At 41.6% G+C, this 144,179-nt stretch overlaps 1 protein-coding gene across 1 annotated transcript; it reads left to right on the plus strand.

Annotated features, from left to right (window-relative positions):
* Nucleotides 1–290: 290 nt before the first annotated feature.
* LOC124624984 (peripherin-2-like) lies at nucleotides 291–72,340 on the plus strand. The gene is made up of 4 exons (XM_047149146.1): nucleotides 291–436; nucleotides 34,046–34,204; nucleotides 62,123–62,267; nucleotides 72,128–72,340. The coding sequence occupies exons 1-4, from the start codon at nucleotides 291–293 to the stop codon at nucleotides 72,338–72,340; spliced, it is 663 nt and encodes a 220-aa protein (XP_047005102.1).
* Nucleotides 72,341–144,179: the final 71,839 nt, after the last annotated feature.

The following is a 144,179-nucleotide window of genomic DNA, read 5'->3' on the forward strand; positions in this document are numbered from 1 at the left end:
TCTGGGTGAAAGTTGGGTCGTATCTGAGCATGATATCTATCAGCGACGGGTACATGCTTCCCGTCCTACTATCGGGAATAGGGACGGTATGTTTGCCGCCGAGCTTCGCGGGATTAATAATGAGCCGCTGGGCGAGACCTAGGAAAGCAGACATGCGAATAAACAAGTGGCTGTTTTGGTATGCTGTCACGTCTGCAGTGATTTCTGTAGCGATACTGATTGTAACGCTTATATGCGTGTTTCATTCTATTTATGACAACAAAAGTGTTCATCACGCTCTTTTAAAGGCTATGAAAGAGTATGCTACAAATGCGCAGATGAAATCATCGATCGACATTCTCCAGATTACGTTCAAATGTTGTGGGAGTAAGTCGTACAAGGAATGGTTCTACGTTTCGTGGTTTGATCCTCAGCTGGGCGGCGTTGAACTAGAGAAGTAAGTCCAAAAGTATAATTTTAAATAACTAAATGTAGACTTGTTCAGTAGATATCATCATTGTTGGGATTTATCACTCACTAAACTAAGTCTCGGGCTACGCCACCGAAAAGTGTATGGATGTAATAAAAAGTTCTCAGTAAGCAACGGAAAGCTGGTGTAGACGATGTGTACCGTTAGTTTACATGGAAATCGTGGTGACTGCTACCAACATTTTGTTACACAACCTGCTGTTTACTTTATGGTGCCTAAATAATAATGCGAGCAGTAAATGGCCAGATGTTTTCAGTAAATAGACGATTTCCCATGTCGAGTACTGCACATATTCTAAACATGACTAATTTGAAGGTAATTAAAATTTTCTTTGTTCTTCTCCATAGATCTTCAGTTGCTTAATCTTGATAGGAGATGAGAAGGCATCTGTTTTGTCAACAAAGCTTTTGTTATTTAACTGTTGGTGCGAATTTTCTTAGAAAAAGTCTAGTGATTTTTGTAGTTGAACTACGAGACTTCATTTTCTGAGTTGCACCTCCCAACGGCAGGTTCTGAGAGTTTGTTGCTGACGTGCTGCGTTTTCATGAGACAACTTCCGGAATACGAAAACAATTTTTCGCTGTCGCTTTTCCTCATAAGCGAAAGTACCAGACATTGGTTTTCCGATCGTCAATTGTTTTATACGAATGGACTCTCGAAATCTGCTTTTCCGACTTATAGATGTAATAAAAAGTTCGAAGTAAGCAAGGGAAAGCTGGTATAGTGGATGTGTACCGTCAGTTCACATGTTTACAGGGAAATCGTGGCGATTGCTACCAACATTTTGTTACACAACCTGCTGTTGTACAGAAACCAGAAGGCAGTTATAGGAGTAGAGGGCCATGAAAGGGAAGCAGTGGTTGGGAAGGGAGTGAGACAGGGTTGTAGCAGCACCTCCTATAGAGGAAAGCCTGCGCGCCCGCTCAGTGACGTCACGCACGTAGTCTGGTGCCGGTGCTCGCAGTCCGTTTGGCCACAGCAATAGACTGTTACGGGAACCGTACGAGGAAAATTCGTAAAGAAATCTGACATACCTCTCTCATGAATTACAAGATTTCCTTTCTCAAATGACCCAGTTCTTTTGTCTGTAACTTATTTCTGCATACCTTTTAGCCCCGACGTAAAAAGTGGCTGTAATAACTTTCATTATCTGAGGCATCAAAACTCCCAAATGAATGGACCCATTTTATTGTAGTTTATTTTAAAGGTGCTTTAATGGGGATTGTCACGACTTGTTTGATGGCAGTCTGGTTAGCCGTTCAAAGATCGTCAGCTACACAAAGTGCAATTGTTTGCCACCAGTGTGCACTTTCCCAATACCATTCCTAAACTGTAAGTGCTGTAGTATAAATTGTAAATCTCGAAAAGGCCAATCTAAACGTCTGCAACGGTATACATTTATCTTTTATGGCTGACCACCATTCACCATTCTTCCGTTTTGCAGTTCCTGTGTAAGACGATTTTTAATGACAAAAATTTTGATTGAAAGCCAACCGCGAAAGATTCTCGTATGCTCTCGCGGACTTTCTTTTAGGGGTTTTGTTCTGTTTTTTGAGTTAAATATTGCATCACTTTGACGCAGGTCTAATAATGTGGACGGCACTTTGCAAAGTAGCACACTGGCAGCAAACATTTTACGGACACTGTTATTGCCGCTGTTTATTCCTTATGTAGCAAAATCCATTTTAAAACCTGATTGGATGATATACCTGTTAATTAAAAAAAGAAACACGAAAATTGGGCAAATAGTGTTCGAATTATAACACCCCCTATAGAGAGGCACTGGTAATAAGCAATAGTATGAGTCGTTTCAAAAACTAACACTGCCCTGAAAGACATGTTCTACATATGTTTTAGTCCATTTCAGCAACCTTGTATTCATGCTTTTTTTTTAAATTTAAAGAAATTTCTCCTGTTAATATTTTTTAAGTGAAATGCAGTTCTAATGAATGATATGATATCTCTTCTCAGTTTGTGCACCTTTCCCTAAGAAAGTTTCTTTCCATTAAGAAAATCTCACTGACCTGAGATGAGTATGTAATGGTATTGCCATAAAGTTTTGGTATGCCAATACAAATTTCAATGAATTCTCTTTTCCCAGTAAGTTAACTAAATTTCCATTATGTATTGAAATTACAAGAGGTCTCAAAATACAGATTACCAGGTTAGAATTTCGCTGCTCTAAACTGAATACCTTTGAAGAAAGAATGTTTCTGTACTAAGAAGTATATACTTTGAAACAAACTGTTTGCATGAATTGCACATAAATAAATTTCAACTACAAAGTAAACTTTCATTTCATCTGTTGAGAAGTTTTATGACGTGATGTGACCTGTGATGAAATAATTGTGAAAAATGAACACTTACCTTCATTTGGCATCACATTTGGGCTGCACTCACCAGTGGCTTAGATACTTCATCCTTCCGTAAGTTTGGGGAAAGGGGTGGGGGTGGTGGTTCAGCTCTATTTAGTTGCAATACTTTAACAGATCATCATTCCAAAATATATATACTGGTAATTGTTTAAAAGTGGAAAACAAGTTTCATCTACTGACCATGCTGATATGAATGAATGCAAATTAAGTAAAAAAATTCTGTGTATGAATGAATTTATTTATTTCTTTTGTTCATCTTCCATACACTCTTGTCAATAATCACTAACACATGGAATGAGAAAAATTTTAGATTATAGTGGTTCACAATAGAAAATGCTAGATGTACAGCATGAATACTATGTAGTGACAAAATAATTAAGACTTATGGACACCAAGGCCAAACATTAACAATAACCACATTCTTGAGACTTAAGTTTCATAATTTTAGGAATAATAATGATAAATTTTGAACAACATTAATGATTAAATTGCTATTTTATAATCTCCAGGGTAGTAATGGAAGGTCTTTAAGTGGGACACTAAAAGAATGCAAATAAAACACTGCACCATAAAGTTTTGTGTAGGAAGAATGCATATGAAAGCACTGTAGTAGAAAAATGGCGATGCATATACACATTATATTAGGTCACCCTGTAAATTGCAAGTAATTACCAACTGTAAGTGTATGTTATGTGGCAAAAATGTGTCAAGTGGTGTTGGAATATGATCTGGTTACATTAATTAGATTAGGTGAGTGAAAAGCAATTGTGACAGGCTTAAGCTTTTTTAATATTCTTTTATAAACAAATATATTCAAAAAGCCAACAGAAGGGCATACCTGAGAGTCCACCTCAGATATTTTTCTCCTCAGCAAAGATGAGCTAACAAGAAGGCACTTTATGGCACAGAGCAAGCATCTATTTAAAGAGCTCAGTAATTAGTCAACCTGAGAATTAGTGGCACTCAATAGTGCTTGTAACAGAAGTGAGAGCTGTTCCACAATTACATTACTATTAGATGAGGAGACCTGCCAATCATTATACATAAAGAAGGCCATGAAAGTACTGCAAAGCCCTCCCCTAACGGCTTCTCCATTTGTATTAGTAGTAAAATATATGCAAACATGATCTACATAAGAAAATGTTGAGAAAACAACAGTTATAACAGCTGCAGAGAAAGTAGTAAACTCAGAAAAAGAGAGGCAATTGTCACAGCATGCACATCTGCACTCATAACAGTGACAGTAGTAGAAGACAGAGGAACACCACAAACACTATGTGAAATCGAAATTTGTCTACCTAAAGAATCCATAAATACAATAGTAGCTTTTTCAACAATAACAATTAATGAATCATTACAAATTGGCAGATTTCTCACATGTATCACAAGCTAAAGTAATAACTTCAGTATACAAAGAAAAGTGTTGCAGAGAATGTAGAGAACTATAGAGCAATTTTGCTCTTGTCTCCCATTTATCACCAAAACAAAGTAACCTTGTTTGCAAAAAAAGTGGAGTCTGCTATAGCACAGTTTGTGTAAGTTTTTCTCAAAATAATAAAGGAAGGTGATCAAAATGGCATTGTCTTGTCATTGTCAAAGGCATGTGCCATGTTGGGCCACATAACTTTATTACACAAATTAGAAATACTATGAATAAGGCATGCAGCAAAGAAGTGGTTTAAGTCATACTCGGAAAAGCAAGCGAATTGATTTTTAGGTTTCACATACTATAAAAAGATTACTATTGGTCCTCTCTGCCTGCCACACCCCCTCCCCTCCCTCCTGTATGTAGCATTCACCACCCAACTTCAACTGAGAAAAAATTAGTGTAAGATTCTTTATATTAAAGATTAATTTCTTTGATAAAAATTTCACGTTAGGCTATTAGTGTTGATAGCTGTTAGCAGCTGTATATTAAAATATTTATACAAACTCTCAGCCATAAGTTACAATTTGGTAAGTTTGACTAGTTTCAGATTAACCTGACTAGTTCAGCTTAAGAGGCATTTGTTGATGTGGCAATATTACTGATGACAGGTTTTGTATTAATGATTTAAAAAGAATCTAAGATAAAGATTTCAAAGTTATGTTGTAAGAGTCTGCAGTTTTCGCTGAGTGTTTTTTGAAATTTTTTTTCCATTAACCTTTTTACAGTAGTTGTTTAAAAATATATTGACACCAACCCAAACAACACTTTTCATTATTGCCTGGGATGAATGTCCATTGCAGCATACCCCATCAAATAATAAAAAGTCATTTTCGTGAAGAGTAGCAAGTGCTACTGCACAGGCAATAGCACGTTGATTCGTACAGGCAAGAAAATCTCTTTCATGTTCTTTGAGAAGTTTGCTGATGACAATATAAGTGTAGACAATCATATTTAAAATAGTGTCTGATGGGTATTTTAGTCCTCCATGATCAAGTCTCTGTATCAAACTAAAATGTTCGTTTATTGGCAACTCCTTTTCAATCACAATTTCATTAAGGCAACTCTCACATTTCAGCTTCTTAATCACTGCATGAGCACAGTAGCCTGCAATGAAAGTTAAAGACGTTGCAATATCTTTCACTGAAAGAACATCGTCTTGAGTTACACTGACTTCTATGTCTAATGTGTCTGTTTCTTCAACTTCAGAAAACATAAAATTTTTTATGGCGCCTACTGTGATATTGCCATAGGAAGGAGAACATAAAACTAAAGGCATTACACTTTGAATTCGAAGCTTCTTTTCTGCTTCATAGACTTGTGTCACTGAAACATTGTATTGGGAACCTGCAAGCTGTCTATACTTTCCAAAACGCCGCTCAAGCACATCTGTTTGTAGCTTGGCTGTCAGTAAATAGCTCATACCTAGCTCTTCAGTACAGTATCGAGCAATCTCTACAACGGCATATGTTGTATGCTGAATAGCAAAAAATGTTTCTTTTGTGAGAAACCCACTTGACAAACCTTTTGCTTTCCACACATCAAGCCAGTCTAGAAAATCTAGCAAAAATTGCATAGAAACGCTATCAGTTGTCAACGGATCCATATAAGGATTCTGTTTGTGTTTCCCTTTAAACACTGATTTCACATTCATGACATCAAACCATTTTGTTATTATTCGAATGTATTCTGCTGTTGATGGTGCATGTCTCAAATCAAATTTATCACTAGCTACCTCAAGGCCCTCTGACACATGTCGATTGAATATCTGCAGCACTAATTTCATGCTCTGTTTTTCTAATGATGTAGGGCAAAGTGATTTGAGAGACAATGTGTGACAATATTTTACTAAAGAACTGGAATCTATGTCATAAATCTGTTTCAGTGTTTTAAAAGAAGCTACAGAAAACTTATTTTCTTCCACTTCTTTTCTAACTGGAAACTGAGGATAAAACATATCTTTACCATCATTTTTTTGGTTCAGCCACACATTTCTTATGCATTTAACAATGTGTATGGCATCAATTAAAAAGAAAAGTGGGCGATTAGGATCAGATGGATGTTTAAAAACTATATTAACAGCTTTATCCAGAGAAAACATTGACATGGTTTTGCTATTGATTTTGTTGTTGTCAGTTACCACACAAAAAACCCTATAGCCTATTAGTTCAAGGCCATTTATTATGGCCAGTAGCACATCGTATAATGCATTAGATGAAATGGTTTTCACCGGTAAAATGTGAACAACATCCCTGTACAAAGACTTGACACTCTGCAACATAAATACAAATGCTGAATTTGCAGCACATTCAGAGTTATATGACATGCCCAAAACACTACCTCCTTTATATTCCAAATAAGAATTTAGATGAATTTCATCTACACTCAAAACAACATTGACATCATCGCTGTTCAAGTATTGAAATTTCTGTCTTGCATAGGACAGGAAATTACTTCCCCCAAGCCTTTCGTGAGATGGATTCACATTAAATTTGCTGCAGATCCTACGCAGAGTGCTTGGATGTGGCATTTTCATTAATGAGCTGCTACGTAAAAAATTGTAAGCATGAGATGAAATTGAAAATAGCAAACAACACAGTATCATAAATGTAGAACTAAACCTATGATTAAATTTCTTTACATTTATGAGACTAACTTGTTCATATATAAAGTCTACCATCTCCTTTTCACTCTCCTGTAAACTGTCTTTCAGCACTCCTAGACTGTCTTTCACTATCTCTACAATACTATCTATAGAAGTTTCTGAGTGCCCACAATCTGTGTCTGAAAACTCCTGCAGTACACTGACAATTTCATGGATATTGGTTACAATTACAGGAAAAGATCTTTTTCCTAATGTCTTAATTTGTACATCTTTCTTAAACAATGAAACATTTAAATTACTATCTATAACGACAGAATGTGTGATTAATGGTGCTGGATTTCTTATTATCTTTAAAAAACAAACAAAATCACTGTGTTTTTCGATCACACTCCACTCGTTGGGCAAATCCACTTCCTTCGTACGCAACATCAACTCTTCTAAAGAACTGAAGCTGAAAGTGTTTTCATAGTCCTTCTGTGATGCTAAACTACACTCCTGGAAATGGAAAAAAGAACACATTGACACCGGTGTGTCAGACCCACCATACTTGCTCCGGACACTGCGAGAGGGCTGTACAAGCAATGATCACACGCACGGCACAGCGGACACACCAGGAACCGCGGTGTTGGCCGTCGAATGGCGCTAGCTGCGCAGCATTTGTGCACCGCCGCCGTCAGTGTCAGCCAGTTTGCCGTGGCATACGGAGCTCCATCGCAGTCTTTAACACTGGTAGCATGCCGCGACAGCGTGGACGTGAACCGTATGTGCAGTTGACGGACTTTGAGCGAGGGCGTATAGTGGGCATGCGGGAGGCCGGGTGGACGTACCGCCGAATTGCTCAACACGTGGGGCGTGAGGTCTCCACAGTACATCGATGTTGTCGCCAGTGGTCGGCGGAAGGTGCACGTGCCCGTCGACCTGGGACCGGACCGCAGCGACGCACGGATGCACGGCTAGACCGTAGGATCCTACGCAGTGCCGTAGGGGACCGCACCGCCACTTCCCAGCAAATTAGGGACACTGTTGCTCCTGGGGTATCGCCGTGGACCATTCGCAACCGTCTCCATGAAGCTGGGCTACGGTCCCGCACACCGTTAGGCCGTCTTCCGCTCACGCTCCAACATCGTGCAGCCCGCCTCCAGTGGTGTCGCGACAGGCGTGAATGGAGGGACGAATGGAGACGTGTCGTCTTCAGCGATGAGAGTCGCTTCTGCCTTGGTGCCAATGGTGGTCGTATGCGTGTTTGGCGCCGTGCAGGTGAGCGCCACAATCAGGACTGCATACGACCGAGGCACACAGGGCCAACACCCGGCATCATGGTGTGGGGAGCGATCTCCTACACTGGCCGTACACCACTGGTGATCGTCGAGGGGACACTGAATATTGCACGGTACATCCAAACCGTCATCGAACCCATCGTTCTACCATTCCTAGACCGGCAAGGGAACTTGTTGTTCCAACAGGACAATGCACGTCCGCATGTATCCCGTGCCACCCAACGTGCTCTAGAAGGTGTAAGTCAACTACCCTGGCCAGCAAGATCTCCGGATCTGTCCCCCATTGAGCATGTTTGGGACTGGATGAAGCGTCGTCTCACGCGGTCTGCACGTCCAGCACGAACGCTGGTCCAACTGAGGCGCCAGGTGGAAATGGCATGGCAAGCCGTTCCACAGGACTACATCCAGCATCTCTACGATCGTCTCCATGGGAGAATAGCAGCCTGCATTGCTGCGAAAGGTGGATATACACTGTACTAGTGCCGACATTGTGCATGCTCTGTTGCCTGTGTCTATGTGCCTGTTGTTCTGTCAGTGTGATCATGTGATGTATCTGACCCCAGGAATGTGTCAATAAAGTTTCCCCTTCCTGGGACAATGAATTCACGGTGTTCTTATTTCAATTTCCAGGAGTGTATATTGTAACGCTGCAGCTAACTGCTCATTTTCAAGCCTTTGCTTTTTCTCCTCTGGCCCTTCACGTCTACTTTCTTCCTTTGAAAGGTAGGAAGGACAGTTTGGGAGTAGTGATGGAACTGCATCTGGTCTCAAACGTGGTTTGAGAAGGGTGGCTCTTAATAACTGACCAGTCCTTTCATCCACAATTTGTGTTTCCCAAATAACATCATCCTTGTGGAAGTGAACATGACATACCTGTAATTAAAAATGAATAAACAATGAAAAAGGTGCTTACAACTGAATGTGATGACAATATTAATAGTGTGAAAACAATTTATGAATATAAAGTTAGTTTCTAGTTCTAAAATACAAATAGACTCCCAACTAAAATGCAGAAGAATGCTCAAGTGATAAATGTGGCCATGGAATAGTAACTCTATAAAACAATAACTGTAAAATATCAAAACACATGCAGTTACATGTCATGGCAACAAGCTCTTAAAGAGATGGTGAAATGAAGGAAGTACTTTCCCCATCAAAAATTACAAACATTGACTAATGTTTGTAGTATAATTCAATAACAGTGACAATTTTTTTTATAAGTTAGCCTTGAAGCTCATATTTACAAGAGGGGTGGGATTTTTGCTTAATGTCTTGCTCTATTCCCCCCCACCCCCACCCCACACACACACCTCGGACACAAGAAAGCATGATGACACCAAACTCACACAGGTGTAATCCAAGAAGCAACTGTGACACAGTAACAGAATAATACAAAGTAATTGTCAACACTGTGTAACCTTTAGAACTATGAAATACTTAAAGGTAGTGCTTTTTATCAGATAGACACTGTTTTGCTTTTGATATCAGTTCATAACTTACATGAAAACTGACAGTATGATGAACTAATACATTGCCACTTATGTGCTACCTATTAGGCTAAACATGAGCACACAATTGCTTTCAAGTACTTTAGCTGTGTATCTATAAGACAGCTGTGTAGGCCACTGGCATGTATCTGAAATTCCAGACCCAGAAAGTAAGAATTTGTAAAATCCACAAGTATTTTTTATATGTTTTCACAGTTTCTCCCTTTGCATTTTGTGATGGCCTGTTAATCCATTCATGTACTCATTCATTTTTCCTGTCTATGGTTCACTGTTAAGTCTAAAGCCTACTATATTCCCTAATAGTAACATTCCTTGCAATGACTTCAAATTCCCACCAATAATTTATTAAAAACAAGCGACTGAGACACTGTTTTTACTTCATTTTCAATTTCTGGGTACACCACATTACTTATTTTTGAACAGGCAACTTCCTAAAGACTTTTACAGCAAAAAGAAACACAAATACAGAAGCAGAATACATCGAAAATCGTCTGTATCTTAAGTGCACGTACTTAATTATAAACCGACTTTTATTCCTAACAACAGGCAGCATAAACAGTAAGTATAAAAGATATACTGAGATATTTAACTACGTAAGTATGACTGTGCTTAGGCTATACTGGTTGAACTTGCAGAATACAGAATTCATGTAACCTATACCAGCTAAACTGTAGAATTGCCAGGGCAAGAAAACGAAACGCTATTTTCTTCGGCACTTATTCAGTTAAGATCTGATATATTAGTCAAAATGTCGCTGACCTTCCTTACTGCATAAGTGCCTATTCTTTGTTAGCACACTTAACCTCTTTTAAGAAATAAACAAAACAAATACTTACTCTTGAACTTGAAGAAGGAGTGAAGTTATCTCTGCGAATACTTGACAACCATTTCTTTCTCATTGCTTCATCCTCCGGAAATTTAAACACGGTTACTTTTGGTCCACCGTCGTAATTTCCTCTACAATTCGGCACACAACAACGATACGGCATTTTGCAGGCAACGAAATTTTCACAGGCAAGAAAAACAGATCACCAGTTTAGTGCACAGAAACTAAACAACCAAATCACGTACACTAACGCAGGAACACCATTCACTATAATAGTAAACTGACGCGAAACTCGCCGAACGACTATTCACAAGCACTGTTCCGTGAAACTGTTGAAGAAAGGACTATCTGTGTAGCCATCTTGTGACGTCACGCACTACGTAGACAGGCTTTCTTTTACAGGGGGTGCTGGTTGTAGCCTATCCCCGACGTTATTCAATCTGTATATTGAGCAAGCAATAAAGGAAACAAAAGAAAAATTCGAAGTAGGTATTGAAATCCATGGAGAAGAAATAAAAACTTTGAGGTTCGCCGATGACATTGTAATTCTGTCAGAGACAGCAAAGGACCTGGAAGAGCAGTTGAATGGAATGGACAGTGTCTTGAAAGGAGGATATAAGATGAACATCAACAAAAGGAAAACGAGGATAACGGAATGTAGTCGCATTAAGTCGGGCGATGCTGAGGGAATTAGATTAGAAAATGATACACTTAAAGTAGTAAAGGAGTTTTGCTATTTGGGGAGCAAAATAGCTGATGACGGTCGAAGTAGAGAGGATATGAAATGTAGACTGCCAATGGCACGGAAAGCGTTTCTGAAGAAGAGAAATTTGTTAACATCGAGTATAAATTTAAGTGTTAGGAAGTCGTTTCTGAAAGTATTTGTATGGAGTGTAGCCATGTATGGAAGTGAAACATGGACGATAAATAGTTTGGACAAGAAGAGAATAGTAGCTTTCGAAATGTGGTGCTACAGAAGATTAGATGGGTAGATCACATAACTAATGAGGAGGTATTGACTAGAATTGGGGAGAAGAGAAATTTGTGGCACAATTTGACTAGAAGAAGGGATCCGTTGGTAGGGCATGTTTCGAGGCATCAAGGGGTCACCAATTTAGTATTGGAGGGCAGCGTGGAGGGCAAAAATAGTAGAGGAAGACCAAGAGATGAATACACTAAGCAGATTCAGAAGGATGTAGGTTGCAGTAGGTACTGGGAGATGAAGAAGCTTGCGCAGGATAGAGTAGCATGGAAAGCTGCATCAAACCAGTCTCTGGACTGAAGACCACAACAACAACAGGTAGGTTAAAATAACAAGATGGTTGACAGACACCGAATGGGGCGTTATTGTCGGTTCGCCGTTGCGCACGCCTAGAGCGGCCGTGGTGGAACACCGGCTTAAGTACTGAATTTCTTCGTTCGTTTCCCATTAACCTGCAGTACTGACTTCGCCTTGCAGAATCATAATAGACCTATCGCTTTTCAGCTCACTTTCTTTTTAGCTACAATAATTCTTTTGCATATTGTAAAAGAAACAGCACAAAGAAACAAAGCACGTGACGAAAACGATTCACAAATGTTACGTTATCGGCCATAGTTTATTACAGTCTGTAAAGTGATAGCATAACGGGGAAAAAAAAGAGAGGCAGCAACTAAGCTCGTTATCTAGTTGATTGTTGCTGTGGTAACTTTGTTGTTACGGTCGGGGTATAGTCAGCATGATTGCTGTCCAATTCAATGTCGGAGATAAATGACTTCTTCCTCAGTGTGGTATTTCTTCATCACCTTGGCTGGACAAACATCGTCAATCATCAAACATCACTGTCACAAAAACTGTGAAGTGTCTACACGGGTTCGAAAATCGATTGTAAAAAATGAAGTCCGACATCTGGAGTCACATTTCCAGCATCGACATTAAGAGTGTTTGTATGATCAGTATCAAGCGGTGTTAGCAAAATTGGTTAACGGAACCCTTTGTTGGGTGCATTTTTTGTAAATTAAAAACCACCTTCTCTTGCGGCACTGAATTTCAATTTCCTATCCACCTTTCACCCGTTCTACTTTAAAGCATCTTCAGTGGGATCTAAAATGATACAGTTTTTATTTTGATATATGTTCTTTCTAGATTATAAAATAGTTCAGATCTCGTTTCTTGTGTAAATAGGTGATTACTTAAAGTACTTCACGTTTTTTGTTGGCATCTACGTTTACTCTCATGTTAGAGCTCGCGCTGTACCATCTTTTTCGAAACAGAAGCACGTTTTCATGTTACGAAATTTTTTCTTTACAGTTTTCGTATTGTTTCCGCTTGTTGTTGTTGCACGTTAGTCTTCTGTCACTAGTTGTAGATATTTGATCGAAAACTGTTATTGAAAAATGTAACCACTTTGAATTCACGATATGTCTGATGCTGTTTGGTTTGTTTACGTAACATGTTGCCCACCTAACGATCCCTGTTATTTCATTTAGCGTATGTGTGTGTGTGTGTGTGTGTGTGTGTGTGTGTGTGTGTGTGGAGAGGGGGAGTGGTGGTGGGGTGGGTGTATTGGTGGTTATTCAGTGCGAGTTGTAGAATGTTTAATATGATTGCAATAGCTGACAGAGAGTGGTTGAAAGTTTTGATGTTGAACTGATTTGAGTGCTGGTGTAAACTATTTTGTGGAAGGGTTCATGGACAAGTGAGTGGGAAGACATTGGGTGGTCTTATTATTATTATTATGACAATAATCCTCTGTCGGAGTGCTACTCTGCTGTTATATGTGCTAGTGTGAACAATGAGTTGCTTGGCGTGTGCACGTGAGTATTCAACAGGGTTTTCTTTCCTACTTCGGTTTTCTGTATGTGGTAATTTTCTTGCAGGGCTAGGAGGCGTGTTTTATTGTTATTTTTTTTTATTTTCGTATTTTCTTCTCCAGAGTTGGTTTGTCATAGTGTTTTCTTAGGTGTTCAACGTGGAGTGGTTTGTCCCATACTTACTCTGTAATTGATATATACCTGCTTTTTGGTGTAGATTCTGTTTTGGGAGCCCTGTGTAAACGTAGTATTTCTTTGAATTAACGATCTCTCTACCACTTGGACTGAGAACTCGGGTCACAGAGCGAAATAATTTTTTTATTATAATATTTTGTACATTCTACATCACTTGACAGGAACACAATGTGACGAATAATATCTGAATAGTTTCATAGTTGTATAACGTTTAATAGCACAGTGCAGCGTGTTATGCAAAATAAGACAAATGATTTCTGATTCCACGTTGGTTAATGAGAATTATATAACTCACACTTAATTTCGCCTTTTATTATAAATTAATACAAAAGAAAATTCATTGAGAGGTCTTTTGTCTTCACTAAGATTTTCACTTTGGAGACGATGTAGGCGTGTACAGTCATTGTTTTAGCCAAGTTGCCTCGTGATATCTCCGTCAGCAACCAAGAAAAAGGCGGCCTTCAACGCAGTATTTACAGAGACCGAAGGCAACAACGCGGACTAGATAGGCGTGTTCATGGAACAGCTCATGATTAAATCTTAGGTGAGTAATGGCAGCCATAGAAAGTCTACATTATTTACATTTTTTACTGCATGGTTTTGCTGGAAGCGATGATACAATATTGGTATAGCTTTCCCATAAGAATTTTACATCTTTTGTTCATTTGCTTCCTTATTTTTATTTTGATGTTATTAAAAGGACATCAACAGTTGGTATTTTTTTGAACTCCTCTGTTCTGTACACAATGCTTTCTCTATTGCCCGATATAAAAACAGTGATTTTTTTTCTGTCGCGTAACTTTTGTATTACACAGAGGATGCCGTGCATGATATAATTATTTGTGGTGTCTATGTACTGATATTTTATCAGCTTCGAGGCCAATCGTGAAATCTGTGTTTTCCTCGGGCCTTTTTGATTAACTTAGGGCCTGCAAGATGGCATTGAGTACCACGGTAAGGGCTGTTGCTTCTGATGGCAATTTAAACACAACCCCTTACTTCTTAGTGTAGTCTAGAAAAGCGCTGCCTGTCTACCTTCTTCGTTGAAGTATTTTAGATGCATTGGTATAGATTACCTTTTCTGTCGTCCATGTGGGTATGGAATACGTTACGCCATTATTCATGCCGTGTTAGCAGACTGGCAGAGGGTTACGACGCTGGGACGACCATTGTGCTTAAGGACGGAAATTTGCTGTAATCTACAATGGGTGAGGAGTAAGTCGATGACGTAGAGGCAGAGTTGAGAATTAAAGACCTGCTAGAGGAGGAAAGTTCCCAAGCTGAGGCAGTGAACTGCGAGTTCATCTTGTAAGAACTGAAGCGTTACAGGAGGAATTTCACATTTCCTAATTGTGCGTGGCAGATGGGGTGATCAGGTCTGCCGCTAATCAATATAATTTTTTTACTATTGTTTTAATGCTGAACTTGTATGGATCAAGTCTGTTAGTACTCCGCACATTTTACCAACGTCGAGTGTATTCATGCAGGGATGATTTATTTGGTCGGCGATACCGCCGAACCGTTTGTATTTAGCCACTCCCAGATATTTCTCATAGCGTCACCCATTTTATGTTGGTACTCTTTCATATGTTTCACATTTAGTGTTGTAATACCTGAATCTCCCATTGGATGGCATTATGTAAAACCGCAGCGAATACATTAAATAGCAAAGGAGAGATAACTGAGACCTGCAGTAGTCCTACAGTTGTTTCTCTTGATCATATACATTTTCCCTTATCCGTGTTGATGAGTCTCCTGTTAGTAGCGGACAACGGTTGAAAAGAGTGTAGTCGGGATTCTAAGATTTAGAAGCTTCGTAGCTAATAGAGGAATCAACACATTTTCATAGGCACTGGAGATGCCTGCGTACTCCACCAGAATGCAATTATTGCCTGTTATCGATGACTACCTGCAAATAAACTAACTTTTGTGCTCTGTTCTTTCCTGAAAACTATTTGACCCTTAGGTAGGACGTTCTGGCTTTCCTTGTGCTTTTTCCATGTCCTATTGCCAAGGTGATTTCTGAAAGGCTGATATTTTGTCGCTGTTGACTTTGGTGATTATAAGCTCCACGATGTCAGGTGTGATGCTGTAAGCTATATTTTCTAGGAATTTCTACGATGAGACACAAGATTTGTTCTATGCATTATGATTTCTAGTTTTGACAGATAGGTTGCCATAGAAATCTCCTCTTCGTATCTTACTTGAGCGTTTGACAATGGCTCTTGACTTCAAGATGACAAGGTTACTTGTAGCTTGTATCTCCTAACGATTTTTTTTTCCTCGTTACTTACTTCCTCGTATTCTCTGTCCCACCAGAGTGATAATAACGTACTGAATGGTTGAAATGCACTGTTTTGTGGAATGTTACGTTTAAATGCTGTTGTGATGCACTTGATAAAGTTGGTATGATCTGTCTTCGTCTGCCAACTTTTCTTTATACATTCCGTTGTCTGTTCAGGGTACTCAGCCCAGCCAACTATTCAAATACTCCATTTACGACAAAGGCAGACTATATTGCTTACGACTGAAGTACTTAACATCTGATATAGGTAGGTGATTAGGTATCAGCGATCCTTGGAATACTTCTCAACTGAGGTAATGAGTGATATTGGCTGTGGAGAAGCCGACATTTACGGTGCTGTCACGTTTGTTATGTTTTGCTGCACTTTTTGAAGTCCTGTTGCTTAAGACAACCAAGCAGCCCCCTCATGTTAATAGGAGTAGGTCCCAGAACGAGTAATGGGCATTAACATTCCCAACGTTAACTGTTTGGTGTTTTGTTGAATTAAATCATTCTTTTTGGTTGATGAGTGGTGCTGTTTCAGTCTGGCACTCAACGGAGAGAAGATCCCACATCCTAAAGGACTCGCCAGTAACATCTGTGGTGTAAATGTACGAGGTGTGTTCAGAAAATAAAGAGAATATTTATATTTTGGAAATTATTTTATTTATTCCTCTACATAAGAGTTATCCCCTTCATAATGTTCCTCACTAGATGTTATACACTTATGCCAGCTTTTTCTCATTCCCGCAACACTTCTGGAAATCGATTTTGAGATAGCTCTTAGCTTTCTCTGCAAAGTGTTTTTAATCTCATCTATGCTTATGAAAAGGTTTTCTCTATTTCTGCTAACAGAAAAAAGTAAAATGCGTCCAAGCCTGGAAATGTTGATGTGAGCAGGTTCATTGTTGTGATTCAAAAGCCCTGGCTTCTTACGCCACGAATATGGGTGTTACAGCGCTTTGAACTTGTTAAGTAATACTCCTTATTGATCGTTCGACCTTGTGGCAAGCTCTCATGGTGCACTACGCTTTTAACACCGAAGAACACAGTATGCATAATCTTCGCTTTTGACTGTACTTACTAGCCGAGCTTTCATTGTTGATGATTCAGAATGCTTTTCCACTGGGACCATTGAGCCTTAATTTCATCACATCTGTACACCCATATTTATTATCTATTATGACACATAAGTTCTGCATCATTGTTGACAGCATCTAGCGACTCTTGAGCAAGTAGCATTCGCCCCCGTTCTGGTTCGTAATTCAACAATTTCGGAAAAGATTTTGCTGTCAGAAGTGTTGTAATCAAAACATTCAAAAACATTTCATCCCACGAGCCAGTTGATACAGCAGATTCTTCAGCGATTTTGCTGATTGTGTTTCGGCGATTGTTCCCAATCATTTTCCAGTTTCCACGATTTCATCGTTTAATGATGTGCTGGGCCGTCCAGGGCTGTTGCTTTTCTTCGTCGTCTTTATGACCCTCTTCGAAACCCTTATACTACTCGTAAACCCTTGTCTTACTCATAGCAGATCCGCTGGAAGCAATATATAACATTTCTAAAACTTTGCTGCACTACATTTCGTTGATCTAGTAAAATTTGATAAACGTTCCCTGATTCATTTTTATAAAAAATTAAATAATCACCGATACTACTAGGCCACATTTAACCTGACATCTCACACCCGAGTGAACATCCGATAAGACTAACTCTATTCAGATACTTTTCAAATATGTTTATCAACGCGACAAGTACAAAATCGCTCTAGTCAGATTAATACAACACTCCATATAGCAAAATTCTCGTTTTTTAACACGGCTTGTACATATTATTAGTACTATGTTTGTAGTCTGTAGACTTACTCATATAATTTAACAGGCAACGCATTAGCTTGCGGGCAGGTAAATTAACCAGACGCAGATCGAATTCACGATCCGAATAAGTGACCGTTGGTCTGGTACGCCGGGCAGTGTGGATTTTACGTGTATTTCCACGCTCCTTTAGGTAAATGCTTGGCTGGTTCCTATCTCCGCCTCAGAACGCACGATACGCAGACAGTTAAAATGAGTTAATACACAGAAAAGATTTTGCAGAACTCACAGAGAAATGGCGCACAACTTCCCCTCCTGTGATCAACTGACGATTGTGGCGACAGGAATGACACAGGAATCCAGTCACAAAAAAGTTATCTGTTAAAATAAACTGAAACTGAACGCTAGGAAAGAGAGAGAGGTTTGCATTTTATGCCACGTTTAATGAACTTGGTACTTCTTTTGCACCCATCTATTTGGTAGCTCTGAACGACGTCGTAGCCATAAAAAAGAAGCACTCTTCTGGTTTAAGCAATGCAGATATACTGATCGACTGTATCAGCATCAGGACACTGTTGTTATTTGCCATTATAGAGCACGGATTTCGCTGCATGATACCTTTGGTGTGGTTCTCCACTAAAGTTGTCAGATGCTACAAAGAGTCCTTGACGAAGCTGCACTGTGTCGATGATCCTAACTAGACATCAGGATTTACCTCTTCCAACACTGCTAATACTATATTACAAATATTGTTGATGAATTCTTCCGTACTTAGGGCATTGTTTCCTTGTCTATCGGACTGCGTGGATTGTAGCGGCCTGGGGTATAATATGTTTGATGAGAAGCCATAACTTCTGATGTGAACAATTAGTAGCAGGAGAAATGTACTCTGGTCGTAACTCTCCGAGTGGAGCAATAGATAATATTTTCTTCCTTTTTTGGTGCGTTTGTGGTGGCTGAAATGATGATAATGCTTCTACCCGAGACTTCAACTACGTGTATGTACATACTGTTGCTTACCTGATAGGAACATGGTCGCGTTTTGATGGATTTTAACACCGATTCCCAACGCCACAGTAACGTATGTCCATTTACCACATTTGTCAGCATCCTGCTTATATGAAACATCTTTGTACGCCATCTTTCTTTGAATTTCTGCCTGTCGAATGTGTTCAGTACATCAACGATTGTTTGATGTATGCTTACAGGGGTAGTGAGGGTGTGGTCCCGTTGCACTCCCTGATGTCATGCGGGCACACCTCTGTTGACTGCGGCACTACTTACTGTTTAACGTTGTGCCCAGAGCGTAAGCATCTGAAACACTGCAGGAATGCACTGTTACACGACTTTATAGGCCAGCGAACTCCGTGAATATAAAGATTATCCATTCTTCTCTGTGATTTGAAGGCATATGAACATATATAAGAAGGGGAGTACATCTTTCTAAAAAACATTTTGACTGAGGAGACTTTAACTTCACGTCTTATGGTTCTTAACTTTCCTTGTTATCATAGTTCAATTTGCACATTTCGAATACCTCGCTAAAGTGCCATATGTTTGGTTTATGTCTTTAGATGGTAATTTAAAATAAGTTGGTGGTCGACTAGGTAACTGACTGGCTTTCCGGAGTTTAGTACATTAGTACCTTATACGTCGATTGGGGAATATATTCGTAACATTTACGCTCATCCTGTCTGCTTCTTGTTAGTACAATAGTTATTCAGACGGTATCAGCTGTAGTCTGTATATATTTGTCTTCCCATTTAACAAACACAAAAGCGGGCCTCTGTCATTAAACCTCAAACAAGTTCACTATGTGTTCGTTTTGATGAAACATTGCACCAACAGGTATTCATGTTATCAACATGATGGCTTTATCAGCGACAGATGTGCAGGTTGCAGAAGTCGTACGCTGGTGGATATAGCTTCCTGCATTCTGCCTGATTCTGTCCCCCGTCCTCTGGATTTCCTCCTGTTGACATCTCCCATGGTCGTGCTGGATCTGCAGCGGTAATTCTTGTTCAAATATTATTGTGCATTGCAAGCTGTGTGGCTCCGACAGTTGCACACTTGCTATTTTTTATGCCTCATTGAAAAGGCCGACGGTGGATCATACAAAAGTTGGAATTCTAATATCTTTAAGTGAACTGCTAGCAGGTCATGGTGTTTGGGACACAGCAATATTCATCTGGTCTTCCCCATAACTGAAACTGTGCACCACGGAAGATGATCCGAGTGTTTGAGAAAAAAGTCATCCGTTTTCACGAGTCTATATCTTCTACACGAATGAAGACAGATACTCGGGGTAGTGTTTAACTTAGTCATTGAAATTAAAAGTTTGCCTTGGCAGCGGTTGTAAGCTGCCGTCTCGTGTGATTACCAGCATTGGTCCACCTTGTACAGCTCGTTCATTACCCAACGAGTATCGAGCTTAGATAGCGGTTAAATAGTGACAGAAGGCGTTTTGTATGTAATTCATTTAGAACTGTGCAGCGTGATTTTCGTCGAGAGTACATCACTGTAATTCCTACAGCTCAAAGCATTCGACGACGGCACAAGTAGTTCCAAGACGTTGGTGTTTAGATCTCCATGATGGTGATGAAGAACAACGCGTAGAGTTTAGTGAGCTCTTTCTAGGATTAGAAATGAAAGATAACACTTTACATTTACGTTTAATGTTCAGTGATGTAGGTAAAATCTATGTAAGAACATAGGGAACATAGCAGCCACAAACCACAGGCAAGCCTGACAGAGAGTCTCCAAGGCATCGCGTGTTTCGCGCTAATTTTTTCGTGAAAAGCTTTGTAATCCGGTCTTTTTTTTTTGCGGAAAAGATGCGCAACGGAGTATGTTGAAGATATGACGCTCTGCAATTGCAAGAACGCACTGAAAATTTCATTTATCAACAGAACGGAGCACAAAGCTTGCATGTAAAATCCTTTATCATCACCAGTAAGCCGCCTCGAACGATCAAATCGAATGGTTCAAATGACTTTGAGCACTATGCGACTTAACTTCTGAAGTCATCAGTCGCCTAGAACTTAGAACTAATTAAACCTAACTAATCTAAGGACATCACACACATCCATGCCCGAGGCAGGATTCGAACCTGCGAATGTAACGGTCGCTCGGCTCCAGACTGTAGCGCCTAGAACCGCACAGCCACTTCGGCAGGCCGCCTCGAACGATCGATCGACCGCAAGGAGCACACGAATCTCGCACAGTGCCATTTGCTCCCGAGGTTGATCAATCTCGCGGTTTGTGATCGGATGAATCTTTTTGAAGCACAAATAAAAAAGTTTCGTGCACATGTGATAATGTGATAGTGTGATAGTCATGCCAACAAATGCATACAGCGTGATTTGTGGTAAACATTATAAGGTATGAAACTTCCAGGCAGATTAAAACTGTGTGCCGGACCGAGACTCGAACTCCGGACCTTTGCCTTTCGCGGGCAAGCGCTCTACCGACTTTTTTCTTTTTTTTAAAAAAAAAATCTCATTTTGTTCGCTATTGTTCGTTGTATCTGCTCGGGCCGGACGTCGTAAGACATCCGTTTAAGTTCGTTGTTGATCGATTAGCTCAGTTTTTTTTTATTACAGAGGGCTGCTAACCCTCTGACCGAACACGCTGAGCTACCGTGCTGGCTAACTGACCTACCCAAGCACGACTCAGGCCCCGTCCTCACAGCTTTAATTCCGCCAGTTCCTCGTCTCCTACCAGGAGAGCTTCTGTGAAGTTTGAAAGATAGGAGACGAGGAACTGACGGAATTAAAGCTGTGAGGACGGGGCGTGAGTCGTGTCTGGGTAGCTCAGTCGGTAGAGCGCTTGTCCGCGGAAGGCAAAAGTCCCAAGTTCGAGTCTCGGTCCGGCACACAGTTTTAATCTGCCAGGAAGTTTCATACCAGCGTACACTCCGCTGTAGAGTGAAAATTTCGTTCTAGAAATATTGTAAGGTATGTTTCCCTGGTGCTACTCGCTGGTCATTTTAATAACGCAGTAATGTTATCGTTCTCGAAAGCACTTTGCATGTCATGCAACGTATATTGTAGAAGATGACCGTTAACGACCGTACTGTGCAGAAATATACATGGCACGCGACTTTTTTTTAACGAACTGACAAATTTGTGGTCACGTCTGTTACTATAGATGCACTTGAAAAAGAAAGTTCTGGAGAAAACAAAGTAATTTAAAACACAGCCTAGTGGAATCACGTTATTTCTCAAATTTGTTGAGGCTGTGGGGTCCACCCAGAAGAAAGTAACCCTGTTTTTTGATGGGCAAACATGCATTGTCACACTTCCTCGTTCCGTAATGAAAGCTCGAGGCAGACCGATATAGACTTGAAAAAGCCACAATTGCCTCGCAAAAGCCACAAATTGACAACATACTACTCCAGATAACCAGTATGTTAAAAATGTATTTCACTTTAAACTGAGAAGTAGACACGTTTGTACCTATTAATATCATTTTGTACTTAATCTTGCACAGTTCTGTCGCTTTTATTTACATTGGTAATGGAGTGTCTGTGCAAATGATGATTACTTTGTTGAGGAGGCGTTTGCATTGTTTGAGGTACTTGATTTTACGGAGCATACGTGTTTGAATGTTTGGTGAATAGAGTAGCTAATTTATTATTCTTTGCATTTCGCGTTGTTGTGTTGCAAGACTGTGGGATAATAAATAAAGTATAAGTGAATTTGATCAATGAGTCAAAGTCCAGTTGACTTTCCAGTTTTGAAGTGATATAGCGACACTGTTTTTTGCACTCGTCATGAAAAAAAGTCCATTTCGTTGTTCTCCGTAAACCTGGGACATCCCGTGTAGCAGATTCAATTAATGTAGCACAGAATTGGAAAGTATTTACATTGCATTTTAGTGCAACTACTTCTCTTGTCCAACTGTGACGTATCATATATGCTTGAAATTGTCAAGTTGGGGGTGATGTAGATTAATGTAGAAACAAAAATACAATTTGAAACCGCTAACACTGCTGTTGTACAGCATTTATTGAGATGACAGGATTCAGCAAACTAAGAATATCTGATGACGACAATGTAGTTTGCTGAAACCTGTCATCTCAATAAATACTGCACAATAGTGATCTTGGCTGTTTAATGCAGCACTTCTGTTTCTACTGTAACATAACATTATCAAAATAAGTGGAGCTTTGGGTAGCACGAGCAGGTAGCTGCAGTTTGACATCAAGTTTACTTTGTGTTAGATGTCAGTTAGTAGAATCAGAGCAACGGGTATCTGAAATTCATGCCGAATGTTAGACGAAGGGTCAAAAGCCCTTTAACAAGGAGTAAATCGCACAGTAATCTCGATTACCAATTAATATGAACGGAAAGCTCCCATTGTATTCCAGAATACTTTAGCTACATAATCTCATTTTGAAGAAAAGAAGATGTATTCGTAATTTACATACCTGTAGTACCTACAAGGCATGAGCTCTATACGAACTTAAGGACAAATCACATTAAACAGTACTTACATATTTTCACACACTTGCAGAAAACGAAACGTTGTCACAATTTAACAATTAATGATTATTTTAAACATGCGCTGAAGGGAAAACTAACGGTCGACAGCACCGCCCTAACAGCATTTTTGTTTAATACTCAGAAGCGCTACGTAAATTTTATCCTGATTTCTAAACAGCCTAAAAACAAAATTATATAATTTTCATAGTTATCCACATGTCAATCGTCTACTTAAGTCCTGTTTTATTTCGAAAGGATGATATTTAGGCAATGAAGGAAGGTTAGATTTATCGTCAAGTAGACACTGGAGCCATTAGAGACATCTGACTGAAACGTATCTGGCCGAGCGGTTCTAGGCGCTACAGTCTGGAACTGCGCGACCGCTACGGTCGCAGGTTCGAATCCTGCCTCAGGCATGGTTGTGTGTGATGTCCTTAGGTTAGTTAGGTTTAAGTAGTTCTAAGTTCTAGGGGACTGATGACCTCAGAAGTTAAGTCCCATAGTGCTCAGAGCCATTTTTTTGAAACGGATCATTATTACCTCTACCGCAAAGGAAATTGACTGCAGAGAATATATCACATGAAAAATATTCTTCTTCAGTTCTGTAGACTATAGACATACCTTTTGCATTTGCATTTTGAAATAAACTCTAACATTCTCTGTCAAACACATACACAATGTGGGGTGTAGATTGTGGTTGGAGCATGCCACTACCCCTAGGATGCACAGGACCAAACTCTCGTGACCAAAGGAGTGAGGAACCACCCAAAGTGATCATGCAAATTAATTTTAAGGAAATAATACTATCATGCAGAGGAAACCGTCTTATTTAAATGGATATTAGTAGGTGTGGCCCAATTAATCATGAAACAAATGGGTAGCACATCACTCAGACAAATATTTTAATGGGAGGAGCGAACATCTAACTATAAATGGAAACAAATGGTCACTGTAATAATTATATTTACTGTCTTAACATGAGAATTGCCGCTGACAAACGGTGAAGGGATTATAGCTCTAAAGTATAGCCTTGGCACACGAGTGTGAGGAGGATGAAAGAGAATTACGTTAATAATTTACGGCACAATCAGTGACTGCATAAGTTGTCAAGAGTGCGCGCAGTATTCCGTGGCTGGTAGATGTATGGTTGGCAGGGCACTCATGGGAAGAGCGTCAGGCGCTGTAGGGGAAATGCCATGAGCTGGAAGGGGAAGTGCCGTTCCGAACTGAAGCATACACTAAATTATTTTTTTTAAATATTGAGTGGGGCCCTCCAAGCCTACACTTGCATGGTGATCATTCAAGAAGATCTGTCACCTCTGCTTTGGTTGGCATCTGAAAAGAATTCCGCCGAAAATGCTACAATTTATTTTCGCATGGTTTATTAACAACTTATGACTTTCAGATAAGTGTCGCGAGTGGCGAATTTTGAGTAAAACATACACATTTCTCCTGTTGCCATGTTAAAATTTTGCTTCTTTTGCCAAAACACATCGAAGTTTACACAGTGTCACCACACTAACATCTTGTGCAGAGTCAACTGCAAGAGAATTCTGAAACAGTGGTTTATTAAATTTATTGCGTGAGGAACTCAGGAAAAGTAAGGTCAGCATTTTAAGAAAAAGCTCATCGTCAGTGCAAAATACGTGTAATATCTTATGTTGTTCCAAAACCTATAGCATTTCTCGTTTCACCAGCCATCGATGGCCCTTAAAAATTACACTCCTTCATTGAAAAAGTCTGTGGAATAACAAGGTAGATAATTAAGTTCTGCATAATAACCATACGGAAAAATAGTCCCCTCTTTGTATGCTATCATTTGCCAATATCTCAAACCGTTTATGAAACGTGAGGAATGTTGTGGACATTTCATTCTGGCTTGATCATTGGCGCGACGCGGTCGCATATGAGTGTGCTACGTCAAATCAATTTTCTCGAGACTGGTGACAGATAGAAGCCACCGCACAATTATAAAGAAAAATTCAGTATGTTAGCTAAATTCCATACGCAGCAAGGTATTATGTAATCTGTACCAAATGCAAAATCATAGCGATCCCTATTTTTTCATGACAAAGTTTTTCGAATTTCACGCAGTGTCTTACTTCCACATAAATACCACAATTACTACGACCATTAACGAAATGATGAGCACATCATCGTGAAGCTCGCATATAAAGCTACAAGTAAAGCTTAAATGAAGTTTTATTTTTACCGAACACTTTGTGTAAAATCGTTTGAGAGAGATGCAGGGCACGCGCCTTGATCGCTGAAAGGTAGCTGATGGTGTCGGCTTCCATTCCGAACAAAGGAATGAATTCCCCAAGCGTTTTGGACGAAAATTGGTCACTACACATCGCCCACCATATCCTGAGTGAACTCTAGTTAATAGTATTAAGTACACGGAAAGACAGGAGCGAACAAATTGCACAGTGCGAGTAACTAGCTGGATGCGTGACTTTTAAGGTCGCATATTTGGCTCATGAAGGGAGTGAATTTACTTCGTTTCTGAATGAAGGCTGCACGTGCAGTGATGGCGTATCTTACGAAACACATGGAGTGTGGTCAAGGAAGCCGGTAGCACAGTGGCAGGAGGATATGATTTCAGACCCCTCTTTGAACTTAGTGCTTCCATACAGACATCCATGAAGTCTCAGCAAGCTCGTCTCATTAGTCATTCTCCTGTCCTAAACATAAATCTTTACTCCACAAAAGCCTAATGAGATGTATTCTCTTTCTGGCTGCTCTGGAACTTAGCTGTTTCTCGTCAGAGCAGGAAATCACTGGCCAATGTTGGCAAAGGTTCCAAATGCGGACCAGTAAAGCTCAGACGAATATGTTAAACTCTCCCGCTCTCATATATTTTCTCTTTTTGAACGAATAGTTCTCTTGGGTGTGAAGGAAGGCAGAAAACAATCACCGGCCGGAGTGGCCGAGCGGTTCTAGGCGTTACAGTCTGCAACCGTGCGACCATTACGGTCGCAGGATCGAATCCTGCCTCGGGCATGGATGTGTGTGACGGCCTTAGGTTAGTTAGGTTTAAGTAGTTCTAAATGCTAGGGGACTGATGACCTCTGAAGTTAAGTCCCATAGTTCTTAGAGCCATTTGAACCATCAGAAAACAATCCAGAAAACTTCTCCCTCTGCACATTGCTGAAAAGGGCCTATCGGATGTTGTGCACATAGGCACAACGAAAATAGCGCGCTCTCCCAAAAATGACGGTCCGACCCTATGAGAAGGCTTATTCTAAGAGTTCAAAGCAAATTTTCTCCGAGGCATCGTAACAAGCATTCACATACCCTGAGGGAAACCACACCTGCTTAGAGATCTCCTATCTACACTACTGGCCATTAAAATTGCTACACCAAGAAGAAATGCAGATGATAAACGGGCATTCATTCGACAAATATATTATACTAGAACTGACATGTGATTACATTTTCACGCAATTTGGGTGCATAGATCCTGAGAAATCAGTACCCAGAACAACCACCTCTGGCCGTAATAAGGGCCATAATACGCCCGGGCATTGAGTCAAACAGAGCTTGGATAGCGTGCACAGGTACAGCTGCCCTTGCAGCTTCAACACGATACCACAGTTCATCAAGAGTAGTGACTTGTGTATTGTGACGATCCAGTTGCTTGGCCACCATTGACCAGACGTTTTCAATTGGTGAGAGATCTGGAGAATGTGCTGGCCAGGGCAGCAGTCGAACATTTTCTCTATCCAGAAAGGCCCGTACAGGACCTGCAACATGGGGTCGTGCATTATCCTCCTGAAATGTAGGGTTTCGCAGGGATCAAATGAAGGGTAGAGCCACGGGTCGTAACACATCTTAAATGTAACGTCCACTGTTCAAAGTGCAGTCAATGTGAACAAGAGGTGACTGAGACGTGTAGCCAATGGCACCCCATACCCTCACGCCGGGTGATACGCCAGTAAGGCGATGACGAATACACGCTTCCAACGTGCGTTCACAGCGGTATTGCCAAACACGGATGCGACCATCATGATTCGGTAAAGAGAACCTGGATTCATCCGAAAAACTGACGTGTTGCCATTCGTGCTCCCAGGTTCGTCGTTGAGTACACCATAGCAGGCGCTCCTGTCTGTGATGCAGCATCAAGGGTAACCGCAGCCGTGGTCTCCGAGGTGATACTCCATGCTTCTGCAAACGTCGTCGAACTGTTCGTGCAGATGGTTGTTGTCTTGCAAACGTCCCCATCTGTTGGCTCATGGATCGAGACGTGGCTGCACGATCCGTTACAGCCATGCAGATAAGATGCCTGTCATATCGACTGCTAGTGATACGAGGCCGCTGGAATCCAGCAAAGTGTTCCGTATTACCCTCCTGAACCCACCGATTCCATATTCTGCTTACAGTCATTGGATCTCGACCAACGCGAGCAACAATGTCGCGATACGATAAACCGCAATCGCGATAGGCTACAATCCGACCTTTATGAAAGTCGGAAACGTGATGGTACGCATTTCTCCTCCTTACACGAGGCATCACAAAAACGTTTCACCAGGCAACGCCGGTCAAGTGCTGTTTGTGTATGAGAAATCGGTTGGAAACTTCCCTCATGTCAGCACGTTGTAGGTGTCGCCATCAGCGCCAGCTTTGTGTGAATGCTCTGAAAAGCTAATCATATGCATCTCACAACATCTTCCTCCTGTCGGTTAAATTTCGCGTCTGTAGCACGTCATCTTCGTGGTGTAGCAATTTTAATGGCCAGTAGTGTAGCTAAATGGCTTCCGTGAAGTCTTCCGTGTTTCTTTCGACAGAAATAAGCGAGTAGCAATCCTCCTGGAAAGTGAATTAGAGGAACGAGAGTGGGCGAGAAAGCCAGTCTGGGTACCTGTGGCCGAGCCCCTGCTCAGAGCACAACAGTTTTACAGCGGCAAATTCCTCTTTAAAAGGACTCTTATCTCGTCGGTCCAACTTTAAGCTTTCAGGTCTTCGAATCATCCACCAAACATCCACCAGCTATATAGGAAAAGTAGAAAAACAAACAGCAAAACGAAAACAGCCACTGGTGAAGTTAACCCATATCTGCAATTACCAAACGACTACCTGACCAAGGAAAAGCGCATATCATCCTCTGAAATATGTTAGTGGACTGTATTAGAGAAGAACAGCCACATTACAATATACACACGCACACACACACACACACACACACACACACACACACACACACACACCTGCGCACGTGCATGTGCATATCAAACAGAATTATAAAAATTTAGAGATTCTGATCGAAACAAAAGTTTTTCTAAAAGGAAAATTGTTTCGAATAACTAGTGTGTTACCTACCAGGCTACATGGGGCAACGTCTGTCGTTATTCCTGATTACGTCATGGTGATAAACACTAAGGAGTGATTGCTGTATGTTGACAGTTACTGATGGCATCAAAATCAGCTGTCCTTTCATGTTATTTGAAACACGGAGGCTATCTGTGGGCACTGGATTTGGAAGTCTCCCATCTTGATCAACAACCCAGTCATAGCACTCAAATCTTCATACAATCGTCATAATCATCTACCTACATCAAACACATAGATTTCCTTCCTCCCTCCCTCCCCCCCAACACTTTGGTTATTTTTTTCCCAGATTTCTTTGATTTCAGTGGCTGTTATCTAATTAAAGACTGAGAGTGATAAAATAGCTACTACTACTTTGTAGAAGCTTTTATTGTCTCGAAGTAAATAAGTGAAGATGGCCGAAATAGAGAGGGTATAAAATGCAGGCTGGCTACAGGTGATAAGTATTTCTGAAGAATAGGAATTTTTTAATAATTAATGTGAATGTTTTAGGATGCCTGTTCTGAAAGTATTTTTCTGGAGTGTAGCCTTGTACATAAGTATAACATAGACATTAAACAGTTCAGACAAGAAGAGAACAGAAGTTTTTCCAATGTACTGCTACAGATGGATGCTAAAGATTAGACTAATGAGGAGGTACTGAAATACAGTGAGGACAAAAGAAATTTATGGCACAACTTGACTAAACAAAGGGACTGGTTAATGGGACATATTCTGAGGCATCAAGGAATAGCCAGTTAGCTCATAGACTTGTGTGGTGAGTGGGTGAGTGGGTCGGGGGGGGGGGGGGGAGAAATTGTAGAGGGAGATCACAGGATGAATACAATAAGCAGGTTCAAATGAATGTACGTTGCATTATTTGGAGATGAATAGGCCTCCATAGGATGAAGTATGTGAAAAGATGCATCAAATTAGTCTTCAGAGTGGAGACCATGACAATAACAATTAGTTTCAAGCGGAGATCTGTTATCTCTGTCCTGATTTAGCTACTGCACGGAAAACCGTACTACTCGTATGCAGGATGCAATTTGGAAATGCATTATATGTATCACAGAATTTATTCCGACCAAAGACAGTTTGCAGGTGCTTATGATGAAACTTTCTGACAGATACAAACAATGTGTGGAAATATGGTTCAGATACAGAGTCTTGCCTTCTTGGAGCAATGGTCATACAAGCTAATATACCCAGACAGATGTGTGAATCTCAATGTTTCAACATATTTCCTACTTTCTATGCTCAAAGATACTATTAGAATCTCTACCCTTAAGTTCAGGTGGGGCTCATTCCTTCTTCAGGGCGTGTTATACGTACTGTAAGTATGTAAGAACACGAGTACATCCATTCTTCTTCTCTTCACAATAATATCATGCACCTAAGATATTCAGGAGTAGAATGCGACTTTTCCCTGCAAATTAATTAATAGTGTATATCGAGATTCTCGTGTGATTTACTCCTTGTTAGAGGACTTTTGACTCTTGACCTAACACTCAGCAACCATTTCTTTTCTTCTCAATGAGATTATGCACCTAAGGTATTCAGGTATACAATGGGACCTTTCCCTTCAAATTAATTAATAATGTATATCGAGATTCTCGTGTGATTTACTCCTTATTAGAAGACTTTTGACCCTTGGCCTAACACTCAGCAACCATTTCAGATGCTGACATTGTACTGATCCTACTCGCTGACATGTAACACTAAATTTTGTACAAACATCATAGTTGTTGAGAATGTATACACTAAAAGCAAAACGTTTATTGTTATGTTTAGTGTTCAATGTTAACATTAATGTTTAACATTTACATTTAATGATGTTACACTTAATGATCTCAAATTTCTATATTCTTTGAATTCTACTGATTACTATAACATGGTCAGTTTTTATGTGAAGTTTAAAGTTTGTTTACAGGATTTAATACAATTTCCTCATTGTAACCAAATTTTTTAGGCCTCATTTTGGGTCCTAATAGAGTTTTCTTATATTTTTCTATAATGTGTGTTTCCTAGGCTTTCATTTAACAGGGTTACCTCTAATTTTTTTTGTATTGTGAAGACTGTTCTATTATATGTTCTATAACAAAGTCAATTTCCGTGTTTACAGTTGTGACATATAACACAACAATTTGTTAGCTTTATGTTGCCGCATTCTTGCAACTGTATTTTTTTGGTTAAGATTTTAGAAGAGTTTTAAAAAATACTGGTACTTCCATTTACATAAGAAAAGCCACTAATTTTGTAATCTTTAGAAATCAGTTTTAATCTGGAAACCTCTAATTTTTGCTGAATTACATGATAGCATTTCATCTGTATTTAATTCACAATCCTTAAATAATTTTACTAAGTATTTTTGCCTAAGGATGTAGTACATCTCTATGTCTATCACTGTTTTAATTTTTTTAAATGCTTCTGTATCGGATTTTTTGGGTAATTTTTTTATAATATGGTTATTTTGGATGTATTTCATCTATGCATTTCCTTCAATTAAATTTCCCTCAGTACACATACACAATGTGGTGTCACCGCCAGACACCACACTTGCTAGGTGGTAGCCTTAAATCGGCCGCGGTCCATTAGTATACGCCGGACCCGCGTGTCGCCACTGTCAGTTATTGCAGACCGAGCGCCACCACACGGCAGGTCTAGAGAGACGTCCTGGCACTCGCCCCAGTTGTACAGCCGACGTAGCTAGCTACAGTTCACTGACCAATATGCTCTCATTTGCCGAGACGATAGTTAGCATAGCCTTCAGCTAAGTCATTGCCTACGACCTAGCAAGGCGCCATAGTTTTGATAATTAATATTGTGAAGCATGTATCATCAAGAGCGAAGTTCTACAAAGGTGGATTAAAGTTAAGTATTACAAGATTTTCGTACTTTATTGCAATTCTCAAGACATTGTCCTGTTCCAGACCTCACGCCAATCTGCGTGAGCTTAACGCGTGCCTTTCGGCTACTTCCGAGTGGCGTGGCTGTCTTGCTACGCCACAACACACAATAATATTTATGTTTTATGCAATCCCCTGAATTCTACATATTCTTTGTTAGGAAGCTGTTTATTTTGGATTTCAAATCTATTTCTTTATATTTTTACTGTAGAAACTATTAGAACTCATTCATACAAAACTTCCAGTTCATGAAGTTTCACTGTTTTATAGAAAACCACTGTTCCAATATTAACTGAAGACTAGTAGACTGAAGATCGTTTACATCATGGACAATGAATTTCTCATTCAATAAAATTATGTTAAGCCATATTTCATTTCTTTATTTGTATCCTTTAGAGGAAGAGCCCTGTATTAAGCTGTCAGTGATCATTCAACTGGGACTAATTATGTGTGGTTCCTGAGAAGGTTACATTCGATGATCCTTACATTTCATTGGGTGTATTAATGATTTTTGATCAGTGACATTACCAAAGGCTAAGTTTACTTTGTATGCAGATGATACAAACATTGTGATAAATAAGAAAATAAGCAAAGTTGCAGTATGAGCTGCTAATGAAATTTTCATGGTCATTAATATATAGCTTCCAACCAATTATCTGTTAGTACACCTCACAAAGATACGTTATATAAAAAACAAACCTTTTGAGAGGCATCCAACGATCATAAGTATAAAATGTGATGGTCCACAAATAAAAGTTGGCAATGTTAAATTTGATAATAAATTCAGCTGGCAGAAGCATATGCCTATTATATTTTTGTTTGCGAGTGTCTTCAGAAGACGGTATTTAGAAATTAAAAAAAAGTGGCATACTGCGGTAACATTTATTCCATAATGTCATATGGGATCATACTTCAGTGTAACATATCAAGTCAAAATTTTGTGAGTCCAAAAGTGTGTAATACAAATAATTTGTTAAGAATATACTGCTGGTGCTAGTTTCAGGAACTGAAAACACTAACTACGGCTTCTCTGTATAACTTCTTTATGAAATTTATCAGAAATAAGATATACAGGGTGTTACAAAAAGGTACGGCCAAACTTAAAGGAAACATTCCTCACACACAAATAAAGAAAAGATGTTATGTGGACATATGTCCGGAAACGCTTAATTTCCATGTTAGAGCTCATTTTAGTTTCGTCAGTATGTATTGAACTTTCTCGATTCACCGCCAGTTGGCCCAATTGAAGGAAGGTAATGTTGACTTCGGTGCTTGTGTTGACATGCGACTCATTGCTCTACAATATTAGCATCAAGCACATCAGTACGTAGCATCAACAGGTTAGTGTTCATCACGAACGTGGTTTTGCAGTCAGTGCAATGTTTACAAATGCGGAGTTGGCAGATGACGATTCGATGTGTGGATTATCACGGGGCAATAGCCGTGGCGCGGTACGTTTGTATCGAGACAGATTTCCAGAACGAAGGTGTCCCGACAGGAAGACGTTCGAAGCAATTGATCGGCGACTTAGGGAGCACGGAACATTCCAGCCTATGACTCGCGACTGGGGAGGACCTAGAACGAAGAGGACACCTGCAATGGACGAGGCAATTCTTCGTGCAGTTGACGATAGCCCTAATGTCAGCGTCAGAGAAGTTGCTGCTGTACAAGGTAACGTTGACCACGTCACTGTATGGAGAGTGCTACGGGAGATCCAGTTGTTTCCGTACCACGTACAGAGTGTGCAGGCACTATCAGCAGCTGATTGGCCTCCACGGGTACACTTCTGCGAATGGTTCATCCAAAAATGTGTCAATCCTCATTTCAGTGCAAATGTTCTCTTTACGGATGAGGCTTCATTCCAACGTGATCAAATTGTAAATTTTCACAATCAACATGTGTGGGCCGACGAGAATGCGCATGCAATTGTGCAATCACGTCATCAACACAGATTTTCTGTGAACGTTTGGGCCGGCATTGTTGGTGATGTCTTGATTGGGTCCCATGTTCTTTCACCTACGCTCAATGGAGCACGTTATCATGATTTCATGCGGGATACTCTACCTGTGCTGCTTGAACATGTGCCTTTACAAGTACGGCACAACATGTGGTTCATGCACGATGGAGCTCCTGCGCATTTCAGTCGAAGTGTTCGTACGCTTCTCAACAACAGATTTGGTGACCGATGGATTGGTAGAGGCGGACCAATTCCATGGCCTCCACGCTCTCCTGACCTCCACTCTCTTGACTTTCATTTATGGGGGCATTTGAAAGCTCTTGTCGACGCAACCCCGGTACGTAATGTAGAGACTCTTCGTGCTCGTATTGTGGACGGCTGTGATACAATACGCCATTCTCCAGGGCTGCATCAGCGCATCAGGGATTCCATGCGACGGAGGGTGGATGATGCATGTATCCTCGCTAACGGAGGACATTTTGAAAGTGTTTGAAGTCACGCTGGTACGTTCTGTTGCTGTGTGTTTCCATTCCATGATTAATGTGACTTGAAAAGAAGTAATAAAATGAGCTCTAACATGGAAAGTCAGCGTTTCCGGACACATGTCCACATAACATATTTTCTTTCTTTGTGTGTGAGGAATGTTTCCTGAAAGTTTGGCCGTACCTTTTTGTAACACCCTGTATGTTCTTCGAATGAACTGTTCGATTCATGGAATCAGTACTTGAAATACGAATAATCTGCATAAAGGTTTAGAGTCAGCTACTTCGAGTGATTGTAGGTAGATGATAAGACTTCGCTGATGTGCTTCAGGTGGCCGACGTACGAGAGCGGCAACGAGTCCGAGGTGGCCGAGGTGGGCGAGGACATGCCGCAGTTCGTCAGCGACGACGCGCCCTTCAGCTGCTGCTCCAGCGAGCAGCTCCGGCCCTGCGTGCACCACGGCGTGCTCTCCCGCAGTCCCATCTACAGGTGAGCTGCTGATCATCTTCTTACGACACAACGATGTTCACCGTATACTCACGGTCAATGATTGGTCGTCGGCCGCTATGTACGAGGGTCACTCCAAAAGAAATACACACTATTTTTTTAAATCCGTCTTTTATTCTACATTTTTGAAAGTTTTACAGTGTGTAGATACATCCTTTAGGAACAATATTTTCATTTCTCCACATAATTTCCATCCCTTTTAACTGCCTTACGCCATCTTGGAACAGACGCCTGTATACCCGCACGGTAAAATTCTGGACCAACCTGTTGGAGCCACTGATTGGCAGCGTGCACTTTGTTCCACAAAGAGAGTCTTTCAGTTTCCCAAAGAGATGATAGTCACGTGGAGCCAGGTCAGGACTGTAAGGCGGGTGTTTCAGTGTTGTCCATCCGAGTTTTGTGATCGCCTCCATGGTTTTTTGACTGACATGTGGCCGTGCATTGTTGTGCAACAGCAAAACATCCTGCTTTTGCCGATGTGGTCGAACACTACTCAGTCGAGCTTGAAGTTTCTTCAGTGTCGTCACATTTGCATCAAAATTTATGGTGGTTCCACTTGGCATGATGTCCACAAGCAAGAGTCCTTCAGAATCGAAAAACACCGTAGCCATAACTTTTCCAGGAGAAGGTGAGGTTTTGAATTTTTTTTTCTTGCGTGAATTTGCATGATGCCACTCCATTGGTTGCCTCTTCGTCTCTGGTGAAAAATGATAGAGCCATGATCCATCACCTGTCACAATTCTTCCAAGAAATTCATCTCCGCCATTCTCATACTGTTCCAAAAGTGCGCTGCATACCGTTTTTCTTGTTTCTTTGTGAGCCACTGTCAACATCCTGGGAACCCACGTGGCGCAAACCTTTTTTAACGCCAACACTTTTAGTATTCTGGAAACATTTCCTTCCCCTATCCCAACGTAGCGTGACAATTCGTTCTCTGTGATGCGTCTGTCAGCAGCCACCAATTCGTTAACTCTCTGCACATTGTCTGGAGTGTGTGCAGTACGAGGCTGCACGTACAATCCTCAATATTGCCGTGCCCGCTTTCATCAGCCATCTTGAGGACATGCTGTGACGGCGCCATTCACGGGAACAGGTTGAACTAAGTTTGAAAACAAGCGGGAAGATGTATCTACACACTGTAAAACTTTCGTACATGCAGAATGAAAATTGTGTTTTTAAAAAAATAGTGTGCATTTCTTTTGGAGTGAACCTTGTACATCCAGTTGGCGTTGCAACGCCACTTAAAAAGGGCCCTACTTATTTGTTTAGGTATTTTTTTTATTATTATAGCGTAAATGATACTCTCAGGCACACCAAAACACTGTAAATCCTCAGATTTTTCCTGATCACCTTGCTAAGTGTTTGACTCATGTACTACTTGTTTCCAATTTCCCTGAACAGTCAGATTCTATATCTACATCTACGCCTATACTCCACAACGTATAGTGTACGACGCAGGGTCGTTTGAACACCACAGCCATTCCCGTCGTAATTTTCTGCAGCAGCGAATGGCGCGCGAGAGGAATGACTGTTGATAAACCTCTGTATGGGATCTAAACTCCGTAATTTTAAATTCGTGATCTTCTCACGAGATATATTTAGGAGTAAGCAATCGCCATCAGCTCTTTAATTTTAAATTCATGACCTTTTCACGAGATGTATTTAGGAGTAAGTAGTCATCATCGTCATCACTGTTGTCATCATCTACATTCATCGACTAGTTTCGAGGAACCTCTTCCGACTTCAGCTTCTTAGCTCCATCGTTCCCTCAGCCGACTTAGCCCCTTGCCTCTTTTTCGGGTAGATACTGCAAAATTTCATTAGCATACCTACCTTGTGTTATTCCGTTTATACGTCCTTTCCAGTTTTGCTTATACGTATCGATATTTTAGGCTCACTTTTAATATGTTGTTGTTGTTGTGGTCTTCAGTCCTGAGACTCGTTTGATGCAGCTCTCCATGCTATTCTATCCTGTGCAAGCTTTTTCATCTCCCAGTACCTACTCCAACCCACATCCTTCTGAATCTGCTTGGTGTATTCATCTCTTGGTCTTACCCTACGATTTTCACCCTCCACGCTGCCCTCCAATACTAAATTGGTGATCCCTTGATGCCTCAGAACATGTCCTACCATACGATCCCTTCTTCTAGTCAAGTTGTGCCACAAACTTCTCTTCTCCCCAATCCTATTCAATACCGCCTCATTAGTTATATGATCTACCCATCTAATCTTGAGCATTCTTCTATAGCACCACATTTCTAAATCTTCTATTTTCTTCTTGTCCAAACTAGCTATCGTCCAAGTTTCACTTCCATACGTGGCTACACTCCATACGAATACTTTCAGAAACGACTTCCTAACACTTAAATCTATACTCGATGTTAACAAATTTCTCTTCTTCAGAAACACTTTCCTTGCCATTGCCAGTCTACATGATATATCCTCTCTACTTCGACCATCATCAGTTATTTTGCTCCCCAAATAGCAAAACTCCTTTACTACTTTAAGTGTCTCAGTTCCTATCTAATTCCCTCAGCGTCACCCGACTTAATTCGAGTACATTCCATTATCCTCGTTTTGCTTTTGTTTATGTTCATCTTATATCCTCCTTTCAAGACACTGTCCATTCCGTTCAACTGCTCTTCCAAGTCCTTTGCTGTCTCTGACAGAATTACAATGTCATCGGCGAACCTCAAAGTTTTGATTTCTTCTCCATGGAATTTAATACCTACTCCGAATTTTTCTTTTGTTTCCTTTACTGCTTGCTCAATATGCAGATTGAATAACATTGGGGAGAGGCTACAACTCTATCTCACTCCCTTCCTAACCACTGCTTCCCTTTCATGCCCCTCGAGTCTTATAACTGCCATCTGGTTTCTGTGCAAATTGTAAATAGCCTTTCGCTCCCTGTATGTTACCCCTGCCACCTTTATAATTTGAAAGAGAGTATTCCAGTCAACATTGTCAAAAGCTTTCTCTAAGTCTACAAATGCTAGAAATGTAGGTTTGCCTTTCCTTAATCTAGCTTCTAAGATAAGTCGTAGGGTCAGTATTACCTCACGTGTTCCAATATTTCTACGGAATACAAACTGATCTTCCCCGAGGTCGGCTTCTACTAGTTTTTCCATTCGTCTGTAAAGAATTCGCGCTAGTATTTTGCATCCGTGATTTATTGAACTGATTGTTCTGTAATTTTCACATCTGTCAGCACCTGGTTTCTTAGGGATTGGAATTATTATATTCTTCTTGAAGTCTGAGGGCATTTCGCCTGTCTCATACATCTTGCTCACCTGATGGTAGAGTTTTGTCAGGCCTGGCTCTCCCAAGGCTGTGAGTAGTTGTAATGGAATGTTGTCTACTCCCGGGGCCTTGTTTCGACTCAGGTCTTTCAGTGCTCTAACAAACTCTTCACACAGTATCGTATCTCCCATTTCATCTTCATCTACATCCTCTTCCATTTCCATAATATTGTCCTCAAGTACATCGCCCGTGCATAGACCCTCTATATACTCCTTCCACCTTACTGCTTTCCCATCTTTGCTTAGAACTGGATTTCCATTTGAGCTCTTCATATTCATACAAGTGGTTCTCTTTTCTCCAAAGGTCTCTTTAATTTTCCTGTAGGCAGCATCTATATTGCCCCTAGTGAGATAAGTCTCTACATCCTTACATTTGTCCTCTAGCCATCCCTGCTTAGCCTATGTGTATATGACCCATAAAACACGTATGACACTAGAAAATTGTAGCGAAACTAAAGAAGATTGCAGAGGATGGACGCATGGTGCCTTGAAAGTCATCTGACCCAGGAAAAAAACTTACCACAGGAAGCAGCCACAACCATTAAATATCTGCAAGTATATGTATGGAACGATTTAAAATTGAACTACCACGTAAAATTATTTGCAGGAATGGCAAATGACTAAATGTCATGGAAGAACGGTCAGGGTCTGTAGTTCAACGAAGTAGTTTGCAAAAGCCTCGGCCGACCAATACAACCGATATGCTCATCCAACTCCACTTACAAGACAGGCAAAACACGCAAATATCTAAAAAAAAAAAAGGAGGTGAGAAAGCCCACGTCGGCAGCAGGGGCGCCTTCCAGCACGACACTGCCACATCCCGCACGGCCATCCGCTCCGCCGGACGGGAAGAACAAGATGCGTCATCAGTAAGTGTCGGCGGCCGCACTGCCCAAGCGAATGACAGGCGGTGTATCGAGCAGCTATGTCTCTCACGCAGTGGCGGCGCGCCCGCTTTCGGCAGTCGCTTGCGGGGCGCGCGTTCCGAGCCGCCCTCGAGGCACTCGATGTTTCGGAAGGACGTGCTGTGCGTCAAATGTGCACCGAAAACTGCGATTGTATGTGTTGGCGGAAGAAGCGCCGTCTGTCGGGCAGCTACAGTATAACGCTGCTAACGGCCATACAGCAGTATAAACATGTGGGTGCTCACTACAGCCCCCACGCAATGCCCGCTTAGGGATCGTAAGACTAAGATTAGAGTAGCGGCTACGAGTACATGCACAGAGGCATTGAGGCAATCCTTCTGAGTCAAGCTGTTAGGAATGGAATGTCATTTATCAGTATAAACGTGTGGGTGTACACCATAACCCCCACGCAACGCCCTCTTAGGAATCGTAAGGCTAAGATTAGAATAATTGCTACATGCACAGAGGCATTATGCATCACAGAATGATCTTCCAGAGTGGATTTGAAATTGGTTAATTTATTAAGAATATTAATTACGAATACAAACTGTTATAGTGCGCCGCAATGTTGAGCAGAGTGGAACACATACTGTTAAAATCGCTAGTACATGAGGTCCTAGAAGAGTCAAACCAACATATTGCTTCCTCCTACGTATATCTCACGAAAATACCAAGAATGTAATATTGGAGGGATTCGCGTTCAGAGGCAGGCTTGCCAACAGTAGTTCCCCCCACGCACAGTTTGTAACTGGAGGAGGAAAGGGGGGAAGCGACAATATCCTCTGCCTCGCACCGCTTGCCTGGCTTGCGGAATACAGATGTAGAAGTAGATAAATTGTCTTAGACAATAATTTCAACATCTTGCACAGCCTCCTAGCTGCAACACGATCCAGCAGTTGTGTATAGTGACGATCAGGGAGGCACCGGACACGTCTTGGGAGACAATATTCGATGCGACTGCCACCCCTCGTAACAACTAACCACAAGGTGTCGCTGATAATGGCGCCCGGGAAGGATGTCGCTCCATCATGTCCCATGCGTGTCTAGTGGGACTAATATATGGATACTGGGCAGGTCAGGGCAGCTGAACGTCCGTAAGAGCGCTCCAGAAGTCAATATCTCTCTGACGTTGTAATAGTGGCAACAAAATGGGATGGAATTCTGGATGAACACAACAGCGTTTCAAGTTCCCTTCTATTATAACTTTACGGTTATTGTAATCTATATTTCGCGACGTCGTGAAACCCTAGGTTGGTTCTGCACACAGTGCCTCATAGACTTCTATATTTCCCGATTTCCTGGTCGACACCCCAAGCGTATACGATCACCACAGGCAGATTTTACTACGTCACGAAACAAAAAAAAAAAAAAAAAAAAAAAAACACTCTTCCGCTACGCCACTACCAGAGTGGGGCTCTGGTGGTAAATTTTTGAGGAAACCGAGGGAGTTTCACTCTTGCTGGTAGCCCAGTTTTCTCAATCCTGATTTTCTGTTGTTACGAGTGCGTTAGACGATTACTGCATAACGCTTCGTTGGACAGAAACTGTTAAACTTTTTTGAGAAAATGACGAAAATCTACAGCATGGCGTTCTACTAAGACTTTTCATGAACGTGTGGCGGGAGGAGAAGGGTCGTGTTTCGGAGTATGGCGGTGGATTTAAATGGAAAAAGGAGACAGGCGAGGCAGAAATGCCACCGCTGCCCTGGAGCTCTTCTCTGCTTCGTAGCCAGAAACACAAAGAAAAGGATCTCCTTAGTAACGGAGTCCTCACGGTGATTCGTGAGACCGCTCGTGCCCTTAGGACACCCCACTTGCATGGAAACGACCTCGTATGACCTTAAGCGCTTGTAGAAATTTCGCTACACGTGCTGAAGGTTACCTTCAGCGAGGAAAAGAAGGGAATGCTGTCAACTTGCACCCTCTACAATGTGATCAGATTAAAAGTAAAATGCTTAAACCTTTCTACAGCTTGGGACATTATTTCATCATTTTTTAAAAAAATTAAAGGGAACAGAGAAAAAATAAGTGTGGAACTATTTAACGTGAAAACTAATCGTTGGATATTATAATATACTTATGACACCGTCAAACATTTGGTATTTGCAAATAAAACTGTTGACTGTCCGGAGCCTGAGATGCTTTTCTATGCCGGCACTGTCAGAACTATTTTTTTCTGGACCTTTTGAATCTGTCGAATGGTGACCAGTATTTGAGTCTAGCAACCAGTTTCGAATAGTATTTTATAGGATTCCTGATCTCTTTCTTTATATGCATTGTCCGAAGTATGCGACAGAAAAAGAACTATAAATATCGTCCAAGAATCACTGTTAAATTTAATCCAATAGTACAGTGTGCATAGTTTTCGTCTTCATAGATATATTGTAATTAGTTACGAACTTGAAACTTGCATCTGACAAATACTACAAATACTTGTGAAGCTGTTGTCCCGTTGACAGGTCAATTAATTCTTATCATTTAGATTTGTATCTACACAGTCCTGTGTATTGCAAGAGAAAATAAGTGCGATAACTATCGCACAGTCATCTTAGCGGCTCATGTATCCGACTTGCTAGCAAGAATAATAACAGAAAAATGGAAAAGACAATTGAGGAGCTGTTAGGTGACGATATGTTTGGCTTTCGGTAAAGGAGTTCCGATGTTGCGATTGGCAATCAAAGTAAGACTTAAGAAATATCAAGACACTTTCCTAGAACTTGTCGACTTAGAAAAGCCGTTCGACTTTGTAGAATTGTTCAAGATGTTTGAAATCCTGAGAAAATGGATTAAGGTATAGAGAAAAATGGATAACATACAATATATACAGAAACAAAGATGGTATAATAAGACTGGAAAACCGAGAAAGAAGTACTCGAATTTAAAAAGGATGTAAAAGAGGGCTGTAGCAACGAAGAAGCAATGACGGAATAAAGGAAAGTTTTAAGACTGGAATTAAAATACAGGGTGAAATGATATCAACGCTCAGACTCGCAATGACCTTGCTATCGTCAGTGAGATTCAGAATGGAATGGGCAGTCTAATGAGTACAGAATATTAATTGAAAGTAAACCGAAGAAAGACGAAAGCAATGAGGAGTAGCAGAAATGCGAGTAGTAATAAACTTTACATCGCAACTGGGGATCACAAAGTAGACGGAAGTTAAGGAATTCTGAAACTTTGGAAACAAAATTACGCATGACAGAGGAAGAAAAGAGGATGTAAAAAGCAGATTCGTACGGGCAGAATAGGCATTCTTGGCCAACAGATATCTGTTAGTATCAAACGTTGACCTTAATTTGAGGAAGAAATTTCAGAGAATTTACGTTTGGAGTATAGCAATTCTTGGCAGTGATTTACGACAGTCGGAAAATTCGAAAAGCTGGAAGAATTGGAGCGAGTAAAGGCTAGATACCTGAAGAGAATTTTAGGAGTCCCGCAGACAAGAGCGAGGCTAGTATACAAGCTTACTAGGGAGACCTTCCTGATAGAGGATCTAAGATGCGAGCTTATACTCCCAGCTAGTGCCGACTTCAAACAGCTTGTACAGGATCTGCATGAGAAGAAAAACAACATCCCAAAGGACTTTTATGCAACGTCTGCTATGCCAGAGAGGATCTGTATGGAAGCTAACCATGAAATGCGACACGTGACGACGAGATTGGCAGCCCATGGTTTTCACCACAAGGTGTGTTGCAACAAATTATTTCACGAACCAGATGACGAGTGTGTGTGAGAGTTGTGCTTGGAATTTTGTGACCAATACCATATTATCAAGTGCAGGAATAGACAGAAATCCATCGTAGCTTATAGCAAAGACAAGTTATGTGAATGTTATGTAATGTGAATGTAATCCTTTGCACTGCATGTGTGCGTTTCCAATAAATAAAAAAAATAGAAAAGAAGACAATCTAAGCGTTTGAAATGTGGTGCTATAGCAGGTTTTTGAAAATTAGGTGGTCTGGTAAGGAATGAGGAGGTACTCCGCAGAATCGGCGAAGAAAGGAACGTATGGATAACACTGAGAAGAAGAAAAGACAGGATGAGAGGACGTGTGATACGACATAAGGAACTAGCTGCCATGGTGCTAGAGGGAGCTTTAGAGGGTAAGAATTGAAGGGAAAGACTGGGATTGGAACATATCCAACAAATAAGTGAGGACGTACGGCGCAAGTGCTATTCTGAGATGAAGAGATTGGCGTTGGAGAAGAATTCGTGGCGGGCCATATCGAACCAGTCGGAAGTCTGATGATTCTCAAAAAGAAGTCACCTAATCAGTATTTCGAAGCTCCTTCGGGATTTTATAGAACATGAGTAATTCCTGCAAACCACTCAACGTGTGTTCTGGTGATGCTCATCATTTTTTGGATTTTCCATAGTTTTATGCACTGAAGAAGTGGAGACGTTTTGCAGCATCTATTGCCTCAGTATTTTAGCAGCCTGGATTTTTCATAATTCCGTTTTTACTATACCTCTCCCTGCACTCTATGTATGTATCTACACATGTACTCTACGAATCCCGCGCGACCGTTACGGTCGCTGGTTCGAATCCTGCCTCGGGCATGGATGTGTGTGATGTCCTTAGATTAGTTAGGTTTAAGTAGTTCTAAGTTCTAGGGGAGTGATGACCACAGCAGTTAAGCCCCATAGTGCTCAGAGCCATTTGAATCTACGAATCACTACAAGAGGATACCTTGCTTCCTACCGTAATAAACCGACAAAATGTTCTGAACTATCTCCATCACTAACACAGTTTGTTTTGTCGTAAGCTTCTTTCTTAACACTCTTTTGACCACAGAAAACCGCTCCTTACTGTCATATGTGTAATGGAAATCAAAGTAAACCTGCATTGTCAATGAATTTCTGTGGACCGGGCTGTGTCTCCGATCGTGTATGGGACACTGCGGCTCTTTCAATCTGTCAGATTGACCACAGTATCATTTCAGGCTTAGATCTTGAGCGCACTGTATTTTTGCTGGAAGATGGTTATTCAGAATAAGAAGGTTGCAGTCAGTGGCATGCACGACAAAGACGTCATTCGAGCATCACATGAGCGATTGATATTCCTTGTATTGATTGCCGGCCTTCATCAATATAACCTGATGGCCGCTAACTACAAATTATGGCTCGTAGGTATCCCAAGCTGAAGGCAACCGAATTGGGCACCGCTGTTTTCGAGGCAACTATAGGAGTGCTGCGTCGATGCAGAAAGTACACAACTGTCCCCATAGGAGTAATTTGATCCCTGGGAGTCCATTCCGAACAGTAGTAGTACAAGCCACTTCACCCTGCCGATGTCGGGTCCCTTCACCGACAAGTTCACTTTTTTTTTGTTGCTATGGTTTTAGGGTGCATAACTGCTACGGTCATTAGCGCCCGGTCTGTGACTTAGGAAAAGGTAAAAAAACGACACTGGAAACCAGCAGAAATGGGATCGAAACTAAAAAAATTGGAGAAACTAAAAATACAAGGAAAGCTTAAAAAACCACTATAGAAGGGGGTGGGTTGTCCCCAAAAAGAGCTTCAAATGACTGACGTCATCTCACTGGCACTAATAAACTCGAGAACGCGATCGGCTGAGCGCGTGTCATCTGCTAAAATGGAAGATATATCAGGCGACAGCTGTAGACGAGCGCGTAACGGAGTAAAATGGGGCACTCAAGTAAAAGATGTCTTACCATCCAAAGCTGAGAGCAGTGGCGACAGAGCGGGGGAGGATCACCACTTAAAAGATGTCGATGGCTAAAAAGACAGTGTCCTATCCGGAGTCTAATTAAAATTACCTCCTCCCGACGACGCGTTCGGGAGGAAGAGGTCCAAGCACAGGGAAGAGCTTTCACGTCCCGCAATTTATTATTGGGAAGTGTCGACCAATGTGCGTGCCATAAAAGAGTAACACGACGACATAAAACACTCCGTAGATCGACGAAGGGAATCATGCGAATAGCTGGCTGAAGAAGAGAGACTGCAGCCTTGGCCGCTATATCGGCCGCCTCATTTCCACAGATACCGACGTGTCCTGGGATCCAGAGGAAGGCCACAGAGACGCCCCCCAAGTGGAGCAAGTGGAGGCAGTCCTGAATCCGGTGGACCAGAGGGTGGACAGGGTACAGAGCTTGGAGACTGAGGAGAGAGCTGAGAGAATCTGAACAGATAACATACTGTATCCGCTGATGGCGACGGATGTATTGGACAGCCTGGAGAACAGCATAAAGCTCCGCAGTATAAACCGAACACTGGTCGGGAAGCCGAAATCGATTTGGGGTGTCGCCAACAATATAGGCACTCCCTACACCTAACGATGTATTTGAGCCATCGGTGTAAATAAATGTGGCTTCCTTCATTTGTGCACATAGAGCAGCAAATGCCTGACGATAAACAAGTGAAGGGGTACCATCCGTGGGAAATTGACAAAGGTCACGGAGCAGGCAGGTCCGGGGACGGAGCCAAGGCGGTGCTGTACCCCAAGTTGTCAAGAAGGTTTTAGGAAAGCGGAATGGAGCAGTTGACGGAAGCGGACTCCCGGTGGTAGTAGGGAGGAAGGGCGGCCTGCATACCCTACATCCAAGGAGGCGTCAAAAAAAATGTCATGGGCCGGATTAGCTGGCATGGAAGACAGATGGCTAGCATAACGACTCAGAAGGACAGCTCGCCGATTGGACAGCGGAGGTTCAGCAGTCTCAGCATAAAGGCTTTCCACAGGGCTGGTGTAAAAAGCTCCAGACACTAAACGTAATCCACGGTGGTGGATAGAGTCGAGACGCCGAAGAATAGACGGCCGAGCAGAGGAGTAAACTATGCTCCCATAGTCCAATTTCGAGCGCACTAAGGCGCGATAGAGGCGGAGGACCACTCGGTCCGCTCCCCAGGAGGTACCATTCAGGACACGGAGGATGTTGAGGGATCGCAGACAGCGAGCCGAAAGATAGGAAACGAGGGAGGACCAGCACAGTTTTCTGTCAAGCATAAGACCCAAGAGTTTAGCGACTCCCGAAAACGGAAGGTTGACAGGTCCTAGATGTAAGGAAGGTGGAAGAAACTCGGTACGACGCCAAAAATTAACACAAACGGTCTTACTGGGAGAAAAGCGGAAGCCTGTTTCGATGCTCCAAGAGTGGAGGCGATCGAGACAGCCTTGAAGACGTCGTTCAAGAAGGCTGGTCCGTTGAGAGCTGTAGTAGATCGCAAAATCGTCCAAAAAGAGGGAGCCCGAGACATCAGGAAAGAGACAGTCCATAATTCCGAGACATCAGGAAAGAGACAGTCCATAATTGGAATTATGGCAATGGCAAACAGTACAACACTTAGCACGGAGCCCTTGGGTACCCCGTTTTCTTGGGAGAAAGTACGGGAGAGAGTAGTGTTCACCCGCACTCTAAATGTGCGCTCTGCCATAAATTCGCGAAAAAAAAAGGAGCAGCCGACTTCGAAAGCCCCAAGAGAACAGTGTGCGTAGGATGCCTGTCCTCCAACAGGTATCGTATGCTCTCTCCAGATCAAAAATATTGCTACTGTTTGGCGTTTCGGGAGAAAATTTTTCATGATATAAGCGGAGAGAGCAACAAGATGGTCAACTGCAGAACGATGCTTTCGGAAACCGCATTGGGCAGGTGTTAAAAGACTGCGGGACTCCAGCCACCAAGCTAAACGGCAATTCACCATACGCTCCAAAACCTTACATACACTACTCGTGAGAGAAATGGGGCGATAGCTAGAGAGGAGATGTTTGTCCTTTCCAGGTTTCGGAACAGGAACGACGATAGCTTCCCGCCATCGTCCGGGAAAAGTACTGTCGGTCCAAATTCGATTATAAAGGCGAAGGAGGTAACGCAGACTATGGTTTGATAAATGCAGCAACATTTGGATGTGGATACCATCCGGTCCTGGGGCGGAGGAGCGAGAAGAAGTGCATGTTGGAGTTCCCACATGGAGAAAACAGTATTATAGCTTTCGCGATTTTGAGAGGAGAAAGCAAGAGGTTGCACTTCCGCTGCACGTTTCTTCGGGAGAAACGCTGGCGGGTAATTTGAAGAGCTCGAAATCTCAGCAAAGTGTTGACCCAATGAGTTAGAAAATGCGACAGGGTCCACTAATGTATCATGCGCGACAGTGAGCCCAGAGACCGGGGAGAAACTAGGCGCGCCAGATAACCGTCGAAACCGACTCCAAACTTCCGAGGAGGGAGTGAAGGTGTTAAATGAGCTAGTAAAGAAGTCCCAGCTTGCCTTCTTGCTATCGCGGATGACGCGACGGCATCGCGGACGGAACTGCTTATAGCGGATACAGTTGGCCAAAGTAGGATGCTGGCGGAAAACGCGAAGAGCACGTTGCCGCTCACGTATTGCGTCACGGCATGCCTCGTTCCACCAAGGAGCTGGAGGGCGCCGGGGCAATTCGGAGGTGCGTGGTATTGAACGTTCCGCAGCTGTAAGAATAACGTCTGTAATATGTGTGACCTCATCGTCGACGCTAAGAAAGTGACGGTCATCGAATGTCGCTAGAGACGAAAAAAGTGTCCAATCGGCTTGGTCAAACTTCCAGCGTCGCAGGCGCATATATGGCAGTCGTGGCTGCAATCTAAGGACACATGGAAAGTGGTCACTCGAGTGTGTATCAGCAAGGGCGAACTATTCGAAGCGCCGAGCTAGCGGAACAGTACCGACCGAAAGGTCCAAAAGAGAGAAATTTGTCGTGGAGGCAGACAAAAATGTAGGGTCCCCAGTGTTGAGGCAAACAAGATCCGCTTGGTGGAAGACGTCTATCAATAGTGAGCCACGCAGACAAGGATGTGGAGATCGCCAAAGCGGGTGGTGGGCATTGAAGTCCCCAGCCAGCAAATAGGGGGGTGGAAGCTGACGAAGAAGATGGAGGAGATCAGCTCGTGCCATTGGTGTGGACGATGGAATGTATACAGTACAAAGAGAGAAGGTGTATCCAGAAAGGGAAAGACGGACAGCGACAGCTTGGAAGGAAGTGTTTAAGGAGATTGGGTGATAATGGAGAGTATCATGGAGAAGAATCATGAGTCCTCCATGTGCTGGAGTGCCTTCAACAGAGGGGAGATCAAATCGGACTGACTGAAAATGGGGGAGAACAAAGCGGTCGTGGGGACGCAGCTTTGTTTGCTGAAGACAGAAGATGACCAGCGAGTAGGATCGTAAGAGGATCGACAATTCATCCCGATTGGCTCGAATGCCGTGGATATTCCAGTGGGTAATGGACATAGGGTGGACAGAAAATGGAAGAATGTGACCAAGGTTGCCGTCAACTCAACGACTGCTCAGAGCTTGCGACCGACAGCGTGGAACGGCATTCAGCTGAAGGCAGAAGATCCTGATCCATAGGTTGTTCAGGAGCAGCTCCTGCCATCAGCGATCGGCCGGTTGATTGGCCGCCAGCAGTGCGCCTCGGCGACACAGAAGACGGCCAAGGGCGGCTACCGCGAGGTGGTGCTGTAGACGAGACACGCCGTGGCGGAGAAGGAGAGGAACTGGGTTTCTTATTAGCCTTCTTGGCAACGGGATGTTTAGATGAAGGAGGAACCGATGGTTGTGAAGTTGGGGTACGTAAAAAATCTTCGCGAGTAGGCTCTTTTTTGGAAGTCTTAGTGGCTGACTTTTGGGCTCGAGATTTTGCAGAACCCGATGAAGGGTGAGCCATAGAGTGAGCAGGCGAAAGTGGGGAGGTTGAACAGGCGATCTTTGCACTGGCCGATCTGACGACCGTGGCACTAAAGGTGAGATCACAAGTCTGCATGGCCGCCTCCTTTGTTGGCTGAAGAGAGGCAAGGACAGTGCTGTATTTTCCTGTCTGAGGCACAGTGGGCTTTCGACTGGCGAATAATTTTCGAGCAGCAAAAGTCAACACCTTTTCCTTCACTCTGATTTCCTGATGAGCTTTTCGTCTTTAAAAATGGGGAAATCTCTAGAGGAAGCAGCGTGGTCACCCATACAGTTGATGCAACGAGGGGATGGAGGTGGACAAGCACCCTCATGGGCATCCTTGCCACACGTAACACATTTGGCCGGATTGGAACAGGACTGGCTGGTGTGATTGAACCGCTGACACCGATAGCAACGTGTAGGGTTTGGGATGTAAGGGTGAACGGAAATTATCTCAGAGCCCGCTTTTATGTTCGATGGGAGTTGAACTCTGTCAAATGTCAAGAAGACAGTACGGGTTGGAATGATGTTCGTGTCAACCCTTTTCATGACTCTATGAACAGCCTTTATGGCCTGGTCAGACAGGTAGTGTTGAATTTCCTCGTCGGACAATCCGTAGAGGGAGCATGTTTAAACGACCCCACGTGAGAAATTTAAAGTGCGGTGCACTTCCACCCTGACAGGGAAGGTGTGTAGCAGTGAAGTACGCAGCAATTTTTGTGCCTGGAGGGCACTGACTGTTTCTAACAACAAGGTGCCATTTCGTAATCTGGAACAAGACGTTACAGGACCTGCAATTGCGTTGACACCTTTCTGAATAATGAAATGGTTGACCGTAGAGAAGTCGTGACCTTCGTCAGACCGAGAAACAACAAGGAACTGTGGCAACGATGGAAGGACTGTCTGTGGCTGAGACTCATTGAACTTACGCTTGTGAGCAGACATAGTAGAAGATGAGGAAACCATTGCGAATGGATCCCCGATGATTACTGGCGTCTCCAATGGCGCGCTCCTTCCTTGTGAGGGCCCTCTCTGAGGGCACTCCTGCCTTAGGTGATTGTTCACACCTCAGGTCACACCTCCCGAGAAACGGCCGGAGGGACCAATCGGCACTTTCGGAAGGTATCAGCTCAGGTAATCACCCCTCCCTGGGCCTGGCCGTTACCAGGGGGTACGTACGTGTCCTACCTGTCTACCTGGGGTGGGGAATTATGCGTTACCCCGTCACCGGCTATGCATGGAAATGCGTGGGTCGGCCTTCAGACATGCACAGGGAGGAAAAAAGAGAAAGGGAAAAACAAAGGGAAAGGAAAGATGAGAGGTCTCAAACGCCGCAGCGGAGAAAAGGGGAAAGAGAAGAGGTAAGGAAAAGAGAAGGACAAAGGAAGGACGAAGACTTGCAAGCAGAGAAAGCGAAGAATGTGTTACATTTTGGAGCGTCTGTCTCCAGACGTAGGCACAAAACATACTCCCAGAGGGGGAGAAAGGGAAGGAAAGAGGTGGAGGTGAGGGGGGGGACGAAGATGGGGGATGAGGAAGGATGCGGAAAGGAAAGGTATGCAGCCCGGAAAGGAAGGAGGGCCACATTAGCTCGGGGTCCCGTGCTTGCTACGCATGTATCCACAAAAGAGTTGTGGACCCCCTGGGGGGGAAGTTCACATTTTATCTGATATGTGATGATTGCCATTGAAGAGTGTGGTTGAGGCAAGTTGGCAAGTATCAAGCCACGCCTGAGGCATGCAGTCCCATGGGTTCAGCAGGGCTATTGGTCTGTCATGTTTTGAACCAGTATCATATATGTAATGGAGCAAATGAAAACGTGACAGATGAAAAAAAGTATGTAAACTGTTCATAATTTCAAAAGTAAACGCAATAACTGTTAACACGTTTATTCAGCTGTGAGAAATTCTGTAGCCTTGTTTTAGTTGCGATATCGTCATCTTTGTATATATTTTTCCGTGTGGCAACAACTTTTTGGCGCGCGCATGTGTGTGTGTTTGTGTGCGCTTTACGCTGTCTAGGCTTCATGTAGCCTGAACTATTACGTGAAGACAAGCAAACAACATTACAACCAGACGACGAGGGATTCTCGACGTTAGTGAACTATAAATCAACTTTTAAGATTTGTTTACATTGTGCTTAATCGTCATTAGGGAGAGTTGCGTTGAATTACATCATTGGCTACAACATCACTTTTTAGTGCAGGGCGCAACTGTCCCACAGGTCTTACACCACAAGGGGAAATAAAAAGCCGAAAACCAATGTAAACATCAATAAATGTGCAGCTGGACGTGAACACCCGTGTAAAGATGAACCTGTCGGTTGTAAACCGGTAACGGCGCTATATGCGTAAATTAATAATATTGTGACTTGGCAAGACAGCCAAGCCACTAGGAGGAAGCCGAAAGGCACGCGTTTAAGCTCACGCAGGCTGGCGTGAGGTCTGGAACAGTTAAAGGAGTTATACTAGCAAGTAAGGTACGTAGCTGCTGGAATACTTAACTTTAATCCATAATTGGTGAACATCGGTCTGACGGTACATGCATCACAAGATAAATAGCAAATGATAATGGCGCCTTGCTAGGTCGTAGCAAATGACGTAGCTGAAGGCTATGCTAACTATCGTCTCGGCAAATGAGAGCGCAATTTGTCAGTGAACCATGGCTAGCAACGTCGGCTGTACAACTGGGGCGAGTGCTAGAAAGTCTCTCTAGACCTGCCGTGTGGCGGCGTTCGGTCTGCAATCACTGACAGTGGCGACACGCGGGTCCGACTTACACCAACGGACTGCGGCCGATTTAAAGGCTACCACCTAGCAAGTGTGGTGTCTGGCGGTGACACCATATTGCTCCCCCGCAAATCGGCGGACGGTTGTGGCATAAGGCCTCCGCCCGCCGTGGAGAGGACCCCATGTTGACATATGCGACGAGGTGGGGAGCCTAACAACAGGCGAGGCTGTGCCACCCGCACCCTGCCATTCGGTCCGAGGGGAGCTAGGAAACGCCTGAAAACCTAGTCCAGGGTGCACGCCAACATGCGGTGTATGCGCCCGTAAAGAGACAGGAGGGGCCGAAGGGTCGAACTCCATCGGGTCGGGGCACCCGACGGGCGAAGACGCCATGTGTTCCGGAGCGGGCAAGAGTTCCATGTCGGAGGACAGCTGGTCACGGGAAGCGATCGGCGGCGCGTGACCCAGGGAGGCGCCCGGCGGTTGCAGCGACACATCCACCGCGGGCGTCGCCGGCGGGAGAACAGGCGGCGGCGCGTCGCCATGGTGCAAAATGGAAGGCAGCATCGGTAACACCTGGGGATGAGGCGAGCCAGTAGATGGGTCCCCAGAGCGCTGACCGGACGGCACCGTCGCTGAAAGCAGACGGGGAGCGGCAGAACCCGTGCGACGACAGAGGCGCAGCTGATTGAGATGCCGACGCACCTCACCAGAGGCCCCCAAAACCAGATACATAGCGCGGCCGAGGCAGCGAAGAATGCGCCCTGCGAGCCAACGCCGTGAACCTCGATAGTTGCGATAGTATACAACGTCGCCTGGGGCAAAAGCAGGTGTCTGCCGCTGCACAGGAACCTGATGCGGCGGATGTAGCAAAGACATCAAGGTGCGATGAGGGCGACCGTGCAACAACTCAGCCGGCGAGCGACCATCTCGGGGCTGAGAGCGATACGAGGACAAAAAGAGCAATAACGCGTCCTCCCGAGAATGCGACTCTTTCAGCTTCAACATCTGTGACTTGAAAGTCCGGACCAATCGGTCAGCGGCACCGTTTGACTGAGGCGAAAACGGCGCGAATGTCAGATGTTGAATACCAGTGGCCTGGCAGAATGACTGAAATTCTGCGGACATGAATTGTGGGCCATTGTCGGAAACAATAGTCTGTGGAAGACCTTCAATGCAAAAGATAGCGGATAACGCTTGGATGGTGGCAGAAGACGTCGTGGAAGACATCCGGACAACAAAAGGAAAATTACTGAATGAATCGACCAGAACCAACCATCGAGCATTCCAGAATGGACCAGCAAAATCGATGTGTAAGCGTTGCCAAGGGGAAGTGGCTTGTGGCCATGCAAAGAATTTCCGCGGTGGTGCGGATTGTTGTTCGGCACACACCAGGCAAGAAGAACACATAGTCGTAATCGCGGCATCGATTCCGAACCAAGTACAATGCTGACGAGCAAGTTGTTTCGTTCGCACTATACCCCAATGTCCTTGGTGGAGAAGCCGTAAGACAGAGGGCAGTAACGAACGTGGGACCACGACCCTGGTCTGATCATTATCAGAACGCAACAGCAAAACAACACGTCGCACAAAAAGTCTCTCCTTGTGAGCAAAAAATCGGTGAACCAACGGATCCTCGATCCGTGATTTTGACAAGGGCCATTGCGTAGCAACAAAACGCAAAACGGTAGCAAGGACAGGGTCAGCAGCTGTGGCTGTAGCTACACGACGAAAATCAATCGGAAACTATTCGACCACGTCATCGGTTTCCGAATCAATGAACATGCAAGCAAGTTCGGAGGAATCGAATGCTCTATCCTCAGCAACAGGCAAACGGGACAAGGCATCGGCGTTTCCGTGCTTAGCAGTGGACCGATACAAGATATCGTAGCGGTACTGCGAGAGGAAAATAGACCAGCGAATGAATTTCTGCGCTGTACGTGGAGGTACAGGCTTGGTCGGATGAAAAAGCGATGTCAAAGGTTTGTGGTCTGTGATGATGGTAAAGTGACGACCATACAAGAAATCATGAAACTTAGTAACACCAAATACGAGAGCCAAAGCTTCTTTCTCTATCTGTGAATAATTTCTTTGCGCAGACGAGAGCCATTTGGACGCAAAGGCAATAGGGCGATCGTGCGATCCATCTTTGTGCGCAAGCACAGCACCGATCCCGAAATCCGATGCATCCACCATCAACAAAAGTGGTTTCTGGGGATCGAATGGCGTAAGGCAAGTATTTGAAAGCAACGCCGATTTCAACTGGCGAAAGGCGCGTTCGCATTCCGTCGTCCAGACGAACGGAACACCTTTACGGCGTAAGCGATGAAGCGGAGCTGAAATGGAAGAGGCGTGGCGCACATAGCGATGATAATAATTGATTTTTCCCAGCACACTCTGTAGCTGCTTCAAATTCTGCGGCGAAGGCAAGTCTTGTATAGCACGGAGGTGCTCTGGACTGGGGTGTATGCCTTGGGCATTGAGTACATGGCCCAGATAGGGTAAGTCACGAGCAAAAAACACACATTTGTCCTTTCGCAAGCGAAGACCATTTTGTCGCAAGACCTGAAATAATGTTCTGAGATTGGCTAAATGTTCTTCCGTCTTTCCGGAGATCACAATATCGTCCAGATAGTTTGCTGCAGTAGGGACCGACGCACAAACAGTTTGTAAATATTGCTGAAACAATGCAGGGGCGAATGCACACCAGAATGGCAGTCGTTTGAATCGATACAAACCAAGATGCGTGTTAACCACCCGGCGGGGTCAGGGATTTTCTCTGCCTCGTGATGGCTGGGTGTTGTGTGCTGTCCTTAGGTTAGTTAGGTTTAAGTAGTTCTAAGTTCTAGGGGACTGATGACCATAGATGTTAAGTCCCATAGTGCTCAGAGCCATTTGAACCATTTTGTTAACCACCAAAACGCGCTGGGATTCTTCGTCCACCGGTATTTGCAAGTACGCATCGGCGAGGTTCAACGTCGAAAAATATTTACCTGGGCACAGTTTGTCAAAAAGATCGTCCGGGCGGGGTAATGGAAAAGTTGCAGTCACTAGTTGTGGATTCACTGTTGCCTTGAAGTCCACACAAAGTCTCAATTTTCCGGAAGGTTTTTGCAAAATTACTAAGGGTGATGCCCAGAGAGAAGCCTGCACACGTTCAATTACACCTTGTGATTCCAAATCGTGTAATGTTCTTGCGACCTCATCACGCAATGCGTGGGGAACATTGTGCGCTCGGAAAAATTTCGATTGCGCGTTTACTTTCAGTTCCAAATGTGCTTTATAGTTCTTAGCGCAACCAAGGCCCGGTGCAAAAATGTCTGCAAACTCTTCACATAGACGAGATACACTGTCTGAAGGCACAGTCTGGTTCACTGATAGGACCTGATTGACTATAGACAAGTTAAACAACTGAAACAAATCGAAACCAAACAAGTTCACTGCAGAAGAAGAACGAAGGACATACAATGACACAAGTTTTGTTTGTCCCTTGTATGTTGCAAGAAGGCTGCAATGTCCTAACACAGGGAGCTCGTGACCGGAATATGTAGTTAGCTTAACATTTGCGGCACGCAACGGAGGTGTGCCCAGCTGTTTGTAAGTGTCTTGATTGATCAGTGAAACTGCAGCTCCGGTATCGAGCTGGAATGGTATCACGTTGCCGCGAATGTCCAAGTCTACAAAAAGTTTATTGTCCTGCTGACGACAAGAGCGACTGGCTCATGCAACGTGAACTGACACTGGTACAGAATCACTTGCGACGTGACGTGATTTCCGGCGACGCCGACGCACACTATTTGTGGGACAAACACAGGTACTGTTAGAGAGAGTGGCACTGGGCAGAGTGGAATGAACTACATGAATTTCCATGGGCGAAGGTTCACGAGCCTGAGTATTCTGGGTTCGAGTCCGATTCCAGCGCAAAGCAAAGGGCCTGGAATGGTTGTGAGTGACCGATCGGAGCTTTTTCTGGGAAACACTTTGAACATGTCCTATTTTATTACAGAAAAAGCAAATAGCGTGGCGTGACGGGCAATTCTCACGCGAATGTCTAGTAGCACACCGCGGGCATGATTTTAGCACTGCATTTGCTTGCTTGCGCGGCACACGTGGCGGAGAGCTTGGCGGCAGCTGTGCAGACGGGCGCGAGGGCTGTTTACTGTTCCGTGTAGCTCGCACGGCGGGCGGGTTAATGTGACACACGGCTGGTGAAGTTTCAAATGATTCCTGAGCAAAGTCAAATGTGTCCTGCCGATCCAATATGTCCATCATTTGTTGAAGGGAGGGATTGACTAGTTTCAAAATCTGTTCCCGTATACGAACATCAGAAACGTCCTGTGCAATAGCATCACGTACCATAGTATCTGAATAAGGGAGTCCACATTGACACTCAAAAGCACAATCCCTAGTAAGGCCTTGCAAAGTTGCAACCCACTCCCGATTAGTTTGAACGGCCGTACGTTTTGTATGAAAGAAGGTGTACCTATTTGCAACTACATTGACTGATTCTTTGAAATATGCGTCTAATGCAGACAAAATTTCTTCGTAGGACAGAGTTGCTATGTCGCGTCGGGGAAATAATTTCACTATCACACGGTAGGTGGACACTCCAACACAAGAAAGCAAAAAAGGCTGCCGCTCATTACCTTGAATTCTGTAGGCGGCGAGATGGAATCCAAATTGGCGTGACCACTCCATCCAGCTTTCCAGTGCCGCATCAAAAGGACGAAAAGGTGGTGCAACTGCGTGTTGTGGCTGCGGTAGCGGTGGAGCGGCGGCTGCCGCATCGTTTTGCATTGCACGTTGACCCTGGACGAGCTGTCCAAGGGCATCCAATAAGGCCTGTGTCTGCTGATTCTGCAAGCGATAAAATTCGGACAGTACATCTGGAGATTGTGGCGAAGCCATTACACGAGTATATCAGTCTGTATTGGTACAAACGCGAATTGGCTCGTCGCCAATCCTCGGCGCCAAACTGTTGTGACTTGGCAAGACAGCCAAGCCACTAGGAGGAAGCCGAAAGGCACGCGTTTAAGCTCACGCAGGCTGGCGTGAGGTCTGGAACAGTTAAAGGAGTTATACTAGCAAGAAAAGTACGTAGCTGCTGGAATACTTAACTTTAATCCATAATTGGTGAACATCGGTCTGACGGTACATGCATCACAAGATAAATAGCAAATGATAATGGCGCCTTGCTAGGTCGTAGCAAATGACGTAGCTGAAGGCTATGCTAACTATCGTCTCGGGAAATGAGGACGTAATTTGTCAGTGAACCATCGCTAGCAAAGTCGGCTGTACAACTGGGGCGAGTGCTAGGAAGTCTCTCTAGACCTGCCGTGTGGCGGCGCTCGGTCTGCAATCACTGACAGTGGCGACACGCGGGTCCGACTTATACCAACGGACCGCGGCCGATTTAAAGGCTACCACCTAGCAAGTGTGGTGTCTGGCGGTGACACCACAAATAACATCATTAACAAATGAAATGCTTATACAAATATATGTTTTACAGCGCGTAATGGGTGTAAGTGGAGACATTTTTGCTGGTGACACTGTACAGTGTACTGAACAACATCACATTAGTATTTATTCATTTGCAGACTAATAATTATAGCAATTAGGATTAGCATTTTTTTGGTTGGTTAGTACCTTCAAGTACATGCGGCAGGTGGTGGTGGTGGTAATTTCCTATGGGACCAAACTGCGGAGGCCATCGGTCCCTTGGTTTACAAATTACTTAATCTAACTTAAACTAACTTACGCTAAGGACAACACACACACCCATGCCCGAGGGAGGACTTGAACCTCCGACAGAGGGAGCCGCGCGAACCGTGGCAAGGCGCTTGAGACCGTGCAGCTACCTCACGCGGCTTGCGGCAGGAGGAAGTCATTTTTCCCCTGGGCAGTACGCCAAGTGTTGAAGTGTGAATGAGTGGTCGCAAAACGGTTAGTCTGTACTGCCGGCATAGTTCAGTGAGTGATGCAGTTACTACCGTCCATAAAACATCAGGTAATAAATTATTTGATGTGTTAGTGGGAAGTGTCAGGAAGTCGTTTCTGAAAGTATTTGTATGGAGTGTAGCCGTGTATGGAAGTGAAACAAGGACGATAAATAGTTTAAACAAGAAGAGAATGGAAGCTTTCGAAATGTGGTGCTACAGAAGAATGCTGAAGATTAGATGGGTAGATCACATAACTAATGAGGAGGTATTGAATAGGATTGGGGAGGAGAGAAATTTGTGGCACAACTTGACTAGAAGAAGGGATTGGTTGGTAGGACATGTTCTGAGGCATCAAGGGATCACCAATTTAGTATTGGAGGGCTGCGTGGAGGGTAAAAAAAATCGTAGAGGGAGACCAAGAGGTCAATACACCAAGCAGATTCAGAAGGATGTAGGTTGCAGTAGGTACTGGGAGATGAAGAAGCTTGCACAGGATAGAGTAGGATGGAGAGCTCCATCAAACCAGTCTCACGACTGAAGACCACAACAACAACAACAGTGGGAAGACTCTTTGATGGTCAGGAAAAACAAACAACACACTGATACGTGTAGATATGAAGGTACCACATATAAAAATATCTGCAGTTATACCCTTTACAAGCTGAATATTCAGCGTTATTCATAAGTGTTATAGGATTTCAGAAGATGATTGCGCAAAAACTATATTGAAAATGGACACGTATCAGCGCATAACCGATTTCTATATGTTTTAAACTTATAATGCAGGTGCTCAATATGAGCCTCGTGTGTGACGCGGTAACTGTCACTACGTGCTTGCAGTTCATTAATGATGCTGACGTGAACTGCTTGTGAAGGCGCCACGGCAGCCTGCTATGGAAATCTGTTCATTGAGATGCAAATCTGCAGGCGTGAACTAAATCGATGCGACATTACAGAGTCGATGATTTGTCTACATGTTCTGACATGCCTCTCTGATAATGCAAGAACGTCATAATGCACACCGCGAATCGAAACTTGCAGAAATACTTTATCGACTGACATGGATTATTCTTCCGTATGTCTTGTATTAGGCTGATGCATAAATTCGTAGGATTTTTCCCTAAGTTTAATAAACTCAACAGATACACATAACAGAGAATTCGGTCATCACTAACATATTCTCAATAGCAATTTACAACAGTCTGTCAGTGCTGGGTTAACTTTTCGATCACCCGACTATAGAAATCACGTGGTTATGACGCGAAGGGCTCGTCGAGACATGTTCGGAGCGCATTTTTATCCGGAAAGAAAGTATCTTGGAGGTAGTTCGTTAGAGAGCGAAAGAGTGAAAATCTGGGGGTGCAACATCAGTTGAATAAGCTGGGTGCGGAATGACTTCTCAATCCAACACCTGTGTAGTGTTATTTGTCAGTCTGGCATATGATAATAATAATAATATTATTTTAAAATTAAATTAACCCATGTTATATATGCGTAACATAGGGAATTTATGACATTATTTTAACAATAAATTAATATTTATGGCGAATTGCGATTTACAGTCATGTAACAACGTTAGGCATGCATTTGGATTCGCTACAATATTAATTTAGTCTGCCAGCTTCTCTGTTTTGTAACGATACGAACAACACTACCGCGACCCCACTGAGGAACCGTCACATGGCAGTCAGACCTTTTATTTTCAACGATAGCCTGCTTCTTCTTTGCTTGTGGCAAATGTAGTAAGTTGTCATTGTGTAACGGAAACATTACCGTTCACATTAAAATGGGTAATTGGTTGGGATGTGGAAGTTTGAAAGGGAGACAAGGTTTAACAAAATCGCAACTTAGTATTGTGTCAACAAGTCGTTCAGCCTCTAGTAATGTATGTCAGTCCGAGAAAAGTGAACCGTGTATAAAGCAAAGAAAGTACCGTGACAAGAACTGCCCAAGATCGCAGTGTGTTGTTTGTGGAGATGTTCTTGCTAACGGTAGACTGAAACCTTCTCAGCTGACTTTTTTATACGAATAGCTAACGAGTCAAAATATGATTTAACTAATTTTATATAGCTGCAAACACTGACAGTGAGAATGCTCTTGAAGCGTCTTATCACGTTAGTTACAAAACTGCAAAACCTTATTCAATAGCTGAAGCTTTAGTGCGACCATGTATCAATGATGTAGTACATTTCATGCTCGAAGAATCTTTCACAAAAAAAATAATATGGTACCATTGCCCGACAGTACGATCAGCCGCCGGATTAAAGATATGTCAAATGCGTAAAATGAAATTTTGGAAAGAGTTTGTGCCAGTCCTTCTTTTACGATTCAGCTTGACGGTACGACTGATGTTGCCAATTTAGCCGTTTTGCTACCTCTTTGTCCGTTATATTAACGGTGGGTCTGTAGAAGAGGTGCTGCTATTCTGCAAACCCATAAAAGACAGAACTACGGTAGGAGGTATTTTTAAGTTAACCGACGAATATTAACGCGAAAATTCGACAGACTGGAGTCGCTGTGTAGGCATTTGTTCAGATGGTGTGAAAGCTATAACAGAGTGCGATGCTAGGTTTGTTGACGAAGTGCAATCGGTAGCGCCTAACGATTCTTGGACACACTGTGAAATCTGATTTCAGACTTTAGCTGTTCTATCAGACATGTTCTCAAAAATTGACAGTTTAAACTTACTTCTACAGGATCAAATATAAACGTTTATGGCGTGCAAGATAGTATAGGAACATTCATTAAAACTTAATTTTTCGGAAACGTGTTTCAGTAGGAATCAAACCGAGTGCTTTGATACCCCTCACGACTTATTTGTGGATAATCATCTTTCTTTGGACGAAAATAGCAAGATCATGGTTAAAGAATATTTCAAGAGACTTGGAGAAGCTTGAGAGAATATTGCCGTAATATGTCCGATAATAACTACTGAAAAAGAGCTGCTAATAGAAATTTCCACTGATTTTCAGTTACAGAAACGTTATAAATATTTCTCATTAACTGGTTATTGGTTAAGTTTAAAGGAGTTCCCAGTGTTATCGAATAAAGAGATAAAAGCTTCATTACCCTTTTCATCCACATATTTGTGGAAAAGTAGCTTTCTTCATATGCCTATTCAAAAAATAAATACAGAAACAGACTTCGTGCTGTTAGTGATTTGAGACTTGTTTGCATGTATTTATGTATGTATGTATTGAACTGGGGATCTAGAAACGACGGTTAGGCTCCGTCCCTGCCGTAGCCCTCAGTGATACACAACCCCACAACAGGTTACAACAGTCCACTCACCCCACCTCCGTCCCACACCGAACCTAGGGTTATTGTGCGGTTCGGCCCACAATGGAGCCCCCGGCCCACAATGGAGCCCCCGGGAACGTCTCATTCCAGACGAGTGTAACCCCAAATGTTTGCGTGGTAGAGTCATGGTGGTGTACGCGTACGCGAAGACAGTGTTTGCGCAGCAATCGCCGACATAGTGTAACTGAGGCGGAATACGGGGAACCAGCTCGCATTCGCCGAGGCATTTGGAAAACCGCCTTAAAAACCGGCCACAGGCTGGGCGGCACACCGGACCTCGACAAAAATCCGCCGGGCGGATTCGTGTCGGGGACCGGCACGCCTTAGACTGCACAGCTAGTCAGGCGGGCTGATTTGACACTTTGTTTAACTTTTAGGGTTTCTGACTTCAAAGCCCTGTGGGATAGAAAGCAGGCGCAATCTTCTCACTGAATTCCAAGGAAGAGGTAAGTAATTACAATCAAAACTTTTATTTATTATTGCAACTAGGCCTAAGTGTTGTGTAGCTTTTAAGCTAGAACTGGAGTAATTTTAGGTTTTAACTGTTAATGGTTGAGTTAATTTAAGGTTATTAAACCTTTTGTGACTATGTAGACTTTCCCGGCCTAATAGCAGATCAAGTTCTTGTCGGGTCTTCAGCAGGATCAGTGCATCGCAGTGGACCGCGGTAATATTGTGGGTAGATGACAATTTGATCTGGCCTAAGACCCGACAAGAATTTGATCTATTAAGACCTTTTGCTTAGCATTAAAGTTTGTACACGTCTACTGTATGTATATTTAAAAGTCAGTAGTTCACCCAACTCAGGTCGTTGTAGAAGATGTTCCAGCTTGGAAAAAGATTGGGAACCGCTGATCGAGCAAAATGTGGGTAGGCGTTATCGTGGGGTAGGATCGCTTCACACGGTCTTCATGGTCGTTGTTTTCGGACTGCGCTGCAAGACGTCTCAGTTGGTGACAATAAATCTCAGCAGGGATGGTTACACCTCGGAGAAGCAGTTTATAGTACACCAGACAGTCACCGTTTCATCAGATGCATAGCATTATCTTTCATGGCTGCTAGCAGGTTCTTGTACAGCAAGTTGCTGCGTTGTCTGGGATCAACCGTTCCTTTCTTTTCCTTATATTAACATGAAGTGACCATTTATCGTCACCCATAATGAGACAGAAGAGGAATGGTTGATATTGTTCATGACCCATTTGATGACGAGTAATCAGACATGCAACCGCTGATTTTTGTAATTTTGACTTAGAGCATGCAGTACCCGAACACCTGTTTTTTGAACCTTCCCCATTGCACGCAAATGTTTTCACAATGGTGGAATGATTTCATTTCTCGAGTACACTAATGTGGATCATTGTGAATTAATATGTTTCTATGATCTTCATCAAAGCCCAAAGCTCTTCCTAAACTTGGAGAGTCACTAATGTCAAAACGATCCTCCTTAAAAGGAGAAAACAATTTGCTTGTCGTGGTTTGTCCATAGCATACCCGGCGTAAAAGTTTCTGGCTGCCTCTGCTGCTGTCACCTCTCTACTGAACTCAAACAGAACAATATGTCGGAAATGTCCCGATTTCTCCACCTGGCATTCCATCTTCTAGTGTCCATAACTCCACTCATCATCTCCAAATGACAAAATGAGAATACGTAAGCTCAAATAGCAACAGTGAACTTTAAATAAATAATGCCTGTTGATATATAAATCCATAGCATACGGAATACCAACATGCAAAACAAAAAGACTACGAACTTATACACCAACGTAATAGTCTTCGCACATTTGTCTTCTGAATAGCCCTGTTTACGCACGCGCGCTCGTGTGTGTGTGTGTGTGTGCGAGAGAGAGATAGTGAACGTGGACAAAGATGAAGAAAGCAGTACATCACCGTCATCTCGATGAATTAACAATTAAAACAAATATCGTTGACAGTACAGTTAGTTATGGTACTGTAGAAGGTTCATAAGCAGTGAGACCGAGTATCTTCCAGGGAAACTCATAATCGCTCTATGTATCGTGAGTGAGTGAAGTGAAGTGTGTGAGACTGCTGCGAAGTGCGTTGCTGATTGCAGGTACGACCCGCAGAGGCTGGGCATGTCGCTGTGGAAGTCTGGCTGCCGCAAGGCGATACAGCGTGCCGACCGTCACCTCATGCGAAGTGCCGCCGCCTTGCTGATTTGCTTCTTTATCCTACAGGTTATGCAGCCTCTAATAAGAGTAATCCGTGATCTTGTTTATCACTGAAATCATTTACGAGCATTCACAACTCTTGCATGTGCAGTCTTTGAGAAGGGAAAATGAAAACTGAACAGTGGAAAATGCACCATGTACTCGGTGCGAGGAAGTTCGCATTGCAATAACTGTACAGGGTGTTTGAAAAAGTACTCCCTAGTTGTAATGTGTACTAGATTCTGTACAAAGTGACATACACTATTCTGGTTTGTGGTGTTTGATTCATCAACCCGCCAAGTTTGATGCCCTGCAGTTGAGAGGTCTGCTTGACCTTGAGATGGCACCAGCGCTGTTTTTTTCCTCTGTTCCCTCAGTTCAGTCCAGGCGCGCGTGCAGTGCAGTGCAGAGCAGCTCAGTAACAGGAAGTGCAGTGTATTATTTGGCTTGTGAAAACAGTCATTATAACAGTGCAACGCAATTTTAGACGTCAGTATGATGGTGAACCACTTACAGCAAAAACTATCCGTCATTGGCTGAAGTCTTTCAAGGAAACCGTAAGTGTTTCAAAATCAAAATCACCAGGTAGACTGAGAACTTCTGAAGATGTTGTTGAACAGATTCTTTTTGGGCCACATAAAAAATATTGTGTACAGTGAAAAGATCAGAGGCATCAATCATGTACGGGATAGAATCGTTGCTACAAAAGGGACAGTTACACCTGAAATATTGGTGAAAGTATGGGGAGAAGTGGAGTATTGTCTCGACGTGTACAGGGCAACAAATGGATCCCATGTTGAAGTCTGTTAACATTAAACAAAACTTGAAGGAATTCTCTTTCATGATATGTACTCATTGATGTAATTTTTCATTAATTTTTACTTAAAACTAGGGAGTTCTTTTTCAAACATCCTGTATTTACGATATTGCAGTGCTTGTTATTTCGAATTGTGATGCAATGTTCCTTTGGACATGCATGTATGTCCAAAGGAACAGGCACTATGGGGTCTACAGCCATTATGAAATGCATGGGATGTATTTGCAGTTGCGATTATGGACAACCATCAGCTGTGTAATGGAATGACGTCAATGAAATTTTGTGCTGGACTGGGACTCGAACCCAGATTTCCCATTTATTGCAGGCAGTCGACTTACCATTAGGCTATCTGGGGACGACTCACCGTTAGACCCCAAACTTTCATATGTTGTCAACCATAGACCGCTAGCGATAAGCAGGAAATCCGGGTCGAGTTCCGGTCCGGCACAAATTTTCACTGTCGTCATTCCATTATACAGTTGATGCTTGTCCATTTTCGCAACTGCGAAAACATCTCATGTGTCACTGTATTTGGGTTATTGAAAGAATTTCTTCATCTCCTGTATATCGCACTGGATTATTCAGACACTTCAGGACAGCGTCGACAGGTACAGTTTCAGCAATATTGGATACTCGATAGTCCTTCCCTGGAGGTTTCTTACCATGTTGAACATGACGTAACATCTGGTATCACTGTTGTAGCCATTAGTGTAAGGAAGCGACACTTGTCATTCGTCCTAGGATTTCAGCGGCCTACAGATTCATGCGTAAACAGCCACATCAGATAGTCATTCCTTGCACAGAGTGAAGGCATTATGCATTATGACCACTAGTTTGTCTGGTAGGATCGCCACAAACTCTTTGCTGGAAGGGTGGCTACGATCAAGGGCGTCACTTGGACAGCTGCTTCTCACAACACATCATTTTGTATTGGGCTTGCATTGCGCAGCGAAAGATAGAACCGGAGAGATGAGTCACACGATCTTGTATAAATCCGAGTGGTGTTTGTAACATATGGCATAAGTATTTGCGGTAGCCTAATGTTGCTTTTGTGATGGTATTCTAATGCCTACAAATGATTAAAATGACCCTACGATTAGCAGCCTGCACCTAGGAATTTGCTTTACTCATGATTAGCAAATCAAACCAGTTATTCCTATGGATCCCACTAGAATGAAGCACAATATGGATACCGTAAATAATTCATTCTCAAAAAATACATAGAGTGCAAAAATTGTATAAATCTGATCTGCTCAATGTCAGATTCTATCCTAAATGTAATTTTGAGATTGGCAGAACATATGTTTGACTTTCTTTAGACTGCGCCCCCCTTTATTAGACAGGCTTCAATGAAGTAAGGGCCTATAATTCTGTCCTCCACAATCCCGCGCCATACAGTCACCGACCACAGTTGCCGCAGACAACATGGATTTTCAATTGCCAAATAAGGCATGTTATGCAAATTAACAGTTTCTCGGTTCGTGAATGTAGCCTCGTCAGTAAATAAAATCAAATTAATAAATGTGTCATCCCTCTGAATCTGGAGTTGAGTCCATCAGCAGAATTCAATACGATGCATACAATCTGTACCAGTTAATTCTTGGTGGAGACTGTTGTGGTAAGCATGATATTTATGGCGATGCAGAACACGAACTACACTACTCTGGCTCATGCCAGATTCCCTTGCTTTTTGACGCGAACTAACACAAGGATCTCGAACCACAGTGGCAGTACCAATTTCCGTTTTCTCGTTATTAACTTTCCTTTGCGGGATATGTTTCCAATGTGTTAAAGATCCAGTTATTCTCAATTTATCATACGTATTATGACGTATACTGTGAGTACGTTGAGGATATATTTCAGTGTATAAGTCTCTAGCGCTCACTGAATTTCGTTGGCATTCTCTTGTTCTTCGATGAAATATATCATTCACATTCGCTTGATTTCGACGATAGTGTTGTATTGCGAAACCACCGAATGGTGTTCACATGTCAATGGCACTTTAGATGGATACGCCGTATTCGGCGAATACTAAGTATTTGCACGATATACGAGAGACAATTGTCAGAGCATGTGCTTCGATAAGTGCCGATGTGATAAGGAATACCACTCAATCCATGATAACACGATTGCAGTACTGCATTGATACCAATGGTCATCACTTTGAACACCTTCTGTAAATGGACATTCATGCAACTTTTGTTACCTTTGTTGACCTTCAAAGACCTTACTGTTACACAGCATTAGATTCGACTCGATAACCGCTATCAGAAAATAAGCACCAAACTAATATCCCATTTTTAAAAATAAGTTGACGTTCATATCTCTGATGCGACCCCAATTAGCAACAAGAAACCAACGTCATATTATGGCCCCCATTGTCTCATTAAACATTTGCCCCACAAACGTTTCAGCTACCATCATACTTTCACAGTTATTCTAGGTGGCAATAGTTAGGTGACTCGCCCTGTATATAGATCACTCTGGCCTCCACCACTCAAAGATAACTTTGAGACAGATGCATATGTTTAGTGCTAGAACAGTTTCCAAACATTACACTTCTGACGTCTCTGACGCGAAGCGACTGTTCTTTGACTATGCTCTTTGGCATTACGCTTTGTCTTTGTGTCGACAGCCATCTTTCTGTATTTGCTCTATTAATTGACGAAATAAATGTCGTTTCGATCCTAAAAGTTTGTTATGTTTAAACGCCACGTAAAACCCACACACTTTAGTAATTAGTTCTGCAGTGACATATAAAGTTTAGTTCATTGCTTATACATATCTTAGTTTGGTGTAACACGGAGTAATTTGCTTCCTGATGCTGCTGCTGAAGTCGTCGTCCCGGTCCGTTTCATCTGTAAACTGGAGGATCTTGTTACGTGAATTCCATGAAATAATCCAGGTACCATCTTCTTGGTGGGAGCCCACTCCATATAACAGGCTACATAGTCACAATACAGTAGTACAATAATTACATTATTACATTGATGTGCGACACAGTGGTCGCGTCAGTGAAGCCTCCAACTGAGCTCTTTCTGAGCCTTCTGCTCCCCCTATTTATATGTTCTTAACAATGAAGTTAACAGAACTAGAGCGCAAATTTATAAAATTAACAATTAAAAGGTCAAAGTTATTATGAATAACTATACACATCTTTCGTATTTTATGCCAAAACCGGCATATACAATATAAAAGATTTTTGCATGAGATATACATTACATTACACAAAATAGTGGAAAACAAAAATGTCAACCTATTTTTTCTTAATTATGGCTGAATTAGTGAATGCAAAATAATGCTGGCATATATTGAACGAACATGACATAAAAGTAATAAATTTTATGAACTTTAATGTATTATACCAAATCACTTATTAGATACTACTGGAAGTACGAAACTTTCAATGAATTGCCTCCTTGGAGAGTATTTCGTTAGGGTATCAAAAAATGAATGTAAAACAAGGGGTTATTTTATTTCAGTACCTCCTGAAGAGGTTTGGGTATCTGCGAGAGCTAAAGCTATTCTTTAGAAATAAAAGGGTTTGCTTTCAAATGGAGAATAATCATAAATGCTACAAGAAGAATACACCTTACAACTAATATACATAACAATTTTTAAAGACAGAGTATAGTGACTGTTTTTAATTCTTGTGTCCAGTCTTCATAAAATTGGTTTCCATGTGTTCTTTCACATCACCTATTTTATGTTTCTTGCATTTCACTTTCCTTGTCTCTTTATTTCAAACAAGAGTCCTTCAATCACTTTTCAGGCATCGCTTTACAATTGACCTGAAAGTTCCAATCTGCATCTGCTCACAAAATATTGATATGTAAATACATATACATAAGAAAATACATGTACATAAGACAATATCAAATGTCATAAAAAATAAGAAATTACATAATTGGAGTAACATTTCAAGAAATTATTTTACAATATTCAGAAGAATAATTTCTTTGTCATGTATTGCTCATCTCCTGAGCCTCAGTCATATTCATTGGGCTATGGTGTAATATTTGTCTTGGTCAAAACGGTGACAAAATATTCATTTACAAGTTGAAGTAAGTTTCATTAGAATTTCAACTTATACTGTCTCAGTTAATTTTCAGTCCACATGTTGTCAATGCGACGACTTTCACTGTAAGTTGTGCACAGACCCTCTTTTTAGTCTAACACAGAATAATCAACACCCTTCCTCTTTGACAACAATCAGATAAAATCTGACAGCATCAGGACAACATCTGACAGCGTTAGGGCACATTTGGTAACCCAATGACAAACTGGACAGCTTTTGACAAAAACTGACACCACATAGGCAAATTAAGTCCAACTTTAGATAAATTTTTCATTATTATTCTCGTAGCAAAACCGTATTTGAGGTCCTACTCCATCTCACAAAAAACCTTTGAAGCAAATGCTTGTTAGTGAAACAAAATTATGTCAATATATTCAAATATTTCATAACTTATTTCCTTTCTCTTCCATACAGAATTCATTCTGAACTATTTATTGCTGTTTTCTCTTCCCTCGCATGTGGTTACATTTTAGCAACCTCTCATCATCAAGTGTCATAATCTTATGTATCTCATCTAAAATGTATGCAAAAGTCATATATGTGTAAACCAACAATATGAGCTATTTCTTTGCAATATTCCAATCGCTTGTTGCAGTTCTTGTAGTCAGTGTGCTTTGTATTATGAGAATTTCGTATTCTTGATGCTTTGCAATTGTCACTTTGGCAGTAGTCACGCATCAAATACATTTCGTCATTTTTTAGCTTAAATTAACCAAAGCAAACGAATGAACGTGTAAACAAGGGCCGTCCCTCTAGCTTTTATAACAGATCATTGATGAAGGGTTCCCTGCTACACTGTCAAAGATTTGACCAAAGGGCTTTGACCTCGGACACTACATTGCTGACGTCTCACGGACATGCACTCAGGCCTGTATTTATCGTTGGAGACGGTATGTCATCTATTGACGTCACATGTTCAACATATGTTATTCACTTTTGGGGTGTTTCCCAACATTTGCGGCTCCATGTGTCTTGTATTAAAGTACTTGCCTCAGCATCATCCAAGTCACTTAATGGTTTTGTAAACGGTAATAAGAATCAACCTGTAGAAGGAAACGCTGGGAGTTAAAATTGTAAAGATCAAGACTTAAAAACCGAAAGCAAGTTGAAGTTGGTGCTGGTTGCGGTAAGTATGCAGAGATGAGGAGACTCGCAGAGGACAAGACTAGCGTGGAGAGCAGCATCAAACCGGTTTTCGAACTGAAGGCCACAACAGCAACAAAACTGATTTGTTATTGTCGTATATTATTTTGAGGCATACTTAAATCTCGTCCCATTAAGTTCTTCCATGCGTTGTTGAAGTTTATTTGTACGAAAAACGTACAGTGCCATCAGCAAAACTAAGGTTTCAGATTCTATCCTTAGATTTCTCGCAGCTAAGAGATCTGAAAAATTACTCTAAAATTGATGAGAGTAGCTTTAGTAATATAGGGCCTCCTTCTCTGAGTAATCTTTCAATTCTGTATGTCTCACTGTCCTGGTCAAATGTGACGGACTCTTCAAAAATGCTTTTAGTGCAGTTCTTGTTGAAATTAAGTCAGATGCTTTCGGAATATCGATTGATACCAAAAGAAATAGTGAATTGCTCCAGTTTACAATTTTATTCACAACTTGCAAATGGCCCTTTGAGGTATATCCACTTCTAAAGATACCTGTTCACCTTTTGATTAAAGTTGAATGTATTTTCCTGTTGTAGTGCTCGCCACTCTAATCCGCCCTGTGCAATCTCTGCATAGCCTCTACTGCCTTTATCCACTTGAACGTGCGTACTGTAGGCAAGTCTAGGTTTCTCGCTATAATTTTCCCCAATACTTTCCTCCATTACTCAGCGAAAAATTCTTTGATGTCTCCCTGGGCATCAATTGACTTGTGCGATAAAGGTCGTTCCTTCTCGTTTCGGATCAGTACCTCTGATTTATCCACCAAATCTTCAGGATTCTTATCCAACACATGTCAGACGCATGTGTTCTCTTCTCTAAAGGTTATTGTCTACGTTTCGGTTCCACAGAAGGCTACAGTTCATAGAAGCATTTTCAGGAAAGTTTCGAAACTCTTACATTAAAAATTTTTAAATTTCGTTGTTAATATATTTCTCAACTTTAGAGAAGTTTTCTTACAAGTGTCAGTCTGTACTTTATATCCTCTTGGCCTCTGCTTTCGTCAGTTAATCTGGTGACCAAATGACAAAACATGTCTACTTTTATCAACATTTCATTCCCTACTCTAACTCTCTCACCACCACATGATTTTGTTTACTACTCTCCACTACCTTTCTTTTATTTTGATTTACGTTCATTCATTTCTCTGTGCGGTTGGTAATAACTTAAGTGAATGTGTAAAGGGGGGGGGGGGGGGAGGGAGAGGACTGGTAGTTCCATATGTATTGGCTGTACGCTTTCTTGTGAAGGACTACGGTTAGACCATATTTCCATTTTTGAGGAGTTCTCTTATTTCGCAGTCATAATATACACACAAGTTCAGAAAAAAACGCCTTGAATGGCTAGAGCCAGGACGATCATATTCGCAGGACATGTACATTAGCGTGTTCTGTATAAATGATTAGCATTTGAACTATGTCGGCCCATCGGCTAAAGGTCGACATCGATATCGTGGTGCAACACCACCTACCTGTTGTTGCTATAAATGGATCAATGTGATTTGAGCAGAAGTGCAAGGTGTCTTGCAGACGTATGAGCGAATCGCACCGTCTAATCAGTGATTCTGAAACAAGGGCATCACCGGCATGAGAGATTGTTACACATCCATCCGGGAAATTGCTGCTCGTATAGGATGAAGCGTTTCGGCACTGCAGCGGGTGTGTGCAGAGTGGTTCACGCAAGGCTGCAGAACATGACGAGATGGGTCAGGTCTTACCTCCCAGACCACCCTCCGAGAAGATCGACACCTCATCCGAATGCCATTACAGAATAGATCTGCGTCCTCCCTGGCTCTAGTGCAACAGTGTAACAGTGTAACACATTATACATTATCAGGGGTGAAAGTCTGTCACCGTTTACTATAGCATGGGTTACGTGCGCGCCGTCCACTTCTCCGCCTACCTTTGACGAATGTGCACAAACACGCCAGTTGGCAGTGGTATATGGAACGACGTCACGGGGGACAGGAATGGCATCAGATAGTGTTTTCCGACGAATCCAGGCTCCTATTCTTTGAAAATGATGGCTACATTTTGGTTCGTGGCAGACAGGGGCAGCATCATCACAGTGACTGAATTCGCACAAGATGTACAGCGCCAACTCAAGGCCTTATGGTTTGGGGTGCTATTGGGTACAACCACAAACCACAGTAGGTGCGTGTCCAGGCACAGTGACCAGTGCGACCTACGTGAATGACATCCTGCGACTCGTAGCCAGACGCGATTTTTCAGCAAGACAATGCACGACCACAAGTTTCTGCGCGAACACGTGCCTTCTTGCTGTCACAGGATGTCAGTCTTTTGCCCTAGCCCGCCGCATCACCAGACTCGTCGCCAATCGAAAATGTGTGGGATATGATGAAACGGCGGGTGCACCGGTGTGATCCAATGCCAGCCACCACAGATAATCTTTGGAACCAGGTGACCGCAGCATGGATGGCTGTACAACAGGACGCCATTCGCGCCTTATACACATCGATGCCATCACTTACGGAAAGAGTTATCAGGGTCTATGGCGGACCCTGTGCCTCCTAGGCAACGGGACACCTTCTGAACCGAGGTGACGGAAGTATTAATAATTTCTGCAGAACATACTAATGTAAATATCCTGTGAATATGAATGTCCTATCTCTAGTCGTTCAAGATGTTCTGTTTTTCTTCTGAAAATGAGGGTAGTAACTAATTTTTGCGTTACTTTCGTGCAGCTTTGACGACCTCCGTGAGGAAAGTCGTAGACATAGTCATTAATTAGAAAAAAGTAACACATCTATCCGAAAATATTTGTAAATGCATTTATGTGCCACTCAGTGGCATAACTAGGGTAACTGCCACGGAAAACTTCAACTATCCGACACCCCACGCCCCCTCTTGCTGGCCGGCGGTTCTAGGCGCTTCAGTCCGAAACCGCGCTGCTGCTACGGTCGCAGGTTCGAATCCTGCCTCGGGCGTGGATGTGTTTTTTGTCCTTAGGTTAGTTAGGTTTAAGTAGTTCTAAGTCTAGGGAACTATTGGCTGCCGATGTTAAGTCCCATAGCGCTTAGAGCCATTTGAACCAACCCTCTTGCTGACATCTCACAATTTTTCTTAAATTTCATCGCTACTTCATCTGTTTGTTTGTTAAAATCAACACATCTTTACAACGAAGTATAAGATACACGTACTAACAACTGTTTTTTTTGTGATACAATTCAAATAATGGAATAACACACAGTTCAGAGTCTTTTATTGATTCTTTCACGATCAATAAAAAGTAGTAGAAAAGAAACAACAAACCTAAAAACCACTCTTAATAATTTCATTGCATTGGCACACCTGATATAATAAGAGTGACTCCATTTATTATGTAAACCAGAGAAACAAGCCTCTCTGTACAAGGCAGAGATAGGTCCTATGGAACTATTACTCATCTTAGTCCAACCCGAATCTCCTAACGAGTTTCTTTCATACATCTCCTCTCCCCTCCCATTTTAGTGCTTTCTAATCCTTGAATCATTTCCATTTTTCTTCTTCTTCTTTTAGTATTTCGTATTTCGTCCACTCTCGTCCCTTTTTCTTTTGTCAATCCTAACTTTTTCTGCCTGTCACGAAACTTCGCCCCCACGGAAACGGCGCCAGGCACCGGCTGATATGGCTTGGTTACGCCACTGATTCCTTTGCAGGGTACTGGCTAGGTTAGTTCGTATGCTGTGAATATCTGATTTGCGACGGTTGGCCATGAGTGATACTTCCTACTAAGTGCGATACTGATGGAACGTGGCAATTAGCTATAGTGCTGTGCATCGTTTGTATAACTCGCTAAGCAAGAAAAATGCTAAAACCGCCATTCTCTTTGAAACAAGCGTTTTCCGTGTTTTCAGGCGTGTCTGAGCGCCGGGACGCGCCTTCTGCAGACGGGGCTGTTCTCTATGATGGTAGAGGAAGGCCCGTACTTCCGTGCCTGGCTGTTTGGTGCCGCTCCTGCGTACCAGCCGGTGGCCGGCCAGATGCAGCCTGAAGACTCTTCGGAAGAGGACAGCAACTACTGGGAAGGAGAGCGTCCCTGGGCATCATCACCAGTGCGCAACAAGTGATACTGTCGACTCGCACAGGTTCTCTAACTGTGGTACCATCGCCAAACACTGGACAGAGCTTTCAAAGTAAAGCGAGATTCTGCTTAAGTTTTGCTTGTGATTACTTATAAAATGTGTATTTTCAGTATATTTGTGATTACACAATTTTAGTAAAGGATTACACCCTTAATAAAATATATCTCACCAAAACCGACCAATACTATACTGTATGGTTCTATGTTTCAGTGTTTCACAGGAACTTCGAACTTCATGGACTGCGTGACCAAAAAGTGAAGTATCCAGCATGGGCCAACGAAAAGAAATGAACCTTCACGGGTTGGGAGGGAATGTTATGTTATTTCAGGGATCCTAAATTCGAGTCAAATTTACAAAGAACATGACAGTTCAAAAACGGCTCTGAGCACTATGGGACTTAACATCTGAGGTCATCAGTCCCCTAGAACTTAGAACTACTTAAACCTAACTAACCTAAGGACATCACACACATCCATGCCCGAGGCAGAATTCGAACCTGCGACCGTAGCGGTCAGGCGGTTCCAGACTGAAGCGCCTTGAACCGCTCGGCCACTCCGTCTGGTAACTTGACAGTATGAGCTCGCTTATCAGTATATCAGTATAATGTTGCACGCCCCCTGGACTGGATTGCATGTATTGACTCGGTTGAGAAAGTTGTCATAGAACCTCTCCTGAGGCAAATTGGTGCATAACTGTTGTAACTAATATAAAGTACACGTATTAACATCTCTTTTTTGTGTGATACAGTTAAAACAATGGAATAACACAGAGTTCAGAGTCGCATTGCTTGCAAGAGTAACGTGATATCTTTTGTTTCTTTCACGATCAATAAAAAGCAGTAGAAAAGAAAAACAAACCTAAAAAACACTCTTAATTTCGTTGCGTTGGCTCACTTGATATAATAAGAGTGACTCCATTTATTATGTAAACCAGAGGAACAAGTCTCTCTCTACAAGTCAGAGATAGGTCCTATGGAACTATTACTCATCTCAGTCCAACCCGAATCTCCTAACGAGTTCTTTTCATACATCTCCTCCCCCTTCCCATTTTAGTGCTTTCTAATCCTTGGATCATTTCCCTTTTTCTTCTTCTTCTTTTAGTATTTCGTCCTCTCTTGTCACCTTTTCTTTTGCTCTTCCTCACTTTTTCTGCCTGTCCTGAACGGAAGTGATGTCCAAGTTGGTCCTACCCATATTTTGTCGGTGACAAATCTGGGAATTTTGCCAGACACATGCGCAACTAAACATCATGCAGACAGTGCACAGAGACACGTGCCATGTGTGACGAGGTGTTTCATGTTGAAAAATGGCATCAAAGTACTGTCGCATGAGATATAACAAGGATGATGCAGGATGTCCTTGAACACCAATGTGCCGCCAGAGTTCCTTCAATTACAAGCCACGACCTGAAGTCACAGCCGGTGACTACCGACACCGCGACGCCAGGAGTATCACTGCTGTGCCTCTCCAAAATACTGGAAGAATTGGGCCTCTCCCCAGGTCGCCACCATAATCACCGACGCCGCGCGGGATAGCAGCGTGGTCCGAGGCGCCTTGCCACGATTCACGCGGATTTCCCCATCAGAGGTTGGGGGCCTCGGGCATGGATGTGTGTGTTGTCCTTAGCTTAAGTTAGTTTAATTTGGATTAAGTAGTGTGTAATCTTAGGTTACCACCACCTTAGTTGCCGACAATGGTCATCAGTGATAGTACGACAACGTCGTGTGACGAGAGCCTCTCGTCTAGTATACCGTTCGCCTGGTACAAGTCTTTCGATTTGACGCCACTTCGGCGACTTGCGCGTCGATGGGGATGAAATGATGATGATGAGGACAACACAACACCCAGTCCCTGAGCGGAGAAAATCTCCGAGCCAGCCGGGAATCGAACCCGGGCTCTCAGGCAGGGTTCGAGTGCACCAGACCGCACGAAGCCATGGACCCAAGTTGTGAACTAGTCACTGTGCAAGTTAGTTGTGGCTCCATAATGGTAAGGGCTATATTTTCATGGAATGGACTGGGTCCTCAGTCCCAGCTGAACCGATCACTGACTGGAAATGATTATGTTTAACTACTACGAAACCATTTGCAGCCATTCATGAACTTCATATTCCCAAACAACGATGGAATTTTTGTGGATGCGAATGCGCCATGTCACAGTCCCATAACTGTTCGCGACTGATTTGAAGAACATCCTGGACAGTTTAGGCGATTTATGTGACCACCCAGATGCCCAACATGAATCCCATCGAATATTTATGGGACAAAAAATCGAGAGGTAAGTTAGTGCACAAAATGTTGCCCCGGCAACACATTCGCACTTATGGACGGCTTATAGAGACAGTACAGTTCAATATTTCTGCAGGGGACTTTCAACGACTTTTTGAGTCCAGGCCATGTCGAACTGATGCACTACGCCGGGCTAAGAAGGCCAGATGCGGTATTAGGAGGTATCTCATTTTATTTGTCACCTCGCTGTATTATAGTTAATGCTGTCAAATGCTTTTCTTAAGTTTTAGAATATATCAAATAACCTCACATATTTTATGACTACCTCTTACTACTTGGATAATTAAGCAGCAACAAAGCTTCAATTCTGAACATGTACAGAATGTTAATTGAACAAATTCCTTGTCGACTGAAATAAAGTCACACGTATTAAGCGATAATAGATGCTACCATACATCTGACAACCTACTGGCGTCCGTGATATTACACCGACAGATGAAATTCAAATGTGCAGCAAGACAAATGGTAGTGGTAAGTTCCTATGGGACGAAACTGCTGAGGTCATCGGTCCCTACGCTTACACATTACTTAATCTAATGTAAACTAACTTACGCTAGGGACAACACACACACCCATGCCCGAGGGAGGACTCGAAACTCCGACGGGGAGAGCCGCGCGAACCGTGGCAAGGCGCATGAGACCGCGCAGCTGCAGCAAAATAAAGATCAACTTAGTCGTCATATAAGGGGTCAAACATTAACACGTCCTGATGAGCAGCAGCTCAGAATATTTGGACTTAACGTGCTGCGTGAAGTCTATGGGTTAGCACAGAATCATAATGGTAAGTGAGATGTAGAACGGGTGTAATGTATTGGACCGCCTTGACAATTACCTGAGACTGAATAATCAAAGTAGAACAGCGTAGCTTGGGAATGTTCTTGGCATGGATGCCGGAAGAAGGACAAAATTGGTTTATGAATGGAAGTCATCTGTAAGAAGACAGATAGGAAGACCGCAAAAGCAGAGATTAAGAAGACAGATAGGAAGACCACAAAAGCAGAGATGTGGAAAAAGATACAGAAGATCTTAAAGTTAGAGAATGACAAAGAACCGCGTTCCAGAGGTTTGAGTGGACTAAACTTGTTGAAGAGCTAAGACACGCAGGGAGTTGTAATATCAGGACAAGAGAAAAAGAAGAAAGAAGGGAACCTCTTTTTTCATGCAAGACAGAATATATTGCCAGTCCATCGGCTTCAGCGGCCCAAGTTAGTTAATACAAAATGTCCTGCGTACAAAGTCACTGTTGCAGTAGACTCTCCTGGGTCTACTAGTAGAGTTCTTGCAGTCTGTAGACTTTAATAACTGTTACTGTCTGACTGTGAGTTCAGCTACACAAATGTGAATAAAAATCCATTCACATCAGAGCTTTGCTTCACATTATTCATTCTTCTTTTACTCCTTGCGAATAGGAGCTTGGAGTGAGGTAGTGTCGTCATTTTAAATATTTCGAAATTTAGGCCTTTCCACCAATCCCGATGAAAGCAGTATTTTATCGGTGTCGTAACTCGAAATTCCCTTAAAGTTTCATACTACAGCGCTGGGAACGCACATGTGAAGGCTATCCTGGAAGGAAACCCTGTTACGCTATAAATGAAATATTGAAATAATTAAAGCAAATCTTGGTATTACAGACTTGTGTTACTTATTTACACTCAGATTTAAACATAAATCATGTCTGTCAGTGAGTTTCCAAGGTCTATCTCCTTAAAATTATGACTTCTGAGATTGCAGTCAGCCCTTGACATAATCTTGATATTCTTCGTCAAAGTATTGGAACTCGAACTAAGACAGGGCTGTAGTGTGACGGTTCAAAACTGCCTAATTTGAACTGATGCAGCTATAAAAGGTTGGTCACTACTAACGTCGTCATCACGAATGTTCATCCATATACTCTTAAATAAACAACACTGTTGACGCACGACACCTTAGTTAATTACAATCCGTCCATACGCTGTACAAATTTCACGGTGTATGATAAAAACTTTTTGATGTTTTTTCTGCTAGAAACTATATTACAGAACGGATTCCTGTGCAATCGAGATCACGTAAGTCAGAGAAATTCACTTCGAAAAATTAGATTCTATCAATTTACGTAGGATTCAAAAGTACTTCTCATGTTGTTTTCCCATAATTGTTCACTATTTGCTTAAAAGCTAATACGTGTGTCGTGATATATTGTGTACGTTTGTCGACTGAGTAATCGGCTTTATCATCCAATAGTGTATATTCTTGTTTTAAACAATTTTGGTAATAGTGGTATCCCTATTCAGACACTCATTCCCTGTAATTTCAGTGTAAATCTGCGTATCTAAGTGCATAGTTTTGAGAACATTCGTAAGTTTGGTAGTATCAAGCACAAAATATTTCGCAGTGATTGATTGTGATTTATTTTTGCGTATTCTAGAATTACAACAGCAGTACCTGGTTGGAAAATTGTTTTCCCTTAATCGCAGTGTTAGTATTCACACAGTTAGAGAAATATTGCCATCTTTTTTCTGGTCGTTCACTAGTTTGGCCTAAGCAAGCTTTTGAAAGTGTACAATTTCGACGTAAATATTGCTCTTATGAAACCGAATGCTTTGGCGTAATGACACGTTCTGCACGTATTAGAACTATCACATAGTGTTACATTTTGAGTGGCAGTGTATCGTACAGTGTTAGCGTGTATTGTAAATTTAAGCTAGTTTCGAGTTTGTTACTTCAGTTTATTACTGCGCATAAGCTCAGAAACAAGTTCGTGACGTGTTTGTTTGTTTTTGTTTTGTTTTTGTGAAGTTCCAAGTATCTACAAGGAAACAGCATATTTTAACCAAGGTTTTCCCAGTTATAAGAGAAATCACTATCTTAGATGTTAACCTCCTCTGCTCTTGAAGGGAAACTTGCAATCTCTGTACCATAACAAATTCAAAAATTAAAGGAAATCGCCACACTTATTTGAAAGATGTTTATTGTTGCATATTGCCTTACATCAGAAACAATGCAGCCCCACTGTGGATGCTGTGCTTAACCACGGAATGAGTTATTTGTTGTTCATAAGCAGCCTGTAAATCATTCTGACTACCGTCGTGTATTTGGAATGGGTGTCTTAGGAAGTCTGCTGAAAGATACATACCAAATTTACCGAAGGTACCTCCAGTAGCATGAAGCCTTCTTTATTAAAACGTCGTCAAAGTCATAAGCACTCTGAGTCAGTTGGTAAACGTATTTACTTTTGCCAAAGATATCCGTGTTTTGTAAAAAAGGAATCAAATTGCATGGCAAATTTTATTAACAGTGACACTAACTTGATAGAAGCCTCATACCTGGCTAATTTTTGAATTACAAAGGAAGGAAAACGTAACACTCCCATTTCTTGGATCGTTAAAGTGAACAAGCTATAGTGGTACGTCCAAATTTTTAATTATGTATAGTGGTACGCAGTCATGAAGTTGGGAGCTCCTCGTATAGGAAAATTACAGCAACGCATAAGATGGACCGCCTTGCGAATTCCTTGAGTGTGCCTGAAAGCTTCATTCAACTTGTTACAGAAGTTATTCCGTAAATCTTTAATTCAGCGGTCGTCAACTGGTGCGACGTCCACCAATAGGGGATGATGAGGTCCAGTGGGGACGATTTGGAGCCATTCATGTTCCCAAACGACGATTGACGTTTTATGGATGACAATAGGCGACGTCATTGGCTGCAGTAGTTTGCAACTGTTTTGAAGAGCGTTCTAGAGATTTCTAGCGAATGAGTTGGCCAAACAGATCGCCCGATACGATTCCCCTCGAACATTTATGGCACATAATCGAGATGTCAGTTCGTGCACAAAATCCTGCACTGGCAATACATCAGTAATTATGTAAGGGTACAGATTAAGCATGGCTCAGTATTTCTGCTGCGGACTTCCGACGACTTGTTGAGTCGATTCCACGTCGAGTTACTGCACTACGCTGGGCAAAAGGAGTTCAGACACGATGTTAGGAAGTATCCTATGACTTACGTCACCTCAGTGTACAAGCTACAGCTGGCGAGACTGCAAACCATAATATTAACAGGTTGTGCAAGAATGACTGACCAATAACTCTTCAAACCACTATTCTCTCGTTGGAGTACCGAATAAGATAATCAGTGCATAAACAACTGAGACTGCCCCTTGTAACAGCCCTGAAGGGGACAACAAACTGAAGTGGCCACCCCTTCGGAAAAAGGGGTGGACTCTTACAGCACTGGAAAAGAGAATGCATTTCTGTGCAGGGTCCAGTTTAATTTAAGTAAGCTCTACTTTCGATCTGATACCCATCACACCGGAATACCGTAGCGACTTTGGTGACAGTGGCAGGTTTTTCAAATGAGACACTGAAGAACTGTGATTATATTCTAGGTAGCCGAGAGTTGGAAATCGCAATGTATTTTAAGGGGGGTAGGACGTCAAACGGGCCGACTTGGAGCAGGAGAGGCATCACACGACATTTTAATTTCCAGTGTCTATACTTTTACAAATAAGTTCATAAAACTTTGTCAGCATCACCAGGAAGGATTCAGGATTCACACTCATTGCAGTGGAAGTTCGAAAACATAACAAAATAATTTTCTTTTTTTACGTGTGAAATTCATTATTTTTTCACTTACTAATGGCTGCATTTGTTGCTATAGGTACACTTTTCTTCATAAGTTAGAGAGATTCTTCGATGAATTTTGCACAGCATACATACCACAATTATAGGTGTTTGAAACTCAAGAATTTATTTAATTTATGAAAAAACGAACGAACTGTTATATTTTAAACTTCATGTTTAGGAAAAACACAAATTTTATAGTTAATTACCTCATTTTTTACCACAGTTTTTAATACATTTGGAAAATTCTTTAAGTATGGTTTGTATGCTGTGCAAAATTCATCGAAGAATCGCTATTACTGATGAGGAGAAATGTACCTATAGCAACAAATGCTGCCATTAGTAAGTGAAAAAAATGATGAAATTTCACATGTAAAAAAAATTACTTCGTTATGTTTTCGAACTTCCACTGCTATGAGTGTGAATTCTGAATCCTTCCTGGTCATGCTGACAAAGTTTTATGAATTTATTTGTAAAAGTATAGAAAGTGCAAATTAAAATGTCCTGTGGTGCCTCTGCTGATCCAAATCGGCCCGTTTGACGTACTACCCCCTCTAAGTGGATAAAATGAAAGAAGGTAGGCAATAACACTGAATCAAATTTAATGACAGACGTTAAGCACGTAGGTGGTGACTAGACGGTAGCGGCCGATCACTTGGGCCGGGTAATGCCGACGAAGGCGATGATCTCGACGGCGGGCCTCACCGGGCTGGCGGGCAGCCTCCCACGCACCTCCTCAAGCAGGCGAACGTCCACTGCGGACCCCTTCACCGACGGTGCCTTCACCGCTACCGGCTTCGCGGAACGCCGAGGCGGCGGCAGCCACTCCATGGCAGTGCGGTGGCTCCTGCGCATGCGTACGAAACAATCATTGCTTCACCAACTGAGATTCGCTATTTAGCGAGCGTTGGTTGGATTTGTCTTCTAACAGCGCTCCAGTACAACCGTGCACCCCTTGCTCCCAGCTTATGATACCTACAGACAATGCCACAAACCGAATCAAATGTAACAGTTCAGCATAAGACAGTAAAACAGTACACTGGGGGAAATACAGTACGGCGCCTGTTCATGAGTGCAAACTTTTCCGTTATCTAACATCACATTAAAGAATGCTCCTTTTCCCTCTTACAAATTCCAGCCACGCCATGCAATGGGACCCCCAATAAGTGAAATGCCCCTTTTCCTTATACGTAACAAACCTCCCCGTGAAACCTTATGCTACTAACTGAAAAGGCTTACTACCGACTTCAACAAATTACTTACATACATAATAAGCACTCGTATCCAGAAACATCTGGAATACCCCTACCATATCCTAACACTCTGTGTGGTTTTCGTTCTAAGCAATCCGTAGATGGTCAGCTCCTCAATTGCATTCAACTGCTTTTCCTTTCTTTCTGTCCTCAGACCTCGAAAAATCCTATGACTGAATATAAAACCTCATGCAATTTCCGTCAATTATGTCCACACTACAGCTTCTATTCCAACATGCCACCCATCTCAATCATATTCAAACGTATATCTGTTGTCCATCCATTCGAAGGAATGCTCCACAATTATCGGTCCTGCCTTCTCTCCTCCATTGCCTCTACACAGCTGGAAGATTCAGTCACCTGACCCATCCATCTGCTTCAGTATGGTGACAATATCACTTCCATGGTCTCTACTCAACTCATCAAATACTTGAATTGTCATTCTACACAAATCTCAATAGCTGCACCTCCTGGTGTCACCTCTGGTACATCAAAAGCAATATCGTCAAACTGCACGCAATAATAAATAAGACGTATGGCCTATTGTATCTATTTCCCTGCTTCCACCTCACTGTCTGCAAGCATCTCATCCATCTTATTAACTCTCTAAATACCTTGGATTAACCCTCAAACCACGAACAGACGTTCAGACCCATCTACCAACCATCCAACAAGAGGCTTACAACAGGTTAAATTACCGATACAGCTAATGAGCCATATGTAGGGATTTCATCCTCCAACCGTTCTCTACATCTACAAAAGCAGTCAGTAACCCATGCTCACCATCACTAACAACGTAGCTTGGCTCTTCACCCCCCATCCCCCACCTACAAATTTATTTCCCTATAAATCCTTGAACGCCATGCAGTCAGTTTGTCTCGCCTTCCACATCACTCTTCCCTCTTCTACACGACTTTTCTCTCAGCTACTGAAATTCTCCAGCCCCCCCCCCTCACCGCCTCTAACTTCCCCATTCTCAAATTCCTCTAACGTCTTTTCAAAGGTCTTGTTGACGTTTTTTCCGTGTTTGTAAATGAAACTTGAGTTTTGAATCTCCACTAGCTGCAAAACTCCATTTACTCAAACTTATGTTGACACCTATGTGTCATTTGCAATGGATCCCGAATTATTTATGTGAAAATGTTGTACAAAGTTGATGGTTGTTTTCCTACAAGTTTTTTAAGTATCGTTTTGAAATAAAAATAAAACAAGTACACTATTCTTAGCAATTTTATTTTTGCATGAAACCCTGTACTTTAATCTACTTTTCTACAGAATTCCCACCGATATTAAGGCATTTATCATATTGTACAAGGAGCTTTTGAATACCATCCTCACAGAAATCTGTCATCTGATTAGACAACCATTTCAACATGATCGTTCTGACTTCTTCCCTTGACATCTATGGATACTCATCACGCAACGTAGAAAGCCTAAAGTGTCTGTCCACTCTTAATTTTTCATCAATTTTGTGCACCAGCTCGTCGGTAATGACTGGAGGTCACCCATTTCGTTCCTCATCACGCACATTCGTATGACCATCTTTAAAAGCTTATACCCATTTCCATACCATCCCATCGCTCGTTTTCTCCAAACATTTCGGTAATCTGACGCTCAATTTCAGTCGCTTTCATGCCTTTAGCACCAAGAAAATGAATCACGGGCATATTTCTCAGTCATTGGAATTCTCAATCGGAGAAGCCATTTCAAATACATACAAACAAAAGTAATTACGCCGAATGACTACTTGCCAACTTACTTTAAAGACACGCCTCATATTTTAAGCCTGGAAACTATGACATGCACATTTTTTAATTTTGTTTCGATTCCTCACTCGAAACTACATTCATTGGGGAAGTAAATTTGTACAAGTCGGCTTCTTTTTATGGCTTTTTATCTTTTGACAGCATGTCATCTGCAAAGTAATCGGAAGAATTTGCTTAAAGAGTTACTAATTTTGAAATTACTTTCGGAAAGTAGTGTGCAGGAAGTCTAGGAATAAGACTGCTTCAAAACACTCTTGCGTCCCAGCCTAGAATATTGCTCAAGTATGTGGAAAAATTTGGAAATTTGTGGTAAGATCTTATGGGACCAAACTGAAGGGGGGGGGGGGGGGGGGGAGCTGCGTGAACCGTGACAGGACGCCCGAGACCTCGCGGCTACCCCGCGCGGCTTGAGTCTGTGGGATACACAACAATAGGACTATCAGGCGACACGACGGCACAAATTGTCATAGGTTTATTTGATTCACGGCTGAGAATAACGAAAATGTTGATAAACCAGAACTTCCAGACGCTTAGAGATAGACATCACCTGTGCCACGAAAGCCTACGCAAATGCTTCAGAAACGGTATAAATCAGGAATCTAGGAATACGCTGAAGTCCCCTGCGTGTCGCATCCACGGGAAGTGTGAAGACAGTATTTGAATACTGGAAATATATTCGCAGATATGAACATGAATCGCTTTCGGCTCTGAATTGGAATGAAGCCAATGGAAATTTGCACCAGACCGGGATTCGAACCCGGATTTACCACTTTACGCAGGCGGTTGCATTAACCTTTTCAGACATCCGTACATGAATCACGGCCACTCCAAAACTGTCATATGTCATCATCCATGTGTCACAACCTGCACTCGTACTTCACGTTTATTGAGAGTCGAGGGCCTTATGCTGCATAATAAATACGAAATACCAGAGCCTGTGTTATTAACAAGTACGGTGCAATATTCCTTCGGACATGCATTCATCCATGAATGTCCGAAGGTACACTGTTTCCCTCTTCTTCATAAGAAAGACACTGTTATTCCGTATTCGTAATATTAGAATAATTACAACGCCCAAAGATGCATTTAAACAGTCGTTCTTCTCCCTCTGCATAGGCAAACGGAATGAGAATACATCCTAACATGAGATACAAAGGGAAATACCGTCTGCCATACACTTCACAGTTGTTTGTAGCCTGTACATGCAGGTTTAGGTGTAATGACAGAATGATAGAAACGGCCAATTATTCCCGCCAAAGGTGATCGCCGCGAAAGTATTCAGTGAGAAGTAATTATTATGAAGCCTATGTGAGGTAATGTATGAAACAACACCTGACAACATAACAAAATAAAGGGTCGCGTTTGCCAGAATCTTACAAATACTCATGTTTTTTCAACATATCGAATGTCCTCTAAAGTTTTCATGGTGGATCAAGTTATTTAATGATCGCTGTATTCAGCGGTAATATGTATCATCGGGAACTAAGGAGATACTGCTACAATCTAAGCTCATACACATTCAAATTACTCGGCCGACAAAAGAATTCAGAGGAAGTTGAAATTAAGCTACTGTATGATGTAATTAGACCTTATAGCTTATTTCATTTAAATATGCGGTGGAAACAATTCTTCTCAATTCTACGAATATATCTCACATTAGTCACGACCGGATTCCCTAATGTACTAAGTTACTCATCGAGAGGCGTTTAATTTTATTTTAATTCCTATGTACTAGTGTTTCCACAGCAATTTAAGATACCAGGAAAACATCCTGCAGAATGCCGCACACATTCAGCAACTGAGCTAGCTGAATACCTGGGAAAATTGTAAACAATTTCGTGTGTCTGCTACAGTCCGAATCAGTTTTCAGCATAGCTTAAAAATTTCTGACTTACCAGTAGACTGTGTCGTGCATTACTGGTATTTGCTTAAGTCTTCAAAGTCTAACAGGCGATTAACTCCAAAAACTAAATAAACAGAGAAGACGTACATGTTTACAACTGATTCCTTCTTTTTATACCAGTTGATCAGACACGCCCTTGAATTGTAATATTCTATACCGAATTCTGATTATGCTCACTCTTTTAATCTCTCCTTGGATTTTACCCAATAAGTTGGCCCACTGGCAGTCCCCATTTGCACATATAATATTAGACTCACTATAAAATACATGTCAGAGCGCAATTTTTATTCCCACATACTTAGGTATCCTGTCAGACATTTGATAATTTATGATCCTACTGTTTTAGTTGCCATTATTCTGTTGTTTTCACAATATCCATGGGAGCGAATGTAAAGAGACTGAATAACATGCGTATATTCCACCATGAGAACCGGTTCCTGAATATCGACTGGTCATTAAACCCTAATTTTCCTTCATTTTTTGTTGTTTGAAATTTTCTAAATAAATGCTCTCGAGACATCAGAGACATTTCTTAGAGTATCTGCCCCTTGACTTTTATGTCCAGTTCCGTCAGATTCTCAAGCTATACAAGGAGATCTATTGCCATTTGGTCTGTCCTCCTTTCTATACCCTTTGCGACCCATGTTAGTTTGGCATTATATGGATCCCATAAACGCTAAATACCCTTGCGTGGATATCTGTGTGTGAATCCAATATACTGGGAAGTTCTAATTTTTGCGTACACATCAAATAATTCTAACGTGTATTGGATGAAAGGAATATGCACAGTCCACAAATACATATATAACACATAAACAATGTGTGTAGTACATTTTAAGACATAATTAAACTGTCGACAATAATGTCAAATTCTTGGGTATATTTTGAACTTTGATGTATCGAAACTGCTGCGGAAAGACGGAGTTTCACATGGAAACGTGCTTATAATAATGTGTAATAACATGTATGTAAATACCACGTCATTCACGGCGACAGAATAAAAGTTAATTGTTAGCAGAGTTGTGGGAATTTCGGAGTTTTGGGTGGAGGAATCCCTGCAGTAAATTAAAAATAGAAACAAATTACCGCAAATGAAACAGGACATTTTAATGACGATAATTAGTACGTCGTATTAAACCATTAACTGTAGAATGAGGACTACCTACAATAAACAGTCTAAGATTAAGAAATCCTCGCGAAACATATTCAGTATTAAGTAGTGGAAATATGCGCTGCAAAAAGCTGTTGGTTTGTACTACGAGTGAAGACTGCAGTATACAGGGCTTTTCAGTATCCTTGCAGCAAACGTCTAGTGGCAGATCACGTCATAGGAAACAAATTTCGTCTGAGACAAAATGTTTGGTAGTGCCTCCCAGCGATTGTAAGCGTCGTTTTGTATTGGTTATGCCCCTGAGTGGCGGCAGGGCATAGGCACTACGTGACATGTGTATGCCATGTTCGTTGCCTATAATGCAGATATCTGCTCCGTATGATTACAGCAAAATTAAAGTTCCTAATTCTCTTCTGAAATATTTTTCACCAGTTACTGACACTCATTCTTAACGTTTTCTTTTGAAAATCACTCTGAGAATGTACTGCAGTAGATAGCATTTAGCACAAACGCCATGTATATTTCAATCTAAGCCATATCTCTGCCGGTTACTGATGAAAGACGGCTGGTTCTCAAGAGGACTCTTCTTGACGCTACTAGTCGCGAGTAGGTTTTTGTGACTCTTTCAGCAACACCACACAGCACTCACAGAAAATGCAATTACAACTATTTGCAATAACATTCATCTTTGTCATAAGAGTAATGATCCTCATCGGATGTCTAATCTTCTCAAACAGTTTCAGAGTTGCTCCTTACTTCTCAATGAGAAAGACAGATAACACGACGAAATACTGGAATTTCCACTGAAATACAGGGTGATTCAAAAAGAATACCACAACTTTAGGAATTTAAAACTCTGCAACGACAAAAGGCAGAGCTAAGCACTATCTGTCGGCGAATTAAGGGAGCTATAAAGTTTCATTTAGTTGTACATTTGTTCGCTTGAGGCGCTGTTGACTAGGCGTCAGCGTCAGTTGATGCTAAGATGGCGACCGCTCAACAGAAAGCTTTTTGTGTTATTGAGTACGGCAGAAGTGAATCGACGACAGTTGTTCAATGTGCATTTCGAACGAAGTATGGTGTTAAACCCCCAAATAGGTGGCGTATTAAACGTTGGTATAAACAGTTTACAGAGCATGGGTGTTTGTGCAAAGGGAAAAGTTCTGGACGGCCGAGAAGGAGTGATGACAATGTAGCACGCATCCAGCAAGCATTTGTTCGCAGCCCAGGAAAATCGACTCGGAGAGCTACCAGAGAGCTGCAAATTACACAATCAACTGTATGGAGAGTCCTCCGAAAAAGGTTAGTTATGAAACCTTATGTCTGAAATTGGTTCAAGCACTGTCTGCAGCTGATAAGATTAAAAGAATCGATTTCTGTGATTTTATCCTTGCTCAAATGGAAACAGATGGATCTTTCGTTTCAAAGGTTGTGTTTAGTGATGAAGCAACTTTCCACACTAACGGGAAAGTCAACCGTCACAACGTCTGTATATGGGGCACTGAGAATTCGCGGGAAACAACTCAGTATGAACGTGACTCGCCTAAGGTGAACGTTTTCTGTGCCATTTCAGCCAATAAAGTTTTTGGTCCCTTTTTCTTCGAAGGTGCTACTGTAACTGGACTACAGTATCTGGAGATGTTAGAGAATTGGCTGTTCCCTCAGCTCGAGCAAGAAGCACAACAATTCATATTTCAGCAGGATGGAGCGCCACCACATTGGCACTTATCTGTCCGTAATTACCTGAACGCCAACTACCCGAGGCGATGGATCGGCCGCCAGGCAGCCCGTGACAGAGCACTTCATCACTGGCCTCCAAGAAGCCCTGATCTTACCCCCTGCGATTTTTTCTTATGGGGGTATGTTAAGGATATGGTGTTTCGGCCACCTCTCCCAGCCACCATTGATGATTTGAAACGAGAAATAACAGCAGCTATCCAAACTGTTACGCCTGATATGCTACAGAGAGTGTGGAACGAGTTGGAGTATCGGGTTGATATTGCTCGAGTGTCTGGAGGGGGCCATATTAAACATCTCTGAACTTGTTTTTGAGTGAAAAAAAAAAAAACCTTTTTAAATACTCTTTGTAATGATGTACAACAGAAGGTTATATTATGTTTCTTTCATTAAATACACATTTTTAAAGTTGTGGTATTCTTTTTGAATCACCCTGTATAAAAGACAGTATTTTTCTTCTCACACACTTACTAACACCATAGATGACATATACACTAGATAGTTGTTAGTATATTAAAACTAACATCTCGATGAGCTGACGGGTGGACTCTGGCTGCAGACATATTATCGAATAAATATCAATTTTTCTTAATTCCAATATTTTCAGTACACAGATTTTTTGATTGTTAGATCTAGTTTTAGCACTCGGTTGCAGCGAAAATTGTGAAGAAGCAGTTAATATTTTGACACATGGCTAAGGTTGTTTCACATCACTTTCTTTTGTAAATGTTTTTTTAAATTAAAGATACAAAGATGTTAGTAATTCCTACCCATCGCCATTTACACCTTACAGTAATACATGACTTACTCTGGAATAAAAGAAGTTGTCAAAGAGAAAGATTTTCAGTTTAGTTTCAAATTTTACTTTTGTCTCTGTCACACATTTTATGTCAGTGGGTAAGTGTTCAAACTTTTGACTGCAGCGATGTGAACCTCTGTTTCTGCGACAGACAATCTTAAACTGGCGTAATGAATGTTTTATTCTCCTGGTACTGCCCATATCATTGTTCCTGTTGAAATATAAAATAAACTTCATGAGGGAATAACTGTACTGCGAAACGGATAGACTGGTACTTAAAGGCTGAGCGGCAGGCAGGCACAACGAAAGTTTTCAGCCAAAGCCTTCTTTAGAAACGAAGCAAAGCACACATACAGATTCACGCAATTATACACACAAAACTTGCACACACGTGAGCGCTATCACCAGTGTTCTAGCCAGAACCTTCTTTAAAGGATGAGGAAATGTGAACAGTGAATAACAGCTATCGGCGAGAGGAATTTAGGGCATCAGAATCTGCCCCAACAATCAGCGTGGTTACGTAGCCGCGTGTTGTGCGGGGACAAGACCACTGATACAGTGTGACGCGTATGTCGGAGCGTTTACGATTTGGAAGGCATTGAAAGATATGGGAAAGAAGAGAAGGAATGGACACTGAGTAAAGTAAGGCACATAACAGAAAAAAAACCATTATAGTAAAAGTAAAAAGTGCAGCCATAATGCATCTATAAGCACTCCGTCTTCAGGCCACGAGTGGCCTACCGGTACCATCCGACCGCCGTGTCATCCTCAGTGGAGGATGCGGATAGAAGGGGCGTGGGGTCAGCACACCGCTCTCCCGGTCGTTATGATGGTATTCTCGACCGAAGCCGCTACTATTCGGTCGAGTAGCTCCTCAATTGGCATCACGAGGCTGAGTGCACCCCGAAAAATGGCAACAGTGCATGGCGGCCCGGATGGTCCCCCATCCAAGAGCCGACCATGCCCGACAGCGCTTAACTCCGGACACTCACGGGAACCGGTGTATCCACTGCGGCAAGGCCGTTGCTCATAATGCATCTATACAAAACAAAGTGTAGCTTGAACGACTCTACTTACAACTGAAATGTGATCCCTTTACACTTTAGATTACGATCGGATCGATTAGTATACCGGTAAACAACGCAAGCTGGCATTTTTTGTGAAACAACAAAGTCTCCAGACATTCAAAGCACACAACACGGTCGAAACTGGACATGGGCAAGTCAGAATGGTGTCACGGGGAAGTACCACCGCGGTAAAACTAATGTTTTGGGCTACTTAGGATGGCGGACGTCGGCTTCAAGTTTTTGGCGTAATGAGAACTCCCTTTTTTTTTTTTTTTGTTTTTTTTTTTTTTTTTTTTTTTTTTTTTTGTTACTTACGTCTTTGAAAGCAATAGCAATGAATTATCCGTACTCGTAAACAAACGAATGTAGCATACAATAAAATTACAATCACACTTCATGTGGTTTTTACTTAGCCACAAACTATATCGAAAAGAATTGAAGGTTTAAAAAAAGTAAATAAGAACAAATATATATCTGAAATAAAGTATTATCGAAATTTATACACGTGTTAAAAACACAGAGAACCTTTAAATTCATTACAGAAAAGAGCATGGTGAAATCGTAATATTGCAAAATAGCATTAATTTTTAACAATAATTTTTGAATATAATGGGACTACCGCGGGAAAGTTCGAGTTTTGGAAGGAATAAACTAAAATGTAACACAATAACGGAAAAATGAAATTAATAATAACTTATATGAAACGTAACAAGAACGATAGCACAATATGTGGAGAAACCGACATAGTAATCCTGAGAAAATCCAGTACACAATTAACGAAAATTCACAAAAAGTAACACATATCGGAATCAGTAAGTAGAATTAAGCTATATAGGTCAGTTATAGTTACTGATTCTAGCCATTCCACGGTTCGTTATTTATACCATTTTTGCAACAGGTGTGAGCACTACAGTGTTATAGGATTTTTACATTTTGTTATTACTCTCTATACTACTATAAGAAAGAAAAAAAGGGAATCTATAGCTACAATATTCGCTTCTTTTTCGCACTAGTTCAGAGATTATCAAAACTCTAGAGATCCTACAAAAACCCTTACTGCAAACATTTCCAAACTTATGATTCAGAGAACAGTTGGAATCGGTAACTAGAAGTCATCTCTTATATAGTTCAATTATAGTTATCGATTCTATCAATTCCCTGGTTCATTATTTAGATAAATTTCCCTCACGTGCGTACACCGAAGTGTAATGGGATTCCTGCATTTGTAATTGCTCTCTAAACTACTGCTACAAAATAACAAAGATTAGAATAGGTACCTAGAATAGTAGGTCAGTTCTAGTTACCTCTACCAACCATTGCATTGTTCATTATTTAGATCAGTTTTGCAGCTGGTGTGTGCACTGAAATGTAATATGATTTCTGGTCTTGTAATTGCTCTTTGAATTGCTGCGAAAAAGTAACTAATGTTGGTATCCTTAACTAGAATTAACGTATAACTGTCTTTTCTAGTTATTGATTGTAATAGTTATTACTTTTTGACAGTTTTGGATATTTTTGTACTGGCTTTCTTTTTAAGGATTTCTGTGTCGGTTTTTCACACCATTTATGCTACTATTTCATAAACGTGATTATTTATTTCATTTTCCCGTTATGTTATATTTAGTTTCTCTCTGCCCAAAACCACCAATTTCCCGCGATAGTTCCTTAGGTTCAATAATTAATATTATAAACTAATGCTATTTTATAATATTACGACTTCACCAGGCGCTATATTGTAATGGAATTTAGAGGTGCTTTGTGGGCATAAATTACGACAATTTATTTCACACGTATATATTTCTCTTTTTTTGTTATTTATTCCTGTTATTTTCAATGCGTTTCAGTGGATAAGTAAATAAAACTGCGATAGTAATTTTATTGTATGCTACGTTCCTATGTTTATGAATATCATCCGTTGCTTTGAAAGACTGCCTAGACTACTGCGTTTACATATGACACATCTTCCAGAAGACGAAAACCGAATTTCGGAAACCGTTTTTCTCGAGGCACGCCCATGGAGGTAAGGGAGTTGTCATTGTGTCACTAACTTAAAGCCAACGTCTGCCATCTTACGCAGCCCAAAAACATTAGGATCACGGCATACCTCCATGGTTCACCGCGCTGATACTTCCCCGTGACGTTACTTTTGACGTGCCAATACACTGTTTCGACCGTTGGGAATAACTATCGACTTTCGTGGTCGTATCCCAAATAGCATCTGGCGCTTTGATAGTGTGGAGACACAATTGTTTCGTCAAAACTGCCATCTTGGGTCGTTTACGGGTGTGCTAATCGCACCGATAGTAGTCTAAAGTTTAAAGGAATCACATTTCGTTCGTAAGTGGAGTCGTTCAAGCAATATTTTCTTTTGTATACATGAATTATGCTTGTGCTGTTTACTTTTACTGTAGTGGTCTTTTTTCTGTCACTTGACGTTAGATTTCCTATCGATTCCTAAACAGTTCGGTTTCGTTGACATTTCAATAATCCTTCAAATTGTTGGCGGGATGCGATGGCATGCCTTGCTTCTTTCCTCGGTCCTTATGCTTATGCGCCAACACAGAAGGCGTAGAAAAGTTTTTTTTTTTTTTTTTTTTTTTTTTGCAAATATGAAGGGATATTCCATGTAAAGTAGGACATACTTACGATATTTAAAAGTTTAAATTTGGTACTTTTTATGGCTTTTTTTTAAAGGCTGGACTTTTTTCTGTATGGCAACAATGGTTTGTGGCGCATTATTACTTTCCCTCCATAATTTCTAGCTATTTTTATAACGCCATATGTTTTTCATGTGATGAGAGCGTGAATTATTGGAGATTTTAGACCTTCATTTCAACAAATTGGCAGATAAGAATCAGCATATCATTATTTATATTACTGTTACATACCATAAAGTGTTACAAAAGGAGTATAAAACTAAGTAGGTAAATTGTAGGTTGGGGTAAATAACATAATACAATAGCATGAAGTTTCATGTAACATGAGTCACTTTCATGTAATTAAGTTTTTATACCAAGAGAGATATTAGAGGTAACTTAATCTTGTTCAGTAATTTACTTCTTAGTGTGAATGTGTAACTAATATAACTACTCAAAATTTCCCAATTTCACCCAGTACTGTAAAAACAGAAAATTAAATGTGTAACGTGAGTCACGTAATCTGAGTCACAGTTGTATTATTTTAAGATTAGAGGAAGAGGATGCCCTTAGCAGCAGCAGAAAGACAGAGTGAGAAGGGAAAAGTTACAGAGTGAAGGAAAATATCTAGAATTTAAGAAGAAGCATCTGGAAGTAGCTCGTAAAAGCCAGCAGAAGCAGAAACAAAAGTTTTTGCAGTTGAGTCAACATAAGCAAGGACTGTTATTAGAAGAAAGAAGATCTAAAAATAGGGAGAGTTAGAAAATATAGGCAACATAAGATGCAAGATCAGCAACGTAGTAAAGCAATTTTGTGACTGTATACATCACATAGTCTCTGGATAAAGCCATGGCTCGAGTGTTGCAATTGCTTACATTAGCAACGTACTGTCAACTACACCTGAAAATGTGCAGGCAGTTTCAATCTGGTCAGGTGGACCTGCCTCACAATTTAAAAACAAATATATTACTGCTGCTGTACCTCAATTTCAATCATTTCATAATGTGAATATCTACTGGAACTCATGTGCTACATTCCATGGTAAAGGAGCCGTAGATGGAGTTGGTGCAGTTGCAGAACGGCTAGTGGAGAATGCAGTAAAAAAGCGAAAATTCGTAGTAGGTGATGTATCAATTTTCGCTCAGGTAGCTGCAAGTACCACAACTATGCAGGTTTTTCATGTGTCTATTGATTAAATTCAAGGAATCAATGTGAAACTTAATCTGGGTCAAATATTTTCTTTAGCACCATCAGCACCAAACATAAAATGCATTCACTGCTTTCACTACAAGAAAGGAGTACTACAGATATATCTGCTGTCTCCAAAGAATTTTGCTGCTGCAAATCATCGTACTGAAGAAACTATAGAAAGCGAGAAAATTGGAGACTGGTACAAAGAATATGACAGTAAATTCAATGCTGGAGAAGTAAGTGCAGTTTTTGCAAATTCTTACTTAACCAGTGCAATGGAGTGTGCTCGTCACTATTGGAAATGGACTGTTAAATGTGATGAAATTATAAAGAAAATTAATTCACATGATATTGTCAATGCAAGAGGATATTTTCATTTCTCTGACTTTTAACTGAATTTACAATTCATTTTCCCAGCTGCCATGCTCTTATAATTTTTAGTAGTGTTTGAAAAGTGAAATTTTAATGTTAAGTTTGTCTCATTTGGCAGATAATGTTATATTTTCATTTCTCTACTCGCAGGAGAAAAGTTTTTCCAACAAGAAGTAGCAAATTACATGAGTCACCTAACATTGAGTCACGCGCCTTTTTCAATATATTACAATATTTCACATGGTATAAATATTTTTAGAAATCTGTAACTCTGTCATTTGAATGCCAACCCAACATTCATTTTCTATGATAAAAACCAGATACATACTCCTAATAGTTATATTTTTGACATAAAACGCACACTAGGAATAGGATGTTCCATATTTGTAACATGAGTCACAACATAAATTCCATTCCTGTTCTTTAATTTTAATGCTCTTCCCTGCTTAAATAACATTTCAAGATCTTTGCCTGAATAACACAGTTTATAATGATGATTTACAAAAGAAAATCGGGGTTTATACAGATTGATAGCAAGTAAAAAAACACTGATTTCAAAGCGTGAGTCACCATGGAATCTCCCTGAACATTAAAAATGTTGTGCATACGAAAGCTGAAAGTGTAACGAACAAGAAGCAGTACCAGTAAGCAAACAAGCATTGGTTTCGGAGTTCAGCCTCTTTTCTATCGACAAAAATGCAGCAGAAATGGAATTATATGTATTACGAAAGCATGCTTTTCACATAACGTCCTTCTCTTCTTGATTATTCGAAATATATCAACGAAAAACACGCTACATTAACGAGGCCAAACGTGTCGTGTTACTAAAGCAAATGCACATTCAATAACAGGAAAACGTTCGTAATGACCTTCCTGACACTACGTCATTCACGTAAGAACTTTAATTATATGTGTTTATAACAGCTGTTACGTGCACACGACAGAAATGATGAACAAGAAATAATCGTAAACAGCAGTATGCTAATGTTTTGGGCTATTTAAAATGGCTGCAGGCCCCTCTCACCCTGGCTTCAAAACAACGTACAGTGTAAGTATGTAGCGCCAATTCTCTTCTTTTTTACCCCCATGGTAAGTCCATAGTCCCATCAGCCTTCGTTTCTTACCTTAATGAGCGTCCCTGCCTGGCATGACGTGACTGAGTCGACGAATCGGACACTTGAATGTATCTTACAAATCATGTGACAGTTTCGGTTTGATGCTGATGATATACGGCGTACGTTATGCTTACTACTTAGATATTGCTGTTCTGTGTTATAAACCAGCGAGAATTAGTAACGATCAACAATACAGAACAAAGCAATTCAAAGAGCTCCAAGAAGTGACGTTACAGCACCCATTACCATTACGTCACAGGTCAAAGCCAACCAGGATCGCAAAATGATCAAAATATCTTACAGTCCTAAAATACTACAAAACAGCAGCAGAGGCTTACAGCACATTATAGGAACGATTGTATACAGCCATTAGTATCGAAAACAGGCGAAAGACATAGGTTCGTGAGCTTTTGACATTTGTGAGGTTACGCAAATTTATTAACTTTGCTACAATTACTTTTATGAAACAGTTACAAGGATTATTTGTTATTTTCTTATACGATTGCAACATACACCAAACATAATGTAGGCCTAATGCAATCTTTCAGTTATATTGTCAAGAAATTCAGTAAGCGCTTTTGAATCATCATTTTTCGCGGTGATAAAGATATCTGTCAGAAGTATAAATATCATATGGACAGAAAATTAACTCGAACAGTAAAAAAAAAAGAAACTATCAAAATAAAAAATCGACTCATTACCTTCCGAAAGCATTGTATGCAAGACAATATGATAGAGTTTTCATATTCATACACTGATCGCTAAGCTATCGAATGCAGTTACAGAAGCGAAAGACAACATAGTAACGGGAAACAAAATATAGAAACAGTGCTATGTAGTAATGTAATATGGTTTAGTCATCACTCACTTGCTGAAGCGAGAGGAGTGCTTTTGTTGGAAGTCTGTCTTAACGAGATTACTATTCACTAACCGCCAAACAGCGTATCGGTAGTTAATAAACATTAGTTCCAAAGAATAAACAAAGAGTATACCAATGAGACTATGGCTAGGATCAAACATAACAGTAATAATATTTAAACACGTATAACCAAATTTGCTACCGTTTGATTGGTCTGGTGCCGATCACAGTGTTAGAAAATGAGAAAATCTATGATGACTTTAAACAAAGTGCAATGTTAACGCAGTTTTCTTAGTAGTTATTTGGTGCGGTTTGAACCGCCCTCCCCCCACCCCTCCCCCTCCCCTTCCTAAGTTATTCCAGAGAAGCAGAGGGATACACGAGGGACAACGGATCTCTGCGCAGTAGCTTAGGTAACAAAAACTTCATGTTCCATTGCTTATTGTGATGCGCTTGTTTGTTCGCTAGTAGCTTAACAACTTGTTTAAGCAGTTGTTGCAGAACGAGTTAACACGTTTCGTGGTACATTTTGTTGTTCAAAAATGAATTTTTGTTCGAGGCAAACACGTAGAAATCACTACCTTAGTGATAACAGGAACAGCGAACACATGTGTAGTCAAACATTCATTGTTGTTGCTGCTGTCACATATCAACTATCTGACGGTCCAGTAACATAAACATGCAGCACCTGGATTGGTGATTGTGGACTTGATGATCTAGCTAGAAGTTAAGGCTAGAAGCAACAAGTATTCACAGTTTTCGAGTGCAACTGTGTCACTAACGCAAGTTACGTTGGACAGTCTATTGCTTGACGTGTTGTGGCTACGCTAATGTAGCTGGCGCCACAGAGCCTGCGGACAGGCGGACGTCTGAGATATTAGCAGCAGCGAGTTTCGCTTGACATGTGTCGGCCCGGCGCAAACAGAAACTGTCAGCGTGCATAAGCGGGAAGGGATAGGAACTCTTTCGACGCAGCCGTGTGAATAAATTCTCCACCATAGCTATGAAAACTGAATGCGCTACAGGCAGGATATGACAACATCGCGATATTTACGTCAATGTTCCCAGCACATTAGGAAACAGAAGAACTAAAACCTCACTTATAATAAGAAAAATGGATAAACGTTTTGACGTTACCGAGATTCCCTTGTGAAGTTGAATGTTTCGCGTGGGATGCACTTCTGACTGCGGAGAAAAATCAACATGACGAAAGAAGTGCAACAGATTATCCCATAACTTTTCCAATTGCTTTGGTGATATAATTTGTAAGGCTTATACACCCGTTCTAGCCATAGATTTCTAACCACATTTTTCGATATGCGTCTGTTGTTGAAAAGGAGAGCAATCGGAAAAAGATCAAAGCAACAGATAATACAGTATCACATGGACTTTTACCCACATTCCACACCTGACTTATATGTCTCAGTATCTCAAGTATAAAATGACATATAATTCTTACCAGTTTAAACTGATCTGCCACATTCAAAGCTAACTACCTCTACCTTACTCTTCAGAACTTGCATTTTAATAAAACCGCTCATAGGTTTTTGACGTGTATTAAATATAAAAGTGGGTAGTTAGACGTGGCAACCACTCCTGCGATAAAATGAGTTTGGCAAGTGTTCTTTCATATTACACTGTTGTCTAGTCCAATATACGCTATACACAAAATTTATATTACATGAAACTCTGGACAATTTCGTATCTTTTTCGCGAGAAATGGTTCATATGGCTCTAAGCACTATGGGACTTAACATCTGAGGACATCAGTCCCCTAGACTTAGAACTACTTAAACCTAACTAACCTAAGGACATCACACACATCCATGCCCGAGGCAGGATTCGAACCTGCGACCGTAGCAGCCGCGTGGTTCCAGACTGAAGCGCGTAGAACCGCTCGACCACAGCGGCCGGCCTTTTTCGCTAGAAGCAATAGTAATGTAGCAAGAGAGTCCAATAAGTAATTCCACTCAAATGGTGCCACTAAAATAAAATCAAATCAAGTGTACACTACGGTATGCCATAGTATTTCCGGTAGAGTGCAATATGTTATTTGACAGAAACAGAATGTTGTTGGAAAAAAAAAAAATGAACAGAGAAAAGAGTGGTTTGACGCATTTCGCTTTCATAGCATGGAGATCAAAGTAATGTTTCCTACTTATTATTACAAAATGCAAACGAATTGAACAGTGCTGTTTTCTGAGCCTGTCAGCGAAGACCCTTGCAATCCTTTCTTGCCTGACGAAAACGGGCCGACCATGAAGTTTTACTAAAATTAAAAAGAAAATACTTTTCTATTCGCTCCCATATGAGCACACTACATCAGTTGTTCTAGATTTATAGAGAAGAATAAAATAAACCGATTCAGAAGCTGTGCAAAAAGACGGCGGCAATCCTGCACAATTTCAAAACTGTAGTGTGATTCCGACATTAACTGGTTGAACGGAATATTGATTCTGCTTTATTTCGCTTACGTATGCGTTACATTTCGTTGTCGTACAAAGCAACACCTTGAGAGGAGATGGAAATCAATAAATTATGTGCTATGTTATTCAAACCATTAAGAAAGCGTGACTACTAAAATCGAGAGTCGTAAACAATGTAGACGCCGCTTGAAAAACTTTGACACTGAATGCTCAGACTGATGAGGTAAATTAACAACGAAATACGTTATTAAAATGTGCAGGGGCTCTCACTCTCTCTCTCTCTCTCTCTCTCTCTCTCGCACACACACAGGGCAAATGCGACAGCGTATTTCTGTCAGAAATACATTAAATATCGGTTTTCAGGAAAATTATCTGCATATCTGAATACAGCATATGGTTTCTTATGACAAGGAGACGAAGCATTTTGGGAGTAATGCCGCAAATGCTTGCGAACAAGGTGCGTGACATACTCACTCACTAATAATACAAACCACACGCAATATTTATAGAGCTCTAAACTTCCTGTTAATATTTGCAGATATCACATAGTAGGGAAGATTGTAAAATTCGTAGCTTATGTGAAGTAAGATAACGGTTTAGGTGGGGATGTTCTAATCATTATCGAAATATCGTGCTGATCTGGTAGTTCCCTGCTTCAGACACAGCTATTGTGAATGTTCTAAGTTTCCTAGTTAAAAATAAGAAAATAATCCGTAGTCTCCTTCAAACCAATGAAAACTTTTTGCCTAACTACAAAATGTCGTACAAAGCAGACGACATGAATCCGTAATTGTACATCATGCTAGTAGGGAGTTCGCTGGTGGGTAGCCATCTTTCTAACTATGTGGGAAAATTTGAAACCATCATCGTAGTTGTATATTGCTGTATTGTATGCTAACGTGACACAAGCTGTCTCGTCTGACAACGCCCCCATGACCAGTTTTTTCGACAGAGATTTTTTGGTAGAACCGTAACCTTCCACTTTGGTTTCTCACGTGAGAATGATGAATTAAGGTACTACAACAACTGATTTTTAAATTTTGATGTCATTAACATAAGAAAATTTTTATTTAAAATTATTGAAAATCCTTTATATCTCTCGCCTTGACAATGTTTTTACGAATACCAGTCTCTCCATTGAGGATTAAGAGCTGAGCTGCTGTGTAGCCAGACTGCAAGTACAGAGGTTCTGGTTTTGATCCCCAGCTGGTTCTGGAGTTTACCTTTTATTGTCCCTAACACAACCATTACCTGGTGCAGTACTCTGAGTAGATGTGTGAGAAGACACCAGCTGAATGATGGGACTCTCGATGCAAACCCCAACCCCCCGCCCCCTTAATCATCTGTCCATACTTAATGTACCAGTTGAGTGAGGTGGTTGTCGGTGGGATATCCATGATTAGTTGCACTTGCCTTGCATTCGGGAGTACAACTGTTCAAACACGCATCCGACAATCCTGATTTGGTGTGGGTTCCTGTAGTCATGTCCTAGTTCATGAGCCACGGGCAACGTATGAGTGGCCAAGTAAGTGGTCCCGACAGTCGGGATACCAGTTACTTTGGAATAAGGCTGGGCATCTCGGACATATTCTGAGTCGTGGTCACCTTTGTGCTCATACGGCAAAGACTACCAAATCCACCGGTTAGTCCCTCAGCCGTTAGGGGTAAAACCCAATGGGACTCGGGGCAAGTAAGGCTAGCAACCTGCTTCCATGGTACTTTAAATATGATGCTGGCAACAATCAGAGCAAAATGCCTCGGACCTTTGGAGGTGACGGAGTCCCACCTCTAACTGACAAACCAGGGACTCCTAAGATACGACTTGGCAAACAAATGGTAATGAGATGGGGAGCTATTAATATCAATGGGGGCTACTCTTGGAAGAAGGTAGAGCTGGCAGAGGCTGCAAGTAAGATGGGGCTGGACGTTTTAGCTGTTAGTGACATTCGGGTAAGGGGTGAGAAAGAAGAAGAAGTGGGAGAATACAAGGTCTACTTGTCAGGAGTCAAAGCAGGAATAGCACAATGTGGCGTAGGGCTTTACATCAGGAAAGAAATGGAACCCAGCGTAGTTGCAATAAGGTATGTAAACGAACGACTGATGTGGATAGATTTGACAGTGTCTAGCAAGAAAATTAGGATTGTGTCAGTATATTCGCATTGTGAAGGGACTGATCAAGATAAGATGGATAGTTTTTATGAGGCACTCAGTGATGTAGTTGTTAGAGTAAAGGACAAGGACAGTGTTCTGCTCATGGGTGATTTTAACGCCAGGATTGGAAATCGAACAGAAGCGTATGAAACGGTTATGGGTAAATTTGGAGAGGATATGGAGGCCAACAGGAATGGGCAGCAACTCTTGGATTTCTGTGCCAGAATGGGCTTAGTAATCACAAACTCCTTTTTTAAACATAAGAACATTCACCGGTATACTTGGGAAAGCAGGGGAACCAGGTCTGTCATTGACTATATAATAACAGATCAGGAATTCAGGAAGGCTGTGAGGGACACACGTGTATTCAGGGGATTCTTTGATGACACTGATCATTATTTAATCTGCAGTGAAATTGGGATTGTGAGGCCGAAAGTGCAGGAGGTCAGGTCCATATGTAGGAGGATAAGAGTGGAGAAACTTCAGGATAAGGAAATCAGGCACAAGTGCATAACAGCGATCTCAGAAAGGTACCAGTTAGTTGAATGTAGTCAATTACAGTCATTGGAAAAGGAATGGACAAGGTACAGGGACACAGTACTAGAAGTGGCTAAAGAATGTCTTGGAACAGTAGTGTGTAAAAGTAGGAGGAAGCAAACAGCTTGGTGGAATGACACAGTCAAGGCAGCCTGTAAAAGGAAAAAGAAGGCGTATAAAAATGGCTACATACTAGAACTCAGGTAGACAGAGAAAGTTATGTTGAAGAAAGAAACAAAGCCAAACAGATAATTGCAGCATCCAAGAAGAAATCTTGGGAAGACTTTGGAAACAGGTTGGAGACATTGGGGCAAGCTGCTGGAAAACCATTCTGGAGTGTAATTAGCAGTCTTCGAAAGGGAGGTAAGAAGGAAATGACAAGTATTTTGGGCAGGTCAGGAAAACTGCTAGTGAATCCTGTGGATGCCTTGGGCAGATGGAGGGAATATTTTGAAGAGTTGCTCAATGTAGGTGAAAATACGATCAGTAATGTTTCAGATTTCGAGGTACAATGGGATAGGAATGATGATGGAAATAGGATCACGTTTGAGGAAGTGGAGAAAATGGTCAATAGATTGCAGTGCAATAAAGCAGCTGGGGTGGATGAAATTAAGTCGGAACTCATCAAGTACAGTGGAATGTCAGGTCTTAAATGGCTACACAGGATAATTGAAATGGCTTGGGAGTCGGGACAGGTTCCATCAGACTGGACAAAAGCAGTAATCACACCAATCTTTAAACATGGAAACAGAAAAGATTGTAACAACTACAGAGATATCTCTTTAATCAGCGTTGTGGGTAAAATCTTCTCAGGTATTGTTGAAAGGAAAGTGCGAGTATTAGTTGAGGAGCTATTGGATGAAAATCAGTGTGGGTTTAGGCTTCTTAGAGGTTGTCAGGACCAGATCTTTAGCTTACGACAGATAATGGAGAAGTGTTATGAGTGGAACAGGGAATTGTATCTATGCTTTATAGATCTAGAAAAGGCATATGACCGGGTTCCTAGGAGGAAGTTATTGTCTGTTCTACGAGATTATGGAATAGGAGGCAAACTTTTGCAAGCAATTAAAGGTCTTTACATGGATAGTCAGGCAGCAGTTAGAGTTGACGGTAAACTGAGTTCATGGTTCAGAGTAGTTTCAGGGGTAAGACAAGGCTGCAACCTGTCTCCTCTGTTGTTCATATTATTTATGGATCATATGTTGAAAACAATAGACTGACTGGGTGAGATTAAGATATGTGAACACAAAATAAGCAGTCTTGCATATGCGGATGACTTAGTTGTGATGGCAGATTCGATTGAAAGTTTGCGGAGTAATATTTCAGAGCTAGATCAGAAATGTAAGGACTATGGTATGAAGATTAGCATCTCCAAAACGAAAGTAATGTCAGTGGGAAAGAAATATAAACGGATTGAGTGCCAAATAGGAGGATCAAAGTTAGAACAGGTGGACGGTTTCAAGTACTTAGGATGCATATTCTCACAGGATGGCAACATAGTGAAAGAACTGGAAGCGAGGTGTAGCAAGGCTAATGCAGTGAGCGCTCAGCTACGATCTACTCTCTTCTGCAAGAAGGAAGTCAGTACCAAGACTAAGTTATCTGTGCACCGTTCAATCTTTCGACCAACTTTGTTGTATGGGAGCGAAAGCTGGGTGGATTCAGGTTACCTTATCAATAAGGTTGAGGTTACGGATATGAAAGTAGCTAGGATGATTGCAGGTACTAGTAGATGGGAACAATGGCAGGAGGGTGTCCACAATGAGGAAATCAAAGAAAAACTGGGAATGAACTCTATAGATGTAGCAGTCAGGGCCAACAGGCTTAGATGGTGGGGTCATGTTACACGCATGGGAGAAGCAAGGTTACCCAAGAGACTCATGGGTTCAGCAGTAGAGGGTAGGAGGAGTCGGGGCAGACCAAGGAGAAGGTACCTGGATTCGGTTAAGAATGATTTTGAAGTAATAGGTTTAACATCAGAAGAGGCACCAATGTTAGCACTGAATAGGGGATCATGGAGGAATTTTATAAGGGGGGCTATGCTCCATACTGAACGCTGAAAGGCATAATCAGTCTTAAATGATGATGATGATGATGATGATGATGATGATGTGATTTCCCTAAATCGCTCCAGGCAAATGCTGGGATAGTTCCTTTGAAAAGGCAAGGAGATTTCCTTCCCCATCATTGAATCAAACCGATTTGAGCTCCATGTCTAATGACCTTGATGTCGACAGGACATTAAACTCTAAGCTTTTTTCCTTCCATATTTAGTGTGGTGTCCAAACACACTATCGAGCTAACAGCTTCTTGAATTAATTTACTGTCAGGTCAAGACAAAGGTAATTCATTTCAGACGACATTTTTCAACACAAATGCAAATGATTCATTCTTACTGTAGGCATTAAATTAACAGTCTGCCGAGTTTGCACTTGCTATTGACAGAAGAAGTAACACCATTTACCGAACACTCGCTGTAATCCGATTAACAATACGAAGATCTTTTCATCTCAGAAACTGAGTATGATCTCTAACAAACCGCCTATATTTCACAAGAAACTGAAGAAAACTATAGTTTATACTGTATATCTTGGCGATTGAAAGCTATGGCTTTCAAAGGGAAATACCTACAACCCTCTAAGAGGATTAGCAATTTCGCACAATAAGTTATTGCTGTTGCAGGTTTCTGGTGATTTTAAGTTGCATTGCTCTAGAAGTTCATCTTATACGATAGTTTTGAGTGAAAGTATGAAAAATGTTGTAGCGCCAGCACCCACAGGTTAGTGATGTGAAAGAGATGTATTAGTGAGAAACAAGTAGTGCTAATAATATTTGTTAGTTTGTCCATGTGCTGAATCGACCCCAGTTTGTTATCCGTATGGATATCGAAGAACTACACGCAAGAAGTCTCTTTCAGTGTGTGTCCGTTGATCTCTATTTAATGTACCTGTAAGTTATTTAAGTTATTTTTATTTGCTTTGAATAGCATACTTTGAATATTTGTAAGACTGAGAGTTAGTAAGTTTCCCGTCACCTTCTTATTTAACCTTATGGGGCTTGTAAGCAGTGGCGCCCCTTTCAGACCACCATCTTTAAAAAATTTGATGTGATCACAGGGAAAAGATTCAGGACCTTCTGATAAGTTGTCAGCATACTGAACGCTACGTATGGCTGTGCTCACGTAATGTAATGAAGTCGTTGATGATGCAGTAGTCAAAGATTCTTACAGTGGAGAGGCTGCCGATGCAAGTGCCGGTGACTTCAGTCACTACAAAATTTGGAGCCCTGTTTGTTGACATATCCTGGCATATGGAAAAGGGCTTCGTTACCCATGCATAATTTCTTGCAATATCCTCGTCTTTATTTATTAAATGCGACTCCTAATCGGCTCACATAACCAATTTCCACGAGAGTATGAAATATTTAAGAGTTCTGAAGGATTACGATGTATATCGTTGAGTAAAAACCGTCTGCCCATGCTGTTTGGGAATGTCAGTTACAGTGCTACGCCTCCGATCTGAGGGTAACACACTTTTCCAATCATACTTGTTCCACTCTCGATATTTTTGGACTTATGCACTGCTTTTGGTCTCCTGGGTTTTTCCTCGTCGTTAAGAAAGTCTTTTCAAAGTTCAGAATCAAATTTTTAGTCTTATTGGTAGATGACATTGGTCGACTGCACAATTCGTCTATTCCTAAGAATTACAATTTTGATGAATAAGCAGTACCAGTGTTGGAAGATCCAAGGTCCCAGTACTGGTAAATGCTAATGATCGAGGAGCATGAGACAGCACTTCCATTTCCTCCCAACGACACGTTACGATTCTTCTCACGCTTGTCAAAAATCAGTCTTTCAAATGTCTCTCCCAGTAGCTACATCGCATATGCAGGCCTTTAAAAAAACTCACATATTCTTACAGAATATGGTATTGATCAAAACTAGAAAAAGTATGTATTTCCCCAGAAACAAATAGCTTTGGCATATGGACCATTCTGTCCTACATTAATTATCTATCAGTTGGCATTACAAGGGCTTTTTCAGTTTGCATGGTGTTTCTTCTCATTCTTACACAAACTTCAGTTCTTCATTTCACTGAATCATGAAATATTGTCAACATACCTTCTGCCCTAGCATTTAGTTAGTTCAATGGGACATATACTCCTATAAATTTTACACGTTGTTGACGGGTGTGTACTTTTAACTGCACCCATAACTAGAAACTATAAGGATTGAGGTCATGTGAACAGGTAAGGCATGTTACTAGATCTCTTCGACCAATCCATTCCTCGTTGAATATTTGAATTAGCTACGTATGATGGTGTTTCATCGTGCATAAGAAACATCCGCTGTTTTACTACACTTATAACTTTCTCCGGGAATGCGGATTCCTTTTCGCGCAGAGCTAACTGAAAAGCATTTCGTATTGGTTTGTCTCATGAAGTGCATTGGCCTGTGAGTCTTCCATTCACAGTTCCTGCCTGCACATTGAATTAAAGCTAATCTAATGCGTTGCTGTCGTTATAACTACAGGATTCGCATTCACTATTTTAGTCTGCATGAAAATAAATAAAATGCAAGCTGTTAAAAGCGATCCTCAGTCCTCTGTCTTAGAAGTCATTGTCAGAACAGTAATCCGGGGTTATGATGCTGTGATGCGAGAGCTTTCGCACTTTGTTAATTTATATGGATAGAATAACTGCTCATCAACAGAGTGAGTATGCAAGCTGTTGCTTGCTTTAATCATGAATATATGTCACAGTGATGCTAAAAATTATTATTTTTACATAAAGAAAAGTATTATCTTCTGAGTAACCTTCAAATCGTGAGCGACACCCTTAATTCTTATATATGAATCAGCGAATTTACTCATGGCACTTTTGTTGCCTATGCCTGTGGTCACTTTGGAATTAAATAATCAAATTAATTAATTTGATAAAACTGAACCTTAAATTGCTGGTGCCCTGTACCACCACAATCAAATTAAACAGTGAATAGTTGAGGAGTGTGAAAGAGAACAGTGGCGTATTTAAGTTTACAAAATAATGACAAGTTTTATTTATCCTTTTGTAACCACAACTAGTTGACAAATCTTACGCAAAAAGGACAAACGCAAATCAGAAAAGGAATGGTGTTTCATTGACAAAGCATACTTTCGGGTGGAAGCTATACAAATTCTCTCCTCGACTAATCCCTTTTACAAAGCAATCTGACTTTGTTTACTGGAATACATTGTGAGGCCCAAATCTATTCAAATGGAATCATTTATGACCAAGTACACCACAAACTATAATTCACTTGAGAAGAGGGTGTTGTGAATATCATTTAACAAACTTACTTTACCCTCTGACCTTCAGAAAACAGCTCCAAGTGGGCGAGGAGCGGCGCGCTGAAGGCAGCTGTAATGTTCTGACGCATCCACGAAAATTTGAAAACTGTGCAGCCTGGCGTTCTGATTATCAGAACGCGGGGAACTTCCCTATCAGAGCGCTGACATCCCGTCAGATTTCAGTGTCTGGTCTGGCCAAATCAATTGGACTCACAGACATGACGGTGTGTGCTGGAATTGTCAAAAGTCAGACGGCCGTCTCAGGACGAAGAAGTTCACCCTCGTGACACACGATATGTCCGAGATAACACGCAGTTCCACTGTTGGTACAGTTGGGAACTGCCATTGGCTCTTAGTCCACCACAATATACAGACCACAAGTCTCACCCACTAGGATAAGACCTTAATTTCTCCACTAGGGGAGGACGAGAAGACGATGAAGGCAAAGAATCACAACCACTTTGCACGTAACCTCGGCGCAGGAGCTGAATTAGCAAAAACGGAACCATCCCCACATCGCACAGACCAATCGAACTATCCTCTACTGATTGAATCTTCCCTCTGGACTGTTTTATTGGACTGGTGGCCAACCTAGACACTGCACCAGTGTTCACACGCTTGGGGAGCAAGCCTTTGCTTTGCATATCTTGAGGAGAGCCAATCAGTCCCTCCAAATCTCTCTTATCCGAAAAAAGAAAATTTTAGACTAGGGAGGCGTCGTTCTCACCGTAAGCATGGCCATGTTTTGCAATAAACATCTATCTACACGGAACCACCGGAGAGTTCAAATATTTCCAGGCTGACCTCTTCTCAGTTTCTGAAAGAACGCTGTTAGGCTGCCGAGACGGTCGTGGCCATGTCTTCGCCACTCGCTAGAAGAACCTGGCGACTTCCTTGGCACCAGAGGGGTGGGGGTTACAGTCTTGCCTCCAATAAAAAAGGACACCAGTCGCTCTGTCCATATCGTCCCAGCTTGTAAAATGAGAATGCAAGGAGTTTTATGATCTTTCCAGCGTTTGCACAAAGGCTCAGTTTATGGTAGTTTCTCTTAAATTGCTACCTCCACCCACTAAAATGTTTTGCGAACTGGTGCGCCTCTGTCCGACTCTAAACGGGAAGTAGGAGAGAGCTTCGGCCAGAACTCCCTCAGCAGGTATGATCGACTGTGCGCTGCGTCCCAGAATCACTCACACAGCCCAGTCACAACACTCAGCATTTGTGGCCCCCAACTCATCTCCCCCCCCTGTTCTTCGTTGCCTCCACGACGGCCACTCGGGTTAATCATGCAGTTAGAACCTTTTCCCCCAATTTCCCCATGTAAAATGAGGCCATGAACCACCCTTACCAAATGTTGCCCTGGTGAACACTGAGATCGTGGCCTAAAATGTGAACGTTAATTTGACTGACAATGTCGCTGAAGTGAGAGAGTGACGTTCCAGCTCCCAGGTGACACTTTCAATAGGTGAATCTCTCCACACAGACTACATTGTCTGTTCAAAAAATTCCGAGACTCACGTTATTCCTGGCCTACAAGCGACGTCAGCGCATTAAATATGGAGACAGCTTGAACGAATGTAAGCGTCGTAATGTGCCTTCGACCAGCTAGTTGTGAGCAGGCAGTGCTAAGTAGCAGACTGAGGCCGTAATGTGTTAACACTGTTGCAGCGTCACTAATCGCAATGGGGCAAACGAACTGAACATGTCTAAATCAAGCGTTCAAGACATTCTCCAGGATGTTTTGAAGAAAAGTGTGTCAACAGTTAGTCCCTCACACCCTGACTCCCAAAAAAAGCTACGGCGTTTACAAACCTGCCGCTTCTCGATTAAAATGCAAGACGCGGACAGTTCTTTTGCAGAAAAAAATCATCATGGGTAACGAGACTTAGTGTTGTAAATACGAACTTACCCCAAAATGACGAACGGCCGGAGGGGTCTCTGATGGTTCGCCAAGGCCGAAGAAGGTGCGAATGTGACTCATAAATTGAACAGCATACCACAGAAGAACTTTTCTGACAGTTTCACATGGCTGTATGAACGTCCTGTGCGTAGTGCTCAAGTAGCAGGAAACTACCTAGAACACCTGAAGCATTAAAACGACCATCATATCTTTTCTCTGGTTTTATTTTGATTGATCCAGCGTTGAAGCTTTTTGGACAGTTGGGATACTTCTCTCAAGATCATCTTCTACTTATCAGAACAAGCACTTTTCCATATCTGGTGAGCGAACTGAGAGAAGTCTATCGAGAGCCATTACCTTACCGCGAATAATCTCAGAGTCGCTAAAACAGCATGCTGGGCATTTATTCACAAGGAACGCAGCGGTGTGGATGCCATTTTTGGTACACGACAAGAGCATTTCGATCAACGCCAGTGGATGAGCCGTAGCAGAATACCACGTCTGCGATTTCCCACGTGCAGTAATAGGACTCCATTTGAATGTTTACGGCTTTCCCTCTGCACGATATCATTAATATTGTTCCGATAAAATCGCGATTTCAATGCGATACGTAAGTTATAGCCGAACTAATGTAGAATACAGCTGCAATTGCAACGAGTCTCTTATCCACCATAGTCTTTGAAATAAGTACATAGACAAACACAAATAGTAAGAAGTGAGCAATGAATCTCCTCAGGAAGACACCCAACGTTGCAAAGATTCTCGACACAATTAAAGCAGTCCACACCTCAGAAAGTATTTCTTTCCAGCCATCTATCTGTACAAGTGATTCATTTACTGTTTATTTATTTATTTATTTATTTCTTGTTCCGTGGGACCACACTAAGGAGAAGTCTCCATGGTCATGGAACGAGTCAATACATGAAATTACAACACGATTGTAGAAACAGCTAAAATGAAATATAAGAAACATATTCAGTTGTAGATTGTAGAAACAGATAACATGAAATATAAGAAACATATTCAGGCGACACGTCGATAGTTTCAATAAAGAAAATCAAGAATGTAACACTGGAATTTGCTTAATTTCTTAGCTCTCCCAGGAGCTCCTCGACAGAGTAGAAGGAGTGAGCCATGAGGAAACTCTTCAGTTTAGACTTAAAAGCGTTTGGGCTACTGCTAAGATTTTTGAGTTCTTGTGGTAGCTTATTGAAAATGGATGCAGCAGAATACTGCACTCCTTTCTGCACAAGAGTCAAGGAAGTGCATTCCACATGCAGATTTGATTTCTGCCTAGTATTAACTGAGTGAAAGCTGCTAACTCTTGGGAATAAGCTAATATTGCTAACAACAAACGACATTAAAGAAAATATATACTGTGAGGGCAATGTCAAAATTCCCAGACTATTGAATAGGGGTCGACAAGAGGTTTTCGAATCTACACCACACATAGCTCGAACAGCCCGTTTTTGAGCCAAAAATACCCTTTTTGAATCGGAAGAATTACCCCAAAAAATAATACCATATGAGATAAGCGTATGAAAATATGCGAAGTAGACTACTTTTCGTGTTGAAATGTCACTTATTTCAGATACTGTTCTAATGGTAAATAAAGCGGCATTTAGTTTCTGAACAAGATCCTGAACATGGGCTTTCCACAACAGCTTACTATCTATCCGTACGCCTAGGAACTTGAACTGTTCCGTCTCGCTTGTAATATGCCCATTCTGTCTGATTAAAATATCAGTTCTTGTTGAATTGTGAGTTAGAAACTGTAAAAACTGAGTCTTACTGTGATTTAGCATCAAATTATTTTCCACAAGCCATGAACTTATTTCATGAACTACATTATTTGATAATGTTTCAATATTACACACAAAATCCTTCACTACCAAGCTGGTGTCATCAGCAAACAGAAATATTTTTGAATCCCCTGTAATACTAGAAGGCATATCATTTACATAAATAAGAAACAGCAGTGGCCCCAGCACCAACCCTTGGGGAACGCCCCACTTAACAATGCCCCATTGGCACTGAACATCACTACCACTCTCAATATTGCGGAGAATTACCTTCTGTTTTCTGTTCTTAAAGTAAGAGGCGAACCAATTGTAAGCTACTCCCCTTACTCCATAATGTTCCAACTTATGCAGTAATATTTTGTGGTCAACACAGTCAAAAGCATTCGTTAAATCAAAGAAAACATCTAACGTTCGCAACCTTTTATTTAATCCGTCCAAAACCTCACAGAGAAAAGAGACTATAGCATTTTCAGTTGTTAAGCCATTTCTAAAACCAAACTGTACATTTGACAGCAAATTATGCGAATTTAAATGCTGCAGTAACCTTGTATATACAAGCCTCTCGATAACTTTAGCAATCACCGATGGCATAGAAATAGGTTTATAATTACCAACATTATCCCTGTCTCCATTTTTATAAAGTGGCTTCACTACCGAGTACTTTAATTGGTCAGGAAACCGACCACTCCTAAAGGAAAAGTTACAGATATGGCTAAGTACTGGGCTAACATACATGGAACAATACTTCAGTATTCTGCTAGATACCCCGTCATATCCATGAGAGTTCTTGGTCTTTAGTGATTTAATTATTAACTCAATCTCTCTCTTGTCAGTATTATGGAGGAGCATTTCAGGTAACAGTCTCGGAACACTTTTTTCTAAGAGCACTATATGATTCCCTGTTGGGACTAGGTTTCTATTTAGTTCACCTGCTATATTCAGAAAGTGATTATTAAATACTGTACATATATGCGACTTATCAGTAACACGGACATTCCCACTATGCACTGATTCTATATCCTCGACCTGTCTCTGCAGACCAGCCACTTCCTTTACGACTGACCATATGGTTTTAATTTTATCTTGAGCCTTAGCTATTCTATCTGCATACCACATACTTTTTGCCTTCCTAATAACTTTTTTAAGCACCTTACAATACTGTTTGTAATGGGCTATTGCATTTGGATTGTGACTGTTTCTAACGTTTTGATATAATTGCCACTTTGTTCTACAAGATATTCTTATACCTTTAGTCAGCCACCCAGGCTGCCTGTTTGTGCTAGTACCTTGTTTTGAACGTTCTAACGGAAAGCAACTTTCAAAGAGCACGAGAAAAGTCTTGAGGAAAGCATTATATTTATCGTCTACTGTATCAGCGCTATAAACATCTTGTCACTCTTGTTCCTTGATAAGGTTTACAAAAGTCTCTACAGCAACTGGATCAGCTTTCCTAAAAAGTTGGTAACTATATTTAACATGTATTGCAGCACAAAGATCTTTTAGACTTAAAATTTGTGTATCATGATATGAAAGGCCATTCAAAATTTTGCTAACAGAATGCCCTTCTAGTAATGACGAATGAACAAAAATATTGTCTATGGTTGTTCTATTGTTCCCTTGCTCTCTCGTTGGAAAGAATACGGTTTGCATAAAATTATATGAATTAAGGAGGTCTACCAGCATCCTTTTCCTTGCACAGTCACTTATACAATTTATATTGAAGTCACCACATATAACTAACTTTTTGTATTTCCTATAAAGTGAACCAAGAACCTCCTCTAGCTTTAGCAAAAATATTGTGAAATCGGAGTCTGGGGATCTATAAATAACAACAGTAAGAAGTTTAGCTCTACTAAATTTAACCACACCTGCACAACATTCAAACAGCTTTTCAGTGCAGTACTTTGAAACATCAATTGACTCGAATGGGATACCGTTTTTCACACACATGGCTACTCCCCAACACCGCAATGAGCTCCTAGAAAAGCTGCCGGCCAACCTGTATCCTGGTAAAGGAAGCCTCTGAATTATCTCCTTATTTAAGAAGTGTTCAGATATACCAATAATTTCAGAGTCAACATCTATAAGCAGTTCACTAACTTTATGTCTAATGCCTTGTATGTTTTGATGAAATATACTAATTCCCTCATTAATCGGATACCTAAGCTTTGTCGAAAGTGGTTTCTTTGTTAGAGAGACTTTCCTTAAGCAGGAATACCTGTCAGCGGACTTCAATCTAAAAAAGGTACAGCTCTAACACCCACAACTACCGGAATTTTCCCATGAGTGATCCCACCACACCCACCTATGCTGTCACCTATAAGCTTTGCCAACCTCCCCTTTCCATACCTGTTGAGGTGCAGGCCATGTCTAGTGAAACCCGTCCTGCTGATAGACTCCCCCGACACCACTGAAATGTGACTCATGCCTTCTGTCATCAGCGCACCCCCAAGTCTCATGTTATTACGCCTGACGGCTGTATTAAGGTGAGGCCGATCGTGACGCTGAAACAGTTCCACGAAATACACATTCGTGTTGCCAGTCTGACTGGCTATCTTTTCCAGGTCTCTATCTATGTCATACTCCCCATCCCTATCAATACTATTACCAGCCCCACCCACAATCACTACCTGATCCTCTTTTGTAAAATCCCTACATAACCCCCCTATGTTAAAAGTCACCTGAACCAATCCTGCATTAGGCTTCACAATGCTGGTGACCTGGTACTCACTCCCCAAAACTTCCTGCAACTGCTTGCCTACACCTCTACCATGAGAACTACCTAACAGAAGAACCTTCTTCTTTCTCTTAGACTTTGCAACTGTCCTAGCCACCGTAACTGCTGAGGTCTGCTGCATACTTCCTACATCTACAGCTACTAGAGATTCCTCTCCACTAGACTCTGACAGTTGGTCATATCTATTACAAACACCAATAGTAAAACTATCTGAAAATCTCCTTCTCCTAGCAGATCTCTTGCCAACAGCCAGCTCCCATTCCCAAACCCCCTTCTCCCTCCTCATCCTATCTAGCTCCTCCTGTGCGTTTTTCAACTGCACCTGAAGGGCACAGATCTTACGCTCCTGCTCCTCTATCAACTTACTCTTGCTACATAACCTGCAGTTCCAGGAGAGGATCTCACCAGAATGCCCACTGGCTTCCCCACTGCATTCCCCCCAGTGAAAATACTTCGAACAAGTCTCACACCGCAATCCACTACTCACGACCCTACGGCAAAGCCCACACTTCTCACTCATGGTAAAATTTTACAGGTATTGAAACAAGAAAACAACTTTATCTAAGTTCCGCTACTACAATAAGAAGATGTTAAAAACTGACTACAATAATCACAAACTTGCTCTACAAGGGAAGTAACTACTATTATTGACAGTATTAATCAGCAACAAATGAGAATATAACAAAATACTAACACAGAAAGAAAATCAAACGTCTAATGACAGTAACGAAACTGGAAGCAGTTCGCAAAAATTTCTTCTGAAGTTATTTCACCGGAAAACACCAAGAACACCGGTTGAAGACTACTAAAGTTCCTAAATAAACTACTATACACAAACAATTAATTAGTACTTAGCTTTCGATGCGCCGCTACAGCTGCAACTGGTCAGCGCGGAATGTAAACACGGGTAAGAGGTTAAGTTGCTCGATACGAAACACTCACAAATATCAGGTCACAACACGAGAAAGGCAGAGGTGAATGAATAAAACCACTAATAAGTCACTTATATAGTAAATATTATCACAAAAACCGTTAAAGTATATATCTGCAACATAAAAATAGATGAAAACATAGAGAGCGATCTCACACGCAGTCACGCGCTTATGACGTCACACCAAAGAAGAATTGGGACACATTTTCAAACACCCAGTATAAATGGTAATTTTTACTTTATCATCATTAGCGCACAGTACATAAAATGAGTTTCCCTCAGGAGACATCACATTAGTCACGTGAAAAGCGCCTATAGCCTTTATAACCGCCTCAATGGCGAGGAAGGATGTCTACAAGTTTACTGACGTAGCCACATCCATCTGCAACCACTGACTGATGTCACAGGTCAACAGTGAATTTGCTGTTTTAGATTTTGAGGCTTTTTGATAGTAATTTATATGTCTTGATTCTAAGAATTAGGCTCAAATGGTCTTATCACACATCATTTCCTTCAAAATTAATATTTTCAATTTTTATTTATTTGACTATCCGTAGTATGAGCGTAAACCATTACACCACTACAACATGATATGTATTGCAATGAATCTATTAAATGAGCGATGTTCCTGAAATTAACCGAAAATGTCAATTTACATTTTTATTTTTCATTGATTATTATAACTTATGAACAATACGTACACAAATTTTCAGTGATGAAATCGGACCCGAAACGCCTGAAAAATAGTTAAGTGTGTGATGCGACCTTCCTGCCAAGCCCACTTTTTGAAGCATAACTTCAATACTAGCTCGGTGAACAACCTCTTCCAAATTGTATCGTGGATGTTATCAAACCCACTTACAAGTTTCTGGCCGATCATGAACTTCTAAAAAAGCGTGTTCATGACAAAAGCCAGAATCAAAATGAGTCTCTAAATTCAGTAATATGGAAACAAAGCCCTAAAACCACACTTTCATCTGCTACAGTTGAAAGAATTGCGATTTACAAGGCGGTCCTTGTATTTAATGATGGGAGCATAGGGAGGATCAAGGTATTAGAGAGAATTTGCATGAAGATAGGAAAATTCACTCAAGATATCTTGAGGAAAATAGATTTACAGCGCCTCTCTGAAGCTGATAGTCAGTTGAAGACCTGGTAAAGGAAAGAAGGCAGAAAACACGAAACCAAAAGAGAAGCCTTCAAGGTAAAGAGTAAGGAGGACCCTGAGAACAAATCTGGAGCTTTCTGAGGAGGTGACATAAGAAAAAAGTTAAGTTGCACTTCAGATTACATTTCCAGAAAATTAAGTTTTTTAAAGTTTACACACCTTTTTCTCAGAACCTATGAGAGGTAGATTTATGAAATTTTGTACACTTATCTCTATATACCCAATAAATGTTGTCTCAAGAGTAAATCTGGAGATTCTGAGTGTAAGCCGAAAGATGGGGCAAAGTGCTTGGAATTTTGCATGAATTTTATATTATACTTACAGAATTATGATTAAATAAAATGATTCTCCTATCCCATATATTCAAGAAACACTATGGGAGAAGTATCCTATATACAACGAGATTAAATAGATAAAATTTTGTAGAACTCTCTTGAATAGTTTTTGAGAAAACGGTACATATATTATTTTTTTAAATAATATTTTTAAATTCCACAGAACGTTAAATATTTATAATCCAAGGAACTCGTCAGTTAATGTGTTAGCTTCATGTAAAGCATGATACAGATTTTCATTGGTGCATCTTCAAAACTGTAGATTTGGTGCATCTCTTAAATAGTGTGTGGTTTTCATGGACGTCCCCCCTTAACAGAACTAGTTGTAAGGCAGATGGCAGAACATCCCTAGCTGCTTAGACAATTTTGTATTGTGAATTCATGTATAGAGAATGTAATAGTTGTTCTATAAAGCAAGAAACCAACATATAAATAAGTAGTGCAGTACGATGTAACGGAAAAGAGGTATTATGTACTTCGGTATTAATTCGGTATTAACTACGAGATCAATCGAGTTTTTTTTTTTTTTTGGAAGGCTTACAAAATTGGACGAAGGTGAAGAAACATTCACTAAATTTTGGGATAACAATGGTGTGGCATGAACGTCAAAATCAAGTACTGGCTATTAGTTTTGTGTATGCAAAGAACAAGAAAAGGATTTTTATACCTTAGCTTGCCATGTGATTGAGAACAGTGGCACCTGGCCCTGGTATCCGTATACCTAAACCACGTCAAGACAGTAGCAAACTGATTTCGGCCACGCCAGGAACAGTTATTCATTAACATCACTTAGGTGGGACGAGTTCGTTCCTAAAACATCAAATGCACCGTAACCATTATAACGGATGAAGTGAGCCTTAGGTTCCAGATTACAGGAAAGTAACTTACTTGCAGCTGATACGTCAGTGTCTGTCTTCAGGAAGAGAGAAAAAGATCTATTGCATTACTTCAGTGATGAAGAAAATCTAGTTTATTGTAATAACATTTCATACTTAATAAACAAACTGGGTTTTGTTAAACAGGATGCAAATGACTGAGACTATTTATAGATTCTAGTAAAAGAATTCTTAAGGGTGCGCTACTACACAATGGTATTGCTCTGTCTTCAGCTCCAGTAGCATTCTCAGTGCAGCTGAAGGACAATTATGAAAATTTGAAGCATGGTTTGGAGAAAATTAAATATGTTGAACATCAGTGGTTGTTGTGTGCAGATTTGAAAGTAATATTTATGCTATTAGGCAAACAAAATGGATTCACAAAAATCTATGTTATTTGTGCGAGTGGTATAACAGGGGACGAGAAAAATGTCGGAAACAAAATAAAAGGTCCAAAAGAGAAGCTTTAATATCAGGTAGTAAGTACGTAATAAGAGAAAGCCTAGAGGATCCTAAGAAACCCCTTTTACTATTTCTTCGTATAAAACTTGTCGTATTGAAATTGTTTATGAAACCTTTTGACCAAGATGGTGATTGTATTTAATGTATCGGTGACAAAACAAGACAAGAGTCTTTGTGGGTCTCCATGTCAGAGCTCTATCTAAAGACAGAAAATCTGATGCTAATGTGACTTCTAAAGAAAAAATTGCTTGGAATACATTTAAATAAATTATGAACAATTTTCTAGGAAACGATTAACATCTTGATTATGTCAAAATTGTAAACAACGTCCTACAGGAGTTGAGAACACAGGTGTGCAACGTAAGTCTCAAATTACTCTTTCTGTTTTTACATTTGGATATACGACGCTCATTCAATAATTAAAGAGACAAACTGGTCTGAGAAAAAAATGTTAGTAGGGCAAGTTTGGTACTTTTATGGCTTTGAGTTGGCATCACTGGGATAAGCCCTGATCAGCTGATGTATAAACATTATTTTGTTTATAACCTCAAAAATACATTTCAGGATGGCTAGTCCACTTGAAACATCCACATTAGTTGAACAACGTTCTGTTATTCGTTTTTCACTTTCTGAAGGCGAGAAACCAATGAATATATACTGTAGAATGTCTAAAATTTATGGTGAAGGTTGTATGAATCGTGCAAATTTTTACAAGTGGGTAGAGCAGTTGAAAAATGGTCGCGAATCAGTGGCTGGCGAACACCGTTCTGGCCGACCAGTTGCACTTTCAACTCGTTCACTTGAAAGTCGAACTGTTGGCATTATTCATGCCGACCGCCGTGTGACTGTGGAAATAACTGTTCATAAGGTTCAGGTTAGCACTGGAACAGTTCATAACACTATTTGTAACAAGCTGAAGAACAGCAAATGACATGATAGATGGGCCCCAAAGGAGTTGACGCGCCTACACAAGGAAACAAGATTGAGAGTGTGCATAGAGCTAAAGGAACGCTATGAAAAAGAAGGTGAATACCTCCTCAACAAAATTTTAACTTGTGATGAAACTTGAGTTCACTAGTATAAGACAAAGCTTGGAGTGGAAGCACACTAACTTATCTGACAAGAAAAAATTCAAAACCCAAGCATCAGCAGGAAAAGTCATGATGACGGTGCTTTGGGATGCAGAAGGTCCAGTTTTTTCTGATTATCTCGAAGAGCAGCGCACAGTGAACAGCCAATACTACTCGGATTTGCTTTTAAACAAGGTGAAGTCAGGCATGAGAGAGAGAGAGAGAGAGAGAGAGAGAGAGAGAGAGAGAGAGAGAGAGAGAGAGACTTCGTGGATCTCAGAGGAGAGGTGTGATTCTCCAACAAGACAACGCATGTCCTCATATTGCTCAACTAACCCGAACAACCATCGACAAAATGGGCTGGGAAGTACTGCTTCGTTCCCCTTACAGTCCTGATTTAGCGAGATAGTGATTTCCATTTGTTTGGTGCACTGAAGAAAGAATTACGAGGGAAGAGGTTCCAGGACAATGAGGAAGTGAGAAAGTTTGGGGGAAATTCGTTGAAACATCAAGATAAAAGAGTTCTTTGCAGCTGGAATAAAAAAGCTTGTAAACCCGTTGGAACAAGTGCATAAATGTTCAAGGGATTGCGTTGAAAAGTAGAAAAAGTATTGTTTAGTAAAAATAAACGCTTTTTTCTCTAGACCAATTTGTCTCTTTAATTATTGAATGACCTTCGTATTTCCTGATAACCTTGGGACAGTCACCGAGGAACAGGGAGAGAAGATCCACCAGGATATTCGACAAATAGAGAGGAGAATCAAGCATGATGGAATACTTCAATAATTGCAGATAACTGGTGGATGCTGTAAGGAATTCTGCGGAAAAACACAAGAGAAAATCCACGAGACAAACATTCCACGCCAAACGAATAATATTTTAATGATGTGTTGTTTATAAAGTAGGCATAAATGTTAAATCTGATATTAAAAAAACTCACAACTTCATTGGTAACTCTTATGCAAGTCATGATTACGTAATCTTTTTGAAGAAAGTATGTGAATATTTCATTCTCGATTTGTCAGAAGAGCAGACGTAATGGAGAAAAACGAAATCAGCGGTGCTGAAATATTAAGATTCACATATCAAATGTAAAATAGCTCTCAACTAGTTTTAATTTGTAGTCAGATCCGGTAGATTTTCTAAATTAAGTAACTGCTGAGTACTAGGTTCCACCAGCTGTTACAAACAGTTCCAGACATTTTCTATGGGGGTAAGATTGAGATGCGATAGGCTGGGTGAGTTTTCGCCGAACCAGGAACGTATGCGTGCAGGCTTGGCAACACGGCTGTCATCTTGGAAGACAGAAGCATCCAATGCTCATCATGAAGATGTAAAAGAAAGTGCAAAGCTTGTTCAACAAAAATGTTGAAATAGCCGGCCGATGTGCGCGAGCGGTTCTAGGCGCTTCAGTCCGGAACCGCGTTACTGCTGCGGTCGCAGGTTCGAATCTTGCCTCGGGCATGGATGTGTGTGATGTCCTTAGGTTAGTTAGGTTTAAGTAGTTCTAAGTCTAGGGGACTGATGACCTCAGAAGTTAAGTCCCATAGTGCTCAGAGCCATTTGAACCATTTGAATATTGAAATAAACGCCTTTGATCATCGTCCGTCACGATAGTCAGAATAAGCGTACCCTAGTGATGGTTCCCACATGCCCTGTTCGTCATGTACTACATTCCTGATATGCTGATTAAAGTCCTGTTTACAGATAACATACGCATTGTTGTGTATCCGAACAGAGAAGTGTCAACAGATAAAGTCGTAAATGATGTTTTTGGGAGTGTTACTGACTGGATTTGCATAAATGGGCTAGTTTTAAACTTTGAATAACACAGCTCATCTATTTCTGTACTGTCAAAACTCAGTTCAAATGCCAACAACAAGTATTAAACAGGGTACAAAATTATGCTTTCTTAGGTCTTAGATAGTAGTACTAAAACACATGGGTTCGACTACTTTTCCCATAAGAATAATTCACAACTTTAAGGACACAGAAGTCCGTAAGTTTATATATTGTGCTTATTTTTAGTCACTGATGAATTTCCGGGTTATGATCTGCGGGTTTCATACACCTACGTCTCTTGTAGGCATCTCTTCAAGCAGCTGGAAATGTTAACCAAAACCATAGAGTACATTTATTCACATACGATATCTGTTATCAACAATTCAACTGAATAACAGCGATATTCACAAGCGGAACAGTAGAAGAAAAAATGATTTATGTTAGTCTTTAAGGAATCTAACATTCCCACAGAAATTGGTGAAATATACAGCTACAAAGAAAGCTTTTTGAAAAACTACCCATGAAAACAGAATATCTGGTAGATAGCAGAAGTGTTTTCAAATGTTGATTAGAGATGTTTCTTCTTACCCACTCCCTCTATACCATAGAGGAATTCTTGAATATCAATAATTGGTCATTTATGAAGAAAAAACTTGTAAATGGTAAGTACGTAACAATAAACTTTTTTCAGGTTCTTTTATTTCTATTTGAATAATGTGTTCAAGTTTCTTCAGTTGACGTGTTCCACATCATAATACTGATCCTGAATAAAACTTATGGAAAACGTAATTAGCTAACTAACCAACTGACTCGCCACGTCACATGTCTTTTGCTGTTCCCATTGTTTGGAGGAAACCGAGGACCACATTATGGTCTGCTTTTTTACGGCAAAATAGATGCAATCACCTGGAAACAAGGAAATCTGTGCAAGATCCTAATTTACTATCTGCTTTAGATCCTGTATGCCAGCGAATTGCCGATATCACTGCCTGCTGAGAATAGTCAGCACAGACGGAAAGAGTGATGCTCACGTAGACGACGACGAAGGAGGTAAGAATGCCGACACGTTATTTCATGGCCACTGTCATTCAAATGAGGCACACTTCTTGTATCAAAGAGATGTAAATTTGTTGAAGCAACAGGCTGAGTCTTTACATTCATGAATAAAAGGATGAAATACTCTTCCCCGCTATACGAAAGTGACTGATTATCATGATCAGCATACTGTTTCTTATGAATGTTTCTCCAAGGAAGGTGACATGGTCTTTTCTTTTGATATCGAGACTCTTGGCCATGATTGCAGTGTAAATATGTAAATGTGTGGCGCTTGTTCATAAATTCCAGCAAAGGTAGTCTGAAAGCAGTACTGCTCTACAACTGGAAGAAGTTCCCTTATGTTAAGTTTGCTGTTAATCTAAAGGAAAAATGATATTTTGAGCTATTCAGTGTGGGAAGAATAAATGGCGTATATCTGAAGCTCTCAAGGTATTTTCAGTTCCTCTCGGAGTTCGAATCGGATACACAAAGCACTGCTACTTTCTATGCGAATGTGGCAGCAGAGGTGGAAAAGAAACACTGTTTTGGGAAAAAAAATGGCCTGCTCCTAACTAACTACTGCCTAGGGAAGACTGTGGCGAACACTTGTTGACTCTAAAAACGCTGCATATTAAATTGGGTTCTGTGAAAGGCAGTGTGTGGAATCCACAGATTCATGTATCAGGGAGAGAATTTGGCAAGAATAAGTTAAGCAAAATAAGGGATTAATTTGTGATGGACGTTTCCTTGATTTGCTTAGTGCTGTTGAAAGAACTGCATATCTGTCTTTCACAAGTTTATGCACGAGCTTTCTAGTCAGCCATAGGGCAGATAACTATCACGATGTTGTACAAGAACTGCTGAGATCATACCAGCCAATGGGATGTAATATGTCACTCAAACTACATTTCTTGAATAAACATTTGGACTTTTGATGCATAGCTATAGTACTATTAGTGACGAACATCGAGAACAGTTCCACCAGGAGGTATTTTAAAATGGAAAAACGTTATCAAGACAACTGTGTACTGCACTGTTGCCCAAATACTGCTGGTCCTAACGAAGCGACGTTTCTGAGCAGGGTATCGTAGGAAATATTCGTAGGTATGATTCTTTACTTCTCTTTACTCTTATGTTGCTCATTTCCTTGATTCCTTTATGTACGGCCAGATTTTATTGCTCTTTGTATTTAGAAGTCTTGTTGCACGGGTGTGACATTTTATTATATATAGTATGTTGTGCTGAGAAATAAGTGAGCCGTTTCCGAGATAATTAGCGCTGGGGTTAGCCAATCAGGACGTTCCACGCAAAAATTCAAGCGACGTGCCAGATACAATTAGTGTCGGTTGTTGTCATGGCGTTGATGACAGCACACGAGACTGTTCAGCCTTTGGTTAAGGTTCGATCCTTTATATCGTCCCGTGACCAATTTTTGTATCGCTCCCGTGTTCGGTTTTAGGAAACCAAACAAAGAACAAGGTTGGTGACACCGTCTCTGATGGGAATCTTGAATTCGTGCACACAACGGCCTGACTGGCTAACTTCAATGTTAATTAATTCGGAAACGGTGCAACACGTCGAATTTTTTTCTGAGCAGTTATTTTTCAGCACAATCTACTCTGCAGCACTCTTACAAGCTCTTGAGACTGTTTCTAACCTCCCTCTTACTTAGAATTGTGTAAGCATGTGCAGCGACTATTATTTCATGAAAAATAACGGCCCGCATCTCGTGGTCGTGCGGTAGCGTTCTCGCTTCCCACGCCCGGGTTCCCGGGTTCGATTCCCGGCGGGGTCAGGGATTTTCTCTGCCTCGTGATGGCTGGGTGTTGTGTGCTGTCCTTAGGTTAGTTAGGTTTAAGTAGTTCTAAGTTCTAGGGGACTTATGACCACAGCAGTTGAGTCCCATAGTGCTCAGAGCCATTTGAACCATTTTTTTTTGAAAAATAACGTCAGTACACAAATTACGAAATTACATCTGGATTCATAGACGAACTGTCTTCAGGAAACAGTGCGCACTGTTCTTGTAACTGAAAAAAATACTTTGTTTTTGTTGACCAGTGTTTTCAATACCCCAAAACCTTCAGTCTTCCCTACGAACATATGTGTTATGTCACTGTTGTCAAGATGATATGATTAGTGATATGTGAATCACGAAACAAGCTCTGACGTCAACGGAACTGCTAAGTTACTTTTCACGCTCACAACCTGGCATCAAATGCTTTAGTGCGCTAACGACTTCTAAGAAGTTGTTGGGTGTCAGGCGCTTCACCGCCAGTACAGATTTTCATCGCGATATGACAACGTGGCTGCACTCGTTCAGCAAAAAAGATTCCTTCTAAGTATTCTGCAGCGTCTTGGTGTGGTGGATGGAACAATTGTTTAGGAAAGTTTCTTGAGTATGGTAAAAGGTAATGACTATCTGTGTCCTTGTTAGCTCACTTTTTGAATGACCGTCGTAGACTACAATCCCATTCCGCGTTTATGTCTGGGCGTGTTTCGCAGTTGCTCCATCTTTCTCCAATTTTGTTTGTGTTTCTTGGAATTTTCCATCTCCATCGATTTCTTTAAAAAAATGATTATTGTAGTCACTTGACGTGAGTTGTAAAGCTTCATAAACGTGTAATGGGAAAAAAAGGAGTGATCGTAGGACAATGAAACTTTGTAAAATCATTAGTAAGGACATGCGGAAGCAAAATAACGAATAAACCATCGAAAGAAATACATTTTAATTACCACATGAGAGGGTAGCATTTGTTAATTGCGCACCGTGTTTACGTTCCACGTTATAAACGTTGCCGCCGGCCGGTGTGGCCGTGCGGCTAAAGGCGCTTCAGTCTGGAACCGCGTGACCACTACGGTCGCAGGTTCGAATCCTGCCTCGGGCATGGATGTGTGTGATGTCCTTAGGTTAGTTAGGTTTAAGTAGTTCTAAGTTCTAGGGGACTTATGACCACAGATGTTGAGTCCCATAGTGCTCAGAGCCATTTGAACCAGCCATAAACGTTGCCCACTGCGAGAAACTTCTGCACGCACGACAGCCTGGAACCGCGCTGGACAGTGCTCTCTGCTGCCCGAAACAGTGGCGGACAATGGAATGTTCACCAGTCGTGACACAGCTCGTGCACCGCCCGAAAATCACACATTGCGTCCAGCATTCTCAGCCATGGAAACCGTAACTTCTTCAACAATATTTGTGACGGAGTTGACCGTCGACCTCTCGCAGGAGCAGTCCCAAATCTCTGGTTAATTTTAAATTCCGAATTATGTTCTTGAACCCTAGTGCGAAAAGAGGACCTCAGCGTATTTATTTAACGCTTCGATACTGACTAACAGCAGCAGCATTATTGCTGTTGTTTGAATAAAACAGCTTCACCTTGTCCAGACCCATCCTGACTCTCTGCAACCGTAACTCTCACTGATGCTGTAAGTAGTCGTACCAGTACCGGCACTTGGCGGCAAGTTACGGCACTAACGTTACTAACGACGCAAATACCGCGGCGCACAGTCTGACATCGTTCCTTTAAAATTCGCTCTGCCCTGGCTCAAGTAACGAAAGTTTAATTATAACTGTCTCTCCTGCATTTCTTACATTCCATATCCTCTATTAATTCTGGCTTTTTTCCTATTCCCTTTTTTGCATTTCAGTGCAAAATGACAGTCCGATTTTCAAACCCGATAACATATCGCTCGGCGTGTCGCTAGCAATCGAGATTTAGGTATTCCAATATTTCTGTAAATCTTTCAAGGCAAATAGCAGGTTAGTTCCTTGGAAAGAATCTGGCTGATTTCCTCCCCTCTAATAACGTTATCTTCAACAGGACATTAAACCACATTATTTATGAATAAAACGTTCTCTGTTTTCAAGCCGCGTCAATTCCAATAACATCCTCGAGCTTTCGATGACCATCTCTGCCGTAGTTGTCATGAGTTCACTGACTTCCGGGGCTGCTTCGGTTTCTCGCTTATATAGGCATGATGACGTCATCAGATAGACCCAATGTGCTGCGCGAGCGTAATTCGAGCCGGGCGGCTAGCGGAGTTATTGCCCGTGGCAGCACCGGTGACGTCAGGTGGCACCAGGGGCAGGCGCCACGTTTGAAACTGCCGTTCCCGTGTCGCGCATCTGTCTTTGCTTTCTTTCGATGTCCAACGCCCGCCCCCATGACCTGCTGAGTGTGTATCCCTGGTATCTGTTGAAATAGTTGTTGTTTGTTTGTTTGTGTGTGTGTGTGTGTGTGTGTGTGTGTGTGTGTGTTTGCAACGTGTTTCATTATTTTCTCTTGTTGCCCCATTATCATTCAAGTGTTTTCTGAACGCTTTTTTCTGGAGTGTAGGTTTGTACATAAGTGAAACGTGGACGATAAACAGTTCAGACAAGAAGAAAATAGAAGCTTTTGAAATGTAGTGTTACAGAAGAATACTGAAGGTTAATGATGTGCTGCATCGAACTGGGAATGCAATAAAATTGTACCACAACTTGTTTAAAAGAAGGGATAAGTTGGAACGAGAAGTCCTGAGGCACCAAGGAATCGTCATTTTGGTAATGGACCAAAGTGTGTGGAGCTTTCGTTCCACTTTCACGGTTTGACTAGAGTAAGCACGTTGACATGGATGTATGATGCAGCATTTATGCAGAGACGAAGAGAATTGCATAGGGTAGACTAGCGTGGAGAGCTGCATCAAACCAGTCCTAGGACTGAAGAACACGGCAACAAACTCTATATAACGCATACGAAAATTATAAACATTAATGTTACCCTGACCAAGACTGCCACATGAAGTGGGAAAGCCCAAACTAGATCGTTTAGCACACCTTAAGTTAGCAGATGATATTGTTGGAAGTTGAATTTGCTTTCAGAGTCGAAAGTCGCTCCTTATGTCATACCTCAGTCTGTCACGTATGTCGTAGTGTTCGGTGAACGAAGGTTCTTACTGGCAGACACATAATTTACACTACACAGCTGCGTGTCTGCAGTTATCTGAGATAACAGCCTGATATACCGGTCCGCCTGCGCCCTCTCTGTGGGAAAGTTCAGGTGCCAGTTATCTCCAGTGTAGTATATCAGGTATAAAGTAAACAGCCCATATTTTGATCCACAACAGCTTTTCAGACAAAATCCAATTCCCAATGTTTTAGTTGATGTACTGAAACTCTATAGTTATTGCCTGGATTCAGTCTGCAATCTCAAAACAGAAGTTTTCAAGATTATTTGGACACATCCCAGGCGTATTTATTCAATATCTTTGACGTAGCACTTAATATAGTGTCTGTAAATCCCTATGCATGACACTAGGAAACCACAACCGGCGCATACGCATTGAAACTCTGAACAGTTCATGTCAGTTATGCGCGTGTCTTTATAGACCTCATGTAGGGTCAACAAATGATATTAGTAAAGTGTTCGAATCTAGTATCATTTATTTTTGTTTTTCAAACTCCACTTCTGTTACAGGCAACACATCTCTTTTCCGAAAAAGGTCTTAAGAGAATAAAACAAAGAATGTTCCAAATGTTTTCTAGCACGTGGAGAGAACCACAATACTATACCTGCGTAACTTGGGAGAGTTAAATTTAGATGGGGCAAGATGAAGGCTATAGGCATATTAATCATTGAATAAAATTATAAATGGTATATATTATGAACTGTGGTCATCGTCGTGTTGGTGGTGGTAAAGGAATCGACTGGCATGTCCCTGAAAGTCAAAGCAGACATTGTTTCACGTAAAACTTCCTAGACCTGATTTTTAAAAGTCGAACTCTGTACACTCACCGAAACATTAAATATCTTTACAACTTTTTCATCATTGCTTTGCACCATGAGACACGATTTGTCAGCTGTTCATCTTTCAGCTAGTGCCGCACGTATAAAGAATAAAATAAAACGAATTTATTGAATTATACGTTTCATTCTCAGGTGTGACCTGTGTGTGAAATAAATAATAAATGAATTTCGTTTACAAGTCGGTCATTGTATTCCCCTAAGTGAGGATTCCTAATCCTTGAAGGAATAAAGCGTTCTTACGTCTATGTAGTCACCCGCAACTGTAAGGAATACAGAATCAGACAGGCGTAGCATCCTTCTGATGTGACACCTTTGTTTTTTTTTTTTTTTTTTTGTAGAAAAATGGTCTGTTACTAATGGTACTTGTCGACCTGCATAGGCACTCGTCATCCTTTAATGTCCTACTTCCGTGCCTTATTGAGGGAAATGATAAGCAAATATAACGAACTAGTAGCAGGTGTACGAACTCTTCAGGAAGTTAGCTGTGTGGATAAGACTAATGACGCACAATATTATGTTAATGTTTATCCTTAAGGAGACTCTCAAAGGAAAGCTTTGCCAGTATCCTTTGTGTAGTGTAAGAATCTTCTGGTGTTAAGCTTCTTGGTTTTCTAATAATAGGAATGTATCTGAGCTTCTGTTACAAAAACAATATAAAATATGACTGATTTGGTTGCAGTAAGTTCTCGATTTCTGTCACTTGCTGTCTTCTACACTTCAGCATAATTGCAACGCCACGCATCATTATGTGCTACAAAGAGCACAGATTCGGCACGAGATGGGGATACTTTCTATTGTGATGAATGAGGCCTAAGCGCTGTGGTGTGCGAGTGAGATAGACGAGGACCTACGTCATGGGGAAACCCCGTAGAAGCTGTTTGTGGCCAGGAGATGTAGCAGGGTTAAATATGGCGGACCTAAGATCGGCCATAAAGGGACACATTTATGAAAACTATTTAATTCTGTAGCAATTCAAGGAATGAAGCCATAGTAATTTTAATCTACCACCCTTCATAAATTTTCATGGTAATCACAATAAAACTTCAATATTGTTCATATCTATAATAGTTTAGGATTTACTGTTAAAATGAAATTAACAAGTTTTGTGACAAAGACCTCAGTGCTAAAATCATATAAAAGAGCATCATTAAAATGACAGACGTTGTAAATATCAACTCTGTAACTTTATTTGTTTAAAAGATATATAAATGTAAATTATCCGTATTTTCAGTTAAGCATCAGAGCGTCGTTGCATCCACACAAAACTCATTGAACGATGACAGTATGACACCCTATTGAATCATTAGATAATAGAATATTTGTTGTAATGTTTAGTACATAATAGTTACTTTTGTTCATTATTTATTTATCAGAAAGCACACTGGTGCAAGGCTACTGGCTGTGACATTCAAAGTTAGGAAGGAAATTGTATTGGTTTTATGTAAAAGAATTTGACGTTTATTATGTAATGGATATTATAGTTACTTTATTTAGAACGTGAAAGTGTTCAAGCTTTGATTATTTTAATGTAAAATAATGTAGAATAAGCTGTAGCCAATCAGATGGACGGCCTCAGGAAAGGGAACTGGCCTAGTCAGTTGAGCGAAGATGTTCAACGCGCGGGAAAACGCGGCCGGGGACGGGCAGAGGGACAGTTCGGACTGAGACGCGAAAGCGGATAGTCGGTCTTTAGGCAGCTAGGAAGTGAAACGACTTAGAAAATTTCGCGTTGTGCGGTATCGAGGGACTTAGTCTCTGAGCGGTGAGCAGCCACGTGCCTGGTGTGCTCTAACCTTTCGTGTAAATGACGAGGGGGGGTATCGGACTTACGTTTCGCGATGAGATTGTGAATGATCGAACAGTGTCAAATGGATTTGCGCTCGAGTGTAACAGTAACTCTAAATACAACCACTTTCGCTATTAGTTTGCTTTATGAATAAAAATTATTCTAACCAAACCGCAACTGTGTGGCCTACATCATTTAGTTTCCGATATTATTATTACTGTTATTATATGTTATGTTAACTTTGTATTTCGCAAACTTGAGCCAGACAATTTAACCAAAGGGTTACAAGTGTCTAATTTAGGATGGGTAATGCGACACATGTGGTTCAACCCCTAGACGAGTTTGAGCCAAGACATTTCGATGAAGGGGAACCACATGTGAGACCGAACATCTTTGGGATGTTATCTGGCACTACACGGACTGAAGGGCCTCCTGAACGCTTCATTACGACTTTCACGTTCCGCTGCTTACAACTAATCTGAAACAATAGAGCAGAGGAACCTTCGTTATCAATTCCCTGTCTCTTTGTATGTCTACCCTGCTTCCATGCATCATTAATCGACGTTTAATATTTACGTTTTGATGGCGTTGAAATTAGTATTTTGTTTCTGGGATTGGTAATGATATCGGCTCTAGGAAGGGCATGCTCAGTTTTAAATGTGTCGCTAGAGGGTACTAGGAAACGGTAACGTAAACAGGACCACATAGTCAGCATTTCAGGAATGATCAAAGGAAACAAGCGCGCGAAACGCCCCCTTATCTTTATTAGTTGCGATGAATTTTCTTGCTTGCGGGATAAAGTGCGTTATTAGTAAATTTCTTTTAGTGGGTTATTGAGCCTGATTTCTTGTTAGTTTTATTTTCTTGCGAATAACTGTCGCATACAGCGAGTACGAAAACAGCGCAATATGAATACAGTATGCAATTTATTGGGCAAAAATTTGGAACATGAGCTTAGGGAGGATGTGAAGGAAATTGGTGCCCCCAGACCCAATCTAAACATCAATGAAGAACAAAAGCAATTCAAATCCAGGCAAGAATATACACGTAAATTTATCGGAGCAATGTACGGTAGCATATTTAGTCACTAACGCAACATTTGCTGACATTCTAGTACAATAAATCGTTTTAAAACGGCGCATTTTGGAGAGATCATTAATGTGATGTTTCACTTAAAATTGAAAGAGGACTGTTCTGTTTGCCGTGACGATTTTCAGATGGTTTCGGCCACAAATGTGAATGAAGTTGCCAGTTTGATAATGTACTCAACCTCTGTAATATTATATTTTTTGTAAGAGACCAGAGTTATTGGTCAGAGAGGTTACTTCATTTTGAATAGAGTAACAATGTGTGTTGGCTGTCTAGCAATGTACTTTTGGTCTGTAAAGGATGGAAGATGACCTGCCCTGTAGTGCAGGTAGCATTATTTAAAAAGGAATTTTGTAATAACATGTTTTGACGAAAGGTATTGATGAGACCATATTAATGGAAGAATGGTTGTATGGTTAAAGCTTTCCGTAGAAATGTTAGCCGGCCGGAGTGGCGGAGCGGTTAAAGGCGCTACAGTCTGGAACCGCACGACCGCTACGGTCGCAGGTTCGAATCCTGCCTCGGGCATGGATGTGTGTGATGTCCTTAGGTTAGTTAGGTTTAAGTAGTTCTAAGTTCTAGGGGACTTATGACCACAGCAGTTGAGTCCCATAGTGCTCAGAGCCATTTGAACCATTTTTTTTAGAAATGTTATAGTGAAGCACATGGACTTCTCTGATAGTTGAAACAAGTGTCAAGGAAGGCAACTGTACACAAGAGAGTTATTAAGAAACATTTTTGCTAACTTGTCTAGGCATGAGAACTTTCTCAAAAGGTATGTTGTTGTCATGGCTTAATGAAGCATAGTTACAGTTGGAGTCTTTGTTCTCATTTATCAGTCGTTAAGATTAGTTGCCCATTTTAACTGTTACTTTCAAGACTCTTTATGAATACTCGTATTGAGCATCGCAATTTGGGTATTCAGAAACATTTTATGGAAACTGTAAGATACCATCTTGGATTGCACGTCACAAGTACTACAAATGAAATTTGATTTTTTGAGTCACGTCATTATACCTAAGCAGAGCGTTATGTGCGCTCAGGTAGGCAAACTAATTTAATTAACTCAAATTTCATGTCCACTGTAAGGTACATTGAATGTTAGAGTGAATTTATGAAAATAATATCATATCAGTTCGGAGGTTTAATACTACTAGAAGATTTCAGTAAATTGCTATCTTGTGAATTTTCGAGCAGTTTTATCGGGAAGTCAGACGCTTTAATTTTTCCCTTAATTTTGTCTGTAATAACAGTTCTGGTACAATGATTATTTAAAAGACTAAGACAAAAATTACCTATATTCATGGCCAACATTTTAATCTGAATAATTTTGTTTTGCAGTCAGATGGAATAAGTAAATTTTATTGAAAACGCATTGCTTTTTCGCAGACGAACTGTTTGATACAGCGGCAAGTCTGCATTTCGTATTGTGTAGCGTGCGCCCCACACATTTCTATTCAAAATTAAACTTTCACACAGTTCTGTTGTCCTGCACGAAAGTTTAAACATTTCGTTATCAAAACAAGTTTAACACATTTCTCAGATCCGAACCTGAAACTTACAAATACGAGTTTAGAAATATAACAATAAACTTTCAATCTATGTATTTTCGTAACAAATGCAACAAGTTGGCTTCACAAATTCTTGAATTAACGTGCGGAGCGCTCAGTTTGCTTCTGTCAGGTAATCACAGCATACGACCCGTGACGTCACGGAACATTACAGTTTTGTCATGCGAACTCATAAATGCCGCATGTTGAACACTCACGAATTGGAACTGGAAACACGAGAAAGCGGAGCTAACGTAGGCTGAATTAAAGATCTCTCCAACACTTGTCATTTTTACTACGGTTTGTTGCAATAAAGTGTCGTAGTGCTGCCTTAGCCTTCACCTTGGGATTAGTTGTTGGTGTTATTTACACTAATGGTGAAAAAATCGCATTATCAAACAATAATTAATGTAGAGAAATGAAGTTTCGGGAATGCGTTTATCGAAGTAATATACTCAAGTCGTTGGCTTACAAAACACTCGTTCGACCTATACTTGAGTATTGCTCATCAGTGTGGGATCCGTACCAGGTCGGGTTGACGGAGGAGATAGAGAAGATACAAAGAATAACGGCGCGTTTCGTCACAGGGTTATTTGGTAAGCGTGATAGCGTTAAGGAGATGTTTAGCAAACTCAAGTGGCACACTCTGCAAGAGAGGCGCTCTGCATCGCGGTGTAGCTTGCTGTCCAGGTTTCGAGAGGGTGCGTTTCTGGATGAGGTATCGAATATATTGCTTCCTCCTACTTATATCTCCCGAGGAGATCACGAATGTAAAATTAGAGAGATTCGAGCGCGCACGGAGGCTTTCCGGCAGTCGTTCTTCCCGCGAACCATACGCGACTCGAAAAGGAAACGGAGGTAATGACAGCGGCACGGAAAGTGCCCTCCACCACACACCGTTGGGTGGCTTTCGGAGTATAAATGTAGATGTAGATATTGCAAGGTCTCAGGTTAATGTAAACGCGAGAAAAGCCATAGCAAATATGAACTGCTGGTACATTAATAACCAGTGTAACCGCCAGAATATAGAGTGCAAGCATGAAAAAGTGCATGCATTGTGTTGTGCAGGTGCCGGGTGTCTGTGGGATGTAGTTACATGGCTGTTGCAATTGGTCGACCAATGCTGGGACTGTGTGTGAAAAAATGGCTCTGAGCACTATGGGACTCAACTTCTGAGATCATCAGTCCCCTAGAACTTAGAACTACTTAAACCTGACTAACCTAAGGACATCACACAGGGTTCGAACCTGCGACCGTAGCGGTCGCGCGGTTCCAGACTGAAGCGCCTAGAACCGCTCGGCCACTCCAGCCGGCGGCTGTGTGTGACGCTGGAGTTGTCGTCCAATAATGTCTCCTATGAGCTGGTGATCGAGCAGGCCAAGGCAACATGTCGTCACTCTGTAGAGCATGTTGGCTTACAATAGCGATGTTTCAATGTATGGGTGAGCGTTATCCTGTTCAAAAACACACCGTGGAAAACTGATCATGAATGGCAGTGCAACAGTACGGGTCACCAGACTGAGGTCCATATTTACAGCCATGGTATTTGGCTTAAACACGGGAGTGCTCTTGTTGTCATACAGAATCGCACTCCATAGTGTAACTCCACGTGTAGTTCTAGTGCGTCTAACACGTAGGCAAGTTGGTTTTAGGCCGTCAACTGGCCCCCTCCTAACCAACACATGGCCATCACTGGCACAGAGGGAGTACCAATTGTCATCAGAAAACACAACAGATGTCCACCCTGCCTTCCAATGAGCTCTCACTTGACATCACTGAAGTCGGAAGTGGCGATGGTTTGGTGTCAGTGGAATGCATGCAATGGGGCGTCTGTCTCAGAGCTGCCCTTGAAGTAACCGACCTGTAACAGTCCCTTGGGTCACAGTGGTGGCAACGGCTGCTTAAATTGCTGCTGCAGGTGCAGTACGATGCCCCAGAGCCATACGCCCTCTCAGTAGTGCCACGTAGCCACGTGGAGCCTGGTCTACTTCGACCATACACCACCGCTGCCATCATTCATATACAGGAGCTACATTCCTGACAAGTCTTTCTGCAAATATCGCGGAAGGAACTTCCAACTTCCCGTAGCCATAACATGACCCAATTCAAACTCACTGAGGTGCTGATGATGGCGTCTTTGATTTGTATCCTCATAGTGGAGTTACTAGCGCCATTCTTACGTGACTGGCACGAAGTCTAAATAGACAACCTTTCAGATGTAGTAACACGCCTACAAACTTTCGTTTATGTTGCATAACTCCTTATTGCTGTTAATTTTTTCCCGTCAGTGTAGTTGTTGGCTATGAAAAGGAAAGAGAAACAGTCTGTAATCTTTTTAGATAATCCTGGCACCATGATTACGATTGGAAACCACGAGCTTTGCCTGAACTAATCAATTCATTATGTTCTCAACTAATTAAATGCTCAAATCTGTGTGAATTTCTAAGAGACCAAACTGCTGAGATCATCCGTCCCTAGACTTACACACTTCTTAAACTAACTTATGCTAAGAACAACATACAGACGTCCATGCTCGAGGGAGGACTCGAATCTCCGGCGGGAGGGGCCGCGCAATCCGTGATATGGCGCCACTCCGCGCGGCATTAAATAATTAACATAACCTGCCATTTTGGTTGATCAATTACGGTACACGTTGCACTACATGAGATTGTTGTCGTTGTGGTCTTAAGTCCAGAGACTGGTTTGATGCAGCTCTCCATGCTACTCTATCCTGTGCAAGCTTCTTCATCTTCCGGTACTTACTGCCTACCTACATCCTTCTGAATCTGCTTAGTGTATTCATCTCTTAGTCTCCATCTACGATTTTTACCCCCCACGCTGCCCTCCAGCACTAAATTGGTGATCCGTTGATACCTCAGAATATGCCCTACCAACCGATCCCTTCTTCTAGTCAAGTTGTGCCACAAATTTCTCTTCTCTCCAATTCTATTCAATACCTCCTCATTAATTATCTGATCTACCCATCTAATCTTCAGCATTCTTCTGTAGCACCACATTTCGAAAGCTTCTATTCTTCTCTTGTCTAAACTATTTATCGTCCACGTTTCACTTCCATACATGGCTACACTCCATACAAATACTTTCAGAAACGACTTTCTGAACACTTAAATATATACTCGATGTTAACAAATTTCCCTTCTTCAAAAACGCTTTCCTTGCCATTGCCAGTCTACATTTTATATCCTCTCTACTTCGACAATCATCAGTTATTTTGCTCCCCAAATAGCAAAACTCATTTACTACTTTAAGCGTCTCATTTCGTAATCTAATTCCCTCAGCATCACCCGATTTAATTCGACTTCAGTCCACTATCCTCGTTTAGCTTTTGTTGATGTTCATCGTGTATCCTCCTTTCAAGACATTGTCCATTCCGTTCAGCTGTCTCAGACAGGATTACAATGTCATCGGCGAACCTCAAAGTTTTTATTTCTTCTCCATGGATTATAATTCCTACTCCGAATTGTTGGGAAGGGAGTGAGACATGGTTGTAGCCTATCCTGTTATTCCATCTGTGTATTGAGCAAGCAGTAAAGGAAACTACATGAGATTACCTCGGCGTATTGTATTCTAAAGAAATTTTCATTTCAGGGTCGGAGAATGAAATACAGGTGCTTAGTGGGAGAAAGAAGAAGGCCTACCAGAGCAGTGGGGGCGTCTGCTGGCTCTCCACCTGTTGTCGCCGGCGACTGCAGCTAGCTCAGCTACCTACGGTGTCGTCGCTAGTGTGAAAACAAACATTGGAGGCCGCGGGTCTTGTCGCAGCATCCTCCAGTTGAAGCTACAAAGACAAGGAAGCACACTGAGACCAGTCGCTTATTGGGGACTTCGGATGGCCTCATTGGTAAGTGGGCGACGACAGGCAAAGTACGAGGGCAGTTCAATAAGTAATGCAACAAATTTTTTTTTCTGAAACAGGGGTTGTTTTATTCAGCATTGAAATACACCAGGTTATTCCCCAATCTTTTAGCTACACAACACTATTTTTCAACGTAATCTCCATTCAATGCTACGGCCTTACGCCACCTTGAAATGGGGGCCCGTATGCCTGCACGGTACCATTCCACTGGTCGATGTCGGAGCCAACGTCGTACTGCATCAATAACTTCTTCATCATCCGCGTAGTGCCTCCCACGGATTGCGTCCTTCATTGGGCCAAACATATGGAAATCCGACGGTGCGAGATCGGGGCTGTAGGGTGCATGAGGAAGAACAGTCCACTGAAGTTTTGTGAGCTCCTCTCGGGTGCGAAGACTTGTGTGAGGTCTTGCGTTGTCATGAAGAAGGAGAAGTTCGTTCAGATTTTTGTGCCTACGAACACGCTGAAGTCGTTTCTTCAATTTCTGAAGAGTAGCACAATACACTTCAGAGTTGATCGTTTGACCATGGGGAAGGACATCGAACAGAATAACCCCTTCAGCGTCCCAGAAGACTGTAACCATGACTTTACCGGCTGAGGGTATGGCTTTAAACTTTTTCTTGGTAGGGGAGTGGGTGTGGCACCACTCCATTGATTGCCGTTTTGTTTCAGGTTCGAAGTGATGAACCCATGTTTCATCGTCTGTAACAATCTTTGACAAGAAATTGTCACACTCAGCCACATGACGAGCAAGCAATTCCGCACAGATGGTTCTCCTTTGCTCTTTATGGTGTTCGGTTAGACAACGAGGGACCCAGCGGGGACAAACCTTTGAATATCCCAACTGGTGAACAATTGTGACAGCACAACCAACAGAGATGTCAAGTTGAGCTCTGAGTTGTTTGATGGTGATCCGTCGATCATCTCGAACGAGTGTGTTCGCACGCTCCGCCATTGCAGGAGTCACAGCTGTGCACGGCCGGCCCGCACGCGGGAGATCAGACAGTCTTGCTTGACCTTGCGGCGATGATGACACACGCTTTGCCCAACGACTCACCGTGCTTTTGTCCACTGCCAGAACACCGTAGACATTCTGAAAGCGCCTATGAATATCTGAGATGCCCTGGTTTTCCGCCAAAGGAAACTCGATCACTGCCCGTTGTTTGCAATGCACATCCGTTACAGACGCCATTTTAACAGCTCCGTACAGCGCTGCCACCTGTCGGAAGTCACTGAAACTATACGAGACGAAGCGGAAATGTTTGAAAATATTCCACAAGAAATTTCCGGTTTTTTCAGCCAAAATTGGCCGAGAAAAAAAAAATGTTGCATTACTTATTGAACTGCCCTCGTATAATCAACAGTCGATAGCTTGTATCATCTCATGGAACGGGTTACTTTCCAGAATGTATCGAATTTTGGTTATAATCCCTTGTAAGGCGTAATTGTCCTACATCATCACTTAACTATACTGCTTTTATAGAACACTTCATAACAGAGAAGTGAGGCTATCACAGGAAACATCCTCGCTGAATTCAGATATTCTGGTGTGGTCCACTTATCCCCTTTGAGCTGATCCAAGACATTTTGTAGGTAAATGTTGGACTTGTTATACGTTTAAGCCTCAGCGAAGAACAAGAGTCAGTCTAAAGACGGAAACAATTAGCGAACGTCATAAAAGAGACGTGCACGATTATCGAGACACCGGAATAACAACCGTAAATTAAAGTGGCGTTACGAGGGTATGAATGCTATTCAGCTCAAGGACTACATGTTGCAACTCTGATGAGCGACAGACACAAACAGGACCACACGAAGAAAGCAGCATACTGGCAGCAAGGAAATGACAGAACACGTGCAAGATCGGCCCTACATGACAGCCACAAGTGTTTCTCAAAAAGGGCGTTCATTTTTTATGTTAAAGTGTAGGACGTCTTAGAGGATTTATGCTTGTTTTTTACCTCTGAAAGGCTCAGTTTCAGATCGCACTGAAAAAGAGAGAGTCTCACTGACTGCTCTGCTCTCTCCAATTTTCTTCACACTTAGATAAGACTAGTGACCAGACATCTCTTTTCCTAACAGTACGACACAATTCTTAAAAACAAATTCAAAAAAATTACTTGTGAAGATCAGATTTCCGAAAGCATAAACAGTTCCACCCTTTTACAAAGTTCGATATTAGCCGAGTGCGTATCACGTAAGACTAATAATTGCAAAGCGTCTGGTTCGATTTTTGGCTAATAGTGATTTCATCTTTTTTTAAATTCTATATTTACTATGAAATGCAAATATTAATTAACAAATACTTAATACTAACTTTTCATTTGTATCTAGCAGAAATACCCACTTCCCTCGGTATTTATTTTAATCTGTTTTCTGACAGCATTCCAGATCATTTGAGAACATCCTAAAAATGGGTAACTAAAAGAATTGTAAAAATGTTAGCATTTCACATTCAAAAATACTTTTGAATGGTCAAAAATCTTAAATTCATTTAAGTATTCAAGGATACCCTAATCTAACATACAGTACTGTCTCACTTACTCATTCCGTTCTTTATAGAACACCGACAACATTCAGAAACATTCGGGAACATTCCAAAACATTCCTAAATATTCGAGGAAGTTCAGGAAGTTCCTGAAATTTTTCAGAACGTTCTAAAATATTCAGGAATATTTGAAAACGTTGAAGAAAACTTCGAGAATATTTTAGAATATTTGTCAACATTCAAGAATATTCGTTAAATCTCGATAACTTCATAGATAAATCTAGAATTTTTGCCCTTCAAATATACATTGATGTGAAAGAGACGGAAGAGATGCTGTCCACTACATTGTGATAACGGCCACAACAGTTACCAACGCACAGGCAATATACTGCACAACGCGGAAAGCAAGAGTAGCACCAGACATGCGTCTTGCCATGGCTTGTATATACCTATACTCATTTGAGCTCGAAGGTATCCCCTCCACAACACGATAATGCAATATTCGATAACATTCTTCAACATCCTGGAACTTCCTACAATCTTCTCAAACATTTTGGAAATTTCTTGAAGATTGTGAAACGTTCTAGAAAGGGTGGGTTGTTGAATTATAGCAGCATGCATGGACAAACCACACATTTATTGTATATATACACATGGAGTTAGGTGTATATGTGCAGATCAATGGTACCTTATTAAGCACCCACTTCAGTGTGTTAGTCGTTTCTCCTCTGACTCTAACAGTCTTCCTGCAATCACGTCGCGTAATTTACTACCTGATATTTTCTGCATGGTCGTAACAACACTAATAAGTGGACTATGTCTGTCAGTATAGAGTTACTGTTTTACGCCCACGTGTCCACACCTCAACACTGGGCCCACTGCTCAGGGGAAAATAAACTTTAATGGTTTGCTCTTGCCACATACACTTTGAGGTTCTAACTAACCACGAAATATACAACTGCTCCGAGCTACAATTATTAGCCTGTAAATGATGTATGTCATTTAGTACACGGTCCTCACTAATAAAAATATCTGCAGTTATACCTGAAACACCCTAAATTTTATACACACACACACACACACACACACACACACATATATATATATATATATATATATATATATATATATATATATATATATATCATTCTGTCAAACGCTTATTTCGTGATATATTTGGCCCGGTCACGATATATATATATATATATATATATATATATATATATATATATATAGGGTGAGTCACGTAACGTTACCGCTGCATATATTCCGTAAACCACATCAAATACTGACGAACCGATTCCACAGACCGAACGTGAGGAGAGGGGCTAGCGTAATTGTTTAATACAAACCATACAAAAATGCACGGAAGTATGTTTTTTAACACAAACCTACGTTTTTTAAATGGAACCACGTTAGTTTTGTTAGCACATCTGAACATATAAACAAATACGTAATCAGTGCCGTTTGTTGCATTATAAAATGTTAATTACATCCGGAGATATTGTAACCTAAAGTTGACGCTTGAAACCTCCGACGTTCAGTTGCGTGTTGTAACAAACACGGGCCACGGTCGGCGAGCAGCATATGCAGGGACATGTTTACGATGACGACCGTGTTTACGAGTGTGGCTGTAGTGCACTGCTGTGGTTTGGTCTAGCTGTCGCAGTGTCCGCATGTAGCGCTTGCTGCTATTGTTATTCTGCATTCGTCTCCGCACGCAGACCAACTGTAGTACACCGTGTTACCAGACGTCTGTGATAGTGTAGTGTTGTAGGAACTGTGACCATGGTGTATTCGAACTCTGAAAAGGCGGAGATGATACTCATCTATGGCGAGTGTCGACGAAATGCAGCTGAAGCCTGCAGGGTGTATGCAGAACGGTACCCGGACAGAGAGCGTCCAACGTGCCGCACATTGCAAAACATCTACCGCCAACTGTATGCAGCAGGTATGGTCGTAGCACGCAAACGGGTCTGTAGCAGGCCCGTCACAGGAGAAGCGGGTGCAGTTGGTGTGTTAGCTGCTGTTGCCATGAACCCACACATGAGTACACGGGACATTGCGAGAGCGCATACTGCATCGTCACCGCTTTCACCCGTTTCATGTGTCGCTACATCAGCAATTACATGGTGATGACTTTAATCATCGAGTGCAATTCTGTCAATGGGCATTAACAGAGAATGCGTTGCAGTTCTACCTGTTTACCAATGAAGCGGGTTTCACAAACCACGGGGCAGTGAATCTACGTAACATACATTACTGGTCCGTGGACAATCCTCGCTGGCTCAGACAGGTAGAGCGACAGCGACCGTGGACTATAAATGTATGGCGCGGAATCATTGGCGACCACCTCATTGGTCCTCACTTCATTGCAGGGGCCCAAACAGCTGCAACATACATCGCGTTTCTACAGAATGATCTGCCAACGTTGCTCGAAAATGTCCCACTGGAAACGCGTCGACGTATGTGGTATCAGCATGATGGTGCACCTGCACATTCCGCAATTAACACTAGGCTGACCCTTGACAGGATGTTCGACGGGCGTTTCATAGGACGTGGAGGACGCATAAATTGGCCAGCCCGTTCTCCTGATCTTACACCTCTGGACTTCTTTCTGTGGGGTTCGTTAAAGGAGAATGTGTACCGTGATGTGCCTACAACCCCAGAGGATATGAAACAACGTATTGTGACAGCCTGCGGCGACATTACACCAGATGTACTGCGGCGTGTACGACATGCATTACACCAGAGATTGCAGTTGTGTGCAGCAAATGATGGCCACCACATTGAACATCTATTGGCCTGACATGTCGGGACACACTCTATTCCACTCCGTAATTGGAAACCACGTGTGTACGTTACCTCACCCCTCATGGTAATGTACATGCGCGTCAGTGAAAAACACCAATAAAAAGGTGTTAGCATGTGGACGTAATGTGCTGTTCCAGTCTCTTCTGTACCTAAGGTCCATCACCGTTGCCTTTGGATCCCTACGTAATTCGGTGCTCTCCGATACACACGATCGGTGGAGTGGTACTCAAGCGTCAACTTTAGGTTACAATATCTCCGGATGTAATTAACATTTTACAATGCAACAAACGGCACTGATTACGTATTTGTTTATATGTTCAGATGTGTTAACAAAACTAACGGGGTTCCATTTAAAAAACGTAGGTTTGTGTTAAAAATCATACTTCCGTGCATTTTTGTATGGTTTGTATTAACCAATTACACTAGCCCCTCTCCTCACGGTCGGTCTGTGGAATCGATTCGCCAGTATTTGATGTGGTTTACGAAATATATCCAGCGGTAATGTTAGGTGACTCACCCTATATATATATATATATATATATATATATATATATATATATATATATATCGTGACCGGGTCAAATATCTCACGAAATAAGCGTCAAACGAAAAAACTACAAAAAACGAAACTTGTCTAGTTTGAAGGGGGAAACCAGATGGCGCTATCGTTGGCCCGCTAGATGGCGCTGCCATAGATCAAACGGATATCAACTGCGTTTTTTAAAATAGGAACCCCCATTTCTTATTACATATTCGTGTTGTGCGTAAAGAAATATGAATATTTTAGTTGGACCACTTTCTTCGCTTTGTGATAGATGGCGCTGTAATAGTCACTAACATATGGCTCACGATTTTAGACGAACAGTTGGTAACAGGTAGGTTTTTTTAAATTAAAATACAGAAATAAGGTACGTTTGAACATTTTATTTCGGTTGTTCCAATGTGATACACGTACCTTTGTGAACTTATCGTATCTGAGAACACATGCTGTTACAGCATGATTATCTGTAAATACCACATTAATGCAATAAATGCTCAAAATGTGTGTCCGTCAGACTCAATGCATTTGGCAATACGTGTAACGACATTCCTCTCAACAGCGAGTAGTTCCGTAATGTTCGCACATGCATCGACAATGCGCTAAAGCATGTTGTCAGGCGTTGTCGGTGGATCACGACAGCAAGTATCCTTCAACTTTCCCCACAGAAAGAAATCCGAGGACGTCAGATCCGGCGAACGTGCGGAACATGGTATGCTGCTTCGACGACCAATCCACCTGTCATGAAATATGCTATTCAATAACGCTTAAACCGCACGCGAGCTATGTGCCGGACATCCATCATGTTGGAAGTACATCGCCATTCTGTCATGCAGTGAAACAGCTTGTAGTAGCATCGGTAGAACATTACGTAGGAAATAAGCATACATTGCACCATTTACATTGCCATCGAAAAAATGGGGGCCAATAATCCTTCCTCCCATAATGTCGCACCATACATCAACCCGCCAAGGTCGCTGACGTTCCACTTGTCGCAGCCAACGTGGATTTTCCGATGCCCAATAGTGCATATTATGCCGGTTTGCGTTACCGCTGTTTGTGAATGACGCTTCGTCGCTAAATAGAACGCGTGCAAAAAATCTGTTATCGTCCCGTAATTTCTCCTGTGCCCAGTGGCAGAATTGTATACGTGGTTTAAAGTCGTCGCCATGCAATTCCTGGTGCATAGAAATATGGTACGGGTGCAATCGATGTTGATGTAGCATTCTCAACACCGACGTTTTTGAGATTCCCTATTCTCGCGCAATTTGTCTGCTATTGATGTGCGGATTAGCCGCGACAGCAGCTAAAGCACCTACTTGGGCATCATCATTTGTTGCAGGTCGTGGTTGACGTTTCACATGTGGCTGAACACTTCCTGTTTCCTTAAATAAAGTAACTATCCGGCGAAAGGTCCGGACACTTGGATGATGTCGTCCAGGATACCGAGCAGCATACATAGCACACGCCCGTTGGGCATTTTGATCACAATAGCCATACATCAGCAGGATATCGACCTTTTCGCAATTGGTAAACGGTCCATTTTAACAAGGGTAATGTATCACGAAGCAAATACCGTCCGCACTGGCGGAATGTTACGTGATACCAGGTACTTACACGTTTGTGACTATTAAAGAGCTATCTATCACAAGGCGAAAAAAGTGGTCCAACTAAAACATTCATATTTCTTTACGTACTACACGAATATGTAATAAAAAATTGGGGTTCCTATTTTAAAAAAAACGCAGTTGACCTGTGGCAGCGCCATCTAGCGAGCCAACCATAGCGCCATCTGGTTTCCCCCTTCAAGCTAGACGAGTTTCGTTCTTTGTAGTTTTTTTCGTTTGATGCTTATTTCGTGAGATACATGGCCCAGTCACTATCAATGGACCACCCTATATATATAGGGAGGGAAGGAGGGCAGGGTGAAGAAAATGCAGCCAGGGAAAGGGGTATTGGCTGAAATAGCTCGGGGCTCCGTGTGCGCCACGCACGAACTCACGAAAGAACTGTGAGCCCCCTGGGAGGACTTTATTCTTTGACCTTGATTCAGGTGGCAGCAGAAAACGGCATGCTGTGGGCGAGGGTCGGAGCGCAGCGGCAATTGTAATGTCCTGACGCATCCACGAAAACTTGTAAACTACACAGACTGTCTTTCTGATTATTAGAACGTGGGAAATTTCCCTGTCAGAGCCCTGAAATCCCAGAAAATAACAGTGCAAGGTGCACACACTCGCTGGTCTGGCCAACCAATTTGACTCATGGGCACGATGGCCCATGTTGGAATTGTCAAACGTCAGACAGCCGACTAGGGATGAAGTAGTTTACCCTCGTGACACACGATATGTCGGAGATGATATGCAGTTCCTCTGTCGGTACAGTTGGAAACTGCCCCCACAAGTTGCACACCACAAGTCTCACTCACTAGGAAAAGACCTGAAGCTCTCCACTGGGGGAGGACCAGAAGAGAAAGAAACAAAGAATCACAATCACTGTCCACCAAGCATCGTACAGGAGTCGAATTAGCAGAAAATAACCAGTATTCACGTTGTACAAACCAATCAAACTATCCTCTACTCATTGAATTTTCCTTCTTGACTGTTCTGCTTGCCTGGTAGCCAATCCAGACACAACACCGGGTTTCCCACGCAGGGGCAGGAAGCCTCTGCTTTGCATATCCAGAGGGGAGCCAATCAGTGACTCAAAATCTCTTTTGTCTGAACAAGGATTTAAGAATTAGGGAGGCGTCGTTCTCACGGTAAGCATGACCACGTTACCGCAGAAAACGTCTACCTAGACAGGACCACCATCCCTCTTTTATAAAGAGATCTAATCTTTCCAGGCCGACCATTTCCAATTTCCGAAAGAAGGCTGTTAAGCTTCCCAGTCATACCAGTGAAACATATGTTTTTTTCCGCTTGCTAAAAGAACCTAGTGATTTCCTGGCTGCAAGGGAGGTACAATCTTGCCTCCACTAAACATATGTACCAGCTGCTCTGATCGTATCGTCCCAGTTTCTAACATGAGAACGATTACGGTTCTATGACTGTCCCGCCGTTTGCACAAAAGCTCAAATTACAGCTGTATTTCTTAAACGGTTTCCTCCACCCACTTTTCGCCACCTGGCCGCCTTTGCGACGGTCTGTCACCTGGCACCCTCGGGTGCAAGTTCTTGTAAAAAGGTCATAAGCCACACATACTAAATGAAGTGTTTGGGAACATGGCGATCAAGACTTACAATATGAATATTAATCTGACTGACAGAGTAGTTAAAGTGAGAGAGTGGCTTGGCACCTTTCAGATTTTTAGATGTAAGTTTTATACTAAAATATGTACTCGTTTACAAAACTTACTTTGTACACTAGGATTCATTTTATGGGCTAAAATAACTGATTACGAAATATTCTCTATTTTAAGAAATAGTAAAATGTTCATTCAATAATAACACTGCAGAATAACAACAGCTTTCAATTATAAATGGGATACAGCGAACTAGCCACACCCGTCTATTCTGGTCGCCATGAGCTGCTGAACGCTCTACGTTGACTTGGTGATGCTTTTATAGTGATCCTCAACAGTTGGTAGCGTTTGTGTATGATGAAAGAGTCGAACACTCACAAATGAGTACCTCAGGTTTCTTTTGTGAAAAAATACTTCTGTTGCAGCTAAGACACAGAAAAAGTTAATGTACAGAATTTTAGCCAGAAGATCTCAAGGGGTTAATGTATTTTTTGCTTGTTTAGCAATTTTATTTTATTTTGATATTCCAAATAGTTCTTATTTTCGTCCTGAAGTTCCTACTGCTGTTAGAGATCGTTCTGTCTAGAAAACGGAAGGAAACGAACGGATCTGATACTTTTGGAGGTTTTTGGCTATGATTATTAGGAAGTTCCTAGTGAGAAACAAGAGCCAGATGACTGTGTGAATGAATATTTTTTATGGTCCTGAGGACTATACCAGCGATAGTGTCATCACTCGATGTGTAAAGAACCGTAAGGTGGCAGTGTTCTGAAGTGATTCGATGAATAACGGTGAAGATGAAGCTGTTCTGGTGAACGATTCGGTTTGTCATAATGTTGAGTAAGAGCAGGATTTGGACTATGCTCAGAATACAATGAACGATACAGTTAGTTCGCCGAAGATATTGCCTAAAAATGTGGTATACCTACCATAGAGCACTTTCGTGGCTAAGGGCACTGTAATATATCGTATTGTTCTAAAAGACGGGATAAAAAAAATACATGTAGAGATGATAAGAAAATATTTAAAACTTCTGACATCGTTACTCCCTCCGAGTTATTTTCCACTTCATTCCACTGAGTAAGGAAAGAACCCTGGGGCTGGGAGAAGTCTTCTCCGACGTTGGGAATAAGAGCTGGAGATGACGCAATAACGTCTGAAATTTTAGCCTAAGTGTTGATTTGACGACTTCCTCGAAAGCCTGGACAATTCCATGTTAGATGTTTGACCAACTGACGAGTAATGCAGGAGTTTCCACGTGTAATAGAAGCGCCTTGTCCGACGTTGTACGAGAGTCAGCCCCGGGCAGGCTGGCTCCAATCGCCTCATCTGCTGAAGTTCGTTCCTCGCACGTAGCAGGTAGCGGCCGTGGAAAGCAGTCCGAGGAAATCATTGCGCCATTTAACACTTTGGAGTGATATGCCACTGGC

This window comes from Schistocerca americana, chromosome 1 (genome assembly GCF_021461395.2).
Source record: "Schistocerca americana isolate TAMUIC-IGC-003095 chromosome 1, iqSchAmer2.1, whole genome shotgun sequence".
Taxonomy (NCBI): domain Eukaryota; kingdom Metazoa; phylum Arthropoda; class Insecta; order Orthoptera; family Acrididae; genus Schistocerca; species Schistocerca americana.

Excerpts from the sequence above, each read along its gene's own strand:
- LOC124624984 (XM_047149146.1), top strand. The coding sequence starts at position 291 with ATGAAAGAGTATGCTACAAATGCGCAGATGAAATCATCGATCGACATT. Across the intron at positions 34,205-62,122 it reads TCCCGCAGTCCCATCTACAG|GTACGACCCGCAGAGGCTGG; the intron begins GTGAGCTGCTGA and ends TGCTGATTGCAG. Across the intron at positions 62,268-72,127 it reads TTATGCAGCCTCTAATAAGA|GCGTGTCTGAGCGCCGGGAC; the intron begins GTAATCCGTGAT and ends CCGTGTTTTCAG.